This window comes from Rhopilema esculentum, chromosome 10 (genome assembly GCF_057945365.1).
Source record: "Rhopilema esculentum isolate cy_ngs chromosome 10, ASM5794536v1, whole genome shotgun sequence".
NCBI classification, from domain to species: Eukaryota; Metazoa; Cnidaria; class Scyphozoa; order Rhizostomeae; family Rhizostomatidae; genus Rhopilema; species Rhopilema esculentum.
In genome coordinates, this window is record NC_142824.1 from 6,991,534 (window position 1) to 7,104,079 (window position 112,546).

Genomic DNA, 112,546 nt, shown 5'->3' on the forward strand with positions numbered 1-112,546 from the left:
TCGCTTGTCTTGATTCTTATTTCAGGGCCGCTGGAGCCAGTGTAAAAAGTGTAAACAAGTGCCGCTTTTTTTAAAATATATTGCAAGCTCTCGTGATGAACAATATCAACTGGGAAGGAGAAAGTATGTCTTCAGCAACAAACGCATCAAGTCCCCGGTGCGCTCAGTCAGTTGGTTCAATGTATATCGTGTGTGTTCCTGAGTGTGTTCCTGAAATTAGAAACTGGACCCTGATCACTGATTTTGGATTGCGTAAAGTGTACCCTATTCTGTGACTTGGCTAAAATTGTGTTACTCTTTTCACTGAGAATATTCAATTCAAACTTAGGCAGGTATTTTTGCTACCAATTCATGCTAGAACCATTCTATTTCTTAAACTTATGTCTAGGCATATCAAAAAGCAGAGTTCACTAAATTTGTTTTTAACAACAATCCCTTATGGTGTAAAACTATAACTGCAACATATTGCTTACTTTTTATGAAGAAATGAAAAAGTTGTGTCCCTGCAATGAGTAAATGCGAGCAAAGACTTAAACAAAGACTTAAGTTTCTAACCTAGAATAAGAACAATTTACAAGTCTAGATGCTACTTCAAAATTTGTTGTACTTCAATGTGCCATTGATTTACCTAAAAAATTATCTGCAGCATGATATCAGTAAATTCCTTTCCCTTTTGTGTTTCTTCTGACTGATTAAAAAAGCAACCCTATTTTCAAGATCTATGTCCTAGAATTCTAGCTTTCAGACCAACCTTTCTCAGAGTTTTTCGGAACTCACATGTAATACGTTTGACCAACTGACTGAGCCCGCCGGAATCAAGTCTAAGGCAGGGCCTATTTAACGGAAATTTCCAAGACCACACTTTAAGAAATAAAGGCTGTATATGAAGCATGGAATTTCAAAATATCAACCGTTTCCGTAGAAAGCGTTTTTATTTATTCGTGTAAAACAAAAATATTCAACATAACACGATTACAATTATGTTTCTATTATAGCCTATTCTTTATGGACTCCGACAGTAACAGTGGTTACAGGTTAACATTGCTAGAAGCTCTATAATTCATACTTATCTTAATATTTAACGACACGCTGAGCCAAAAAAATTGAAAAGCGGGGGGATCTAATAAGAGCAGGGGGCTATTAGATTTTTGAAAAATTAATAATGGGGGGAGTCCATTTATTGGGGGTCTTAGAGTAAACTGATCATTTTCAATTATTTCAGATTTCATAAATCGACATCAGGTTTGCCTTTTTTATTTTTTTCTGATCCTTCTCTCTTTGTAGGCATCATCTGTTTCCGGAAATACTTTAAGGAACCATTCTTGCTCCTTTGCTTTCGATAGGTTATGAAGTAGGGTCAAATTCTGATACGCTTGGCATGTTTTGAGACACATACAGATAACTGAACATCGTTTGCGGAGACAGGGTGGCATGGCCATTTTGTTTTTATTTTGTTGTATGTGCTGATCAAACGTTCAACGTCTGTAGAATGTGGCTTTGCTGCTATGATCCTTGCAAGGGCTGTTCGAATTACCATGTACTCATCATAGCTAACATGAAAAACGCCATTCCACAATTGGATTTCCAAGACCACATTTTGGATTTCCAAAACCACAAAATGTGGGAAAAACCACCATAAAATAGGCCCTGGTCTAAGGAGGGTTCAAAACTTGTTTCGTTCATAAGAGTGATGAGATAAATCTAATCAGTGTTGCAAATTAAATTTTCTATGGTAGTGAAGAATGTGCCGCACCTTCAGCCGATTGCGTAAAGATGACTTAAACACAAAATTTTGTAGCTTTTAAAAAATATTCAATGGAGGCGAACAAATCTATGCGTTAAGTGGCTATGGGAAGGCCAAAATACCAAGGGGGAACTAAATTGTTAAATACAAAAGTAAGAAAATTAAAATTATCACTCGAATGGGCTTTAGATAATCAAAGAGATTGAAACTTTGCTTTGAAAGGGAGGGGAACTGAAATTGGCTTTGAAGTGTGACTAAGAATTCTAAAATTCCATTCCGTTCATATTTTGCGTCAGATTCCCTGGTATGTTGCAATACATCTGAACATTTGTTGAGTATAATGACAGGGCCCACGCTACCGGGGGGCCGGGGTGGCCACGACCCCCCTTTTTTGCAAAGCATCTAGTTTCAAAGCTATAAAAAGGGTAAGAAGCCTTGGCCCCCTACATTTGCTAGCCTTTGCACCCCACTTTCAACTTCATGGCGTGGGCCCAGTTAATGCGCTTGCCACAAGTATGGAAGAAGGATGTGTTCCTGCTTCTTACCCGGGGTCAAATCCACTTACAATGCAAATTATAAGGGAAATAAGTAGCGCATTGTAATAGAGATAAAAATCGTGCATGGAAGAAAGATTTACACTCTCAAAAAACTTTGAAGGCCAGTATATAACCATGTCTACTTTCAGCGAAGATAGTTCTCACTGTGTGCAATGTGTGTCATCACTTTTATAAGTGTATAAATTACCATGAAAAATTTACCATTTTTGCCACTTATTAATGTTTCGGAAAAAAGATATTCGAGCCCTTTTTATTCCTTTTGCCCCCCCCCCCCCCATTCAAACCTGCATCCGCCGGCCCTGTATTTATACCTCATTGATTTTCATCGTTTTATTAGGGGTTTTGGGGGGAATCATCCCCTGCTACGATGAAAACAGAATGGATGGGGTGGGATGGTTATAGTGAATACTAAAAGAATGTACAAAAACAAATTTTTTTGTGTTGACTTTATTTTGATTTCCTTGGGTGAAAGTGCAAAAGCCTGGATCGGTCTGGTCTGCCTCGCTCCTATCATAGCCTCGGCTTTTCGAAAAAAGTTCGATGGTGAAAATAGACGCAGGACACAGGACTAGGTACTCGTCGATCTTGGAGTTGGATTCTAAGGACATATTGGCTAAAACGTCTTTACTTGTTACGCTATAAAGGATTTCAAAGAATATAGGTACATATAAAGCAAACATGATTGTTTAATGCCGTTTACTTCCCAACAATTGTGATGTTATGATAGCTTTTTAAAGTCCAGGTCGGCATCGAACCTGTTCTTTCGTTCGCGTTTCTCCTGACCTTTGTTCAGAACAAGTCAAAAAGTTCAAAATGAGAAAGTATAAACTTATAAAAGCCTTTTTAATAGGCTTTGGCAATCGATTTTTTGTCGTTTTAGGTGTGAAATGACGCGGCGCCATAGCGAAAGTCTTGGCGACACTGATAGTGGAAGGGGTGAGTTTTCGTCGACATTATCAATCACATGAATGAATTATCCTGATTTGAGTAACTAATTATTTTGAATCTAATGGAACTTTTAAAAGTTTATGTACCAATAAAAAGGGAACTATCGACTAATAATTTGGGACATAATTTGAAACGATTAATTTTTATATTTGATATTTTTGACATTTAATGTGACAAATAGCTTGCCTAAAAGGTATGAAACCCCATTACCAAAATATCATTGTCACATACTAGAAGTACACTGTCACTTATTGGGTCTCAGAGAATATTTAAAATGGCAGTAAGCACAGCAGGTCCAGTTCAACTGCCTTTCTTCCATGCCCATATGAAATGTTTTTCAAATGTATCTTTGGGGTATATCTGCACTTTCCCCAGCATACCTAATTGTTTATTTGGCACAAAGATTGAAAGAGTTTTTTGTGCTTTGTTAAAGAAGCACATTTAAGTTTTCTATGTATATAGATATACAAAGTAAATGCCAACAAATGATAAAGTGGCCAAACTGTGTTTTGTTTGTTACCTGTGACTTTAGGGCCTATTTTTTACTTTAGAATCAGTGGTTAGTTCATCAAATGTAGATGTTGAAGTTCCTGATGCAAGACCAGTTTGCATATTGAAGACAAAAGATGATCATTCATTTGAACTTGACGAGGAAGCATTGGCTGATATCCTCTTGCAACCAGAAATAAGAAGTAAAAAAGTTGTGGTTGTTTGTGTTGCTGGTGCTTTCAGAAAAGGGAAATCATTCTTGCTGAATTTTTTGATTAGATATCTGGACAGGAAGGTATGCTTGGGAAACATATGATTTTTTAAAACTTACTAGGAAACATTGACTGTTAATTTGATAATGCCAAACAAAATGATTTTTAATATGCATAATGAAAATTTTTATTATAAGTAAGACATTTAAACCAAATTTTATGTTTATTGACTGTTTACGTATCCATTATGCTCCAATTTTTATGTCATTTTAAAAGATTGGCTTGCAAACAGCTGTTTAAAACAACATAATACATCATAATTGTATTTTTGACTCAATTTCTTCATTTAAAGGAAAGTACCTCAAATTTTATCAAAGTTATATATCTGTAAACTTCATTGGTCAAGAGCAAGACATAGATTTTCTGATAGGGTAGGAAAGTAGGGCAAAATGACCTTTTTGGTATAATCATATCTGAAAGCATATCTTGATGGGGGTGCACACAAAACGTTTGTCTTAAATGCTAGCACAGCTGGTGTTCTCTTTATCAACTGGTGTGATCTTTTTCTATCCAGGATAAAAGTAATTGGTTAGGTGATGAAAGTGAGGCTCTCACTGGGTTTGGATGGAGAGGTGGAGCAGAAAGAGAAACAACCGGGGTGTTAATGTGGAATAAACCTCACACTTGTGTGTTGCCTAATGGTGAAGAGGTTTGTTTCATTATATTTTACTGATATTTGAGGTTTGTTGTGTATGGCATTATTGAGTAACTGCCACAGGTATGATCATAGCTCCTAATTTATTTTAGCAGTGATTGTTAAGGCAGTCTTGAATTGCTAAAAGCAATTATTGCATTAAAAAATTTTCATATGCCACACAACTGGCTTATTTTTTTCCATCACAAGGTCAATCCACAATCATTATACCTTTCTTTTATTTATATGATACTGATTTACATGGTACTGAAATATGCTGTAAATTTACAGGTTGCTATCTTGATAATGGACACACAAGGAGCATTTGATAGTTCCTCGACTGTCAAAGAGTGTGCAACAGTGTTTGCACTAAGTACAATGGCAAGTTCTGTGCAGGTAATTTTCATTCTTATTGTAATCAGTTTAATGTTTGGTAAATCAAGTGCAATTAAATCATCAACCTAAGCTGTCATCATAAGTTGCTTGTAGCCAATTTGAAAAACCTATTTTTAGTTTTAAGGGAAGTATCTAATTGTATTTCGGTAATCAAAATTTATAACACTTTAATTGAAAGAGAGAACATGTTTTCTAGTGCTAGAAATTATATTGCTTCATGATGAACATGATTGGCTGCAGCTCATATTGAGAAGAGAGGCTGCTAGAGCATGACATGAACAATGCAGCAAAGTTGTTGAAAGGAGATTTAGAGATATAATCAAATTACAGGATTTATTATCAGCAAATTTTGAATGTTTTTGGATCTAGAGAAAGCTTTGGAGAGAATAGCTTTATATAATAAATTTAAAATTTAAAAACTGGGAGTACCAATTAGATATATTATCAATTGCATTTTGTGATTGTACAAGTTTGGCTATTTGAGAGACCAAGGCAGTGTTTGAGTAAAGTCTTTGGATAAAGTGTAATTGTAACTGTAAAGTGTAAGTCTTTTGAGATACCACAGTTAAGTTTGAATAATCATCATAGCAAAAATAAAGGTAATGGCAGTGCAAAAGTATCTGGAGAAAGCGTGGAGGGTCATTGTGTTAATGACAAGAGTTATGCAGAACTCTGTTAGATGTTAAACGTGTGACAAAGCGTGTTCTTGCAAGAAGTGTCGAGATTAAAGATGGTTACCAATTGCAATTAGAGAGTAATTGCCAGCATCAGCGATGCAGGCTTTTTGTTTGGTATCGAGTAGCTTAAGATTAACAGGCAAATCACAGATGTTGAGGAGGTAGATCATTCATGTTATCTTAGTTATCCTACCAATATTAATGGTGGAAATGGATTTTAGTGTCAAGTTGATGCAGTTTGGATCAGATGAAAGCAAGCCAAATTTTCTGCAAAAGAGATATATGTGATGAAAGCAAAAGACACATTTGTTCTGAAACATGTCTGTATGTCTTGCAGAAATGCAGCGAAAGTTTGTAGTCCAGAAATGTGAAACATAAGAGAAAAAGAGGAAGTGTATTGTAAAAATGGCTGTTGGAAAGAGTTTGATAAAGCTGGTGGACTTGTTTGGCCTTGTGGAAAGTGCTATCAGAGTTCATTAAAATTGTTAGAGATGGTTTAGATGTGTTTTGATAAATAAGGAATCATTAAGGATAGGTAAGGTTAATATTGGATTTGGAACTGATAGCATACAAATAAATGGAAACTCAAAGAAAACATGAAAAGACATGGCTAAGAAAGAAAAGAGAGGGGTTGATTTATAGGAGACATGTGCAACAAGCATGAAGGGGTATATGCGAAGTAAAGAGAAAGTCTCAAAAGTCAGCACGACCTTTATGACTAATGGTTTGTAGATGTTATCTTCATTGAGTTGTTTAGTTTTTCAAGTCGCAAATAAACCACAAGCTAAAGTTGTTTTCTAATTTTTCTTTAGATTTACAATTTATCAAGTAACATTCAAGAGGATCATTTGCAACATCTACAGGTATATTTCAAAATGTTACAGTATAATGGATATAATGAGAGCTAAATTCCGAATATCTGTCAGCTGTCAAAGCTGTGAAATTTTTTAAAATGCTGAAGGAAATATGTGATAAGTTTGCTATCAATTAAATTTACTTCCAGTCATAACAATGTGGCTGGCATTGTTTTTTCGTAATTAGATAATGCAGAAATCGTTTGTCAAATGGTAATTAGATTTTTCATGTATGTATTTTCATGTATGTTAGGTATTTTCATTTTCAATATTGAAATGTAATTTATGTGCTTTGCAGCTGTTCACGGAGTATGGGCGGCTTGCCTTAGAAGAAAGTGATAGTAAGCCATTCCAGGTGTGTAGTTTGATTAAACAATTCTTGTTCAATAAATATCGTGGTTTCTTTGCTTTTTGTTTTATAGTTTAATTTTAACTTACATTATTAAATCATTATTGATACACTCAGAGCTCATTTTCTAGCGCTTGGAATTTTTGATAAGAGATTGGAGTTATCCATACGAATATTCTTATGGTGATGGGAGTAATTTCCTGGATCGAAGGCTTAAGGTGCGTATTTTTTGATGATAATAAAAAGTTGTTTTTTGCGTGCTCTCCATTCCAGGAGTAAAATGAGTAAAAATCAAGCATTCTTGAAGATAAGTGGATTTTTAGTAACAGCTTTGTTGGCTCTTTTACTAACGACTTGTGTAGATTATAAATATATATATATAATTTCTCACCTCAATATTTGCAGATGCAAAAAGTTAGGACACCTTGTTTATCTTGTCCAAAACACGAATTATCATTTAAACTATATACAGAACTTTAATAAAACAGCTCAATAAATGAGATTAACTAGAACAAAGCGAATAGAAAAGCTAGGCTACAAAGCGAATGTAAATACAGTAGAAATATTAGCTGCTGTGCGTAAGTGCAAATATATGGCTGAATATATGACTGATTAAGTGCGATTGAAATGTCATTATATAAGTTCACTATAGATTCATAAGTGGATTCTTGAAGATGCTAGATCACTCTACTTTTTTAATTTAAATTTTTGAAGTTCCTAGTTTTCCAGTGGTATTTGATTTGATTTCTTCAAAAACTTGTGTAAATCATTATTTCAAGACGTAATTGTCGATGTGAAGATTTTTTTAAAAGAGTTTAGGGCTTCTCATTATCAGGGTAATTATTTAGAGATCTGGTATGGTATTAATCTCTGATTTTAGGTAGAGCCAGCACAACACGAAGAGCTGAAGCAAGTAAGATCACATATTAAGTCTTGCTTTCAAAAAATTGGTTGCTACCTTTTGCCACATCCAGGGAAAGTTGTTGCTACAAATCCAAGCTTTGATGGCAGGCTTTCAGGTCGGTGTTCTGATTGACAATTTTTAACATGTGTTTTTATTGCTTATTTTTCCAAGAATTTGTTGTTCTTATTAGCTATAGGTCTAAGCTGATCGTTCATGACATTTTCCTATTTCTTTGTATGGCGAGCGTACGACTTTGGAGAGGCCTATGGGACATGAATATCAGAAGAAAGAATACCTTTTCCATCTGAACAGCCTCTTTTCTATTAGCCAGTTCTTTGTAGGGTTGCATTTTATTCGCCATTAACTGACGTTACGCGGCTTCAGAAGAAGAACAGATAAAAGTAGAAGCGTCATAAACGTTGATTTTGTCAGTAAAAATGAATACTGCAGCTCACTGCAATGAATGGTTATAAAAATACCCATATAAAAACTTTAAAGGAGGTTAAAAAATTGTCGGAAATAACTGCTAAGGTGGGGCTTTTACTTGAACAGGTTCTTAATAGGTTCTTAATTTCATTTAAGTCTTGGAAACAGGACATACAGTGATAACAACAATTTTAACAGATGAAATGTTTATCCTGTGTAGATATTCGTTTTATTATTATTTTTATTTTATATGAAATGAGAAAAGCGAAGATTTTAGTTTCCTTGACAAAGATAACCTTTAACTGCACCTTTTATAAAAGCTGCCTTTTTATTCAAAGCTGCTATATTTGTTTTCTCTCTTTGCAGACATTGATGATGAGTTCAAGGAATGTCTCCAGGAGTTTATTCCGAGAGTCCTAGCACCAGAAAATCTTCTTATCAAAAATATAAATGGCAGCGATGTGACTTGCATGGGACTCCTAGAATACTTTAAATCTTACGTCAAAATCTATGAAGGAGGGCAGTTGCCAGAGCCAAAGTCAATGCTCCAGGTACCTAGCAATTCATTTGTTCCCAAAACTCCTAAACAATATCTGTAGCATTGTCGTCAATTTATTTGGAAGTTTATTCTCTTGAATCCAGTTAAATAGTAGCCCCGGAAGACTAAATCTTTCACAAAGTCGTACTGAGTTTACATTCCTTTTTTATTTTCCTACCTTTTCCAATGAAGTCGTACCCCGATTAATGGGACATTTGCTGGTGGTTGCACTGGTGATGTCAGTGGGGAAGGTTGCTGGAAACGAAAGGATGGACCACACCTTGACCACCTCCTTTGACAGTGTTTTTCTGAGGAAGGTTTTGAAAGTTTTGGCTAGAAAAAGATTCAGTGAGGATGAATCATTTTCTAGACTGTGTTTGTTTTTCTTTCAAGGTGCGAAAGATCATATCAAGATGCTGGAATAAGAATGCCCATGCATCTTCCGTTATCATAAAGTCTAAGGGCTGAATCACGTTTCTCCTGTAAATATAATTTATTTCAGACCCTATCTATGTATAGGGAAACCGGGGTATGTGTACATTAAACTTAATAGCTTTTTTAAAGTGGAAAACGCTGTCTTTTTTGACTTTATGACCTGTTAAAGCGAATTTCCCACGCTTCGCGCTATCAACAGTCAAAGTTTCACTGATAGGAACATCAGTTTTTCGAATCAATATCAGTAGAGTGCTTCATCGATAGCAATGCTCTGTTAAGCGATTGTAAGCAGTTTCATATTAACCGCGGCTCTTTAAAAAAATTTCCATTTTCATAGGCAACGGCTGAGGCAAACAATCTGGCCGCTCTTGCTACGGCCAAGGATCAGTACAGCAGAGATATGGAAAAGGTATTCTCTTTTTTTTTGCTTTTGAAAAATAGTTTTGACAACCTTAGTATTACAATAGAAGGTTACACGCTTTCTTAATTTCAATTTTATTGAAATATGAAAACTGGTTTTCTTTAAAAGTTTGAAGCAGAGACCAAGGCCCTGGAATAAGTCACAATTGCGCAAAAAAACTATTTACTCGGCGTTCCAACCCCAATCTTACGAACTCCATTGGGCTAGCATCTCGCATCGCGCAAGTGAGTGTGAAAATTTTGGGTTGGTTGTGAGAGGATGGGTTGGTAGAAGTCCCTACTGAAGTGGCAGTAACTCTAGCGTATTCGAGGTGCAAGAATTATTTTACTCTCCTTTTACTTAATGTATTTATTAAAGCTGTTAAGCTGAGTATTAAAGCTGAGTGTCATATCACTCAGTCAATGCCTTATTTCTATTCAGATTTGTGGTGGCGATACGCCTTACCTATCACCCACCGAACTTGAGGCCAAACATGGGAATAACGAGGCAAAGGCACTCACCTTGTTCCGCGCAACAAGAAAAATGGGCGGAGAAATATTCAGTCATGAATTTGAGGAGAAGCTCCGAGCTGATATGATGGAAATGTACCAAAACTTCGTCAAGCTAAATGATAGTAAAAACATTTTCAACTCAGCCCGCACACCAGCAGTGTACCTCGCCTTGATGACCACTGCCTACTTCCTGTCTGGTTTCTTCACTATGCTAGGTGTCTATTCATTTGCAAACATGTTCAATATTTGTCTGGGTCTCTGCCTGATATGCATCATTTTGTGGGCTTACATAAGGTTCAGTGGTGAACTGGTAGAGATCGGGCAACAGCTTGACTCGGCGGCTGAATGGATTTGGGACGAGGTATGATTATTTTATATTCTTTAAATTTAATTTGTTTTGAAAATTTTATCTCGTGACATTGGATTCTCGTCTTCGTATTGCTTTGTTCCTGTATATCTTTCATAACAATACTCATTGCAAGTATTCACAGAATCCAGCGGACAGCCTATCCTGCGGTTCTTCCTTCTCATACATTATGATTATTTTGCTTATAAATTTCAATCACCCTTCAAGATTTGCAAACGAAATATTTGTGCGAGACTTGAATCCAATCTATCACAGTCAATACCCACTTTCTTCTTCTTAATGCGAAACCACCCAGGCCATCTCTGTCGCTGAGACCAAATTTTTAAGGTTGATATTGCCTTTTCAATTGCCGGTGCATTGTATGGAAAATTAGATGAAGATATTTAGGCCAATTTCACGGAATGTTTTAAAAGATATCTAAGTTTATTGCATTATTTGTGAAGCACAGTATTAATAAAATCGTTGATAAATCGATACTTTTTCAGGTATTCATGCGATTATATGCACTTGCAGTGGAGCAAGGGACAAAAGCCATTGTCAACAGACAAATATCGAGGAAAAAGACCCAATGACCTGCTTCTGTCTTTGCAGTTCGAATTTTATTTCATCGAAAGATATTCTAACACAACAGAATAAACTCCCCGCTACAGAATTCACTAATCATTGTCGGACAATGTCTTCAAAGTTGTAACAAAGTATGCTCGGACTGTGGTAACCGCTACGTTTAAATGTGTTTTGTAATGTATAAACATCGTTAATGTGTATTAAGAATGTTAGGTATTAGTTAATGATTGAAAATTGAAACAGCAAAAAACCTCGTAAAGAAAAATATGATACCACTGTAATTATGATTGTTATTACTGTAGCTGTAATTACTGGACAGTTCTGTCGTTTTTCAGTTTTTTCTTCTATTTTCTTGCCCAGTCAATGTTAAGTTAAGCATTGTTTTAAGTCAGCTTCTATGTATTGCTTTCAAGAACCTGCTTCAACAAACTTATGCCACGTCACTATTTGAAATTGTCAGGCAATCTTTGTAAATAAGCAAAGGAAGGTAATATTAATAAAAGCATTTGCTCGTTTGCTTGTTTAAAAACAACATTTATGCACAGTACTGTGCATTTAGGTCCATTGAATTAGGCAAAGGAAGCTATGAAATTAGGGTTGCAGCAGCAAAGGGACTTAGACTATCATCCACCAAATGGTTAGAAAATTACCTAATTGATAGTTTCTCAAGCAATTAAAAATGCTTTCTTGTAATTTCAAACCAACAGTTTTAAATGTTAACATAAATACGCCAAAAATCTCAGTGGTCAATTTTATTCCATTTACTTCGTCTAACACGCAAAAAACACGTGCAGCAATGGACTGGTGTTGCCATGAGCGAATGAAATCGACAATAATTTTTGAAAGCTTAAAAATCTCATTGGTAGCAGGGTTATGATATTGTTTTTCTTACTGAGTTGCCGTCTAAGCTTTAAATTGAAAGAATTCTCTGGACTGTCCAATTAGGCCGAACATTTTCCCACCGTTCTTTTATTAACACAAGACACTTGCCTACCAGCAGTTTAAACCATTTACAAAAGCAACGTACCTGATTGTGTCTGTGAATATCTTTTATGATTATAACCTTCCATGTTTTGACAAACTGTGTCTACTTCCGAGGTCTTAATCCAGCAATAATATATTGAGTAACGAAGACATGGTTTGAAGGTGGTCGTAAGAAGTAACCAGGTGCAGTTCATATTTTACAAGCGCTGAAACACGTGGATTGTTGGAAAGAACGCCCCACGAGAATCCAATGCTGCATGTTTGACAGCTTCAGGGAATTCTTTAAAATGTAAGAGCAGTAGATCAAACAGTTTTTGATAAACTTGTTTTTTCTAGAGATCATATGCATGAAAGTTATTAGGATCTTAAAAGTCCGATCAATTAATCTTAATCTTAAACTTAAAAGTCCGAACCTGTGTTTAATCACGAAGTGTCTCAGTGGAAACTTAATTCTAATCTTCATTTTTCACTTCGACGATATCTGCCTAAACTGAACCACCTTCTAATGCCCAGGTAGCTTGCTTTGCGAAAAACCTGGGTTTCCAAATCTTTTATTGGCTAAGAGGTTCCAAGTCTTCTGATTATACTCGAATTCTCTGAATCACATTGACAAATCAGAGTTCAAGAATGACAACAAACGTGCCTCGTGGCTAGATTTAGAAACATCTATTTTTGGAAAATATTTACAAGGGTAGCTCTAAACGCTCCAAGACTTGCCATAGTCAGTATGTAGTAAATTTATTATACAAATAGACAAAGTTTTCTCTAATCTATGTTAAAGAAATAAAAAACAGTATATGCTAATATTTATGATTTCCTGCTGGATCAATGAAGTCCGTCTTCGTTCTTGACATTAGCGGGCCTACGTAAAAATAGTAGACAAAGTATTTCTTAGCATGAAGGTGGGTGTTAAGAAAAAGTAATACGAAATTGATCCAAATAAATAACGGTGAAGATGAGAAAATTGTATGAATTAGACAATAATGCTTTTTCAACTATGCACCAAAATGGAAGCAGCAATGTGAGAGACACATGTGTAATGAACCTAAGCAAGAAAGAAGTTTCACAAAACGAGGTTTCTCAAATGAAATCAAGACACATTATCCTCGCATTATTATGGATTATTTGGTCAGGTTCCATAATACGGGTTTCACTATCGAAGATTTGTTAGGGAAGATAATTATTGAATGATATCGCGTTCAAAGGTAAAAATTTGTGGCATTGGGAAAGTATGAGAAGTATAGTATAAATAAAGTATGAATAAACGAACCTTTAGTAGAGTTGTCTAAATGGAATAAGTGACTTCTCGCGATTCGAGGTGGATATTTTTCTAAATTGCTAATCAGCCGCTGTTGGTAATCTGTGAACCTGAGAGGATTTTTAATTAAAAAGATGGATTTAAAAAAACTTTTTTAATTAAAAAAAACCTGGACAAAGTGGGAATCAAGGGAGCTATTAATTATTTAGCAAGGTAGACTTACTATTTTATATATATATTTTATACAGCTAAATCTCTCATGCCTCAGAGCCATGTCTCAAGAAAAATAGAGTAGAAATCATGCATATAGAAACAAAGTCTTGTTCTTGAGACAATGCAAATTGTGATAAGTTCCTTGCGAGTCAAGAAAATAAGAAACAAAATTGTCAGATATGCTGTCAATAAGATGAGAAAATAAAACATCAAGACAAATATTACCGGCGGAAACCTTTACAGGTAATAAAGAAGAAAACGGTGTGTAAATAGAAAATTTAAAATCATTATTTTTGCAGTTACACAAGCAAAGCTCAAAATTATTTTCCAAATTTTGTAACAGGTGCAGTAGTTATGAAAAAGCAATTGGACTATTCATGAACCCAACTTCCTCTTGTTTATAGTTAAAGGCTGTCTTTCAGAGCCCATTAATTGGTTTGCTACTCTAATTTCGACGACCCTCAACAAACAAAAGCAAATGAACAGTGCAACACTGGCTTTAAGATTTCATTGAAAAGTCACATCACGTTACCACGAGCTATTTTCTTCCCTTCATGCAACCACCCTGTGAAAAAGACAACGAGTCCTGTCAACAATCCTATTAGTATTGATCCCAGTATAGTACTATTGGTTTTAACTAGCAAAATGGGTTCAACCCCACTAACCCTCGAATTTCTATTGGCTTATAATCCTCTTGCATCACTGTGTTCACTCTGACGTCACTAGAATGGCCAAGATTTTCGAGATGATCTTCTTTAACATTCCTGGAAACAAAGGCAGTGAATAATTTTGCCAATGGATTTCAAGAAACTCACATATGGGTCAATGAAGGGCACTGAATCCTTACTACGTCGGCAAACTGACCTCATCTTGTTAGAATGATTCCATCTTTCAAAGTATATTTTCTTAAACTTATTAAGAATAATAAGAATAGAAGAATATAAGTAAAAATAATAGGATTGGAAGAAAATTTTGAGGTCTGTAGTAACAATGAAGAAAATTTTTTAGATGGTATGCCTGTGGGTTTAAAGGTTTTCATCCTCTGTCCTCAACAAAAAATCTTAGATTAAAGGTGATACTGGCCATGAGCAGGATTTTCGCAAATTTTCGAAAAAAGGTCTCTCGGCATTGGAAAAAATTGCAAGAGTTATTCTGGACTTATTGGCATCCAATTGTAAGCTGATAATTAATCGGAGAAAAATCCTGTTGCCCCAATGCATGCTGGCGATCGTATTCTGAAAATGCCTTATCAATACACTCCGTGATAAACCGAAACTTTCTCTCTTGAAGAAAGATTAGTGGAGTTGATGTAAAATTATCAACTAATCTTAAAATCTAAAAAAACTAAACTTCTTACTTTGATTGAAATTTTTTATACTTTGCAGAACCTGAATTCCGTAACCCAGCTGCAGGATATTTTGTATCTAGGCCTAAAGGTTGGTTGAACTGAGAGGTCTAGAAACAAAAACAAAATAATTATTTAGAAGTACAACCAGTATTCAGGGAAAGTTAAATGCCAATCGTTGTCTTGTTGATGACTATTTTAGATATTTTATTTAGCACAAAAGTGAAGGAGAATATGGGCTCCCTGAGCCCCCCTTTCCCCTTTTACTCATTTTAAATTCATCAACATTTAATTTGCTAGTGTCTGAAACCCAGCGTTTCTTGGATTACGTGATATATGCGTATTAACAGAGAAACAGAAAGCAACAAAGCAGCAAGAACATCGATTTAAATTACTAACATGTTCCGTTTTGTATCTCAGTAGGTCTGTGCCAAGAGCAAAATGTGTTGCTTTGTCTTCAAGAAGTTGCTTCTCTTCATCAGTTACAGACGACCGTAGACATCTCGATACTGGTTTAGCGGTGTGTTGTGACTATGAAAAGGATGGACTTAAAAAGCATTTTTCAGAAATTTCTATACCTATTGTTAAGTTATAAGAGACACATTGAACGGAAAGCTCATTCATCTTCAAAAGTCATTTTTCATGCTTTGTACTTTTTAGTTGTTTAGAAGGAAATATTCAAGGTATCTGTGCAATAGATAGACTTTTGATGCTCATAAGTGAATTTTGGAATTATGAATTTAAGCACAAAATAGAAACTTAAATATGTGATTTTAGCAACATCTAAACTGCAAACAAATCCATATGATCCATATGACACAACTGTGAATTATTGAATTGAAGAAGTTCCCAAACGGCACATTCTTGATGACATGGCAGCCAGATCCAAAGGTAATTAGGCTAATGTAGAAAATGATACCAACTGGCTCCATCTTTACCTTCGCTTCTGAAATTAGGGGAGAATAGCGAGGCTTGAGAAGAGCAGCATCACTGTCTAAGTATCGGTATTTGGAAAGTGGTGCCGTTTCGTGTTTTGTAGTAAGCGAATCTTCAATTGGCTTTAGGTAGCTGTTCCTTGTGACTAAGAGACGAAAAGAGTGTTATTAATAAAGATGTGATGTTTTCCTATGTACATTTGTATTATACGTATACTATACATCAAACGAAATATTGCCTATGAGGAAGCCCCAGAAAAATACGTCTACAGAAAGCAAACGTTGAAGAGGACGGACGATTTAATCACAAAATTTTCATTTAACTTTATGGCAAAACTTTCAATCCATGAAACTACAATACGATATGATTTTGCCAATAGTGCCAAGAATCAGTGATTTTACTTTGCTAAAAGAATTTCTTTTAAGGAGGAGAAAGCTTAAGACCCTTGAAAGAGGCAGCGGCAGACTACTGCTCATTAAATGTATACCACTACCTACTACCAAAGAATTATTTTCTTGCTTTTTTGAAAGTTTCTTCTTTAAAGTGACATTAAAATTCATGTCAAAACAACCAAATGTCAAAGTGATTGTTTTTAAGTAGTTGCTTAAAAAATCCAATGAACAAAATTTGTGAAAATACCTGAACAACTGTGAAATGTAACATATACAAATGTTATGTACAAAAAAATGCAATAATTCCAGGCTGTCCTTATGGAGAGTGCTCGGCGTGACACCCGACTTGGAAAAAATTCCGTCGCAAAAATGAGGAGTTTTTGCCATCTAGGAGTGTTTTGAATGTAAATTTTCAAAGTGTTGACAACCAAGAGCGTAGCAGGCGCGGGGGGGGGGGGCTGTTAGGGATGTGAACTTTCAGAAAACTTGCCGGTAGATTTACATTTTCAACAAAAGAATTTCATGCCAAATGTAACAAAACACACCCCACCCCCCTCAGTAAGAAAGGTCACATTACGTCACTGTCGACAACTGAAGGATGGCTCAACAACTATATCGGCAAATAGGACTTTGATACCACCTTTGAGCAGAAAAGCTAGCGACGACTGCACCATTATCTTAGGAGAAGTTCCTTATCCTAACATTTGCCAATATATATACCTGTATATTATCAAAGTAAAAACAATTGCAGCATACAATAGATAAGAACTAAGCAAATAAATAAACTAATGAGAGTAAAAATAAAACCCTATCTAAACTTAATTGAAACTTGAACTTTTTGCAAATATATGTTAACTCGTTTAGTCGTCGAAAGTTTGGATATTTGCTTGACGTCATAAGCAAACCAGAACAGGTTTGACGTCATAAAGACATCAATACTATGTGTGATATTGGGATTGATACAAGTTTATGATACTTATAAAGAACATACTTGTTGTGAGTGAGCTTGAGCCCGATCGTTTGTTTGAAACTATGGTGGGCTTCAGATGATTTTCAGCATTTCGCATCTGTTTAGAAACATAAAATATTTATATGGCAGGTAAAGAATTAGAGCTGAAATCAAGTTAAATCATAATATATTTTGCATTTAATCAGGATGGTAAGAATAGGACATTTAAAAAAGAGAGTTTGATACGTACCTTATTTCTGGTTAAATCAATTGATCGGTCCTTGAAAAGGAATGGGGAAAAATTCAATTTTAATGTTATACAGAACGGTTAATTTGCTAATTGGTAGGGCTTCTAACTTTCTGAGAAAAACGTCGCAAATGAAAAATACCAAAAGTTGTGCTTGATACTAACGTATTTTATTTATATTGCTCTGATTGGTGCAAGTAGCTACTTTTTAAGGTAAAAATTAACACGTACCATTTTCTCAATTTCCTTACTGAAAGACAGAAAATCAGATTTATTTGTTGAAAATTTCACAGGGCTGCCATCACGTGGAAAAACCTGGGGAATAGTGAAACTATCAAGCTGTTTGTAAAGTTGTATAAAAAGGAAAAAAAAGTAAGGAAGAGGCCTAAAAGGTAAGAGGAAAGTAAGGAACAGCATCGGCGAAGGTGCAAAGGATTATGAAATATCGTCATTATCAAGAGATTCGATGAACTTTCATTGTCATCCTGTCTTTAATACCATCACAATCTGGTCATTTGATCAGCACTTTTAAGGCTCATAGAAATGATAATTGTCAGAAAAACATCGCAATTATTTATGTGTCATTCAAAATAAAGTTTTGCAAATTTTAGAGAGCAGATACTTTCCCAAGTGATACACTACAATAAAGGAGTTTCTTCAAATACATATATAAAAAATCAGCTTACTATAGAAGATGGTGGGGCATCTGCAACATATCTTTGTTTGATGGACTCATCTTTTTCTGTTAAGAAATCTATTGAGAGAACGAGAAATCAGATGTGTGTTTTCGCTGAAAATATTTTAATGTTATGTTATGTGAATACAAGCCACCTCTTTCTATATTTTTCTAGTTGTTGTTTCTAATGCTGATAAATAAAGAAACATTACCTTTTTTATAAAGTGATGTCCTTGTTCCAGTTAACATGTGACCACTTTTCTTAAATAAGGAATAAGTTGTGTTAAATTGTATCACCAAAAAAGAGAGGGAATTAGAATTTTTCATCATCTTTTGATGAAAATCGGATTGGAGCAGCTTTTGAACATCGAGTTGATTGTAGCGCTTGTTCACTATAAGCAGGAGACTTTTGACAACGGTCCATATGTTGCCACCATTTCGACTGATAAAAATCCTAGTCATAGCGACTGACATCATAGCACAAAGATGGCTATCGTTCAGATATTATAGCAATGAACCCATAACGTTTTTCTGTAGCAGATCTGGTTGTCATTGAGAATTTTGTATATTTTATAGATACGTCTGTTTCAATTTTAAAAGTTTCCCTTACCTTAAAATTAGTTATCTGAAAATTCACTGCATTAAAATGAAGAGGCCCACTAGCATTTTTTAGAGAAAAAGCATTTTTAGATAACTCGTTTGATTGCTACGCTGATTATGATTGCCATCAAAACTAAGAAAAAGCCAGTATCCATAAGAACTTACTTCTATATGTGTTTTCACGTAATCTGGCAGATCTGAAGAGAAGCGAAAATTTAAAAAAACACTTTTGGAGGAAACTAGACTTGAATTGACAGAAATATAAAATTAAAATTTTTTATGGATCTCGGAGAAAATAGATAGCAAAATTAACTTAAAATAGTGTTTGGGAGGTTGAAAAACTTGCCTAGGTTTTTGCTAAAGAAAAACCTCGTGCAAACATCAACTCGAAGGAAATTTTCCTTAAATTTACAAACAGGATTGCATCATTTATGAAGATCAAGGTATTAACGCTGGTATGAATCCATTTCATGCATAAGATATTTGTATCATGTCAAATGACGGATATATAATGAATAAATGGGTAGTACTTTGATCCTAAAAATCTTCATCTTAAAAACCAGCTCATTAATCATACTTGACTGCAGTTTTAGTGTTTCAAACTTACATAAAAGTGCACCTTTTATGTCTAATCTGTGGCTCAACGAAACCGACGGTGAAATTAATATACTGCCAAGATGGGGATATTCTTTAACCTCTTTTAATGGAAAACCAGGTTTTGCGAATCAATTTAGATTTCAGAACAATCTTAACATACAAACCTGCAAGTGATTTCTTCACCGACTTTCCAAATGACCTAAAGTTTAATACAGCAGATGTCAAAGCATCCTAAACAAATCGATTGAAGAACAGCACACAAGTTAGAAATGAATTCTATTCTTAATGATCATTAGCATCAATATTTCAGAGAGTAATCTTACAAAAAATTTTCATGTTGTCTTAAGACCAGTGGTCCTTATCAATTTTAATATGGATTAATTTTTAAATGTTGAAATTTGCTCCGGTCAGTGGCGGCGCCAGGGGGTGGTATGGGGGGGGGAGTCTGGTCTACCTACATGGTCTACCTATTTTTTCTTAAAAAGGATAAAAACGAGCTGGATAGGGGTAGATAAAATTCCCAAAGGAAAGTTAACCTGGCACAAAGCACTGAAACGAGGCAAAGGGCGTGGTTTCTCTGACCACGCCCATAACCCTCCCACTCTGTAATAGCTGGCACCGCCACTGGCTCGGGTGATGAATCAAACATTATAAATAACAAGATTCCTGTCATGATATCATTTCTTGTAAACTACCTTGAAAACTGAAATATGTTCGCAGCTTCTGTGTTACATTTCCATCACTTTTATACGATTCTCGTTCAGTTGCTTTTATTGCTAAGAATACTATTGCGACAATCATTATCCCAGTTTGAGATTCTATAATAGGGTACATTGTAGGTTTGGGTACAAATTGTGTTGTTCATTAATCTTTCTTGTTGAATTGCCTTCCAATTATGTTTTCGTTGAAAATTCGAGTAAGCGCCCGTTTCTGAAGGTTGAAGGATGGGCGCTTATTCGGGGATTGGGCGCTTATTCGAGGGGGAGATCATTCAATAACTTCACCTCTAGGGTGGGCGCTTATTCGAGGGGGGCTCTAATTTGAGAGGGGCACTTGTTCGAGGCATTACGGTAAACAATTCTTCGAAATTGAAAATAAACAAAATTAAGTTGCTACTCTGTTACCTCGTGTGTCCTCCATTTTTATTGGATTGCTCAGCATTTATAAAGTCCCCAGCTGTTACTGAATTTTTGACGGTATTTCTCGTGATATCGTTCCAGTCACCGCTTTTAAATATGTTTGATTTCTGATTGGTTGGCTCTGGCAAGCTCTGAGAAGTTTCTTGAGAGCAAGAGTCTTGTTTGTATGAATCAGAAGTCTCTGTCGAAAGCCTTCAAAAACATGTTTGCCATAAGAAATGATTTCTCTGATAATTTCAATGGCAATTTTTTCTGTAAATCGTAGCATTAGACGTAAATACATAAAGCCACATTCACTTACAAAATACTAAATTTGTATTTTCAGATAACTTCAGCCTAATGTATTTAGTATAAAAAAACAGAATAGTGTTCCTCGTCAAGTCAACTACTAATATCATCGTAGGTAGGATGTTAATAATATCATCGTAGGGCTAAATGTCAAAACGGTCTAGCAGAAGTCTCCCTTCGACTGAAAATCTTGCGAGCCAACCATCCTCTCTCGAAGTAAAAAATTGTGTCTTTTCATCTGTCTATCACCAGCCCCCATTTCTTTACTTGCTATTTATAACCATTTTGCCTTTTTTTCTTCAGTGTACCCATGAATAACATTAATACTCAAGTTGCCCAAGAGTCCCAAGAATTAAATCTTCATAAATATTTTTTGAAAATCGCTATCCATTATATAAAACACTTGTTGAATACTTCTCTTTGCAGGATCCCAGGTTGAAATGGGTCAAACGGACGTCTTTTGTGCGTGCCCGGGTTTCAGCACGGTTCGCTTGATCAAAAGGCAACTGAAGAAAGAGCAAAGCTAATCAAAATACATCTCGATTCTAAACGAGGAAAATGTAACATAAATGAAATTTTAGCAAAATCTTATTTTGTATATGTTGAATAGTTGACTTACAGATTTAAGAGCACATTTTATGTCCACTACACTAGAAATTTGCTAGATCAGCTTAATTTTTTAGGACAATGCTGCATGTACGTATGTGAAATTTGTGTCTATGCTTCTTTTTTTAAAAATGTTACGAATGTGCAAACAAATTTTAAGGGAGATAGGAAAATAAAAACACTAGATTGCGGAATCTAATTGTTTTTACGTTCTCTATGGTAAGACTACACACCTTTCCGTTGTTGTTGTAGCTGTAATGATACATCGATGACGTGTCAAAGTTTCTTATGTTATAGTACTTTGGGCAAAAATCCTGGAAAGGATGAAAAAACATGGTAGCTACAAAATACATCAATGCCATATGTTTTGTGAAAATAAATTAAGTAAAAACAAATTTAATGAGAAAATCATTAGTTTCAATCAACAGGGATTGGACCTAAACGGCTTTTCACTCAATAAACTGTACTGTAGAGCGAACTTCATTGAAAATTGATTTAGGAAAAGAAAGGTATTAAAATTAATTTCTATTTAGATCTTTTTGAAAGCAATTGAAAAAGATAATGCGAAAATTTGTGCGAATATTTGATTTATAAAGCTTGCAAGGAAAAAAATATATTTCAAAATTGCTCTACATTCCATTGTCAAAATCAAGCTGTAAGGTTAGGCCCTAAAGATTTCTTGCAAGTACATTTCACTTAGCTCCGCATTCTAACTTTAGTCTGGCTGCTCTTGTTATCTTTTCTAGCAGCTAAAAAACCTCCTGGGTCATTAGAACAGAGTTGCGAAAGTTATATAGAGGCTCCAAACAAAACAACGTCGAGGAGGAGATACTATTGTGTTAACTGGCAATCACCATCGTTGCTAGATCATTGCATATTTTTTTTTTCATGGTTTTAAAGTCAAAACCAGCTTGACGATTGATTGGGTAGAACGCATTTTAAAATTCCGAAAACAATTCGGTAGGTTTAATTACTTCTAAAAAACATTGCTTGAGTTAACCTGCAATTTTCATCAAATGCTAAGAATATCAGTTTGCACGCTAAAGTTATAAGGATTAATTATCAATAATGTAAAAATAAATGATAAAACTTGCAATTCTTTTGAACAAATCTTTCACATAAAAGATTTAAAAGAAATCGAAGACAAAATCAATTGTAGCAAGGTAAGTTGATAACCATCTTGCACTGTCAAAGCTCTACAAAGAAGTTCTAATTTCTAAGCCCACATCATAACCACAAATCTTGGATTAACCCCTCATATGGAACTTTGGGTGTAACTCTCTCATCCTCGATTTCTAAGTCGCTTTCATTAGGAACAGCAAAATCATAAATATTCAAAAGATGGCTTTCTTGGTGTTCGAATCGTCTGACAAAGCAACAAGAAAACTTTGATTGCATTTGCTGTTAAGATGGACCTGAGATAAGAAGGTGATCTATGTTGCGAGAGATGAGTATCAGGGCTAGCACTGGACATGTGGGAGTCACGCAATTTAGCAAATCTCGTATGCAATTGTAATAAATCCGGACCTGATATGATCAGTAAAAGCTGTCGATAAAAACAATAGCCGGGAATCTTGTCCTTCCAAACTGTCAAAGAATCTTATTGAGAGAAAAGCATTTAAAGATATGGTACTGTGTTATCAGTTTAAATCTATCGGCTGAAAATTCTAGGACAGGTTTCTTTGCATTTTTCAGGCACAGGTTTGCCCTAGAAAGGTTGTCATGAAAATGATTTCCTGGACCGGCGAAAATTGTCATGAAAATAGATATATTCTCCTTATCCTTAAATTTTTATATCAAGAGAAAATTGAGTTTATCAATCAACGAAAAGAATTTTTGATTTTTGATAATAATTTTTTACGAAAACAATCAGTTTCTTCAATCTTCAATAACAGTACATGCATCACATTTTCATAATTTTGTTCAAGATCAGTTTATGAAATATTTCTGGTAGGCACATCCTCGACGCATTTCTTCAAAGTAGACCTATCTTGATGTTACGAATGGTTTTATGCAATCTTGGCATACGGGATTTATTTGAAGAAAACTAATACTGAGACAGAAAAACATATCCTTTTAGTAGTCACTAGATGAGTTCTAAGAAAGAGGTGGAAAATGAAGAACAAGGGTTCGCATATTTTGATGCTAAAAGACGGTGCAAAGAAAGATGATCATGAATTCTGCTTCAAGACACAAGTGATATTTGAATAATCTATGATTTTATCATACACTTACAACAATGTGAATCTCTCTGTCTATATTCCCTTTTATGGGACTAACACGTCGATTTTGCATTCCATAGTCTCTGCTTGTTAGATCATACTTGTAAGAAAGATCTTGACCAAAGACATGTGAATTTTGATGCGCGCCAGGTCTTGTCTACCGAATCAAAGAACATGGAACTAATGTTAAAAAAGCAAAAAAAAATTCTAGAGTAAAAATCAAAATAACTTTTCATGAATGCTTTTGAATTCAACAATCTGACAATACCAATAGACACAAAATCATACACAATAAATTCAAGACCGGAGAGAAAATAGTAGATTAATAGGCATGAAGGCGAACAGAGAATGACTAGGTCAATTAACAAGTTATCTGAAAAGACTGCACCAAGTTCATGTATGCATAAATGAACCATTCAGGAAAAATTGCTTGGCGAAATTCATAGACCTTATGTATTGAATTTGTGAATAACAGTAAGTGAAAATTTCAATTATTAAGCAACTATATTCAACAAAATAGATTAGCAATATAGTGAATAAATATAGATGATATGGCAGTTGAGAAAAAGGTTATGTAAATATCGAATTTCATCTATGACACGAATAAGCTAATGATTTACCTTAACTGTCTTAGGAAGTTAGCTATTCACAGACAAAGGGGAAATCCCCAATTTGACAAATTCTAAAAGATACCTTAAAAGAGGAACCATCTTTTTTTCTCAAACTTTCTTCTCTCTGGAAATTAAGATAGACGTGTGAAAAATTATTAAAAGATGTGAAAAAGCTCTATTGTAATCCGTACAAGATATATAGTGAATTAGTCCTGTCCACCTCCTATCAGCAACTTCCAGCAGTGTTCAGTTATCCCAAACAGAATGTTGGAATAGAAGGAAAGAAGAAAAGCTTTACAGAACATATATACCCCGTATCACGTTTTGTCTCTTCTGGCATTGCTATTATTTGAGGCGAAAATCAAAGTCAATTTGAAAGTCCAAGGTTTAAAGAAGATATTGCCTAGCTATTTGCTGATGATGTGATTACAGTGCTTGCAGTGATTGCAGTGAAGAAATATAAACGGTCAGCGGCATAAGTTTACATTTGCAAAAATAGCATGTGACAAAAGCGTAGTCAGCTAAAGAACTTGAATGTAGCAGACGAAGAAGCAGCGAAATGTCTTTCAATTGATGACGATCCGGACTAAATGACAAAATTCATCGCGAGGGTTAATTCAAGTAAAGAATTCATTGGTTTTATCTGCTTTTTTGCTTCTATACAAGTGAGCAAATTCTTCTAGATTTTTGAACGAGGCTGTCAATTTTTTAAGTTTCCTTTTTCATCGGAGATTAGCCGGGAACGTCTGGCGGGCCATTCAAACCAAATGAAAACCTAAATCAATTAAAAATTCATCGCAATCCACTGGTGAAAACAGCATATAGCTGGCAAAACCAAAATCAAAGGCAAAATACTCTTTGTCAGCTTGCATTCATTTTAAGCCTTGGGAGATTTGTGGGAAATACTACCGGTTAATGAGAAACCAAAAGTCTTGATAATATTATCCACATAGGCCGCTACCCTGAATTTCACAGCATCGGTCGTGTGAATTGTTTGAAATCATATTACTAAAGAAGAGGTGGAAATCAGGTGAAATTTGTGGCATTTTTCAACCAAAATCCTTGGTGGAGACCAGGAGAGATTATAATGACATTTACTGTATCTCTCAGTTAAAGGGGAAATTAATTAAATACCAGGCTTCTGCAAGCTGCAGTAGTGGTAAGGGGCAAGAAGCCTTCAGGTTTACTTTATTTTCATAGGTTACGAAAATTGAATGTCAGAGAACATGGAGAACAGCTCAGTAGCGGTGTCATGTAGGGGGACGAAGGGGACACGTCCTCCAAGTTTTCAGCAGGATCAGTTTTTTTAATTCGTCTAAATTCGATGAGAAAATGTTGGAGGAGGGGTCATATTTTGACAACGTACTTTTTGTGATGTAATTCTGTGATTTTCAAACTGCCTTTACGTACCCAAAAATTAGTCATCTGCGTTCCCTTTGGATAAAATTGGCGTTCCTTGTTGATAAAAGGGTGTTTTCTGGTGGTAAGAAAGACGTGGCTTAAAACTTTTTGCCTTGTCCCCCCTCGATCTTAGTGGCTGGCGCCATTATTGGAACAGCTGATACCAGATCGGTCTCTCAATGTCGCCAACATACAGAAAGGCGAAATTTTAAATGCTTCCCAAAATTATTTTTCAATATTTATTAAAATTTAAGGAACTTTCGGGCACTTTTAAAGAACATTGGTTAACTGTAACGAAGGATTGTTGATCATAAAAAACATTTAGGAATATCATCTACCTTTTCCCTTTAAGAAATAAAACTGTTTTATCTAATTATGAGAGCGTCAAAGTATTGCAACTCTCTGTATGTTAAAAAATCAGTCGCCCCTATGTAGTTTTCATATCTTCTATATTTTCAAGAACCTTAGTAAGTATGAGCTCAAAGACTGATATGAAATTGAGAATTGTGAACACGTGTTTGTAATGTATTATCACAGATAAAATGACACTCTTTTGTCTGACGGCAATAATTAAATCATTGCACATGTCTTGGCCAACCTTCAAACTGATTTTTCCGTGAAATTTTCTTCAGGTTTGTTGGTCATCCAATGCATAGATTTTATTATTGCTACATTTGTCAAGTCGTTTCTATTTCAACGCAGGTTTGGAAAGCACAAATGTTGACAAGCTTCCATTTGAAATTTTCTCACACATGAATACAAGAATATAAAACAGCGACCATTTCTTTGGTTGTTTATCTTACAAAACTCTTTCAAAAGCGATCAGTGCACTTGCAGGATGTTCGCAGATGTTTAGCTGAGATTCGTTCCTTCGCGATAAAACACAGCAAAGTCAACCAAGTGTACGTGACACAAGGTTTTGGTTACTATTTTCTGAGTCCTTCACTCCAGGGAATAAGCTTAGCTTCACCTGTCGCGCATATACAATAAATGCTATTTTCGGGTATTCTTTCGATTGTTTCATTAAATTGGCATGACTACCTTAATCGTCGCTTCGGTGAATTTGGAACAAAGACGAATTGTACTCATTTCACAAGAGTTAAAGTAGACCATAGTATGAGTAGACGCAAACCGCGAAAAATCGAAACAGACCAGTTACTTCAAAGGCTTTTCTATTTATTCCAGTGATATTTTCTCTCGCATTTGTGGACTTATCATTTATTCATCAAACTTCGTTTTCTACTAATTCTTCAACTTTATCAAACAAATGTACAACTTAAAGAATAAGTTTTGCTTTCCACATTGGCTAGAACAGCCCACAGTTAACTTCTTGCTGAGATGTAAACGATATAATTTAGTTTTCTAATCCAAATAATTAGCTTTTAAAGTCAAGACTCTCTTGCATCCTTAGTACTACGAGTGATTTGAATTCAGAAGGGCTTGAAACGTGATGGTATACTTGATGTGATCATAGCAAGAAACAACTTCAGAAGAAGGAAGGATAATGCATCGCAGAGACTCGCTTCAACTGAGCAAACATTGCAAGAAAATCACATAGCAGGCGACTGATCAAATAGCGATTGATCGTATAGTACAGAATTACAACACAAAATAGTTCCAATAAAACAAAATAATGATTAAATCAAAACAATCATACCGCAAACACGTCTTTGACGATCGAATTATAGTGAGTCTCCCAATTGTTTCCGCGTTGGTTGTAGTCACCTTTCTGAAGCACACTGTCCTTCAGATTTAAGCCCTTAATAAACTGGTACCTTGCCTGTCTTTCTGGCCCGTACAAATCGCTCCGGTAAGCATGCATTTTCGAATAAACTTGTAAAATCAGATGGTGGCGTGAAGGCCCTTCATCAGGTTAAGTGCGGTTATCAAAATTGGTAAACCATAGTGTACAGTTGCCTAGCAACATGATCGTGTCATTAGACGCATCAGAAGATACGAGGCTCCTGTGCAGCACAAATTTGTAAAAAATATTGTTTTATAATTTCATCAGTATCATACATGAAGTGGAATGAATATAATAAATTTGTTTAAATATCTTCAACATACATTAGATAAAGAAATTACTTAGAAATAAATGAAAGCCATCTAAATCAGCCTCAAGAGAAACTGCAACACATCAAAAGCAGGTTTTTCGAGATAAAACTTGGATTAGCCCTAAGTACTAAAAGTTTCTTAATTTGGCATCCAAATTTTGGCGTTTTAGACTAAAATCTTTTTAGTTGGTCTCTTATTTTGGGACCTAAAATTGCCTTATTGCTTTGAAGTTGAGCATTTTTCGAAGAAAAACAAATGCAGATCAACATCGTTTCTTCAAAGAAAACTGAATAAAATAAAAACTTTTCGACTCTCTCTTTGAAAATAGAAATTTTTCAGTTTCTGAATGTTTCTTGAGCCTAGTACTGAAGTTTCGTAAATTTTTGGGCATCCTAGTATGAGTTTCTTATAAACCAGTTTCTTGTAAATAAAAGAGCGTGTACTGCTGAAACTGTTTCTTTGATTTTTAATATGGCTTTTAATCTGAGTAGCTTAAGGTCTACTGATTCGAAATAGCGATAAAATTCTTCATTGTAGAATCACTATTTGACAAGAGACACAGAATTGAACCTAGGCTTTAGAACTGATAGCTTTTCTTTTAGCGCTTTTAAACGATCGAGAGAGAAAATGTGCAAAAAAAATTCCTGACTGTAAATGACTGAAAAAAATAATTGAAAGAAGATGCAACGAAGGTATTAAGAAGTATATTTCCGGAAGAAAAATAACATGTACTTTAGCTCGAGCTCAGCTACCACAATTTGGGGTCTTCAAAAGCTTTCCTGTTCAGCTAATGTACTAACATTTCAAGGCCAGATTAGATCTGTCTTGGACACAGATATGTAAGTTTTTCATGGGTAACTATTATAAGCCGAGAACGGTTCGGTTACCGCGTGGGTTGGAAAGTATAATACAAAAAGAGCCTCTCATTTATTATAATCTACATTAAAACAGCATATTTCTACCGGACTGTCACTTTCGAAGTCGTCACATCTTGTTAAAATGCGCTATTATCAAACGGGGACTGGGAAGAGTGCAGAGTGAAGCTGCGTCTACAAACCAGCTTTCCAAAATACCAGTCCAGTTCTTCTAGCCCATAGCTACAATCACTGCTAAAAGCCTCGGAACACTAACGTCAGTTTCAAAGGCAAATTCAGCCATCCCTATCTCCCCTAGAAACAATGTTGTTGAGTACCTTTTTTCTTGTGGCCTGCATGATATTTCCATTGTTCCGGGAGGGGGAAGGGGGACGGAAGTAGTAGTTTGCGGGAAAACAAATGAAAAAATAGAAAAACACAGCGCAAAGTATTGGGTGTTCCAAGTAATTTTGACAGTGACTGTATATCGATTTCTTCGTGGGCGTGACTAAGTCAATACCTTCTCACGTGCAACGCAAGCTTCTACTGATGCACAATCGTATTGATGTCTTTTTGCAAAATAGAAAAATATAGAGCACCATGTAATGTTTTTACTTCATGTATACTGCTTTAAAAGTTCTGCATGAACAAGTTACAACTAGCATTTATCAGCAACAGTTTCTTCTTGGTTAAAGTTGTGCCAGTATTCAGCTCAATTATTAATGGCAAATATTCTTGATCCAGGGGTAAAGTATTTCAGCTCCGTCGCCAAAGTCTTATAAATCGTTGTCTCAAAGTCTTGTTAAGCAAACAATAGCAAATCGGATTCAATGTTGCATTTACCGACATGAGCGTGAAGAGCCAGTTTGTTGTTTTTCCGCTTACACTTTTATCCGTCAGTCTGATAAAAAACAAATTGAAAGCAAATGGCGTGTAGCAGATCAATGTTGCTACAACTACCGCTGCGATCATGTTAGCTGATGGCCTCTTTCTTGGCTGAGAACCATGTATGCTTGCAACTTGTTGCTGTATTGATCTCCTTATCTTATGGGCTTCGTAATATATTCTAAGGTAGGCAGTTGCAATCAGGATACATCCAGATAAAATGAAAAACCCAGCAATAAAAAGAACATAATGTCCTATGCCACCAACGTGATTAAGAACAGGATGACAAATGGAAAGAAACCAAATGCATGCTAGCAAGATTGACCAGACGAGAGATTTGCAATGGCGCTCGTAGAAGAATGGGTATATGATGCAAAGATACCTCTCTCCGGTGGCTAGGACTAACGTCAAGAATGATGACAGAAAAAGAAGAAGTGCTGCGTCAGCTTGAAGATGTGCAATGAGACAGAATGTTCCTGTGGAAATCTGAAGAGCTTTGAATACTACATCGGCAAGCAGGACAATGAAGCCATAGAGAAGATCGGACACGCAAAGACTCAAGAGAATTTCCTTCGCTGTACCGAGCTGAGAGAACATTTTTCTAATTACAATTATCTCTGAGGCATTGAGAATCACAGCGGACAAAGCCAGAATTATCTCCAGGCATGAAATTGTAATAATATGACTTCTATTGTCCGCATCGGACGGATCTAATACCCAAGGAAGTTTGCATAACATTGAGGTTTTATTTGTAGACATTTTGAGAAATGATGCTGTAAAAAATCAGGGTAAACTGAATGCACGTATATTGCCGAGTGGTGTGTGTGTGATGTTGAAGCTTTTTGAAAGTACCTTTGCTTCAAGAAATTTACTGTCCTTCGTTAGGTGCAAGCCCTTCTTCGCATTTCTGTTGCTTTAAAAAATCCTTGCTTTAGACGTAGATCAATCAATTTCTTTATCTTACGAATATAATGATCAAACTATGCGTACTGTGGAGTATTCAGTGAACGGCTGTTGGGATTTGCAAATGGTGGGAAACTATCACCTTCTTGTGTTGCAAACATTGCCTTCAGGTCTTCAGCTCTCTAGGATTTTCTGATGACAAAAATCTTTCCCTAAGAAAAATCAAACATAAAAATTTTAGTAATTTTTTTGAAAAGTTTGAGTCTTTAAGTAGAAATTCTTACTGTAAATTAATACAATCTTAACTTTGGTGAATTTGAATTTTCTCAAAATAATGATGTTGAGGAGAATCTAAGAAGAGCCCTCTTCTCTTCGTCAACTTTCTGCAGGGGCTTTCAGTTAGACCCTTGATCAGAGCCTGTAGATCTGATTGTTCATTACTTATCAATGTTATCCTCTCCACCTTCAGTATTATTCCCATAAACTCAGCAGGCAAACGGTTATCGCTTTCTTCAAAGCGCTTTTGACCGTTAACGATGGCACGTAAGGCTCAAAAATTTCTCCTATCATCTAAATACTCTTAAAGCTTGGACAGACTACCAAAATATCTATCGTTTACATCACATGCGTTTCGCTTCATTTTAGATAGTAAATGCACCAAAATGAAATTGAAACTCACCAAGTCTTCAAATAAGTAAAAAACTCAAATCAAGTTGCTTTCCAAAACTAAGGACATGAACTAAACTGATCAATTTTCTCAAGGAAAAAGGAGACAATGTACCTCGAAGGCTACGGACGAATTTGTCAGGATGAATTCTTGACAGTGACCAACATCGTGTGCAATGTCATTAGGCTGGGTGTATTCCTTTACCAAAATCCTAAATCAATTATCTCCTCGCGCAGACAGGCCATCGATAAAAGTCAATATTTGACAATCAACTTTGACAAAAAGATCACCTGTTACTAGAATACTTTGTTGTACTGCAGCTATAAATACACACCTTCAAAATTAGTCTTTTCTTCTCTACATGCTTGAGTCACGTGAGATCAATTTCTGATCATCCAATCACCGCACTATATTCCGTCTGGTCCTCCTATCTTATTTATGCACTGCAAGTGTTGAAAAGCATGATCCTCTCAAGATATCGGATTTTATCGGATTTTCGGGGTCAGCTTTTTAGGTGGTTAACTTAAAATTTGGAAAATTACAGAACCTAGAAATATTGATTTTAAATTTTTAATTTACACTTTTGTAAGAGTTTTGTTCATCTTTTCTTTCTCAACTCTAAGGTGGCAGATCCTTCAAATATAGCTGCAAATTGTTTGACTGGCCTAGTCAACATGTAAAATACTTCATAATTGTTATTAACAATTATATTGGTGATTTTATAGCACCTATTGCATTGTTGTAAAAGTAAAAGTTACAATAGAAAATAAAGGGAATCTCAAAGATCATTTACTTGTAAGATTAATATCCGTAGTGATGTTGAAATTACAAAACTTTTGCTAGGAGCAATTTCGTAAGCACGAGGATAAATACAAATTGATAACGAAATCAAAAGTCAAGATCGCAGAAAGAAATATCTCTGATCTAAATCTTCTGTTGATGCAAAAATGGAGCTGGGAAGCCTGTAATGGTTCTTTCAGGGAATGTGGACAAACTGATGTGCCAAATGTCCAGAATTAGACTGATTTAAAGTATTCGGCAATTCCAGGGCTATTGGTTTTTTTCTCCAGCAGTAAAATTACTGTTCTGTAGTATCTTGATTAAACAGAGTATAGCCCTAGAATGGATTACACATGGTTGGTTAGTATTATCATATGGTTGCTATATTCTCAATAAAAACATCTGGAAGTTAGCTTGCTGTGGCAGTTCTTCTAACCACTATTACAGAAAAGCATGCGACAACAAAAGCTAATAATGTGCAAGAATCGACGGCAAAAAGTTTACATTTTGCTGTATAGAGAAGGAAATTGCAAATTAAATGTTTATTGATAAAATTTCCTTACCATCCCATTACATTAAACTTGGGAAGAAATCATGTTTATTCTAATGAACAATAAAGCAAGGATTTCTAGGTAAATATAAGGTGTATTTCTCGAAGTTCTTATGCAAGCGGCATCAATTTTAATAACTTGAGAAAATTATTGCTTTGATTAAAAGTTTTGCGAAGCATTAAAAATTAATAGCTAAATAGTGCTTTTGAATTCTAATAGCTTTACTGTTGTTCATATTAAAACGCGTCCATAACTTATATAATTGCTATCTAATAGCATGCTCACTAGAATGCGATGGGATGATTTACAAAATAGAGATTTCAGACAACCTGAAGAAAAAATAAAAGAAAACAAACAGATTGCTTCACAGAAAGCAAGGTTATGCAACCATAAAACTCCCGAGTTTCACAGCCAAAATTGCTATTAAGCTTTTGCATCACGTGACTATTTCATAATTTCTATCGCCACTTTATTACTTTGAGTAGATGTTTTAATAAAACTTTAAAAACTTATTATCAGAGTGGATTTAATGCTTTATTGATTGATGTAATAGTTATGATTTATATATATGACAGAAAGTTCATGTAATTTTTGTTCTGTTGTGCAGAAAACATCAGATTTTTTCCACTGGTCCCAAACTGAATTGGGTGGCATGCGAGGCCCGAAATGATTATTTTGGAAGAAACCAAATAATTATTGGCCTGACGTTTCTGCGTCAGTTGTCTGATTGACAGTTTACAAAGCGAAATCACGTACGATGATTGGTTTACACTAACGAATCAGATTTGGGCTAGAAAACCTATTGTGTGTCGCATTAAGGTGTTACTCAGAGCTATTAAGGAGAATCGTCCTGTTTTAAACATCAAAAATTTGTATCAGTTGCTGGCTAAATCTACATATATCTTTATTGAACGGAAAGCAGTTCACATTTGGTTTAAGTCAAAGCCAGGAGCAAGATCTCTGCACATAATAAGCCTTAGTGAAGTAACTACTGGTGGATTGGAGTAGTAGCAACAATTTATCTCGAAACCATTACAAGTGAACACGCAAAAATTGAACAAATTTTTCTTAGATCTGTCATTTCAAGGTATTAACTAAACAAACTCAATGCTACTTTCATCACTTCCGATTTGTGGCAATTTGTATTAATGTAAATAAATAATCTATTAAATAGAGGATAAACAAAGTTATCTATGCAAGAAATTGATAAATCTTTCTACTTATTGAAACACCCCTTACGTCAAACATCACTCACAAGGCTCCTAAACAAGCAAATTCATGTGCAGTAACGTGTACTTTTAATAAATAGGGTTAGGTAGTTGGTAAAAACAAGTTATGAAGTTTAGAATTGCATGAGAAATCAGGGTTTAGCATATCATTGAATTATGAGCTCTGGCAGAGAAACTGAAGATGATGTGTCTCTAAACTTCAATTTGTTTCCCATACAGTATATCCTACGAAATGCAGTATATTGTAATTTGGGCAGTGACATAATAATCGTTTATGATGCATAACCACTTTACGGAACGCACCATTTTCTTTAGGGGTATTAAGGTTATGCCATTAAAAATGTCAGTAGTCCAAATGGCTGTTTAAAGGTACACGATATGGCAAATGAAGTCAAAATCACGTACTAAACAAAGTATCTTATTGATATGGATCAAATCATATGGCTAATTTAATGGCTAAATTACTCAACAGTAATGGATCCCCTGAATATTATTCATCACAGTGTAGGGGGTAACGTCATAAAATGCATACTTTGGAGAGATATGAGGAGACTTTTAGGGCGCTAGGAAAACTGTAAAATGGAGGCAATTTCCTCTTAATGGCCAAGCAGAGACAGAAAAGGGTTGTTGTAATAAGACGCTAATAAAAACCAGTAACTTTACTATCAATTTTTAAGCCATTCTAAAATTCCATTCGAAATAAATTATCCAAGAGATATGACGATCTAGCTATGACTATCTAGAATTTACCGTATATTGATTATTGAAATATTTTTTCTTCGTTATTTACATGATTATCCACATTCGTTTGATACATGATTGCAAAGTGATGATGATATTGTTACGACGTATATCTCACAAATAATCAATCTTAAAATGCTTTTGAAAAAAATGGGTTTTCAAAACATAGAAAAGTGAAAGGAAAAAGCACAATGAGTAGCCGAAGCAAATGGCTCATAAAGGTTATTTTCCTTATAGCGTAGAACGTGAATGAAATAAAGGACACGTAATTAAATGCTATCAAAATTGGTATTGAATTGGAAATGAATTCAAATCATCTTTACAAAAACGAAAAAATCTATAAATTTTCTCTGTAATCTTTGGGCTTTAAATTTCTTATACATCTCTTTTTTCTTTTAAAGTATAGGCACCCAAATTATTGAATTGTACCAAAATGGTGACACTCACTGAAAGTGGACTAATAATTAAAAACGTAGCTGTTGTGAAACCTCTGGATTGTTCGTGAACTGATTAAAGTTACTGGTATAATTTTGGAGATTTAGAAATTGTTATCAACTTTGTATCTGGTACATGCAACCTTATCACGCCGCACAGAAGCAAATTTACACACACCAAAAAACAAACTAACAGCAATGATACGAACAACACAAAAGTAATGAACAATAAACGGCAGGGACTCTCATTTTAAGGTTTTCACGTGCTAACATCCGAAAGGTATTGTACCATTCGTCACAATTTTTCACCATCATGTTAAAGAGTAGACGAACAGATTCAACACAACACTCAAAAGGACTGGGTCCTAAAGGGCGTCATCTCTAAAGGTTACCAGTTGCTTCACTTCTAAAGATCAAAACTATTTCAGTACCGCAACAAAATATCAGAGGCAAAATTTTATGAAAGAAACAAAGACAGCCCCGGAAACATGCCTGAAAGTAATGAAAATTGGCTCTTTTCTTAAAACCTTGCTTGACAATACGTTAGCAAAATAATCTTCATTGTATATTAAACGATTGTAAACTAGATGTAAGTAGGCAACCAGTACCATACTACAATACTGCATGCATTTAAACTAACACTATCTACGTTGTGACAATATATCTGTATTTCCCCCTAAACCAGATTCAATGACTAAAATAGTTTACTGGACACAATTAAATCTAGTTATTGATTTGAAGTCATCAGAAGAGCTCTGACGACTTCATTATACACTAAAATTGAAAGGAGTGAAAAAACCCTTTGTCTAAATCAGATAAGGTCTAAAACTTCTTTCACTTGAGTACTCTGTCACTTGCTAAATCTATCCTCAGTATAACTTCCAACATTCTACCGGTAACACAAAGTTAGGCATTTGTAAGGAGCAATCTATAAATTTTCTGCCATGAAAAATTTTGACTTGAAAAATTTGTAGAAATCTCTTCGTCAAACTGTTTTGTGATAAAAGAATAAAACTGTGTCACATTGTTGGAAATTCACTTAGACATCATTAACATTTTTGCAACAAAGCCCTTAATACGCCGAAATTCGCTGTTTAAATTCAAAAAACTTGCCAACTGACTAATTCTATTAGAGAGAATGGCTATTCTTCGTCTGATTCAGTTCAAACAGGAACGTTTGGAAGATGGAATTTCAATTCATAAAATCCACAAAAGTATAGCTGAATCCAGTTGATAAAGCAAGAATGACCGGCGTTTCCATTCAAAAGTCCATCTTCTACGGGCTGGCTCCAGTTTACAAGCTCTTTGATATCTTTATTTTTTGTGGCACAAAAGTAATCTATTAAACTTGCATTTCATCCCTGAACGGTTAAGAATTTTCTAATAAAAAAAGTATAATTTACATACCAAATTGAAAATATTTAAACGAGATACGTTCCCTCATTCATTGCATTCTAAAGTATGATACAATTTGCGTCATCGCCCTCTTTGCTCGCGAATTTCTCGCGTTTTTCTGCAAGACGCAGCTGCCTATCAAGATCCTGTAGTTTTTTCCTGTGATCTCGAATTTTCGCTAATTCTTCTTTCTTACCTTTTTCACTTAAGTCCTTTTCAAGCATTTCTACCATGGCAAAGAGCTCTTCAGCCGCTTTTTCGGCAGATGCCTGCTTCTTCATATCCAGTTTCGCAAGCTCTTTCTTATCGTTAACTACCTTTTCTTTCACCCGTTCTAGCATGCTTGCTCGAGCCTCTAACTCCGCCTCAATAAAAACCGTGGTTTCCCGGTGCACACTTACAAGTTCTTCTAATTTCTTCTTTTCAGTGTTCAATGACATTGTGACTTGCATCTTTTTCCTGTCCAAGTTTTGGCACGCATCTCCTAAAACAATAAACAGATCTACATCCAACACAATTCTATCAAAAGTTCACTGTTATGCATTTGGAATTCTAGACTGGCCTAAAATTAAACAAACTAATTTATGTAAACAGAATTTGTCATTATGATTAAAAATCTACATGCTGTTATACAGAACCAATGGCTAAATTTTAACAAAGGTGAGAAGATATTTTATGGTGTTCTTTTTTCAATCCATTTCAAATTGTGTTAAACCAGCAGCAGCCTTAAAAAAACTTAAGTGAGCACATATTGACTATCTCAGAGTCTCAAACAAAGATGAAATGCAATGCAACAACGGGAAAAATATTAAGTTATCATTGAAAGATATAAGAAACGACCTTATAAAGCAAAAGCTATATAAAAAATGACAGGAAAATAAAGTCATTTGTGGGCTCTCAAGAGGATAGTAGAGATTGGCAACAACAAAAGGTGTGAGGTAAAGCATTGTGTCTTTCTTTGACATGAAATGAATTTCGGATATCCAGTTCATGCTGATCGCAGAGTTTTATTTGCATTTAATGTGTGCCGCTGGCGTGCTATATACAACCGACCCAGAGTCGAATCATGCATCACAGCTTAACACAACAGGTTTTTTGAACACAAAGTGATACTACCCCTAAACCCCCAGCAATACTCCATGATACCACAATTACAAGGTATGGAGCTTACCGATTTGTAGCTCTGCCTGTTCTTGTGCTTGCCGGAACTTTTCTTCCATATCAGCGAGCAACTTCTTCTCCCGGCGAACCAAATCCCACTCAGCTTGCCTATCGTTTTCATAATCTTCCAGCTCCTCATCATTCAGCCCTTGCTTCTGCTCAGGCCCTGAAGATTGGGCTAGCTGCTTCTCCAACAGGTTGATTCTCTTTCGTTGTTTATAAAGAACCTTTTTTCTTTCTTTCATCTCTTTGTCTATATTATCGCATCTACGAAAAAAAGTTTGTAACGACATATTATTTCAATGATATGAAGCCATGGAAGTGAAGGGATACCAACTCTCCTATTAGACTATACCTTGTAAATTTTATGATGACGTAAAGACAATGGAGCTTAAAACAAACGAAGGAGGTCGACATTGAGGAGGCACAAGACTGTATGAGGCATGTTGAAGTTTTTGAACCTGTTTATGGGCGTTATTTAGTTACAATTTGAGAATAAAACAAAATTAAGACAACATGAATTGCCTGAAATTTGAAGATAAGAGCTAACCAATTTGTAGAGTACAATGTGTTAAACGTACTTTCGATTAACCTGCTCCTCTAATGCAAGCACAGGCTCAAGTTCTTGCTCGTACTTAGCAATATTCTGTTTGATTGGGTCAACAAGTATCTTTTCACTTTGCAAATGACTTTCTAGCTTTGTTTTCGTCTCAGTCACCATCTGCGATGCTTTTAGCAAGGCAACTTGATGTTTGCTTAGTAACTCCATCAAGATTTTTCTCTGTTCTGTCAGCTCTCTGACTTCTTCGCGATGTTGCCATTCAATCAAATCCTTACTCTCAACTAGTTGTGCATCAATTTTACTAAACTGCGATTCCATCTCTAAAAGTTTTTGGGTAGCCTCTTCCACTTTCCTTCTTTTCTTCTTTCTCTCCATTATACTTTTTCCTTGCTCCACTAGCTCTTCTTCCTCGGCTTCTTCAGCTTTACTGAGCTCTTCTCTCACCTAAAAGAGTTTCAAATGAAGATGTCGAAAAAGGCAAGCTAATTTCCAAAAGTGTGCCAGGAAAACCTAAAATCCAATCAATTGAGACGGGCGCAATAAGAAATAGGTTGCAGATACATACGAAGGATACAAAGGATCATTAGAACTAAGATAAAATTTTATAATCTTAATATGGAAGGAGCCTGTGCTCATCTAGCGATAATTCAACAAATTCCGAAACTGACATATTTTTTTACATCACTTATAATGTCCTTTTTACTTCATAAAAACTGAATCCAAAATTTTCTTAGAAAAAAATTTAATGGTGTCATAACTCAGCCCCATATATTCTTGTTCGAACCAAATAAGATTGAGTGAAAAAGACATGCCCGCACCTCTTTGATTCTTTTTTGAAGCTCTGCTTGTTTATTCCGATGCAATAACTGAACATTCTCCAGCTTCTTCCACTGCGTCTGTAGTTCAGTCTTTCCTTCACTGAGACCTCTTTTGCCCTGAAGAGTATCCATTTCGGCTGATTTAACTGCCTCTTTAGCTTGCATTATCTGAATATGGGCATTCTTCACCTCGTCTTCAAACTCCCTTTCAAGAACATCCAATAAGTTTCGTAATTCATCAGTCCTTAATTTCTCTGTACCACAAATACCAACCGGCTGTTCTGGTGCCTGCACAGTGTCTTCCTTCTTTCCACCATTCTTTCTAAGCTCCTCCCGATAGCTGTCAAATTCATCCTGCAGCCTCAATACTTCTTTACGCTGTTCATCAATCTGAACCTTTTCGTTTTCCCATTTCTTGGATAATTCTTCCTTCTCTTTCATTAGTTCCATCTCCTTATCTAGCACAGACTTCTGATGCATCTCTTTAAGTTCTAGCAATTTCCTCATTTCATGTTCCAATTTCTCTTTTTCTTCTTCCTGCTCCTGTTTTATTCTCTTTTTCAACTCCTCAAGTTCCCTCAATGCATTTTCTCTTGTTTTTTCTTGTTCTTCTTTGATCTTCTGTAAGTTGCATTTTTGCTCCTCGAGATGCTTCTGTGTTTCCTGAACTTCATTCTGTATTCTCTCTTCTTCGGCAATTTTCTCCGTCTTTAATTTTTCTATTTCTTTCCTATGAAAGACGATTCTTGGCATACACAAACTCAAAGATAAAAATTTACAAATAAGCAAGCCTAAATTGAGATTTTTATTCATGGAAAAACTATTGAGGGCAGATACAGAATATGACATACTGAACCTTCTTTCTCCGCTTTTGTCCCCGGACCTCCAAATTTTCTCGGAGGCCCTGTTTGGCTGATCTTGCTCAAAGCATAGTAAATTTTCATATTATATGTGTAAGATAAATTTAGCAGGCTGAAGCCTTTGTATAATACCAGGAGGTCTAAATAATCAAACGCAAAGATAAGTGCTTCACTTCAACACACTGACAAATTTGCTGTACCTTTGTTACGCTCAGCATTACGATACATCAAGAAACAGTAACATTCAATACAATGTATATTCTATTAAAAAACGACTTGTACGACTAACCTTGCTTCCTCGAGCTTTAGGACGTCTTCTTCGTTCTTCTTCTCCAATTCTTTCCTAGAGACAAACATGAATTAATCATTATCACGATATCAATTTAAAAATTACACGAAGCTGACCTCTAAAAATAAGAAGCAAAATAAGACGATTAAAATTGCAAGATAAGGCCTGACAAATCATAAATAAACTGAAAATACCTCTTCTCCTCTAAAATTTTTGCTTCTTCTCTGTGCCTCCTTTCCATTTCTAGCCTACAAGTGAAAGGCATTTAAATAGTAGCAGTGTGTGGCTTTTTCTCTGAAATTGCTAGCCTAAATATTGCTTTTGCAGTGAACACTTTGCTCGACCTGCTAATATTTACGCCAATTCATTATTTTGCCTATATGGAAAATTTGCAGAGGAAAACATGACTTGCGGATAGCATCACACCACTGTGGTAGAACGTTGCCATGGAGATTTCTTATATAAGACCAACGCAGACTTTGTTTTTCAACAGATTACAGCTTATTTTGCTACATGGAAAGTATGAGCACATAAACAGATCGGCAAAATAGTTTAATCCTTTACAAGAAGAAAACTCAGAAAAGCAAAATAGTTCAAACAGTCCTGCTCTAGCTCTGGCTATACGACAACTAGCAATCTGTTACAGGCGGGTCAACTGTGATCTTCAATACAGTAAGAAAGTGCCAGCATTTCTGGGTTTAATTGCACGTAGAGATAAAGTGGAAAATAGAAGTTGATTATATGGATAAGCTGAACAGCGAACCCAGTCAATTTTCACAGACGAATAGGTCTTCTGGTCGCTAGAATCGCCATATTCAATGGTATGGGTTGGTACTTACGTCTTGCAGGACAGTAAAGTATAATGGACCACAAAGAATAAAAGATAGAAGAACGTACAACATTCCAAATTCTTTGTCATCAATCCCTTACGTAAGCTTGGGGCCATAGATGCGTAGCTGGCAAATAACTATTCAAAATTTTATGCTTGTAGTTTAATTAAAATTTTATCACTTCGACAGACAGTTGAAAATCACTAAATTCATACCTGGAAGTTTAGCAAAAAATAAATAGCCTACCCTGCATTGTAAAAAAGATATGATCGAGCCTCCAGTTCCTTTGAAGGTACAATCGAAGCGAGGTTCTCTACAGATGCATATTTTTGCCGTAGCTTCGCAGCCTCTGCTGGATGGTTGAATCTGAACATGTTTGTCTTACCAAGAAGGACCACAGCTCCTACAAAATCATTTCAGCGCATCAAAACTTTCACTAACACTTATCAATACTAAGGAGCAGTGGCGTAACGGAACAGTTTGGGGCCCATAGGAATATTTTGCTTGGGTGCCCTTTCACAATGAAATTTTTTCAAGACAATCAATTTGAGATTCGAAAAAGATTTCTCAGTGGCGGCCAAAGTGACAGGAATTGTGGCAAGAAGAAAACAGGGCTTTGTAGACTTGTGGAAATGACTCGACTTTCCAACGTCAAATCAACCAAGTCTACTGCTGTCCATTTCTCTTTTATTTCCACGCGAAACTCGTTAGCAAATGCCCGTAGCTCTGATTCCAAGTCCTCTGTAAAAATATTTGGGATACAGGCTCAGCAAGTTGTTTGATGGTTTGGAGATGTCTTCGTTGGTGGCTCTTGCTAGACAGTTTGGAAAAAGTATCGAGCGTTGGAGTAACGAGATCTTGGCCAGAAAACCTTTCTTAAAGCTGCATCAAAGCAGTAACGAAAGTTTTAAGAAACACATTGATTTTGAGTGTTTGCTTTGGGGTATTGAAAATATTGTCCTCAAATGCTCCAATAACGAACCTTCTACTTCTAGTTTTTGGCTTGAAACTAGCTACTGTGTGCCAAGCACTAGCTAAAGCAGACGCAGTTTGCTTAAGAGAGTCCCAGGACTCGCGTTGCACAACAAGCTCGGAAATAGGCTCTTAATTGCATTTGATGTTCTCAATTTCGAGGAGGCTCCCTAGCAGTGGCATAACCGACAAAGGTTGGGCTTAGAGCAACTCCTGAGGGCCCCCTAAGATTCTCATTAGACAGGCTTTTTTGCACTATTTGATGTGAGAAGGGATTAAGGGAATAGGGATACAATATTCCCCTGTTAACAGGTTGGAGATGCTTCTTTTCTTCTAACTTGTTAAAAACTACCGCTGTATCTTAAATCCTGATGTTTTCCTTTCGATGAAGTGGGAGTAATCCAAACTGGTAGGAGAACAGGATTTTGGAAACAGGTTGAGAGAAAATGTGCGCGGGTGACCCGGCCAGGGCAGGACTCGCGCCTGCGATCAGCGGCTTTGTACCTCGTTAGCTATACCAACTGAGCTACCCAACCACCTTTTAAGATCCAAGCCCGAAGCCGTGCCACTCACGCACATCATCCCCTCTTTCAATCCACATACAGTATGTAGTCTGTTAAGTCTTAGTTATATGATCTACTGTATGACTATTCCAGTATATGACTCATAGGTCTCTCTCTTTCTCTCTATTCGACGTCTAAGTAAAGATAATGACTTGCAAATAAATTAAATTTAAAACGAGAAATTTAAAATAATAGAATTAAGAGCTACTGGCAAAAGAAGGCATGAATAAGTAGAAATAGTAAAACAATTCCAAAAAGGTAAGATTAAATATACCTTGGCTTAGTCTGGTTTGCTTTTTGACTTTGGATCCGTTTATGAAGCATTGGTCAGCAATGGGCTGTAGTGTAACGTTCCCCTCAATACTTTCCAGTATGCAATGTTGTGGTTCTATCCCAGGCCCATGCAAGACTAAAACAGCATTTTTTTAATTTTACTAGATATTACATACAGAAAGAGTGTTTAAAGCATCTTAGAGTGTCACTAAAGGAGCATTATCTGTTAGATACTGGAGGGCGTGTATCTCGCGTGTGTTACGTAGCTGTACGAGATGAATGCCAGAATATTATTGGTCAAATACAGCAAATAACCAATTTGATCCCAACAATATTTCCTGCAGCTGTCAAGTCCCACAAGAATTCATTCCACTAAAACAAATCGTTTCAGTCAATTCCGAATACTAGCTTTTGTAAAGCAAGCGAGTGAAATATGATGATGGTTGAGAAAAAACCAAGTTATCGCTCAAAACAGGAAAAAACAAGAGTCAAGAAACTTATTCTTCCCTGTGAAAGGAATCTTCAAAAAAAGGGAAAAAGGCCGGGTTCGGGCATAGCAATTTCATTTCCTTTTTTTCATTTACCATGCGAACGGACGTCAACCGCGTGACCGGCTTTCCCGCTTTCCCGCTTTCCCGCTTTCCCGCTTTTCCTGCTTTCCTGGTTTTGAGACCATCAAAGACCTAACTTTAGCTTACAAAATTTACTTTATTGAACCTTGATAATTCAACAATAGTTTTACCTATATCTTGTTTTACCGTTGCACTTTCTCCACCAACGTGTGTTCTACCATCCTAAAACAATGATATTTACAATACTTATTTTGGATAACTTATATTAACGAGTTATTGAAGAAACTTTACAAAAAAGAATGACGAAAGGTGGGGCTAGACAAAAAGTGCCAGCAGCTGCAGAATGGCAGGACCAACGAACAATGCATAAAACAATGCAAAGACATTATATTGATAGCTAGGTCTGCCAAATACGATGTCAAGTTCAATAAGTTGTTTTCACCACTTAGATGGAGACTTGCAAAGCGTACAGACATTCAGAGTTGATTGGTTTCATGTGGTTGAAAACATAGTTAAAGAATAAATGCTACCTAAGGTTAAAGGATAAATGCTACCAAGTTCGACTTTCTCGGAATTACTTTAATAAACGTCAGTTTCCTTCAGCATCTTATAATATGTAAAGCTACCGTATAACTGATTTATAGGCTAATGAAGATAGGTTACATGTATTATGTTTATGTTCTATAAGATATGAAGAACAGAGCTTATATTGATTATAGGAATAGAATGCAACAGGAATACGAGCTGAGAAACCAACATGAAAACATTTTCTTTAAATTTCAACACTTGTTTGAATAAGAATTCAACTGCTTCGCAAGCCTTTCCTATGCCGATTTGTAGGAAGGGACACTAATGAACGCACAGGTAAACTCAAAGCGGATAATAATGCCGATATATTCAAAAAGCAATTACGATAAAGACCCAACAACTTGCAACACATTACTCTTATACTCTATAAAACCATATTTTTGCTGCTGCTGTTGTTGTTATTGTTGCTGTTGTTGCAATGTGCTTTTATGCTACGAATCTATTACAAGTGACCCTAGAGCTGATGCAGTAATTATATTTAGGTACTCGCGCATATACTATCTGTATAGTAAACGTTCTCAAATTTTAAAACTTGAATACGCATTCGAGAAACAAAGGGGAAAATCATGTGGAAATAAAAATGCAGCTTGGACTTACCCTCAAGTGATAAAGCGTCACACCTGTGCTAAGAATGTCATCATCAACGCAAACTAAATGTGGCAGCTCAGACTCCATTTTCACACCAAGACCTTCTCTCCTAAAAGCCAGTGCTCGTTCCTGTGGAAACAATAGTAAAATTCATGAGCTTCTGGTCTGGTCTCATCTGGTAACACAGTCAGTCGCACATCAAGCAGCGTGTGACCAGTAAAAAACTATTTGGACCACTGTAGAGAAGTTGGTACGGTCTGAAAAACACAGCACTTGCGTTCCAGCTTGAGAGGCAGTGCTACAGATTTGGTGGAAAGGGGGTGGAGTTGTGACACCTCCAACAGTCATCAATTGGCCTTTGGCAGACTCGGCATTATTTGTTACCTACTTGGCAAACTAGGTGGTTATTATAGATAGATTAATCAACCTGGCACCGGACAACCAACCTCCAAAGACTATACCCCCCCCCCCCCCTTCGAAAAACTTTATCTAGCATCACTCCTGCCAGCATGGTTCAACTTGGGAATAATCACAGATTTTAGATAAGAATCCATAAATTTTGAACTTTTTGGTTCTTCATGTTAGACGTTATTAATAATGGATTGATCATCGTCACTTTGCGATGATCCTCCTCTCTATTTTCTATTTACAGGTCGTTGTTAATTTAGATTCCTACATCGATTTTAATCATATGATTATTTAGAAAATTCAATACTTTGAAGGCGGGCCTACCTCCATGATTTTCTGTGTTTCTTTCCATTTGTTGTTCCAGTCCCTTGTCAACTGTTCAACTTTTGCCTGATTTTCGTGTATCCTTTCAGCAACCTTCGTCTCCTCCACACTTACACGGTTGGCTCCTGGCTGGCCCTTACGTACAAAAGAATCAATGAAATTATAAGAACATCTTTATTTGAATTTTAAGAGCATAATTGATGACACAATAATGAATGAATGCTAATCATAGATCAGTCCTTAAGGCTGAATTTCAATTGAAAATTTCACGGAAAGATTGTGGGTCAATTGTAAGGGAACAAACATGACAAATCGCTTTCTATTCTATTAAATATGTAACGCGATAATAGAGAGGTATGACATTGTGAGAAGTATGGTATAATTGGGAAGGATGGCATCGCGAGCAAGATTAAGTTAGAGAGTATGGCAAATCATCTAAAAAATATCAAATAGTGAAAAATTAAATATAGGGAGAGGGGGGAATAAAGAAAAAAAAATCATGACATCGTATCTAAAAAAGTATGATACTTGATGTTCGAGAAAAACTTAATGAATATAATAAAATCAAAAATAAAATTAATCATATCAAGTTGAGCTATATTTGGTTTATATTGATGAACTGCTTGACATTGCATTGAGTACTGAGAAAGTTGTTAAAGACTAATAAAAAACACATTTGCTAGAGCGTATGGTAACAATATTAAAAATATTGAGTATTTGAGTATGGTAAAAATATTGACTATGAAAGAGGTAAATAACACAAGGGAAAGCCAGCGTCGTGCTGGAAACTCTTGGGTCGGGATGAATCAGATTTAGTCATCAAACAAAAACAAAACATATTGCATGCTAAGAAAGGTATTATTGATCTAAGTGAATCAAATTACAAAATATTAACCTGATTTGTTGATGACAACATCGTTCTAAGTTTTTCAATTTCTTCTCTCAGCTCTCTGATTAATCTTACATTTGGATCCTTTGAAAGAAAATGGAAATAATATCATATAAAAGATTATAAAGGATGTTATTCTAATATTTTTGCTACTATAGCATTTAAAGTCTTCAATCAAAGATTACCAAATAAGGACTGGGAGCGTTTCAAACAAAAAATTTCTACTGCAGTCTTTTATTGTTTGTGCAGCGGTGATAAAAACTGCATCAATTCTAACTAAAGAATATTCAAACAGAAATGAAACAGTAGGTTTTTCTGAAAAATTGCTTGATGTTGCTTGAAACAGAGATTTCATCGTTTTATCTATACACCACAACAACTGTTGGTATGGCAGTGTTAGAAAATTGTCTTCAACTGTGATAGAAAAAATTCTGCATTTGTAGACTGCGATTGGCAAGCCAAATGGGTGTGACAGTAACTTAACATTTTCAAAAACAGATAGGATCTATCATCCCTTAAAAAGAGAATTTTAGAGGGCTGTTGAACAGAAAACTTATCATGACAGTTGTGTTTCTATCATTTTTTTCTATCATAACAGTAATTAACTGCTTAAAATGCGATTTGCAAGGACCAGTGGTAATCATACTCATAAAAAAGGGCCTAGCAATATACAGAAAAAGATTCGATCGCTGAAGAGCAGGCTCTCCGGCTTGACACCACAATACAAATTCCAAATTCTGCAACGTACATATGTCTAACATCAAAGTAGGATTGCTTATCAACTTAATCTGAAAAAATTCAGCATAGTTGACGGATAAAGGCACCTCGTTAACCGTAGGCTTGTTGACGATGTTCTTTGCCCTGTTTGCATATCGAAGCGTGCTCAAGGTTTCTGAGTAGTTAACATCAGCGGGTGAGATGGCTGCAAAGAGATAACTATCGGTCAGTTGGGTTTTTCTACGCGTAGCGCAGATGAAAACTTATCGCCTCGCAATCAGATATCAAAGTGTAAATGCGGTGAAAAGAATCAAAGTAAATGTTTAAAACTCCAGATACTGCAGGTTTAAGATGACAAACTGTATCAAAGAGAGCCATTTGACCCATCGAAAGTAATTTGAAATCCAGCAGGATTCTTATGATGTGCTCAACGTATGTCGGCAGAAGTAAATGTTCTAGGCCTTAAGCCAAGGGAAGCAAATGTTCCATGCCAGGGGCGGACACTTGGTCAAATATTGGGGGGCAAGCCTATTGTTTGTATAATATGACGTCATATTTTCCTTTGTTTTGGAACAAAAGACCACTGTCCTCTAAAGTATTGGGGGCGGTCGCCCCCCCCCCTCGCCCCCCAGGTGTACGCCACTGTTCTAAACCATGAGCTAATGGAAGCAAATGTTATTTGACCATGGATGGCATGAAAGAAGAAACATATACAGTTTCTAAAATAGCAAGCTATCTCGCATACACAAGGTAAGCAGTCTTTACGACAAATTAGAGAGTAATATTTCAGCTATTTTCAACTAAGCTGCTATTTTCAAAAAAATGACTAAAGTGACTTCTGTATTCAAATCTGTATTCTTTAATAAAAAATCCAAAACATCTCAAGGAGCCTGCAACTTATTTCTGAGTGCTTGACCATGGAATGTTTCTCGCCTAACGTTACTTCTTACTGCACATGCAAAGGTTATTAAAAATTAGCAAAATTTGTTAGCCACCCTCTTTTTCCTAAGAGGAAAGAAGGTAAAATTTTAATCACAGCGAACAACTTTCCATATTGCAATTAAACACAATGAAACACTTAAAATCAAACTGACAATTGACCATTCTTGTATCCTTATATGTTTTTCTAACGTCCTCATACATTATTCAAAGAGAATCTGTTTCCCGCTCTGAATATAAGTTGACAGAGAAAATAACCTGTTAGTTTCTCATGACATTGAAACTAAGTGACTGCTGAAATTCACTTTTGATAAAAAGGTCATTGAGAGCGACAACTTCACTTTAATTTGCTGCTTCACTCATAGAGTGGCTTAAAAATTATAGTTTCTTCTGCAATATTTTCATGCATTGGAAAAGACTATACTATAAACATCCAACTCCATCAATTACGAAACTTGAATCTCCATCAATAAGGCAGGGAGCATGAAAATTATATGCAACGATAGCATATGGTTGACAAATGACATTTTATGTTGCTGGAATCGATACTGCATGCTCTTAGTAAAACATCACGAGAAATTTCTAAGTTCGAATATGGCACAACATATGCAAGCTAAATCTGATGAACCATTGCTGCATGTTAGGCTTTTAAGAATGCTAAAAAACGTTAAGGAAATGATTAAAAATCTGGTTTCAGCTTCAATCGAATTGGTCAGATTGAAATATGATTCAAGACGTCGGTTCCCCACAGTTGTTTGTTTAAATGGCATCAGTGGCTTATATTCCTGGATACGCTTTGTTTTCAGTCGATTAAAATGTCCAAACATGAAGCCAAAATTCATATGAACCTCACGTATGAATTAAGATGCATTTGCTACAGAACTATTTGATTCGCGAATTGACTGAGTTCACAAAAATATCAACGAATAACTTGAATTTAAGGTCTCAAACCTGCTATCATGATAGTCTTTGAATTTCCTCCTAAGCTGTCCTTGAGCAGCCAAGTCAGAACTGAATCTCTGTAGGGTATGAATGGCTTTTTCTTTTGATCACCAGATGCTTCAGCTATATTAAGAAATCCGAAGGAAAAGTTTAGTAATTTACCACAGATTACTTGCGTTTGCTCATACCAAGATCTAACAACTTTTATATACATAGGTCTTTGCCTGTGGCACTACGAGACGCTTACACAGTCGTCTACCACTGCCCGTGCACATGAAAGAGATATAACCCTCTCAAGGTCCACATTAATATTTAATCTAAAAGCCCGCAAAAGCGCATAATCGAAAATACAATTTTATACGTCCTCGCTTCCGCTGAATATATACATGAACACGGAGAATTTTCCCTAGTACCAGCAGAAACGGCTTAATGTTAGTAAAGATATCCTTCATGAAAAGACTCTTGATCAAGATTTAAAGAAGAAGAGAAAACATTTTCAAAGCTGATGTAGTACTTTTCGACGTTTCTTACCTAAATGAAATACATGAACCAAAACAATGCCATTAAATATAAATAGTTCATTACCTCAACTCCATTTTACATTTACATGTCGTCCAGCAAAGTCGAAATCTACCCTTTTAGATACCGTATTTCCTCCAATGAATGCCGCCCATGATAAACGCCGCCCCCTATTGAACGCCTCAGCCTCACCTTCAGCTAACCATTTGGAAAAAACGCCGCCCTCTAATAAACGCCGCCCTCTATTGAACGCCTAAGCCTCACCTTCAGCAAACCATTTGGAAAAAACGCCGCCCTCTGATAAACGCCGCCCTCTATTGAACACCACATCCAAAATTTGGAGTTTGTAATAAACGCTGCGGCGTTATAGAGGAAATACGGTAATACAATAATTAAATTCAGTTTCTTATTTGGCAACATATTGGTTCCCGCACAAGAAAAAAGTACGTCATCTGCGACGTAATTGATTTCCCACGCGCTGAAATACTTTTCAATCAACTTTGCGCGCCTGCGAGGCTGGCTTTGGCTTCTAGTTATTTCCGTTACTTGTTTTTAACTTCTCATTTGTTTGCTAGAAGTTATTATGTCTTGAAAACATGATTTTCAGTTGAGTGAATTCAAGGCAAAATGATTAGAAATAGAGATGGTGGACGTTAACCATTATTTGTTATCATTATAAAAGACACACAGAAAAGATACAGCTGCGGTATGGGAATACAATGCATTCCATGTTGACATATTACGGTGATTAGAATAAAAATATTTGTATCTCTCGCTCTCCCAAGATCAGCTATCGAAAGATGCATGAAGCATCGTTTTGAAAACATATGGTGTACTTTTATCCAAAATCATTAAATAAGTGATCACACAAACTGTTCCACAATCAAAACAAGGACTTTGATACTTGTCGACTACATGTAGTTTGAATCTGGCTTCAATAAATAATCAAAATGTTAGGGCTCAAAACTTTTTCGGAAGGGAATGATGTAGTACGCAGGCCTAAAAAACAGTGTACGTACGGACATGTATCACGAAGCAATCTTTTATGATATGGTCTTTGTAGTCAAAAATTTCGTTAAAAATATACTAATTTTGGTACTCCACATCCAAGTTTGCAGATTCACAAAGAATTTCAGTCAGTCACTTCTGAAAGGGTAAGTTTCAGTATAAATTCTCCAAGCAAAATAGATATATCATACATAAATCTGTGTCAACATACCCAGGTTCGAGATGACAGTTCCAAGGGTCACAAGGGATTTATTGATGTTGGCACCCTCTTTCAGGCGCTGCCCAGTTGCACCAGTAGAATTCGCTCGCTCACTGTAAACATTCCAGAAAATAATTAGAAACATAAATACGATCAAGATGCGGGACTAGAATATCAAGCAAAGAATGCTACAATTTGAAAAGAATGAAAGAATAAATGAAATGTTATGCACATTTTGATATCTTCCTATTCTCCATGTCGATCTTGTTTCCTTCAATTTCTTATCATTTTTTCAATATTTCATATGGTCTTTTAGTTACAAGCATGGGGAGTGAGTTATGGAGAGCGGAATTTTTGGTTTGGTGAGAATGTGATGTTTGACGTCATGCTGTATTTTGCATGAGCCTTCGCGTGTGAAGCCGCGAATTTTTACTTTGGCAACTTAGAAGATAAATGATAGCAGAGGAGGGCACCTCTCTAAAAAGAGGGTGGGGTCGTTCTACAGTGGTTGGTGGTTATTAGTGCCAGTATGGTAGCTTGATATGGACTTATCGTGATCAGCAATCGACAAGTTGCTTCTGTTAAAAACTTTGCAGGTTCAATCATGCTTAGCTGGTAAAAACTCATAGCAGTATATCAAGGTGGAACATTTCGGAAATGATTACTGACAAATAATAGAGACAACTTTAAACTAGGAATGGATTCCATAACTCTCTTAAATAAGGCTGATGGGTAAAAAGAGGCTGCCATAGCTGAAAAAGAATTAGTCCAGTTAATGACTAAACACTTATAACGATAGTCTTTACAGCAAAAGTATGAAATAGTATGATAGCAAAAAAATACCTTCCAGCCAAGTCGACGAGATGTATTTTACTCACAGTCTCACTTGGCATATCGGTGAAGAACTTTGCCTGAACATTGAAAACAAAAGCAAACATATATGCTTTAAAATATAAATAAGCAATATTGATAATATATCAGTTTGATTGGTTAATTCAAAATAAAAAGGTTATCAACCATGAATAGGTGAGCTCAAATCTTTCCGCTTGCAAATGGACAGCTTACGCGCAACAGTTAGCAAAAATCGCTCACAGCTGCATTCCGTTAATAATAGATAAGCAATCTAGAATTAAGACAAACAACTCAAGGTGAATGGCCAGAGCATGGGCAAAAAAAACTCACATCATTTACAAAAAAAGCAACGCGGACCAACAGTGATTACCTGATATTTCATAATTTGGTGAGTTATTTAAAAAAATTAGTTGAATCATTAACTTACTATATTATAGTTAACTGTATGAACAATATTATAGCTAACGGCTATATGCAAACGAAACTACGATATACAACACGGGTATAAGCGTGATATAAGCTGTTGTAATTTTCGTGCAAAGCAAACTCTTCACAGAGTTTAGTAGTAGCTCTCTTCGTTGTAAAATGATTACCCAACTAGACTGTGAAATGACTGTATCAATTCCGATAAAATCCGAAGACTTAATGGACAGTGTTGGCAAATAGTCATTAGCAGTATACGAACAAAAATAACAATTTAGACCATTATCTTTATATGAACTTAGAACTGAACTGATTTGCAGTTTCTTGTTTAAGGCTTAGCAGGCTTTTCATAAGAAAATTCTGAGATGCTTGCCGACCAATAAAAAAATACTTAAGGTACTCACCTGAGTAAAATTTAGTGTAAATATGGCATGCGACCTACTGCTCGTGTCGTTCATATTTGTAGACGCAGTTGTCCTGCAAATAGGTATAAAGCATGACAACTTGAAGCACCACTTTAAATCTATACCTCTAGTAAATTCTCCACTGATATATTGCTAATATCTAAAAGGCTTCCAGCCAATGCTGTGATCAAACGATTGCAGAATAAATTTCCCTATACAAAAAATGTTTGTTTTATACTACATAATGACAATTACTGTTTAACGGTCTGTCATACCCAATGCCGTATAGGCCAAGCTGTGAATCCTTCTGGCGTATAGAACAGGTCGATTATAAGTTGCTACTTCGAATTTCACGCTTAATGCGATCAGCATGTGCTAATAATTAATGTTAAGCGTGGAACTCGGAGTAGCAACTTAGAAACGGCCTGTTCTAGCCTGTGTCCCAGACCTCTCTACTTTAAAGTTAGGGGTCTGGGACACAGGCTAGCCTGTTCTAGACACCAAAACGTTATATATTATGTACATTGAGCTAGCTTGAAAAGCCTTCTTCACAGATACAACGAAACTCTACTCACTATGAATTAGATGTCTGTTCCCGTATATTTACCGTTAATTCTAAACTCATATATATTTATATATATATATATATATATATATACAAAAAGTTGAACAATTGACTAATTATCTCATTAAGCGGGGGTAGTAAACTGGGAGTAGCAACTTAGAAGCATCCTGTTCTTGACATCAAAGTGTAATATATACATACATTTATATACATATAAATGAAAGTGTCTGCTTTACTACTCTGTCATGCAGAGCTTGATGATGTTTAAGTAGAGCTACATGTCATGATAATATAAAAGTTTTTTCTTTAACTTTTTTTTGTTTGTGAGCTTAACCATGATATAGATTGCACTTGCTACGCTCAAAAGCAAAGACTGTGTTGAACATAAATAGAGAAAATGAAACTCGATAAAAATATAGGTCAAAAACATGTACTTCGTGGGTTGTACATTGATCATTATGATAAATATAAACAGGGCAACACACACTTTTCAGCGAAACACCATATTTCAGATTCGATCTTACTTTTTTCGTTGTGAATAAATGATGTTTTAAAAATCCCCGTTGAATTCGAGCAGCTGCATGCTAACAACACATTTTAAACATCAATTGCGCTCTCTCCTTTTGTAACAGAGTCTCTCAAACTTGGGTCAAATTATTAAAACAGTATTGCTGACAGATTTAACTTTAAAAATAGCATAATTGCTTGAGCACATTTGCTAAAACGTATTGACACATGTTTCCAGCTTTCTTTCTTCTTCATGAATAATAAGTTTAGACAAGAAATACAAAACTAAGCATAGTTATTTTTGATAAAAGGACCGAAAATAGTTTGCTGATTCAGAAATAATTTCTGGCTTTCTGAACTTTAAAGAACATCTGGTATACAAAATCTCTTAATCAATTTGAATACTAGTCGATAGATAAAAGTTTCAATACTAGTCGGTAGAAAAATGTATTCGACAAAACATATAAAGCATTTTTCTCAGAAAAATTTTTAGACAACCAAAGAAAAGAGTAGAACACTCGAACATTTATGTGAAAAATTATCTCAAAACCCGTAGTTCTCTACAAAAGGCGAAAGCAGTAGAGTTATGACGTCATAAAAATATATTTTTACAATTTTGGAATTTAAACCAAATAACCTGAACGAGAATTATCTAATACCTCTAAATGTGCAAATTTGGATCTATATATGTTAAAAATTGGTTGAGGTATAGTAGCAACGTGAGCACATGTTCTTGCCTGATCAAGCAGCTGTCATTTTACCCTGGGTTCCCCTTTTTTCATCCTTTGACTCTCTTAGGCTCTGGCACCCAGGGTACCGTCATTTAGTCTTGGTTAAAAAATCTATTAGCAAGGCTAAAATAACACTAATCCTTTAGCAAACTCGGTTCTTCAATTTGTTAAACTTTAGTCAATTTGCAACAGGTTAAACCGGTTTTGAACGTTTGGAGGTATTTTATGGTCTCCTTCCCAAGTTAAGTGGTCCAAAGTTAAAAATCATAAAAAAGATCTTCAATGAACCAAATTTTAGTACTAGTCTACTTTTGCATGGTCTATACTAAATACGATGAGAAAAGTCCATCTTACCGGTTATCATTTCCAATATCCATTAGCTTCTCTATATCACTGTACTTTGTAACAATGTGTTTCGTCAGATCTTGAACATACGGCCCTTCCTTTGGATGTTCCCTTACCTTCAAATTGTACACGTCACCCTTCTTGGGTGACGCCCGTAGAAGGTCTCTCACTCTTTCGTTGTATATTTCGATGAAACTTAAAAACAATGTTAAATGAATTAAAACATTTTAAATAATGGCTGTGAGTAGTTAACTATAAAAGTGCTACGTCGAAACAAAGCTAGATTCAAAATATATTCAAGGTGGCTTGTAAATTCTCCCAAACAATGAACGGATAAAGCAAAAACACGTATGCATAAAAGAGCGAAAAAAATTCGACAAAGCTTTTCGTGTTTTCGTTTCATATATATATTAGCTTTCACTTGAATACTAAATAAATTCTTAACGTCATAGTCCATGAAACATCTCTCGGTAAACAATTTTATTAACTCACCTCACTTCACTCTTGAATTCAATTTTGTTTTCAGCTTGATCTTTGGACATTCTCTCGTACATACCCTGCATATGAATGAAAATAATAATAACAACGCCATCTTTTAACATCGTTGGACATAAATTTTGGACGTGAATGTTTGATAAGAACTTGGGACGTGATTATTAGACATGAGTATTGGACCTGAATATTGGTAGTGAATATTGGACTAAATATTGTTTTCAACTCGTTTTACATATAGGATTGCAATTATATGTATTAAGGCCTATGGTGAAGGTACATAAAAGGTGTCTATTGACAGCTAACATCTGCTAATTGAAATCTCATTGGATACTGAATTTGTTCGAATCAGGGATTGTTCAAAATCATGGATGCCCTATCAAAATACAAAAACTGATATGCTTTTACTGAAATACAAGGTAATTAATGCCCAATTTAATTAAAAACTGAATAATATACAAAATATGATTCCAGGGTCATATGTTTTCGTTTCGGGATTACTCCTAATTTAACAATATCGTTGAGCATAAGATAATGCCGATGCAGCAATGTCTTTGCTTTAAAAACAGGCAGTTTTGAGAAACCACCTTGCCAATGGCATTTCAAAATCGTATCCTGAGAAATTGAAGAAAATCGTACGAGACTGAAAATGCAAGAAATAACGGGCAGTCAAAATAGAGAATGGTTTTCATATAAGCCCATATAGCAAAACGAAGGGAAATGAAGCAAAATGTTAGCAGGCAGTCGAGAAAGGAGATGTCAACTGTATGGCTGTAACATTAGAAATGGAACAGTTTCTTCGAATTTCGCTCTTCGGACTGGCATAAATGCAGCTGAAACAATAGAGCAATAACTTTGTTGGATGCCCTTTAATTTTGACCTTTATGATTTTGGCTGCTTTCACATTAATCTTTTCAGGCCAAAGTCTATCTGACAATGGACATGTTTTGCCTTGTCTTGCTTTGCCCAAAGAAAAATGAAATTGACAACGAGATTGAGGCAAAGTACTAAAAAAACTTCCACATCGTGTCAGAATCAAACCCATTTAGCCTTTATGAAAGAAACTCAGGGCAAAATAATGTTTCAAACCTCACATATCCTTGGAATTAGACCAAGACTCTCCTGAAACAGAAAAAGTTTTTGTTGATCCTTTAAAGAAATGTGTCAAATGGTATAAGATAACAGAAATACAACACAAACAATTGTACTAACGAGTACCCTGATTTTCTAGATTATGATTTTCATAAGAAGCCCAGAAGAGTTTTATTATCAAACCACCATATAACTAAATGCCATAATAATGTGCCAAAATTTTTGTCTTAAAGTTATCTGCAATGTAGACAATTGATTAAGATATTCCAATGATTTTCAGCACACATAAGCACAATATAATCAAGAAAGTTTTCTTGTACTTCCCATGACTTTTCAAAGAAAATATTTTTGCTTCGGAGAAATTAGTATTTTTTCATTACTACGATAAGAATTTGAAGCAATTAGCACAAATCAGAATTAAACACTGAAATTGAAATCTGTACAAAAATATTTTTATCATACATAGACCATGACTGTTTAACATTCAATACAATGATTTCATGGTAGTCTGTTCTGTGAGTCAATCTCTAGTTATATTATACTGTTTTTCATTGGCTTAAACTATCCCATCAACTAGTTATCATTATTTTCACTAAATGATTCTGGGAATTTGGTGGACATTCTGTCAATTTTTTTGGCATATGCTTCTTTAAGTCTGTTCTTTTTCCTTGAAGTTATACAGGCTTTAAAATTTACCTGAGCTCCCATCATCGTATAACTCTTTCCTGCTCCAGTCTGGCCATAGGCAAATATGCAAGCATTATAGCCTTCAAATGCAGCACCAATCACATCCTTCCCCAAATCAGAAAATACCTAAAACCATAAAAACATAACTCTTAAATACCAATACAAGGTTGGATTAAAAAATAAATTTTGAAGAATGTTCAGCATTTTTAACGCAAAATTTCAACATGAGAGTGTTACAATGGTTCTTTTTGCAAAGAGAGAAGGGTATGGAAGAGACAAAATTTCCAACAGGATATTTCCATAAAACAAATATATTTATTAGACATTAGTAATAAAACAATAATTGATTTCACCTCAATCTACTAAATTTGTGAATACATGGTTGCACAATCAATCTTAAAACAAAGGAAGGACCTACTAGGAGCTATAACAAATGATTGTAAACACCATTTAGCTTACATCACAAAGCACACACATAGCAAAAGAATGAGAGATGATGCAATAAAATCAAAGGAATTACACAGACAGAAAAATTGTTTAGACTATTTATGGTAGCCTTGCAAAATTGATATAATCAACAAACAAGACAATTAATTGCTGTTCCTACATTGGTTTAAAACTTCAATGCCTTAAATAGCTTAACTGACATAGATGGGAGTGCATTAATAATGGATGATGTAAAGATCAATTTCTTTTGTGAAATTGCTTTGAGCATACTCAATATCATTTCTTTAGGAAGCAGGAAACAAGATTGTAAATGAAAATAGCAATTTCACCTGCTCCTGTGTTGCAAAATGCCTATCACGACTATCTGACGACCAGTATGAATGGTCATAGCTGAAATCCTTCACATCATTCGGAACCTACAAGATACAAAGAAAAAGCAATGAATGACCAATTCACTGTGTCTTATATCAAGTAGCAATGAGCATGGCAATAGAGAAACTTTGGCTTTCAGCCATTTTGTTACAAGATAAGAAATCATTTTAGCATTAAAGTTAATATATACACATTTATATACTAACAAAAAGAGGAAATCAATACAGCAAGTACTATTTTTAATAAATCCATTCTTATAACATACAAAAGGAGATAAATCATTCTCTATATTTACAAGGGTCATGTATAATATTTTTTTTCACTATCTCTTCAATGGCAAAACTACCAAAGCAAGAATCAATTACAAAAACACACTTTTTCAATTTTTTACAGAAAAAATCTTGTTCTTAAACACAATATATTTTCATGGCTGATACCATAAATTAAATTATCCAATTTCTTAATATCACAATTTTTTCCAACCAATGAAATCACAAACCCAAATAAAAGACACAGCCAAGGACATTCACAAATTGAAGACAGGAAGAGAGTTACAGACATTAACAAACAGTCTGTTTGAGAGCAAAGTGATCTTTTTACTTCTATACATATTGAAAAAGTTCAGATCAGCCTCAAATGTCACTGGTGTAATTTGCACCCGGTGTTTTTTTGTGACTGGTGTTTTTTGTAATGTTTACTGTACTCTTTAAGGCTGATTCCCATTCAATGCATTTTGCTGCACATGTGACTTTTTGTGATCGCTTACATAGTTGGGCATGCGTCCTATGATATTTTTTGCACTCAGTTGATGCGCACGATCACACAAAAAAGAAGAAGTCCATCCTACGTTTTGTGATCAATCGCCTGACATAATTATTACTAGCCAATCAAAATTCTCAAAACCCACACCAAGACGATCCAACACAAAAACCAAATTAAGTTGTCAGATGACAATCAACATGACAACGCAAATTACAACTTTTTACTACAGCCAATCCTGCAGTTCTTAGCACAGAGATGTGGCAAATGATGCTTTATTCACTCAAGAAGAAACCAATGTTATTTGTGCATCTCCAGTGCATAGATATCAGAGGATCATGGAAAGACTTTCTGCTTGGGAAGCCATGCTTCTTGTGAAGGAATTTTTGCGGATATATGGAGCCACCCAAGACAGCAACATTTCAAATGTCCTTGTACTCATATGAAAGAGTTTTAAAAAGTATTCCTGGTCAATAATTTTCATGTCTTTTACAAAGCAAGTGAAATTCACTTTTTTTCATTTCAGTAAAGCTTCTAACACAAAACCTTTTTCTATATTTTGCATTCATTTGATTCCATCTTAAATGCAGACATATCAGCCTGTTGAAATCAATCAAGAGCCGGTTTTTTATTTCAGCCATCTTTGACTTTGGTAAATCAAGCGCATATGAAGTTATATGATTGAAGTTATGTGAGTACATGACTAAAAGCACTGAGTGGAAATCAGCATTTACTTTGATCAGAACCCTATGGCTCTATCTGCAACCAGATATAACATTCAGATCATCCTTAAAGCGAAAAATGCTTTTCGATTTTACTTATATAAGAGTTCAAGCATGTCCCATGTCGGCTGATCTATGGGAGTTTTCAAGAAAATAGAACATAGACCTATACATTGCTTAAAAATTATCACAGGGAAGATTTATTAAAGGAATTTAAGTATGTATGGTGCAAGGTAGCTTCCCCTAGGAAATTTTGCAAAATAAAAGGACAATATCTCCACAAAACTTATGTACGATATTAAAAAAGAAACAAAAGGATATATTTTTAATCTCAGGGTGATAGTAGAATCTTCACAGATAATAAATCTAGGAATATAAGAGAATCTTTATTGCTTACAAAAGGTTAACAATTTTTAACGACTTCTGTGCATGATCAACTAACAGTTGACACCTCAAAAACCTTGATTAGGGACTGATGAGCCTTGATAGCATTTTACTGTAAATTATGTGACAAATCTATATGATTTCTGAAAATCTATATTATAGTACTTCCTCAGAATTAGCTAAATGTTTGAATACAGAGCAAAGACTATATTTGGGTGAAGTTATATATTCCTGTGGTTTGGAAACAGAAAAGCAAATTTCAAAATGGAAGAAAAGAGGAACATAAATAGGTATTTGTTGCATAATACGTTGAAGAAAAAAAATAATGTACTTCTGATGTAACTCTTTGTAAAATTCAGTTTTTTGGATGGCAAGTTCCCATTAATAAAATTTTTATCAGTTTACTGGTATCTTATGACAACAGATGACACTATGACTCACATTGGGGTTGATTATTGAGGTTTTCTTTCCATTGCTGTCCATCTGGATTATGACATCAGATTCCAAGTCAATTTCCCTAAAAAGAATGTGCTTGAATTTCATAGCAACATGTTTGTTATGATCACAAGAGGGCTTTAAGCTCTAGATAAAGTAGAGGAAGGATAAAATCCATAAATTTCCTGTCAGGTGGGTATATTATGGACTAACCTATTATGAGCACTTCTAGCCATGAGCAGGTAGCAGCAAAAAAGGATTTTCATACTTGGTATTCTTGTTTTTCCCAAGAAAATTATTAACACTGCTCGTAATTCGAGAGAAAAAACCTCCTTAGACAAGTTAACCCAAAGCCTAAAAGAAAAATTAGAGCAACATTCTACTCATTTCATCACCAAAATTGATGATACGATTCATTACGAACGACAAGCCTTCACTTAGTATTTCATTTTAAAATCATTAAATGAGCAGAACTGGTGATAGGCCGACTAAGATTTGCCAAGGAAACGTTACTTCCCTTTCCGTACCACAGTGTATACATTAAAAACAGCTAGGCCCCTTACCTCTTATTCAATGGCCGAACCCTTACAGCAACTTTAACTGATGCCATTCTTAGCAGAATGTCTCCTCTTAACGTCAGTTGAGCTAGGAGTTCGTCTACTTTGAAATCAAATGCGTCAAAGTGAGATTTTGAAACCTCAAAAATTAAGTTTTCCTCGCCCACATCGCATCGCCAGCAAAATTTACTACACGTAAATATGCAAATGACCTTCGCCTCCAACTCTTGGGAGTCTGGGAAGAGGCATCTAGGGCAGCTGTGTTGAAACGTCATTGCAGACTGAAACCAACAATGCAGGGCATACAATCAGCTATGCGTGCCTCGAAGTTTCTTTCTAAACGTTCTTCTTTCTCGGCAAGTTGGCAATGGTTTAAAGGGAGCTTAATATAGCCGAAGTTGATGTTAAGAAAATATTTTGTAGAATGTTATATTGACGAATTTGGAGTTCAAAACAACAATGGTCCAACTTGAGAGTGGTTATGTGCTGCCAATATGTGCAAAACTTTATAGGGTATACTTTTTGCTAGCGACTGTCTCGTATTTAGGCTGACACAATCATTTTGATGCTTCCACTATTGGCATGGCTTCCACCGTTGGCATCAAGAACTCTATTATCATAGAACATAGGTATCAAACAGCAATTACACTATCAACATCCGAAAACAAAATGAAGTCTATCAGGATATTATTTACAAAGAATTGCAACAAGCATTTAATGATTAAAGCATTGAGACAACATAAAGCCTTGAAGATCTGTACACCCCTCGGACTGCCGTGTCTTTTGTTCTGTGGTGCACAGGCGCGGATCCAGCCTGGATTCTGACTGCTGATATGCAAAGGCTGTCAGAAAGAGAAGCCACGCCCTTTTGTTCTGGAAACGTCCAAATTTCTCTAAATAAAATCAGTATCACTGATATTGAATATGGGGTTCCAAAAAAGTATTCTAAGGAAACGACTCGGAAAGAGAAGACTAAATTTACCTGAGAAAGCAGTAATGTAGATCGACCCTGGTAGGATTCGAACCAAGGCGACCCACCTTCCGAACGCAGCAGTCTTACCACAACACTACAGAGCAGTCACTCCAATATTGACTGATTCAGCTTGAAGTTCCTTTGCGGGGGTGAAGCAGTGGTAGTCCATTCTCATTGGTTGGTTGCAACAAACAATTGCATAGGCCCACTGTAATCAATTTCATAGGTCAACTCTGATTCCTATTGGTTGGCTGTACCGCTGCAGAGGCAATCTCGACTTCTGATTTGATAAATAAAATCTGACCTATGCTCGCGCCAAAGATTGCAGAGGTGAAGTACACTAAGATTGGCTTACAAGACGTTTGCATAGGTCGAACAAGTGATGATTAGCTCTCGAGGGACAAACAAGTTTCTGGATTCAGAAAATACGGACCAGATAAATGCCTAGAATCGCAACTCGACTAATCTGTGCATGGGCCAAAAGATAGTCAGCAAAATATATGCCCTGTCTCCTGCATGTTGTTTGTATTAACGAGGACAGATCTAAGGAGGAGGTTGCCAAAGAAACTATTCATTAATGATTTTGATAGTGTCAATTTTATATTGATGTTGTAAAAGTCTGACTTATGCTTCTGCATAGGTTGCTGTAGTCTAGATTTGCCTGTGGGCAGGCGGGCAAAGTTACAATTCCGAAAAAGCATCTTTTGCATTGGCAGGGCTCATCAGGCTGTAAAAAACGATTATATTATAGAGTTAAAAAATGTTTGCTTATTTGCAACATTTTGCAAAGCTGAAATGTACGAAATTTGAGTTCTTTCTTTTACCAGTTAGAATATAAGGATTCACAATAGTAACAAAATAGTCTAAGCTCAACCCACAGATAACAAGGGGAAGGAAGCACTTACCTCCTCTGCCCCCTATCAAGTGGCTCCTACGAGAATGCCAGTTTTTAGACCTGCTCTTTCACTCATATCCTTTCAGCAAGAGTTATTCTGTTCTAATGTTTATGTTTGTTTTTTTTGCTATATGGGCTTGCTTTGTTGCTTCTCATATGGTTTACAAAAACAAAGTATTCAAATTATGTTACAAGGAACTTTATGTCTCTATAACTTTTCAATTACTACTGTTACCTAAAATCCTTTTCGACAGCTAACCTAATTCAAGATACAAGTTTTGCGGATTCTGCTTATGAAATTGGGATTTTTTAATTTAAAAATCCGCTTTTGAAAATATATCAACGCTTGATTAAATGACTAGGAAAACGCAAATAGGACGGGTTTAATGGGCCTAAGATGTTTAGGACATGGTTGATAAAGTGGGCCTATCTAAGCCAGTTAGCTAATCCTTTTAACAAATTGAAATGGCTATCAGCTGCTTTTTCTCTAAGACTTTCATTGATAATCTCTACAAACACATCATACTGAGGCAAAATGAAAGAGAAAAATGGTACTCTACGCAGATAACGCCGACCATCTTTAGATAACTCAGCCCAAAAGGTAACATAAACAAAAAGGTTCTCAGTGAACCTAGAAACTTAAGACGATGTGGCTTATCCTTAAAATTTGTATGCGAATACATGGAAGAACAATCGGCCTATTTACAAATCATGATTTTATCTATAATTCCCCAAGTTTCCATGAAGTATAGTGAACCTATGACTTCAACTTGGATAAGCAGACAAATCCACAAAACCAAAGAAGAAAATAGCATGACATCTGCATGACTACTTCTGACATTTAATTTGAGAGTTTAGTTCCAATTTCTTCGCAGTTGTGTTTTGCTCATATAATTGAAGACGATTTAAAGCAGAACAATGAAATTGATATTATGCAGTATGCAGGTAAAATTGAAGAAAAAATCGTATAGGGAATGTATGTAGATTATATGAATCAAAATTCATGTTAAAGTTATAAGACTTTTAGCTAATACATTTTCTATTCCAATCTGTGAAAAACTTGATAGCCTTATTATATTAACTACTTTGTTTTAACTATGCTCGTGTGTCAATCTTGCAAAAAGATGATTTATATGGGCTGTCATTTCCACCAGTGGTGTACCCGAAAACTTTTAGGGAGGATAACGCAAAATGAAAAACAAAAACAGCGCTTCATTACATTTTTTAGAAATATGAAATGTTTTATGCTTTTTAATGTATCTTTGCACTGAAAATTTATGCATTTAAAAATGGTTACAGTATAAGCAAGTTTATAAGGCAACATCATCACCAAAAGCTGTTAGGCTACTATAGGCCCATTAAGTCAACAAACTCCTTGCTTTCTTTCTGCTTTGTACAACTCTCATCCTAGCGATCTATGCAATGTTTTACAGATCATCCTTTTGTCCCTCTTTAGCTTTTCGCATTCTCTTTTCATAGAAATTGGTATCCTGTCAGTGATCTTCTTAGTCCACGTTCTTGCTTCCATTTGGCCCACATGGCCTGCCAACCGCCACCTTTATTTTTATGTTTTTTTATGATATTAACAGCTTTAGTGTGTGATCTTAAACTTTCAGGATTCTTTAGACTGTGTTTAAAATATTTTAACTTTCAAGTCATGCACTGTAGTACTAAGAAGTAACAAATTTTATTTGTTGATGTTTTTTAGCCATGTTTTGGATTATCTTACACTAATTATTAATGTGTTTTCATTTTTCAATGATAATTACTAAACAAAAATTTATTGAATTCCAATGGGGGCTGCCCCCGCTGCCCCCGTGCTTCCGGCGCCCCTAGCTCAACCCATATCGAAGTAACAGTATACTGAGGTATATCGGGTAGCATACTTTGTCTAAAGGGTAGAGAACAAGTCTGCACATTCAATACTAATGCATCATCTTTCGTACTTGCTTTTAACGTCACGAGATGGTTCATATATCCAATTCGTATAACACAAAGTAATTTATTCAACCTTGGGTTTAAGCAGCAATAGCACTGTCAAGGTCATATGATTCAAGTAGTCATTTTACAACGATAGGATTTTTAGGCAGACAGTGGAGCCTCCATATAACGATAACGGATACGGTTCTGACCAGTGTAATTGTCCGTTGCAAAGAGGTTTCCTTTGGATAGAGGTTCATTTTATTCTTGTCCATAGCCCTAAAGAGCCATTATATATTTAAAGACAATGGTTGTACCATCAACAGGGATATATTTTACATATTCTTGTTGAAACACGAGCCTTGCCTCCTCGAACCTTGGCACAATCATGGATTTCCTTAAAACATTTGTATCTCTGATGACCATTGATTTGTATCTAACACTGAAATGATACCTTCAATGGCAAGAAGTTCATGATATCACATAATTAATTTTATGAACAGAATAACAAGAAATCTGTTTTATTTCCAGGGTGTATTGATGTTTATGAGCCTCAAATATTTAGTATGATAAACACATTATATCTCAAGTATGGGTGCCATGTGTGCATAGTGTGGCGGAATTACGATTTTACCCGGACAAAAATAATAAAAAGCTGTAGGTTCCAAATTTTGGTATATAGGTTCCATACGATACTGGGAATAACCAGAAAAAAGGCCCCATCAAATGGACATTGGGAATTCCTTATTTGGGCAAATCCCATATGGCGCACTGATCAGCAGGGGTTCAAATTTTGATGTCGCTAAAACCACATTATATGTACATATTCTGAAGGACAGTTTCGTGTTGAACAACTTTTATTCAACATACATGCCCTTACAATGTGGAAATAAGTACTTTCTGGTCAACAATAGCAGATAGGGGCCAACTGGGCAATAGAATGAATACAGTGGTGGCGCCAGGGGAGGGCTAGGGCGCTACAGTCCCTCCATCGGAAGCATCTAGCCCCCTATCGGAAGAGCATTTTAGGTTATTGTCGGAGCAAATTTGACAAAATAACGTACGAAAACTGCATATTATAGTCAATTTAGCCCCCCCCCTCCTGTTGGAAACTCCAGCCCCTCTGTCGAAAGATTTCTGGTGCCACCTCTGAATGTATATAAGTTTATTTATGAATAACTTATATGCAAACAATCTTTTGGTGGTACAAAACTTGTAAATAGCTTTGAAAAAAGCAAACATTTAGTAAACTAAAGCTTTTCGTCTGACACTCTTCAGAGTTTAAAACGTCAGAACATAAATCGAAAACTCTACGCTAAGAAATATATATACCCAGTTTCGATCCACAACTGGGTATATATATTTCTTAGCGTAGAGTTTTCGATCTATGTTCTCACGTTTTAAACTCTGAAGAGTGTCAGACGAAAAGCTTTAGTTTACTAAATGTTTGCTTTTTTCAAAAATAACTTATATATTAACTAGATCAAAACATGCGATGATGAAATCTTTTCCAACAAGGAGCAGGTTAAGAATCCTGCTAAATATTTTGAAATTTCTGCAAGCCGTGTATTATTTTGAGAAAATCTGCGTCCGGCAAGTGTGTAGAATTCCCTTGTTCCGTTGAGAAATTGCCAGATTTCCGCAATCTACGACAAATTTCCCTTAAAATTCTGTTCTTCCGCAAACACTGATGACATTTTCATTTGGAGAAAAAAGGCAAGGATCTACCCTGTGCCTTGCAGACACATATTTTTGCTGGTAATAATTGCGGGTACGAAGGTCTTTTAATGCAGAACACAGGAAAAGGTGAATCACGTTAAAGTATATATATTTGTCTCAGGATTTTCCAATTTCCAAGTCCGGGTTTTCCGTTTTTCATAACTATTTTCCGGGTTTTGGGTCCTAGGTACTCTCAAAACACCCTCTCTTTTATGTGCGCACTTTTCAATTGGAAAGTTTGAAATTTTTGGGATTATACGTAATTTGGAAGTTATCTCTTTTTCTGGTAAAGAAGGGCATAAAGGGAATATTACTGGCCCAGCATCAAGCTGTAGTTATGTGCATCCACTTTGAATTTGCACTGAATTTGGCAGTGTTTTTTACGTCTTAGTAACAAAAATTACTAAGATTGAGGATGTCAACGAATAAAGTTGAAAAACTGTCAGAATTGAAATCTTCATCTTTAAATTAGTTTATAATGAAAAAATCATGTTGTTTGGACCGTTCAGTCGTGAGTTACTTTGTTTTGAATATTTAAATATTTCTTTAGATTTGACCAGAATTTGCTGCTGCAGTGAAAAAATTTCACTTGAGTCAGCCCAGGCTGAGTGGGCCCGGGCTGAGTCAGCCCAGGCTGAGTGGGCCCGGGTTGAGTCAGCCCAGGCTGAGTGGGCCCGGGTTGAGTCAGCCCAGGCTGAGTGGGCCCGGGTTGAGTCAGCCCGGGCTGAGTGAGCCCGGGTTGAGTCAGCCCGGGCTGAGTGGGCCCGGTTTAAGTCAGCCCGGGCTGAGTGGGCCGGGTTTAAGTCAGCCCAGGCTGAGTGGGCCCGGTTTAAGTCAGCCCGGGCTGAGCGGGCCGGGTTTAAGTCAGTCCAGGCTGAGTGGGCCCGGTTTAAGTCAGCCCGGTCTGAGTGGGCCGGGTTTAAGTCAGCCCAGGCTGAGTGGGCCCGGTTTAAGTCAGCCCGGGCTGAGTGGGTATTATCATACTTTATCTTATTCACACACTTAATGATTTTGCATCGATAGAATTTGCGATATAAAATGAAAATATTAAGCAAGAGGATCAGCCATTTTTTCCGCGCGCTTTTCAATATTCACTCGTCCCACTTGTTTCTGCCCAATAACCACTAAATTTGCGTATTTTAAGGGTACGTATGTTAAATAACAATTAGTCAGTCTTCATTTGACTTCAATCACTTTCATACACACCAAAACCTTGTGTGAAACAAATATTGATAGTCTAATCAATTTAGTTGCTATAATGTCAAAAAATAGCTTCGTAAATTGTTCTGATATTCAGTATGATACTTTTATTTCAGAAGCAGAACGCAACATTTCGTTTGGTTAGGTAGTATAACGCTGCAACCCAAACAATTTGAATATCATAACTGCGATGTGCCGCGTTACCCCTCCACTACTGAGAATTTGTAGACGTTCTTTTGTTGGCATGGGAAATGATATCGTCCTGTACCGGTTTAGTTTGGGATATGAGTATCATTTTCAAATCTTTTATTTGATCATTTGATCGATGTAAGATTGCCTTAGACGTTGACGCAGAATGGCATCAGAGCATCAGAGCATATGGTATCTAGAAATAAAAAGGAATCACGGTTATGCAATGATCACAGTTTAGTGGCTAGGATGAATTAAGTGGGAGGCGTGTAAATAAGGTCTCTTGGTTGAAGCCCCCTAAAAAATCTTCTTTGAATGCATCATTTCAATTGGCCTAAAGGTCATCTCCAAATAGGACTTGCTATTCATAATCCACACTCGAGGAGATAATTTTAAATAGGAAGGAATCGATACCCAGGCAAATTGATCAAATTATATTCATTATCTGAATTTCCTCAGTGATTTAAACTATAATCAGAATGTGTTGCTTCATTACCAATTAGGCCCTACTGAAGATCCATTGATAAATTTTTAGTGTTGCTTGTGAAAATTGTGTCATATTTGGGATAGAGCCGAGTTGCTCCCTCGGGGAATGGGGGGGGGGGGTACCTTAACATGTTTGAAGGTAAGGGGCTTGCCATTATTTAGGGGTACCTTTTTCTGAAAAGTGCAGAATTATCGGTATCAGTTTTTGAAATATGTGCGGAACTATGGGTACCATTTGAAGAAACATGCAGAATCATGGGTGCCATTTTGGGAAAAAATTGCAAAATTATTAGGAGGGATATTTAGCATTAACAAAATGAATGACCAATTAGAAATAAAACTATGAAGTCTGTGTAATATTGAGATGTTGGGGCAAAGGACATGCACAATTTGTTTAATGATCTTTACGTGTATTAAAAATTTTATTTGCTTTGCGGAATTATGGGTATAGTTTTCATCATGTTTGAGAAATGATGGGTCACATTTTTTCAGACATTTGCGGAATAATGGGTCCGTACATACAGTAAGTACCCAGCCAATGCACTGCGCTGTCAATATTGCAGTTCTGCTAAACATTGTGACAACTTCATAATGGGAATCTTTGATGCCTTGCAAAGAGACGTCATTAGTCGTCAGGGTCTACTTGACACACGAAGAAGGTAGAAAAAGCTATGGGCATTAACCAAGACTTGATTTACGAGGGCAGCTCTTGTTAGCAGAATAAAATATCGTAATATTAGCTGACTACCTTCAAAATATTCTTATGAAATTTTGGCAAATATTTTGCTCAATTTCTACTTTCGTGAATAGGATTGCTCGTACTGGTTAAATCACAAAGACTGGATATTATGAAATGTGCGCTCAGGGTCTTTAAAAGGCTTCAAACTTCAATGTCATTATAATGGTTTATCATTCCGTGACGTGATTGTTCATATCCCGCAGATGCAAATATGTTTATTTTTGAAAAACAATTCAAAACGCAGGAAAGCTGCGGGATTGGGAGAGACCGGCACTTCATGCTTCATTCACTCGTCGCACACTTATGATGGAATTTCAGCGGTTAGGAGGAATACCTAGAAGCAAGGGTATTTCCTGTGTGTAGGGAATGCATTGCATAATATCAGCTATTTCCGGTTATGATTGGAGAGGAAGTGACACTCGGAGCTGCTCGAAAACCGCTGAGAGACCTGATTACGTCTTTGGAAGGCATCTATTGCCAAGAAGTGGTTGGACAGCCAAGGACTTCGAGTTGTCACACAAGTGGGCGGTAATTCGTCTGCAGTACAGCGTAATAAGATTTCACAATAGACAAACGAAATAAAATATACGTTAAAATGAGTAACCCAGGAACATCAGGTGAAATTAAATTTAAAACAACGATGAAGATCTTAAAAAAGGAGAATGATGGGCCAGTGTTTTTTAAGTATGATGGCGAACGTTTTCAGTATACAGAAACCATAAAGTTTCAGTCTGGTATCCAATACAGAGTAATTCTTGAATTCAAGCCTAGCATGGAATTAAGGTAAACACACATTGTTTTTTATGTTATTGTTTAGGATGCAGCAAGTGAAGTGATATTTGCATTTGCAGGTATTATGAATGCCCAATTTGCTTTGCGAGGGCCTAACTGCTTGGCTGGTAGGTGACCTGCTATCATTTCATGCATTTCCCAACACATTCAAAATACAGAACTTTGAAGATCTTGGCGGGTCTACCTGCAAATCAAAGGACTTCTTGCTGGTGCTAATCGGTGTTTTGATTTTAAATAATCGATTTTATAGTCAGGATTTTGGGTGCAGATGGTAGTGAAACTGAAACCTATGCTTTGAAGAATTTTCAGCGTTTGTTTATATGAGAAAATAATAACCATTGACGAAGAAGCCTGGAGCTCGGAGATTTCTATTTACAATCAAAATTTTCTTTGATTCGATGATCGAAAAGAACGTTTAGTCTAGTGACTGTCCTGGTTTGAGTTTTGTTCAAACCTACTGAAATGAAGCGCAATTATTTCAAAAGCATCTTAGAAATGAATGGTTGACTTTATGCCTTTCCTTCCGTTTGGAAATTGTTCTCAAGAGTATGACATACAACATTGGTGTAGTGGCCACTCTCCTTTTTTCTTTATTTCAAGATGAATCCAGAGTTTAGTAACGGGAGAAAATAATGCAGGGATAATCCTCTTGTCATTTTGTCAAAATTTGATCCAAGTGCTTGCTTCCATAAATATTGATAATTCAGTTCATTTGAAGCAGGTGTGTAGTGCTATGAAAAGGACAACAATCAAAGCTCTCACAAAAAATACATAGCATATTTAGCAAGAAATAGAATCAAACTGCTTTTTTGCACTAACAAGGGAGCTAAACCCACTGAGTCCCCTTGGTGTAAACCCCCTGTTTCACCTAATTTTGTTTTCAGTTAGAAATTCCATGGCATGCAGTTGCATGACATACACAGTATATCAACAACAAGAAGACAATTTTTAAGGAGCAGCTCTTCTAGGCTATCTGGGAGAGTGCTTCCTCCTTGTTAAAAATCTATCATTCTATTCAGAGAACTACTATATAGAACCCTGAGAAAGCAAATCATAAAAAGGTACCAATGTAATATATAAATTGTACATAAATTTATAACAAAACATATATGTACAATGCATGTGGTATTTCATCCAAAATAGCAATAATATAGTAAGCAAATAAATTGAATATCAGAATGAAAATATAACAGTTTGATTGTTAAAAACACAACGTTTCGCGCATGTCCTCATTATCAAGTGTACAGTTATAGTCAGAGTACGTGTATATGCTCGAAACTTTGTTTTTCTAACAATCAAACTAATATATTTTCATTCTGGTACTTAGTTTATTTGCTAATTATATTATTGTTATTTATCAATGTAATACCCAAAGTAATATATTGTTTGCTAATCAACTGCTGAATTTTTGAATTAATAGCAAGAAGTAAGAAGACACAGATTATTTCATATATTTTTCTGTATGATTTGTAGCATTAAAAGTTTTGCAGTTTTCCACTTTCCCTGTATTTTGATTGTTGCACAGATATATTAAAGTGACAGCAAATTAATTGTGAATATTCTGCATCTTACAACAGTGTGATTTTAGACTCCATTGTTACACTTTCCTTATCCCAAAAAGAATTAAAGATTGGTGTCCTTAGATAAGACAAAATAATAGGGATAATAATTGGCAGGTTACTAGTTTATAATGTATTTAGAAGTTTAATATGAATTGCTTTATAAAATGAATATTTTTTTATCTTGAGTATTCTACAAGGTGATTAGTTTTTCGATAAAGAAGACTTTCATCCCAACAAGCTTTTGCTCTCGCAATTTTTATTATTATTATTATTCTTTTTATTATTATTATTATTATTTTTAATTCATTATAGTGTCTATGTATTTAGCATATTGTGCTGATTGGAGACACAATTTATTACTACCAATAAAAATAAAATTGCTAAGCAAAATTTTTATACAAAGTTTTTAAAGTGGTATAGGATATTGCCTCAATAGAAAAAACCCATGAGACACAACAAGTAATAAATTTATCCCCCGACACTGTACCCCCAGCCATCCCCAAGTACTCCACTCAAGTTGAGCTTAATCCTAAGAACCTAACCCCAAGCTAAACCTTGTCTGGCCTGACCCATAGGAATAACTCTAGCCCCTTAGATGACATGTGTGGATGTAGATGAAGTAGTAATGAAAAGTAGTTTCCTGTAAGATAGTACAGCTGGTTTAGTTCAATCATTTGTCAAGCTCATATAATAACATTTGTCATTAAGCAGTGACTCATCTAGATCTCTTCAAAGTGCCTTATTAAATTCTTTTGTTATTTGCAAATGTAATAATAGTAGGATTAGGATATGTTGTTGCTTCTGTCATAATCCTTCTAGAAGTAAGAAAACTTTTTCATGAGTACCTTTGTATATTGTCAATCAGAATTAAACTCATTGACATTTTTTAAGGTTTAACAGTGTGATAGATTTTATTTTGCCAAAGTGCCATTAATTTTTTTCAAGCAATGGCATACAGAATTAATGCCATGTCATGAAATTTTAGTTTAGATTATTTGAAACAGTTTGACTTGCTTTTTTCAGACGAGTAGGAAAAACAATAAAGAATGTTGGCAGCTAAAGAATCTGCAAGCTGGATTATTGACAATGTTTTTTTATATGGCTAATAGCTATAATGTTTTATTAGAAAACATGCTAAATTCAACAACCCTAAGGGACTAAAGGGCATATCTTTACACTTTAGTGAAGAGAAAAGGACGGTTCTAAGTTGCAACCCCCGAGTTTCATACTTTATGCAATCACTCAGCTGTACTTGCTTGTGTACTGCTGCGCTTATGCACAATCAAGCACTACATGACAGACTGGTTAGCTTTCATTATTTATAATATTTTTTTATCAATTTCCATCTCATCCATGTGCTGTTTTCGTGGCTCTCTACTTTTTTTATTCCTCAATTCTATATTTGCACTTCATGTTAAAACAGATTAAGTCAGAAGGATAGGATTTTGTGATTAACTAAACAATTCCAAGTTTCCTTTTCTGAAACTGGTACTCTTAAATATGATTTTAAGAGTTTGTTTTTGTTAATAATGTTTTTATAAATATATTTCCACTTACAAACATTCACATGGAATGTTTTGTAATAACTGTTTGATTGGTACAATTACTGCCCACCTTTCAAGCCTTTGTTTTAAAACCCAGATCGAATCACAAGATAATGAGATTACTAAAACATTATCAAGAATGATTGTTGTCAGGATTAAGACATTATATTTTGCAATGGAAAAGCATCCAATGGGAAAATAGCTTCAATGAATGAGCTTTCAAAATCAACTACTCTTGAACAGATCCTTGAATGTCAAACAAGTCTCTGTTACATAAGACCCTGGTATACAATCAAATTTTCTTCTTGTCAGATATTCATCAGAAGTCTATACTGTCTAATATTCTGTTGTTGAATATAACATTTTCCTCATTTTTGGGCATAGCTGAAACACAAATCCCAATCGCTGTGCAGAAAACTTCATCGTTCATTTCACAATATTGATATCTTACAAAAATCTGGCCTCTGAATGGATTGCTTTAGAAAAATTCATTTTGAAAAGGATCTCTCGTAAATTAAGAGAATTTTTTGTAAAATCTTCAAAGAGCCAAATGGTCCAAGACTTGTTCTCAAAGCTATGTATGATGTAAATGATAAAAAGTTTTATTTTACATTTAAACCGTGTTTCTGATATGCAATCACCTCAATTGGATATTATAACAGTAGCTTGGAAACTCCAATTTCTTCACTCTTTTACAATTTTTGGGTATACATTGCCTATGGCTATGCCTTCCAGGAATAATACTTCTTGTGCCCACGACCAACTCACTTGCAGTATATCTCAGCATTGAACAAACTGCAGCTTTCGATTGTTGGAACATCGATTTTAAGCCCATTATTTTTTTAATATGTTGTATTGTTCAAATTATTCTTACCCTCAATAAAAGAAGCAACATAGGTATACAAAGCTCACTTTTTCTTATCTCTCACATTTTCAAATCCCATGAGTTTACTTGCAACGCATTCCTCTTTGAAGACAGCATTGACAATTTCATAAATAAATTTCCGCAGCCTCCTTGTCCGTCGTTGAGAATTTTCAAAAAGTACTTCATCGGTTTTAGGAATTTTCAAGCAAGTGATTATGATATTCTGTTACTACTTCTCATGTTTTTATTGCTTTGACAAACATAGCATAAAAGGTTTTGTGAAGGTTATTCTAACAAGTTTAAGGCCATCTTACCGAAATCGCATCTTGTTTATCTTTATCTTTCTGTCCTGCCAGCACCTACTATCTTGTTTTCCTTTTGAAGCATGGCGATGAATCTTTTTGCCGCAAAGTTAGTTACATCTGCCGGATTAGAAGCAATCATTTCTCATTATGACACGACTTTTGCCCTGCCATGAATTATGTCATAGCTTGCGAGGTCCTCTTCCCATGCCTCATCATTACGTGAAAAACGAGATAAGATCTAAAGGGAATATTGCCTCTTAGAGGTAAAGTATCTAATGCCATGCTTAGCTCAAATTTGGTGCGGGAAGAAACTGTGTCGATTTTTAATGCCTTTTCATAATGAAAATGAAAATTTAAGAAATACTAAAAAACAAAGGAAACGTGCATGAATTAAACTGATCCTGCCCTTACTGTAGTCTTAGGCATGTTCAATAATCTTGTTACTTTAGAAACACCCTCTCGTAACATTCTGCGTAGTTAATACGACAGCTTTTAGGCTGGACATGTGTCAAGTAATGCGAACAAGTAACATTAAAAATGTATGCTACATTCAAGATAATATCTTTTTATCGTGGCCAGTATGTGAGACAGCTTTTATTGAAGTCTTGCAATCAGCTTGACCTAACAATAACATGTCATTGTTCGTAATTTGATATCGGATTTGGATGTAGCATCTTAAGGAATCGTTACATCCATGATCATTTGTTGGAGATGCCTTGTTAACATGGCTAATAATAGTAATATTCAATAGAAGCCGATACAGTGTTTACGTCTGTTCGAGAATCAATGCAGAGAGGAGAACGCCAATCGCAATAACTGCCATGAACAATAGAAAAGGAAAGAGTCAAAAGAAGGATAAACCCCAGTTCGATCCAGAAATCAAGTTTAGTATTTGGATGAAAATAATGAAATCAGACAACTCATCTGTCATTTATAAATTTGACGCAGATCGGTTTAATTCTCAAGATAGTCTCAAGCTCCAAGTCAAAAAGGAATACACGATCTCACTCGAAATTAAACCAAGGCTAGATGTCCAATTACGGTACAGTATTGAGATTGAAATTTTCTTGTTAGCAAAGTGCTGTTGCTTTCAACGGTGAATAGTTTGTTTCAACGTTAAATGTTCTCCTAGACGGCTATACCGATGGAAACTATTCCTTGTGGAGGCGATACGAGAAAATTTGCATTTATTCAAAGTATGCTAAAGGAGTTTTCAAGAACACTATAGGCAGATATTTTTTATGCATTCTGAATATTTGGCTTTATTTTATTCCTCCTAATCGTTGAAATGTTTCAGTAGATAGGCCACACCCCTCTTAAATATTAGCATGAATCGTAAAGCTTTTATTCATTTTTTCATATTGAATGACATTTTTGCTGTTTTTTTCGTTTTTCAAACTTTAATTTTTTTTATTTATTGAAAGTTCTTGACACAAATTTTCGTTATTCTTATTGACTAAAAGTTTATTAATTTCTATCTGTCAAATTTTAATACTTCCACAATAACTATATTTCGTTGTTGTCTGTTTGGATGAAAATATATGGTTGCCATAGCTACGTTAAAAGGATGTCGATAGGAATTTTTCCGCACTTCTTTTTTCCCAATGAAGATGGAACAATAATACTAATATTTAGAATCTTTTTCTATAAACAAGTTTGTTCTTAGCAATGAAGAACCAGTTATCCTCATGGTAATATTATAGTAGAGATGAAATTTGATATAGTTGAGTAAACAAAACTTATAATATATATTGGTTGAAGTTCAATGCATAACAGTGCTTTCTTGGCGGTTCGGTTTTGTGAGAAGCAAGTTTCCCTTGCGCAGAAAAAGTGCCTTGTTTGGTTTGTCTGTGGTCTCCCACACTTTGGACTCGCGGCAGGTCGATACACTGTATTTTACCCATTCCGAATGTGAAATGTCTTTATCATAATTAGCTTAATTAATTGCAGTTTGAGGTTTTTCAAAAGCTGATACGAGCTATTCAACAGTATAACCAGGCCGCTAGCTCTTTTTCGTCATCAACGATAGATTGTTCTTCCATGATGGCACATATGACCTAGGATTTAAACCATTTGCTTGCTTGTTTTTGACAGCAATTCATCTTTTCTTTTCCAGTTTCTCTTGGCTTTCAATTTCTAACTTTCCTTTGCAATCGTTATTTCATCAACCTGTGGCGGTTTTCCATTTCAACCTTGCACTAGACAATATTATCAAATAGCCTTCGTATCTTTCTTCAATACTCGACTGCTTGTTATACCTGTTAAATTTTTCCTTATCAGTATTTATTATAGATTTCATTTTTTTCTGAGAAAATACTATTGTCTTCTATGGCAACAGTAAATATAAGTATTATATACTTTTTACACTTGTCGTCATTGTACAATATTATATCTAAAACAACTAATTATGGATTAAAATTGAAGCATCTTTGATCTCTGAATAGGTATTTGAAATCTTGTTTGGTTTCGGTAGTGCTTGCTTGAAAACTGCGAAATTTTCCTTTGCCAAGGTTCTTTAAGCTCCGACTGACAGTTCTTGGGGATATTTCCTAATGACGTCATTGTTGCTCGGCATAATATCACAGTATTATGCAAAAATTTCATTTAATCTCCCTGGTTTTATTGAAATTTCTTTATGAACTTAAGGGCTTAAATTGTCACTGTATTGTTTTGAAGTCCGATTTTCCAAAAGCAGTTAGAGCAGGTATTTATATCGCTATACTGGGCAGTTTTATTAACATGAAAATCTCTTTCCTTTCTAGTGTATTGAAAGTGGCCGACATAGACTACAATTTTAAGCTGGTAAACGACCCTGAAATAGACAATAAATCAATTTACGAATTCACCTGGTCCACATATGGTATAGACCCAACCACAAGCAGGTACAGAGCAGTGATACCTGTTTCGCTGAAATTCAAGAACTACAAAACGCTGAGCTTTAGCCTTCAATGTAAATTTTACCCTGAAGAGGACACAAAGCATATAACCTGGGGCAAAATGCTAAATGGCATTGGTGTTCAGTGCGTTATTCGACGTGGCAGTGATTTGTCCTCTGCAGATAGTGTTGTATTTTCCTAAATTGTTTGGAGTTTTTATTGGAGTTGATTGAGCAAGTTCTGATTACCAATCTCACTAGTAAGGAGGCGTAAGTGGTCAAGGCAATCAAGCAGCAAACGCTTCTACTGCGGAGAAGTCTTCTGCTATGAAAGAAAAGCAAAGGCCTTTAGTAACCTTGATTCTTAAATCGTTATTGTTTCTTCATTGTCATTTCTTGATAAGAGCCAAACGCTTTCCGTTGAATCCATGGTGGCGTAAAATTGTCTGTAGCTCAATAACATAATTTCTCCCATTTAGAAGATAAAATTATGTCCATTTTCATTTTGATATTGTGAAACCAGAGTTTAGGTAAAATTACCTTTAACCTTTAATTAATCTTTGATGAAGAATCCCTATATTTTTGAATTAATCCATTTTTATTAATGTTCCATGATCCATAGGTTTAAACTCTGGCATCGTATTCAAAATTCGTCAAATTTTCCGTTATCAGAATGACATTTTCGCATAGGAATTCAGGTATTGGGCTGCTTAATTTCTAAAATTTCTTAATTACTGTGATATTGGTATTATAGTTATTTCATAAATATAAGAGATCAATGATGATCTATACTTAAATTATTAGGGGATGAGTAATGGGATCTGATGGATCGAAATTCAAGAAATCTGCAGCCTGTATTCTAAATGAGCTTTGCCCATACATTGCCATTTACTACTTCTAGTGATAAAATGGGTCGGTTCAGGCTACAAATTGAAATAAGTTATAGCTTGTTTTGGTCATATCCCAAAGAATACAGGGCCTAATTTCTTATTATGCTCTTTTCTAATGTTCAAACTAAACTGAAACGAGATATGATATCGATATTTTTGTGATATCAAATAGTAACAATGATAGAAAAATTAGTTTTATTTTACCTGGAATGTTTTCCTAAAGTTAACGTATGTTTAAAATTTTTAATTGGACGTGTTTTGATTTGGGAATAAATGTTCGACTTCATTTTCTCATTCTTATTATCTCAATCGATAGCTGTCTGTCTTGTAACCAAAGTTTGAATTCTAAAGTTGCTTTGAACGTCGATTTCCCAGTTGGTGAAGTGATTAATTGATTGATTGGTTGATTAGTTTATTGATTTATTGATTAACAGGGTTGCCCCCGAGTTTATTGATTAACTGATCTGTGCTTTTAGGTCGACTGACGGCACTGCTGGTCAACCATAATAGGTAGGCTTGCGCCATTCTAAATTCAAATCTCTCTCTCCAAATTGTTCCTTTTTCAAAATATCATGAACCCCAAGAACCATCTCCAACCCAACCTCTTTGATGTCAAAGACCCTTGCTTTTGACTGGCTAACATTTAGGAGATGAGGTTTCGAACGTCCAGACCCTTTTAATTTAACAACACAAGCCAATTTCCCCGTAGTTCGTTTGTTGCTAGTGGAGAGAAGAAATTACCGTTCCTCATGAATACACCGTTTAAACTAGTATATTGTAAACATAGCCGTACCCAGCAACAAAGGCAAATTTTTGCCGTTGGAATATTTAAATGTGACATCTAGTCCTATGCAAAGGAGATTCCTCAAAGACGATAATTCGCGCCCTCGTATGACCTTTTTTGATGCATTTTTGTTGAGTCATATAAGCTTCTTGCAAAGATTTTGGAGGTTATGATAAAACTCTTCCCTTGAAATGTTTGTAGGAAAGGATCTTTTAGCAGTAACCAAAATCTGAAAATGTAACAGGAATTGAAGTGAAATTTTAGCTGATCGTCTCAGCTGAATAGCAGACAAATGACAGGTGAACAAGGGCATCTAGTAATTCATGGCGCCGACGAGTTAATTTAACTGCAATGAAGCTCTCTTGTCGTATAATCCCTTATTAATTTACACTATCCTCCTTAGCTACTCTATCTTGGATTGCTGTATAACATCTGGTTTGAGTCAAAGTTTAATCCTCTCATGCATTTTCCACAATACGTAGCTAGTATTATTATTAAAACAGAGAAATTCATTATTTATGAGGTTAATACTAGAAAAGTAATACTTTCAAATTTTGTGTATGTTAATCCCTACGAATGCATTTAAATAATCATAGATTCATTATTACCATAGTTTTCTAAATATACAATAACAACAGAATACTATATAATACCACTTTGTTTCCTGCAATCTTCATGTTTTTATTCTCTAATGGCGTTGACTTTCGGACATGACCTTGGTTTAAGTATTTTCTACACCCACTTGCAGCTTCAAAATGCAGAAATGATAAGCATTTTCATGCCTCTGATTCTGAAATAAAGTTACAGGATATCTGTACCATATAATCTTCTAATTTCGCATAAGTTACATTTGTCTCGTGTGTCTTTTCAAAACCGAAGCAAGAGCTGTGCAGTTCGAAGGATAAATAGAGAAAAATAACTTTTTGGTTAATAAAAAAATATCTGCAAAAACGTATTTTTAATACCAAGGGTTGTTTACATGCTTATTAAATTTCTGAAGTTGTGTTTAATCATATGGCAGATATATATTGTGTAAAGGTATAATTGATTCATGTATTCCAAAACTGGGCAGTATATCTCTAGAGAAAGAACATTTCCTCTTATTTTGTAACTCCCAAGAATGTAAAATGGTCTTCGATTAAGTGGTTTCCAAAAAAATTCGCCAAATTATAAAAAGCCATTAAAATAGGATCCTATTTATTTGGTGAAGCAGGTTTTTTCTTGCCTTTCTAACAAAAATATTTCTTTTGGGTGCACCAGCTTCCATACCCTTATCAAAGGGGTGTTTTTACAGAAAAATTCAACACTATATGAAAATCTAACCTGAAAAATTTAACGATATTGTGATTAAAAAGACTTTACTAAGCTGGTCCATCCAGTTACAGAACCGAGGCACAGAGAATGGCTGGGTAGCGTCACAGGCCGACAGCGTAGCACCCCCTCCCTATTCAATGTTTGGGCGTATATACTGTTCAGGGTTGTAGAATGAACATGGGAGTGAAAGTCATTTTAAAGAAACCAAGGCTATCTAGCTATGTTCTTTAAGAAATGCGGGCATGTACTCAACTCCCTCCCTCAAGTTTCTACCTCATTTGAATTCAAGTGTCTTGAGTGTAACGCCAGCATACTTAGGTCATTGACCGAATACTGCATCATGTATCCATGTTATACTCTTTGTGCCTTGTTGTAAATCTTTGTCTATACCTTCGAATTCTATCTGCCGAAAAGGCAAATCCCGACGGTTCTCGGTGCCTGACCAAGTCTGTATTTACCGACTTCTAAGATGACCAGGATGTGCGCTATCTTCAAGGTAGCTTAGCCTAGCTCATGAGAGGAAGTGATTCATGGAAAGTCCACAAGCCTATTATCATGTTTCTAAGGTGAAAAGGTAGAAAGTCCAAAAAACCAGCCTACCGCCTTTACAGCTTCATTTAATTTCCCTTACAGCTCTTGATAAAGCTTTAAAAATAGAAGGTTATATAAAGAAACACTTACTTTTTCCTTCAAGGGACGATAAGCTCGTTTGTAAATTCTAGGCTTTCCAATGCTTCAACACGCATCCATTGTACATCCATATTTTCAGAACATAGCGAAGTAACAAGTCAAAAATTTAACTGTTCCCATGATAGTTTCTCACGCATGGCATAAACAAATGATAGCAAATATTTCCCTTGGGAGCTTCCCAGAATTCCAAAGGCATTCGTGTCATAACCTTTCGAAGTAAGAATCCACTTATAGATAAGGCTGCAAGAAATCATTTTGTGAAAAGAAACTCGTTTTTAATCTCAATCATTCCACAAAAGAGTACGACTGAGAATGCTTTTGTATTCTCATTTCGCATTTTCTATATATTCTAATTGGACCTATTACCAAATCGAAAATTATAACAAAATATGGACACTCATTTGCAGGTCCAGAAAGGCTCATGATAGGCTGAAGGGTTAGCAAAGTAAGCAGAGCTTTATAACAAAAACAAAATACATTTGATTTAAAAAACTTTATATAAAATCAAAACTGTATTTCATTACAAAATTTCAGAACTGAAATTCGATTAAGATGGACCATAGGCCAATCGGAATATAAGAATTCAATAGAATCACACATAATTAAAGCACATTTTAAACAATCAAGACTTTATTACAGAATGCGTAAAAATGTTTGAGAGACCAATTTTCCAAGCTACTATGAAATTCGAGTACTTTGTACAAACAAAGAATGTTTTTTTCTAAAACCTAGCGAATATGCAGATTCCTATCGGCTTTACCACGGCGATTTTCTTTGGAGAGCTTCGATTTAAAGAAAATACTAAGAATATATACAGCTGTTTTCAGTTTTAAAACAAAATTAAACTACAGCGCTTAATTAATAGGTTTCCCAATGTTATAGAGAAAAAAAACACTGGATTGGATTGTGGGTTAACTTGGATAAAAACAGGCTATTAAGATGTGCCACTTTGGTCTGTCAAATACAAGTCATTGATTCGGGAGACTGCAAGTACCGATACCACTCTAAAAAGGACTTCGAAAGAACTAGCGCCTCACAATAACTAGCGGTTCCCCAAATAAGAAAACTTAAGGGTGACAAAAGCCCCTCAAAAAAGAAAGGAAACATTTTTAAAAACATTATATGAAATATCAAAGCAGATCCATGGAGTTAAAACTATATTATGATGATTGTTCGGCAACGAATGCCGTTCGAAGGATTGCAACTACAGTCACCTAAACCCATTCTCCCTAACATACAAGAGTTTATGTTACCTCTCAGCGGTGAATTGACCCCTTATTAGTCACCTAAGGTGTTATAAACATTATTTTGGAGGAGAGAGGGTGCATTGTCAGTAATTTCAACCGGATTATTTTAAGATTTCAAAATAATACTATAGCAAAAGGGCGTCTCAAGGACCGTGGCACGGATTGTAACATGGGTGATGATTTAACTGCTTCGCTATGAAACCATTAAAAAATATCCCAACGATAGCTTACAATGCTGCTTAAACCGATCTATCAAAGCTTGGTATACGGTTTGCACGCTAGAGCATCAGAAGTAGGCAAATATTTTCAGCCATCTTTCACGGTTACCACTTGGGGTTGTCGTTTGTCGGTAAAGGCAACGAAGAAACTGTTTCCAGGTCGAGTACCCCGTTTGCAGACTATTGGCTTGACGGCTGCTCAATCGAACGGTTATGAAACCAAACCATCGAACGACAAAAGGTTGGCATGTCAATCTTTATCCCTTGCCTTTGCCATCATCCTAGAAATCATACAAAGAGACAGATCAAACAAAGAAATTCCCTTATTAAAGCTCTAAACTTGATTGGGTTGAGATCTCCACTGTGGAACAATGCTACATTTTCTTATATCATTTGTAACAATCAAAACCTAGGTTTCATAAAACACAGTACATACATACCTATGGAGAGAATACATTCAAAATGAATCTTAGGTTAAGGCTTTCGCAGCACCTTTCAAGAAAATAGAAGGATTGAAAAACTAATGGTCTTTTATTCACCTGTTTATTCTGCTTGTATTAACTGGCTTCTTAATGCTTGGCCTAATTGCAGGCGGGTGGGGTACTATGCCTTTACTTTCTTCGTTTTTCAGTTCTTTTAAGTATGTTTCATAATACACTTTTTGTGCACGTTTTGCATTTGCGTTGATCCTTTTGCTTTCCCGCGATTTGAAATACTCATCATGACTTTCAAAAGGCCCTTCAAAAGTCTGCGTTCCTTTGCTTTTTGAAATGTCATTAACAGTTCCGAAATCGTCACTGACAACCTTTGGTGCAGAGGGTGCACCAGCACGTATGAAGTGCTCAAACGTTCTTTCGGCGCTTTCTTTTAGGTAACTTTTCTCTTGAAGTAAGAAATTGTTGTTTTCGTCCGCATCACGTGATTTACGTTCAAAAGTTCTCTGCGAAGGAGCACTGGAATGACGTAAGTGATTGATCCGCTTCTTGCTAGGCAAGTGGTTGCTCAAGCCATTTCCATTTTTCGTCACGCCAAGTAAATTTTGGGACTTCTTAATATCTAAGTGAAAAAAGAACAATCGTGAAAACAGGATGATCAATCTATATTCTATTAGTTTGGTATTTAACCAACTTTTGTAAGTTTTGTAAGTTTAGCAGTTGGCTTCGCTCCTTACGAGCATTGACAGAATTTTGCTCCATAATTTAAAGATATTAACCATTCTGTGAAATTCTTATAAACATCTAGATAAAACTTTCATGTTTGAATTTAGTATTACAGCAACGGCTTGTTTAAGAGCAAATTACTCATTCAAAGAGAGAATTAATCGCTTTACATAATCTTCTTTTTCTGTGAAAATTCTTATCATACTTAAAAATTTCAAGCTTTTAGACAATTTTTATCTTACCCGTGTGCCTTCCTTCTTTCTCTGCGTTTTTGCCACTGGCAGCCATGGCAGAAGCGGGGCGGCCTTTGGCAAGACTTTTTGCCATACTCTCTATCATTGAAAAATACTTATATCAACAAGAAACCAAATTAACTACTGAATATATATCAATTTCGAAATTGGAATATAAAAGCCTTCAGGAGGTTAGTCAAGTTTAGCAAGTTATAATATGCCCTGAATGAGCTAAGAGTTATCAAAAAGATTTTATCGAAACTATGAAAGGCATCTGTTTGATTTATCAAGGGGATGAATATCAGATGATATCTACAACATCAGGTGGTGTGTATCCTCAAACACTAGTTAAGAAGAATTTAAAGTCTCAATACGTATTTACACCACATTCTCGTGTGCACAGGTCCATTGATTTGATGTGTAATAAACACCTCTGGAGAGGGGGTGCTCTCTTCTTGATTAGCTTAGCTACTGAGAGGGTTCCTCCTTAAGAATTCCATCTCATACAAATCCTCAAGTTTCGTATTGTTTTCTCTTTATGCGTATTATTATGTTACTAATTATTAATTTATGGTTTCTTATGATGTAAGTTGTTTAATAATAGAGTGTATTGTTAATAGAGTGTAATGTGGAAGAGCTGGGAATAGCTTAGGTTTTTGTGTAATTAAATTCCATGAAAAACTAAAGCTATGGTAAGGGCCGCCGGTAGGTTTTTGAGGCCCTGGAGAAAAAGGGAAAGACGAGGACACCTGCGAGCGGTGCGAGCAGAAAATTTCTCTGACAACGCCCTTCAGATTAGCTAAAAATGCATTTCAGAATATTTCTTGCAATTTTGCTTGCCATTTTTCTTTAAAACGTTTTACTATTTTCATACATACTTTTGCTACGTTTGATCAATTCCATTCTTAAAATAAAATTCGTTGCTTTATTTAGACCTCGAGGCCCTGGGGCGATTTGCCTCCCATTGCCCCCCCCCCTCTTGGCGGCCCTGGTTATGCTTACAATGCATACATACATCATACATACCAGGTGGGTTAGCAGAAGCCGGCCTTTGTTTGATGTCAGCCGCCAGCCTATCACCAAAGACCCTCACTTTGGGAGCCTGGTTATTATATTTAATCAGTGGGGGTTGGGTTTGTGAGTCTCTTTTCAAAAGCAGATCTTTCCATGTAGAGTGCGAGGAGTCATTATCTTTAGCTGTATTGGATGAAGGCCTGTAGATTGAAAAGTACTGCTTTTTAAATGTGTTATTAATGTTGCAACCCGTTTAAGTTAAAAACAATTCCGCGGCACGTTTATCATCAGATCTCCTTCGATTAGAATAATTAGATCATTTTAGATTCGCTCTCAGAGCACGAACCGAACATATTGTCCTGTTGTTGTCACAAAAAAAGACTCAGGGGCAAGTCTAAATTAGACTTTTGAAGCTTTGAAAATATATTCCATGACAGTCAATAAAACAAAAGGAAGAAAGCTAGGTAAGATGTTCAAATTGCAGCTTACAACTTTGGGCCAAGGTTGACCTGATCAGCTCGCTGTCTTAAATTTTCCTCTGGCTCACCAAGAAATATGCTGGCTGCTTTGTTGCTTCTTGTAAATATGCTCAGCAACTCTTCTAGCTCATTCTCACTTGGAAATGAAAGGATAGCTAAAAATTACTACAATCTATTAGGACTATCATATATTTTCTTAGCTTTGTGCATTAATAGTGAAGGAGAATGCTGATTAATTTTACCTAGGAAGGGTAATAGGCAAACCTTATGGCTGTATCTATCCCTAAAAATCAACCATAAATTTCATTGACTTTTTCGGTTTCTTAAGACAACTTCAATAAGGTTCCATGAAACTTATCGAACTGTCCATATTACTGGAAGAAAATTTCATTAGACCATTCACCTATTTAGATTTAAGCTTCAGATTTCTTAATATATATTTTTATGAAAGTTGAATAAGGTAACAAGTAAGCATTTGAGATACAAAGGAAAAAAATACCTTGCAACGGTAAGAAACATATGAAAAGCTTCGCTCGAAACTGAACTCTTCTCTGATATGTCTTCAGTATCTTTGGTCTTGCTTGCAGACGTATTACCTGAAAGCCGCTTTGTTTCCTAAGATAAAGCATGGGCAATGTTAATAGAAACATGCTCAAAGACTCATTGATAACAATGAGTCATTGCGCTACGCAAGCATCCCATAATGCATTTTCAGACAGTCTGAAATCAATTATGGTTAATCTGTAAAGTTTACTGCCATTGTTTGGATTGTCGCCTGGATAATTTGCCATCCTCGCAAAGGCTCATTGCTAGTAATGTGTCTTCAAATCTGTTGAAAATCTTTAGTAGAAATGACTTAGACTTGCATACTATAAGAAATGATTTTCTATCATACATACCTGCCTATAAATGCTGATGAAATCCTTCAACTGCCTGACCAGCATCCTTTGCCTATGGGATGTACAATAATGTAATAGATGTGTATGCAAGACAAGTGCGCTCTAACTGACAAGACCCAGTTGAAATTAAAACCTCACCCATTTATTGTCTTTAACACTGTTTATGTTAGATTGCTCTACATCTATATGAATAAAATAAGCAGCTACCAATGAAATAAGGGTTCTGAGGATGGACAGACGACAACGCCCTGTCATATTTAAAAGTCCTTCGCCTGTAATCTTTTAACGAGGTTATCTTTTGAGGAAAAAGAATAACTGTTGTAACGAAATGGCCGAAAAAATTATGTTGGAATATCCTCATTTTTTTGGCATAAGCAGGGTCAAAATAAATAAATATTTGATGAATTTACACCCTAGGGTTAAACTAATAACATGTCTGGGAAAGAAAACCCATTAGATTGCTACCGACCTCAAAGCAACTTAGGAACCACAGTTTTTTAACGCTAAAAAGCCATTTGGTAGCATGTGTAGAATGGACAAAAAGTTGCAGGAATCAAAAGGCTGTAAAAAATCTAAAAAAGGGAAAGAACTAACTTTTCTTGCATTGGCAGACTTTTGCTTGGAGATATGATTGCCATTGGGCATCTGAAATTGACAGCTGCTCTTTTTAGAAACCGTAGCATCAAGCTCTAAAAAATACAGTTTATAAGTACATAAAGTACATTTTCACAATGCAATAAAAAGGAATCCTCAAATGTTGTAACTATGATACTTCAAATTTAGGACAGAATTTTCAGAATTCACAACACAGATTTAGCCGGGGCCGGGCCCAAGAAGGTTAGATACACAGGAATGGTGTAAAACCTTAATATTGCAATACAACAAATAATGATTCGTTGAAGAATATTGGTTGGGGTATACCTAATAGAACTTTAAATTGAGATATATTATATCAAACACGTAAACACGTATTACATATGTATATTCCTTTTATTAGAGTTGTCAAAAGAATTATTACAGGTAGGTTATGTAATTCTGAAATCGAAACTGCTAAAAGGAAATACTAAAGCCAGTGATTTTGAATTAAGAAATATCGCACAATCTCAACGTACACAAGGACAATCTTAACAGTCGATGTAAACGTTGAGCTTTTTTAGATTTAAACTTAACTTAACCTTACCATCTGCTCCTCTTGTTTGGCCTCTTCTGCAGCCGAGACTAGTATCTGCCTTTGTGCAGAGGCACTACAAAAAGAGAAGAAATGGATTGGTGATATACTGACAAAAACAAAACGTTATATGGATATTTTTTGAATTTATGATCTTGCAATCACAACCAACTTTCATTTAAAGAAATATTCTATACTAATGACAGAAGATATATCAAGGAAACCTCAATTAAAACTTGCATTGAATTAAAAAGATTCCTTCACAAAAAACTCCTTGTATTCACTACCAGAGGCCATTTTGTTTCTAAATTGACAAAATTGTAGTAGGAATAATAAAATGAAATGTAAACCTGATTTCTTTCAGTAGCCTTGACTGCACCCTCTCAAGATATGAAGCAAATGCCTGTCTTGCTTGAAATTTACTACAAAGCAATTTGTATGATTTTTAAGGAAATTACTTTTCCAGACAGCAAGACTGCAAGTGGCAATTTCAGCTAATCAGGGTTTTTGGCTGATTTTTGAACTAAAGAATTTCCAGCTTTAACTGAAAGTACTTTCTGGAAGTGTAAGAAACAAATTTGAAACCATTGTTAAAGGTATAAAGGGTAGGAGTTTTGAATTTTTGACACTGTAAGATACCAAACATTGAAAGAAAATTTTGGTAAAAGAAGGTTATATGGAAATGTTCTTGCTCTATGCCGTCCCTCAGCCAGCATTTTATTTCAAAAATTGTGTTGTGCCTTTCGAAGCCTTAAATCTACTTTATAACTATCATTCGTGAATGCTGAAAATAAAAAGATTTTTGTAGACTGTTGAAATACCTAACATAGTGGTAAGGCAGCACAGCAATAAATGTATAAAAAGAACTTGACACAAACATTAATAATAAAAATTTGAATAGAAAACATAATCATTTGGCAGGAGCATTTGACAGAAATACTGCAACAACACGAACAAATGACAGTGATTGAATACATTGATCACAAAGAAAAAGGTTTAAAGGCGAATAAACTGCATAAATTGAAAGAGTGAAATAAATAGCGCCTAAGGGAAACTAAAGAGTTTTAGGTAAAGAGAGCATAAGGATAAAGAGAGACGATTACAGCAACGAAATAGATGGTATGCAGATGCATAGAGAAAGAAAAAAAAGAAATTACTGATCAAAACCTTAGTGCGTTTCCATTCTCAATTATCTTGCCCAAGTCAAAATCTGCATTTTTACCACCCTTCTTCCCCAACAAAACTTGCTCATAGCTAGCGAATTCCGGCACATCTCCATTTGGCTTTTCGTCTGCAAAAAGAAGGAATGGATCGCCTGCTTAAAGAATTATGTTAAATGATAAATATCGTTTCCTATCCAACAATAAAAATGTAAGGAGGGATTCGATGCAATCGCTGTTAAATTTAGCTAAGCTGCTCTAATTGGAGTATGCCTTAACTTGAAACAAACAGAAACCAGTCACTAGATAGGAAATGACAGAAAATTGTGGAAAGTTGCTTATTTAAACCCCACGAGTGACACAGTAAACTGCAAAATAATCAACTTAAAATGGTGTGCGAAGAAAAAACACTAGGCTTTGATACTTGAAACGGTTCCTGCCTCATGTATTTACTGAGCATCTAGCTTACTGTCATAATAAAAAAAAGTTCCAATAAATTGAACAGTCTTACCGTTATTGGGATTGTCACTAAGACACTGATCCTGCCGAATAACACAAAATAAATCAATTTCGGTGAGTGAAGAAAAAAACATTTTCAGTAGAGCTATTAGAAAAACAAAGGAGATCTTCTTGAAGATAAAAACTAAAATCTTGCTCAAATCATGTATTCGGCCAAATGAGTTTCCGAGTAGTTTTTGTAAGCTCCGAGGGTGATTTATATTCCTGTAGGTTTGATTAGATTTTCCATTCTTAAATCACAATGCCTATTTGAAAGCATTTTAAACTTGCACACTAAGATTGATAACAATCATGTCCCTTTCCCACTTGCAAATACTTTGTATTGGAACATCTGTAATTCAAGGGCTTCCTCAAAATCCTCAAGAACGTAGTTTATGAAACATTTTGACGAAGGAAAAATTATAATTTGCTAAAGGTCACGCATGTGACAGATAAAACACATTTTGGTACTCCTGATAAAACAATTTTACCGATTCTTCATTAAGAAATATCTAACATAAATACCCATGAATCAAGTTTTTTCTCATAGCAGAGGTATCTTCTTTGAAAACCCATTCCATGAGCTGTTTCCTTGACCTACAAGACAAACAAAAATAAGTATGTACCCATGGTGCATTGATAAAAACTAAGCATTCAAACTACATCAAACTAAATCTACCTTCACTTGTTTTTGGAAAATACCACTAACACTGAGGATGAGTGAAAAAGACTGAACTCACGATTACTTCGTTGTGTGACCTGCTGGCACTGCCAATAAAAGGCCTAAAAAAGAGGCACTGTCATCAGCAATCAATAGAAAACAAATATCTTATCCAAACATATAAGCACGAGAAACATGTCAATGAATGCGTGTAAGAATGCTTATATTCTATATTTTTAGAGGGGGGACAAAAGTAAAGTAACTTGCGTTTCTTCTTCTTTGCCTGTCAAAGCCGAATGACATTATAGTTATGGAATACTGTTGTTCAAATAACGATGTGTTTTTAAGAGTAGAAACTGGTTGATAACAGTTGACTGAGCATAGAGAAAAGGACAGTGACCCTTCAATGGGAAATTACAAAAAAGAATAATGAGGCTCGAATTGATTTTGAAAATGAAAGACCTACAAGATGATGAACTAAGAGATGGAAAATCAAACCTCTTCCCTAGACCAGGCTACTGTACTCAGAAAGAGGCAAGCAACAAAAATATGTTTGAATTCTGCTCTACACTTGTTTGAGACGGAGTTTAGAAATTGTCCCCACCTTCCTTCGGGTGGGGAACTTTCTGAATAATTTACCTTGCATCTCTTGAATAAATAAGAAGTTTGAGTAAAATCATCTATGGTTTTGTCTTAACGCTTTGTGACGAAAACAAAACAGTTCAAGCACAACAGTATTTTCCCCTCACTTTTTATACACTTATCAAGTTAAGCATTCCCTTTCCTCAAAACCACTGCATCACTTGATGATCTACCTCCGGCTCACAGCTTAAATGTAATGTTTTCTGAACTCTGGTTTCAGATAGGTCTAGAACGGCAAAAGTCTCTCGTCTGTTTAAATAGCACTGATTAGCACAGTAAAGTTGAAAAAGTACCTTGACCTAGCAACATATCTCGCAGATGACGGGCGTTGGTTGCTGGACCATCTGAAATATCGAGAATATATGAGAAAAGTAGATTGGAAAGAAATACTGAAACATAAGTAGTATAAATATACGATTTATCAGGTTGAGACAGTGGCGGTTTCAAGGGGGTCCATGGCCCAAGGCCCCGCGCTTATGGTAGCCAAAAGGGGCCCCACACCTATGAAAAAATATAGATTATTGAAAAGAACAAGGGCCCCGCAGATGTCTTTGGCCCCGGGCCCCGTAGTCCCAAAAACCGCTGTTGGGTTGAGAGTAAGTGGTACCTTCTAAGGTACTTACAGTTCTGGAAATAATCCTGCGTGTAGAGCTTTGTTTTTGCCAGAGCTATGTTCTTGTAGTGAGCTGCATAAGAGAACAAATAAAATCATATTTTGCAAAAATGTTTTAAAAAATACGCTCCTTGAAATAGGATTTAGAAAAAAAGGGATAAATACATCAAAAAATGTTAAACACAATTTAATCAATGTTACTTTTCCAAATTGGCAGCTCTAATGATGTCAATAAAATATTCATAAATACTTCTGCCAAAGCTATTCATTTAGAAAGCTCGTCTAGCAGCAATATTTCATTTCAGTACGGAATAGAATATAGTGTAAGAAAGATTAGAGAATTTTAAATGAACTACGTCAAACTGCTTATGTACCAAAGGTCTTCTGGCAGTCGTGATTCAAGGAAACACTCTTTATCTGCCTTAAGCGAATATAATTTTTCGAATATTCAAAATCAGCCACGAAAATTAATGGATGTATTTATGTTCTCGAGAGTCCTCGAGATCTCTCACTAAATCGTAAAAACGGTCCTCTTCAATTATTTCACACTAAAACACAAGACAATGCAAAGCACAAAACTCAGTATAGTAAACAACCAGGTTTATATGCCTAATATATATGAAGTTCTATGTAAGCCAAACAGACCTAGCCTAAGCCTTAGACTAGTACTCACTTGTACATCTCCCATGATTCTGGCGTTGGATATATTCGAACGAATTTCCCCCTTCTTTTGTATTCCTCCTTAGCCTCTCTGATCATCCGCAGCTCTTCGTTTGATAGCCCTTCGATTGATGTCTTTCGTAAGTCTCCAGATGACGTAGCAGGTTTGATATCAGTACTGCTGCTTGAGAAGGACCGGTATCTCTGTGAATCAAGATCACTTTGTTTTATGAAACTTGAAGATTATTCCAAACATCACGTAATTAAATCAGTAAACAACACTGGCCTCTCAAATGAATCCAATAACGCTTTTATTATGAGTTCAAAAATTTTGTAGAAAAAATTATAAACATTAAAAGTAGAAGATTTCTTACAAAAATGAGGCTTCACTCTGCTTTAAATAAATCTCAGCCTTTGCCTGTGATGTTATCATAATGATTCAGACAACTTGGTCGTTTTGCAACGAAGGTAGGCTGGTAAAACATTTATAACACAATCTGTTGGGTGAATTTTAATAATCAATTAAAATAACATTGATGAATAAACTTTTATACGTTTCAAAGGTATCTACAATTTACAAAGCTAAAATCATTGATCGAATTCATCAAACAAAATTTTTTTTGTCAAAAATTGCCCATTACAATTCTTTTGAATTTTTTTTATTTTTATTAATAATAACAATAATATTAATAAATTATTATTATTATTTTTATTTAAATTATCACTCTAGTTATCTTATTATATTACCTTTATGAATAGTTAAATACCAAATACTGTTTCCTTACTAGCCATTACCTGTGGAAGGCTGCGTGCTGATAACGAATTCTTTCTTCTATCTGGCTTGACTGTAACTGGGTCCTTTGCAATAAACCCTATTCAAGACAAAGAATCAGTTTTCAAATATGCTTCTCTAAGCACTGTCATAGATTAGTCAAAGGACTCCAGAGTCCAAGAATTCTAAAGGGCAGATGCACGATCAATGCCCTTCATTAACCTTTGTCTACTAAAGGATGGCTTAAATAGTGTGTGGCTAACCCTGCTTTCTCAACTTCAGCCAGGTAGATACCTCATAAGCCATGTATTCCAAGGTTGGGAAACTTCAACTTCTACAGTTTTCTAGTCAACTTATAGCAGGATGTTGCTTCTATTAGACTTCTACACAACTTACTATTTATTCATCCTAAAAAATTAACGCCTTAAAAAAATGTCAAGCCAAATGCAAGGCCATATATAAGTCTCCCAACAAGCCAAGTTCTCCCCCCCCCCATGTACCCTCAAAAAGCCATGCACCTTCAAAAAGCCATGTACACAAGCCATCGCTAAAAACAGAAAGATAACCACATTTATTAACAAACAGAATTCAGGCTAAAGGTTCAATTTTCAATAGCATTACCAGTTAGATTGAAAAGGTCCGTCAGCAGGTTGGCCTTGATTTTCAAATCCAGTGGCGATTCACTAAGGAAAGAAACAATTTTCCATGAATGCTATAAATCAGAGTGAACTGAAAAAGATCGTCAAATTTGCCATCATTGATCTGAATCGCGTATTCGACAAAGCGTAGGACAGCGCATCACAACTATCGCGCGTACAATAGACTTAATGCCTATAATTATCTTGCTGCATCAGAGTGCATCAAACCTCTGGGTGCCGTAAACAAGTTGAAGTCAAAATATCTAGAATTCGGGGAGGCTGGCAAACTCTCTGAAAACTAGTGACAGATAGTTCCAAAAAAAGGAAAGTGAATCATTAATAGCCACATAGTCATCTGACCTTAAAAAGAAATATGCGTAGCAACTAAACATTTGTATTTTTAACAGACATAATAATATGTATCTTTAACACTGTAGGGCACAATTTGCCCAAAGATATGCCCCCCCCCCCGTTATATGACTCCATACCCCTCGTTATAATGTATTTCATCACAAATATAAGCTAGAAATTAATTTACATTACCATGCTAAAGAAGGTGATAGGTTCACTTCCAACAACCATGGTTTCAAGTCTTCATCAATGAGAATATCAAAGCCATAAAGTTCTGGATCAATCGGAAAAATAATATTACCATTATCAGACATATTACCAGAAGATTTTGGGGCTTTCTTTGCAATTCTGTTAAACATGTAGTCACAGTTAAAGAGTTAGAGCTCTTGTGTTGTAATTGGCATAAGGGTGGCATTTGGTTAAGAGCAAGGTCTTTTTCACAAAATCCATGCTCAACTAGGTATGAATTCCAAGCATTCAATCTGGTTAGACTTCTCTTCCAAAACAGTTTAATGGGTTATCCCTGAGAATACAGAATCTGGTTGTTCCTGGAACATTTTGCTATGTTTGCAAGTAAAAACGGGTGCAAGTGTAAACTGTTACTAACACAAGTATAGTTGAGCCCAGTATACAATCTCTTTGTAAAGAGATATTTGTTAGCAAGAACATTTGGTCATCAGTAAATGAGGCAGGGTTACTACTTCCTTGTCTTACTACCTCAAGTCTCTAAAGTGTTGCCACCCTTTTACCCATTCAATCCTTGGTTGACAAAAGGCCAACCTAAAACTATGGGTTGACAATGTGAGCAAGGTGCAAAGTGCTGTCTGCCATAGAAAAAAAATTTCCTGCTTCTTTAGGTGAAAGATAGCCACCTGGTTTGAAATCCCATTATAAAAGAAGTCAGGCAAACAGAAATCAGCGGGAGCATTTTCAAACGTTTTTACTTTAACTGAATAAGATTGCTTCTTGGTATGAATTATTTAACGTCAAAACTCTAGAAAGCTTTTATATTCAAATAGAGTCTTTTAATAGCATTTAGCAAAATTAGAGATCACCTTGCCGTTCACAAGTTCAGAAAGAATTATTTGCCTGTTTGGTAATTCCTTGTGATGTAGTGGTATGCAATAGAGGCATCGGGAGGTTTGTCAAAAATTTTCTTACTTTTGCATAAAAGTCCTTATTGCCAAATTTCAGTTCTAAAGGCAGCCGTATTTCCCCGTTGTTCTCTTACAGCTTTGAGTCCAAATTCAGTTAGCCATATGGCATGCATAGGTAAGGCCTAATACCGAATACTGCGTAGTAAATAACATCACTGCACAATCACTCGATATCAAGCTCAAAAGATGGTTCTAAAGACTGAGGGGTGGCGTTTAAAAAGGTGAATCTACTGGACAACATTTTCAATTTCGATAAGACGGTTAAAATAACAGCAATTATTATCATTATCAGCTTAAAGGAATGCAGTTTCCAAAATTTATTTGCAAATTACGTCATTCAGCAGCGCACAAGCTTGAGCAAGTCTGGATGCCAAGATATCTGTTATCCTGTAACAATTATCGTTTCTCGCTAAAAGCTCAGCAAAAATTGATAAGCATATATTTCAGGTTCATATCGCATGCTTATTCCTAGGGTGTGAACCCACATTTATAAGTCTAGTGTGAACCTAGCTAGGGTAAGTGTGCAACAGTCTCCATTACCTGATAAATAACAGCGAGTTTGAGGATGCATGTTTTACAGCTTGTAAAAGCAAATAACAACATGACACCGAAAGTTTTCACTTTGTCTTAAGTTGTAGGCTCTAAATTAATTCTACTACTGAATAAACTTGGCGTTTATTAATGGTAGCAATAACTTAAGGGCTTCACATACCAAAACAACAATTCTTATGAGGTATGAACATCCTGCAAGCAGTTCCAACAGAAAATTCAGCTGACAGCAATGTTTTCACTATAACGTCCTCAATTCTGCTCATCAGTGCTAAAAATCAAGATTGTCTTGAGTATTATTACAAATTTTTACCATGACAGAAATCGAGGTCAATAATTATCAATCTGGTTCTATCAAACTTCTAAAATTAACGCACAGATCTTGAATTTTGTAGCCTGATAAATCATGATTTGAAATTTATCAAAACATCAGATAATCTCACAACTAAATATCTCCTTTTCGCCATTAACATGAACTGACAAATTACGATCGAATGCGAGCAGAATTCTGCTTGTAATCAGAAACACAAGAATCTTATTTGCAATTTCATAATTCATGTTAAAAGGCAATAAACGGCTATAGCAATAAAAATAATAATTACAGAAAGGGACAGGAATACAGAAATTATACAGAAATACAATGGTAAATCAGCAATACATTCAGATAGCAAATGTAACACAAAAATAATGACGTAATTTGCACAATATCATATTTAGGTTTGATTTATATTATGGATTCCTAAGGAATAGATACCTTTCGTGTCAATGCCCTTGCTTTTGAGATGCCTGAGTAATCCACTGAAACTCCATTTACTTCCATAATTATCAACATCCGGATCATCACACCTTAAAACAAGAATCAAAGGAAAAGCTTTAAACCAGAATCTGTTTCTAAAGAGTCAAAAGCGACAATAAAGATTATAACTCAAAACCGAGTTGGGATTTCATTTAGTGACTAATTAACCATATATTTTATGTATTTAGAATAAAAGGTGAATTGTTAATGGATTCATATGACTCTAAATACAATTACTGCGCTTACAGACATACTAATAGCTAGCATTACTTGGGATTTTGAACGAATTACGAGAGGCTCATGAGCTATATGTACAACTACACTCTGCCTAAAGGTCACAACTTTTTAACTAAAATATTGTGTGGTTATTGGCGGAGTAGGTTGTGAATAATTAGAAAACAATACACCTTAGAGCCTTATTCAAAAAGTTCAGCATTTTCTACAACGGATAGCAAATTTGGCGTCACTGGTATCCGCTATATGAAGGCTTAGTCATTGATCAGTGGGCTACGCAGCAGTATCATCGGAGTTGTGAATGAGGCCTGTACGCAGTTCGAGGCTCTGGTCAGAAATTAATAAACACAACATGCCAGTTCAAACAAGCACATTTAACTGCGCGTTGAATCTTAGCGTGCTGTCTTCAAAACCGTATTTTGACAAAGGTTAAAGCCTTTGATGTTGCATTTATTGAAAGATGGACATGATGAAAAGCTTATTTGATGAAAAAATAATGACAGTTTACCTGATATAGTTCTCGTTATTTTTTTGTATGCTGTAATTAGTCAGATGCATCCACAAATTTCGAATATTGTTGAAATTCTTTTCGTATTTGACAGTTGAAAACCTGGAAATAAGAAAGGTAATGGTAAAAAAGATCTGTTAAAGACTCATTGCTAACAATGAGCCATTGCGCTACGTAAGCATCCCATAATGCATTTTTAGACTGTCTAAAATCAATTACTGCCATTGTTTGGACCGTCGCCACGCTCGCAAAGGCCCATTGTTAGCAATGAGTCTTTAAAGACAGAAAGTTACAGAGATAAAGTAGATAGGTCAACTAGCAACTGTTGACGTAGTTTGTAAAAAGAGCAACTAAATACAATGACAGCAGTCAAAGATAGAAAGTAGTGGTCCGTTATAAAGGTGCATTGGATACCAGAGCTACTGACAGATAGAAAATAATAGAAAAATGCTTTAGTGGAAGGTTATCGAATAGGTAAACAGAAAAAAGGATTTGAAATCACAGGGCGAAAGAAAGACAAAAAAAGAGTGCAAAAGGAATTAGATACGGGACCACAGAATAATGTGCAATCGTTTTACTGACCACATGTTCTCGAATGCTAAGTTTCAAGAATACCTTGCTAATCCTTCTTTGTACATATATACAGTTAATGGATCGAATGACGTCACACCAACGTATATTCTACAGTCAAACTTGAAACCTAGAAATGAAGGAAAGCACATTTAATGCAAAATATCTTATTATCGAATTGACTAAAATGTGCCATATAAGGTATTTTGTGAGAATCAAAGTACGCATTCATTTGATTTTTATTGTTTTGTATGAACATAGTATTATCTGAAAACAGCCATATCAACCAAAAATTAATTAATTATCTCTATCAACCTTAAAAAATAAGTTTTAAATTGCTGAATATAGATCAGTGGCATAAAAGAGACATCTGGGGTCCTAAGAAAAAAACTGAGATGGGGCCCCTATTTACGAACTGAAAGAAAGTCCCATCCAAGGGTGCCCTAGATGCAAATATGATAACCTTTCTCGTTATCTTTTAGGGGGATCTGAATTATAAAAGCTTTAGTTGATAAGCCTTCTTGCTTTTTTTTTTATGTTTTTGAAAATGAGTTTGGGCGAAGTCTTTAAGACATGGTTATGAATATATGAATATAATCTCGGGGCCCAGTTTGGCCGGGGAGCCTTAGTTATCGAGCTTAGGTGCCCCAAACTACGTTACGCCGCCTGTATAGATACCACTCTTTGTTGATGCAGAACTTATGAAGGAAATAAAGTTGCTTTAAAATAATGGAAAAGAATATGTACCATCAACCAGCAATGGGCTCTCGATGTATCTGCAAACCAGCACTTGTTCGTCATAAGGAACCATATTTGCCTAAAGAAGTGTAGACAGCAAGAGTGACAGCTAACTCATACATTTCACAGCAACTTAAAAAACTTTCATTTTTCCGTTACTTTTATATTCAAGGGAGGAGGCTTATATGAAGACCCCCCTTCCCTAATTCACCTTCGTTAAGTTTATTGTGCGACAGGTCTTGGCATTAAAGGGGGTAACTGGAAATCAAAGAAAACGGTGGTCGTACAGCTTAATAATTGGTGTTAGTAACTGCATGATGATTGGGAAATGTCTTCTATTGTAAAAATTATATATACGATTTATTCAATATTTCAGCAATGCTTAGTAACTAGTAACAATACTTAGTATTGCCATCTCCAAGCCCACTAACTAATAGGCAAGCATGAAGGGTCGTTTCAATACACGAAGAAGCATATGGCCTGTCTTTGGTAGAGTTTACATTTGCAGATAATAAACATTTCAAGCACATACATCTTTTATGAGAAAAATTCCTCGTCCTCTTGAAGATGCAACTGGTTTGACAATCCAAGGACCTTTGTCTTTTAGAAAAGCACCTAAAATGAAATTTAGTATTTTTGTTGGAAAGGAACAAGCAAACAGTCGTGTTTGTTACCTGGTCGGTATTGACTGAATTACTTTAATGAATGAAAACATTTAACTGTTATAAGGGATCTGAAAATTTCTTGCTAACAGATTGTTAGGTCGAAATCTTTCTCCTTTAAATCATCATTGACCTGGAATATGTTCTACAAATGATTGATGCAAATATGCAATTATTTTGTCACATCATAAGTACATTATGTTATCCATCCAGATATCTATAACTAAGAGTTTGTGCGAACATGAAAAGATGAAACATACTGTGAAATTCTGATCTTTCAGATGGCAGCACAAAAAATGTCGGAATAAAGTCGAAGTGTCGAGTTCCCTTGAAAAAGAAAAATTGTTAGCAATGCACTAAGACTTTGATGGCGTGTGTAGCCGATTCTGAAACATATAAACCAATCAATAAACAAACAAACAATGAAATAAACAAGCGGCCAAACAAGCCTGCTATTCTAAGGACGTTCTTATCCAAGGTTAAAATAAGACGAAATTTACAAAATCAATAAAATAATTAATGAAAATTGTAATAATTTAAATACTTTGCATTGTTGCATTCTTTGAACATTCCTGTAGAGTTTGTCCTTTCTTGTGAGCTCAAAAGACCTGAAACATGAAAAGGAGAAAGAAAATGCAAATGCGTGGCAAAAATGAGGCAATATAGGATTGCAGAGAAACAGGTTATAGACACAAGCCAATCACTTTGGAGAGGAGGCAAAGTTAAGCTCGAAAACAAGATCCCTACTGATCAAAGTGCCTACTTGTTCATCTTAAACATTGTAACGCCATCACAAAAATGCACCTTAATAACCAAAGCCCATAACATATCTTAGATAGAAAATATGAAATGTAAGTATGAAAGGAAGGAAAATTAAAAATAATGCAATTGTAAATTGTACTGTATCACCAACGTTAAAGAAAAAAATAAATCTAAGCTGCATGATGAATTGAAAACATTTGGCAGCAATTATGAAGCTTTGGCTGTTTTACAAAAGCGTTCTTTTAAACGCAACTCATAAATCACACCTAAAATATATATTTACCTTGGGAAGTGATTGGCTTTTTGAAATTCTCTAAGGCCTCGTATTGTGTACGGTCTAAAATGGCCACCAGACCACAGCAGGTTGAAGTTATTGCTATGAGGATGGGCCTTTGAAAGAAGGATGCAGAAACTTTGAATCATAACACATACATTACCAAAACAGTCTAATATCGTAGGCAAATCTTTATTTCAACTATACAGTCAGTTAGCAATAAGTTCTCATTTGAAATACATTACTTAATAACTGTTTGAAACAAAAACATATCCTGCATAAAAATGAAAAGATTGCGAAAGATCCTAACAATAAAAGCCCCAGTATCGAACCATGAGGTACAATGAGGTATCGCTTTCTAGAATCTAGAATTTCAGATTGTGTTACGAGAGTACCTTGACACGAGGAAACACTCGAGATTAAAAGGAATCTACAGAATACAAGGTTATGATTTGTTTGGAGGTAAAATCTGTTTATTGCATATGCCGTAACAGTTTTCTTAGAACACAGTGTCCTACGTTGAAACATGTATTGACCTTACTTGGATTTATTACAATGGTCACTGTAAGCTGCTCACAACATGTATCCACACAGTCATACGTAGATTCTTTACATGAGGTACTTAAAAATTCCATTAGCTATGCATCGGTATCCTTTAAGCAATTTTATTTCCGTAATACACATTCATTCCAAGCAAAAATGCAATACAAACAACCAATCCAAACATAAACTAAGAGGTCTGCATCTAATTTGTTGTTTGGGTTTATCAATTATTCATTAACGACATAGATAATCTTAATAGAAACTCTGATATCATAAGTTAGTAATTACTGTTTCTCATAGCTATTTCTTTTCGGCAGCTTTAAAGTGAAGCAACATGAAGATCTTCTAAGCCTCAATATTAATTTTGACACACAGTGTTTTCTCTTGCACCTACTGGGCTTTGACTTGCTTGCTGTGTGGCAAATGCGCATACATCTCGATTTCCACACACAGATACTAATCACAAGACCCTTTGTGTTGATATCAAGATAATCAAGTGAAACTCAGTTTCTCTTTCAAGATAGCTTACCTCTATCCAAATAATCTCTCAAGCTTCAGCTTCCTTTCTTTAATGTGAAAGATCTAATTCAATATTATCTGATCACTTCTTAAGGACATAAACAGACCACAAATACAAATCCTTCTGAAATTCAAGGAACTTAACCCTTGCTCAAAAATATTCAAAAACCTTTACAAACATCTGACACTTTTTCCAATGTGATTCAAAGGAATATGGGCTGATGTTTTAAATAATGCTTTAATCATTGAATCCTCGTGCCTATTACATTACTCAGATAACTAGCCCACTAAACATAGATTAATTTCTTTAGCAAGAAGCTATTTTTCCTACCACTGCATTGTAAAATATTTCAATACATATTTTAGATTTAAGTAAATATTCCCACAGCACATACCTCTTTGTATCCATGTGCTGCCAAAATTTTTCTCACAATTCTGCTTTCTGTCCGAACAAATTTAAAAGTCATATGGTACTGTTCTGCATGAAAAAGACAAATACAATTTGACATAAATCATATCTTTTACATCAATGATCTGTAAGCATGATGTTATTAACACCAAAGTACATTAGAAATTATATTAGATTTATTTATTTTCTATTGCAAATATTAATGCTGCTTGTCTTTAAGGTGAAAAGTTCAAAGACCATAAAAGGTTTGAAACATTTTTTCTGCCTTTTCAGATGGGGTGGCATGAAAAGGACAGAGTCACATAATAGTCTCTAGACATCTGGCCTTTGCATTTAGACATTGAACTCCTCTGCATTGCCAAAAGATTCTGCATTTAGACATTGAACTCATGTGCATTGCACAATCTCTAGGCAAATTTGCATTGAACTAAAAATTCAAAATTAAAACAAATGGTTTGTTCATAGCCACAAAAGACATACATAAAGCAGGGTATCAAAGAAATGGCTCTTCAAAAATTGAAACAGGCAGTCCTCTTATTACCATACTCTTTAAAAGATTAATACTATCTTGTCCTACAGGTTAATAAGAGAGTGTCATCATTACTTATGATGGCTGCCATTGAGAAAAAATTTCAGAATTTGATCCAATTTTAGAACAGCCATAAACTTGATACAGTTTGGAATCGGGACCCAAAATTTGGCATTTTTCTCTTTCTCTATGTAAAGTAGTTAGACAAATTTTTATCTTAAAAATACAGGCATACACTTTCTTAGTTTTGAAAAAATACAAGGAAATGGTTCTGGAATACTGACTATTGCTATTTTCAAATTTTGCCATACCAAATAAATATTTATACATAACTCCCTAGTTTTTCAGCCTGATATCATCTCCCTAAAGAATGCCAGCTTGTTGGCACACAGAGGGTGCACAGATGCACAAAGAAAATATATTCTTTTCCACAAGAAAAACCAATTTCCAGCATTTTCAACATTCTATTTTTAACCCTTAAATCTCCATTTTTTCCCACCCGCTACCCTAAAGAGCTTTTGCTGTCCCTTGCAATGAAAAAAATATTTTTAACTTCCTTGCTTTTATCTCAAATAATTGGAAATTTTGTCTCTTGTATTTGTAGAAAAGATTGCAAAATAAATTTGACTGTATTACCTCCTCAAAATAAATAAAATCTATTTTGCCAGCTGGTGATAAAACCAAGCAATTTAAATTAACAAATGTTCTCAAAAACTCACTGATCACTTCATATTCTTTAAAAGGTGCTCCAACCAGAAGGGATGCAACTGAGAAATTCACCAATGGTGTCCTTTTCTTTGTACCACTCCAAAGCAGCATTGAGTAACTGAAAAATTATCAAAGAGCTCAGAAAAATGGAAATAATAGTATAAATATTTTGAATAAGAAGATATCCCTCTGCCATTTAATGAACAATTTCAGACTCTTGTGTGGAGAAAAATGATTAAACAAGCTGACCCAACCCCCCCCCCCCCTTGAAATCATGCTATTGTATTTTGTTTTTTTGTAGGAAAATTGAAGCATGGGTAACAACAGGACACCCAATTGAAATAATTAGATTGATGACTCTTCCTTGAAAGTATCCTGTCTAAGGGACTACAAATGTGAGAAAAATTTAGATTTCCACTATTACCCTGTTGCTTCTGAAACTACTTTAAGATATAAGCTGCATTAAAGTTTCATTTGAGAAATTCATTAGAATGTTGAAAAATAGCTTACCGTTTGCCTACTGTAAAGGGTTTGCTCAATTTTTAAAGTTTGCCTTGCAAATATTAACTGCCCAAGGTATAAAGCCTCACCCAAAGTTACCTAAAGCCTCTCTAATGTTGTCAGTGCTTGGGACAAAACCTTCAGTCCTTTGTTTTGAAACAAAACTGTCTTAAACCAATCAGTGTTGCAGGGTCATAGCACAAGCGTATTAATAACAGTGTTCGCACATCTGTTCTGTCTGTAACCAACTCTTGAACTTCCCGTCAGGGCTTCAAGTGATAATGCGCATGTGCAATGACCCTGAAATGGGGACTAGTGGATGTCTGGAAGACGGGCATGATTCATCTCCTGAACAAGTCACTGGATTCTAATCTGCTATGACAATGACAAGAGGAAAGCATCTAAATGATGATTTTAATGTATTGCAGTCAAGCAGTCTAACTGCTTAACTACTTGTCACCAAAGCATAAATTTGTGTGGTGATAGGATTCAGCCCAATCTCCAATATTTTACATCTTATTTAAAGAGTCAAAAATTCACAATGTAAAGTTATTTGTTGTGATATACCTTTTATTTTCCTTTTCTCCTGTTGTAGCATTTTGACAGTTTTCTGAAACACACTTTATTATTTCATTTGAGACAGTACCATCATCCTCATATTCACTGTCTTCCTTCATTATCATGGACAAGTTCTAAATAAAGGTATTTCATTCATAATTTTACAGCATACATTTTCAAACTCAAATTCATGTAATTCAGCAACATGTTTATAATTTATCAAATACAAATTAACCAAAGATATATTAATAAAAGATACAAAGCTAAAGATCAATGGATACAATATGCTCTATCTAATTACAATTTGTAGTAAGTTGCCCAGGACACTGAAAAACCAGACATGTTTTTGAGCCCAGTGCCCTGATAAATTTTGTCAAATATCTTCAAAGTTACACAAAAATTTTACATTTTCTAAAGGCATTTTATTGGGCCATCTTTAGATTCCAAACCGGTTTTTAACATCTCCCTTCATAGGAGCTCTTGGTGATATGACAGATATAGAGACATTTGCAACACCTCAATCATGTCCACACAATAAGTTCACACAGCACAAATAAATGATAACAAGTAAATAAACCTTGTCCTAAATTTTCCAAATTTTACTTCCTTGGGGAGCTTTTTCTAACAAAGTTATCATATTTGGTTAAGGAAGCATTTCAATTTTTCATGTCATTGCAATTTTATACCTTCATACAGGGATAAGTTTAAAATGGGATAAGTTAATAAATGTAAATTGCTTTTCAAACTTCCTTTCCTAAGATTATATTTTTATGGTTATAGGAAATAGTTCAATTGATGTTGTTATGCAGTTGATCGTATAAGAGAACTGATAAAAATTATTGGATTGAAATTGTTTTACCATATCATCATCTTTATTTACATTCTTCAAAGCAGCAATCTTTCTGATTTAGCAAATATGTGTACATTTTCATCCTTTAATTTTTGTTAACAGAATTATATCATAAGCTTTCGAAAATTATTTTCAATTTTTATTTGCCTAACTTGAAGCACACTTTTAGTATTTGATATGCATTCTTCTTATTCATGGTGAAAATAAGGGGGCCTGGCTACGAAAATATATCCTCCGTTGATTTTCTTGTTACTGGCTTCTAAATATCAATCCTCCTTAAAGATTAGATTGATTCTTCCATTTCAATAATGTTTTAATCTGCTTAGGCCTAAAGTTTTCAGGGTCACTAACTTGCATTTATTCCACTTCCCTTTTATTTAGTTCATACCCCACTTGTTGTTTTTTGAGCTTCTTATTAATCTGCATATTCGTAACTGGTGGTATCATATTGATTGAACAAAAACCATACCTACCAAACATATCAAAAAAGGAATTCATAAGAATCTATGACCAGCAAATGCTAATTTAAGCAAGTGTAAGAGAAACATCAATTATTCAGTCCTCCAGTCTGTCTGTTGATACAACAGATCGGTCCGTTGCGAACGAACCTCTGCGTGTAACTGCGTTGAGTTGAATTGAATGTTGCCGCGCAAACATTTTGAAAACAGAAACACCATTATGAGGCTACCCTGGTGGAAAGTAGAACTCCAAGGGGCTGGAACCTCTCGAAGTTGTCTAGTTTCCATATTGCTCGACCTCATGACGTAATTAATTTACCCTAAACCTAACCCCAACCCTAACCCTTTACTTGAAATAATTAATCATGCTAATTTACGACTATTAATTATGCTTATTTATGACTATCAGGTTGAGCAGTTTGGAAACTAGACAATTCCGAACTTCTCAGGGCAAGTTGTATGTTTTTATTTCTTCAAAGGGGGGTCTCATTCACAAGGAGAGGCTAATAAGTTGTTGACAGTTTTGTCTGTATGGCTAAATAAGTTTAAATTTTCTATGTTCAGCGATATAGGTTTCATATTATAAGAAACAAATTTAATACTAGATTGTTGTAAAATCTGTTGGATGAGTTAACTCAAATTAGTTCAGAATTTCTCTACTAAAAGTCTTTATAAATATCTTCGTGATTATTAAAGACATTATCCTTGCTGTCCTCTTTAAAAACAAGGAACATATTCACGTTGCAGTACAGGGGCACTCATAAAGTTCTTCAGTTGGCATTCATTCGAAGGGAAGGGCGCTCGAGGGGTAAAAAGCTCTTGCCAACGGCGTATGAGATTTCCATAAACACAAAAGGGTTTCCAGGGATTTTCAAATGAAACAATAGGAGTTTCAACAAAGGTGTAGCAGATTTTCATGAAGTGATTTGCTTCTTAAAGACACTCATTCAAGAAATTATGATAAGTTTATAGGACAAACTTTCAGCATTCAAGTACTCGCGTTCAGTACCACAAAGTGATTCGTTCGCAAAATAATCATTTTTTCCATTTTTTTCTGATTCTAAACAAAACCTTCATCAGCAGAATTTTTTTCTTCAATAAAATATGATTTTTAACCCTGAATAGAATTGTTAAGTGAAATATATTCTTCAATTTTAAATTCGACTATTTATTCTATAAGAAAGAATAGCATGCTGCTAGACAAAAAGAGAAAAACATTAGCTATTCGAGATCGACTGAGACCAGCACAGGCCCTTGTGTTATCAATTACCTTTATTTGATTTGTGTTCAATAGATTTTAATGATACCACTTTAGCACTTTATTGACTTAGTTGCTCTTATGAATTTACTGACTATATTCATAGTCTTGTCGAATGCACTAATTCTGAAATACATTGCGCTTGCCATTCCTCAAATGAAAATTTTCTAGCAGTTTTTATGGTGGAAATTTTTTAGAGAAATTGATATTTTCTTTGTTGAAAATTCCGGAGCATTTGAAATATCAGTTTTTGGTTGAATGCCAAATAATTTTTTGAAGGATTAATCGTATATATATAAATATAGGGTTACCTTTGTGTTTGATACATTTGTAACATTTGATGTCTACTTATATGCAACCAGTGCTGTAGAGTTATCGAGGCTGAGGATATAGAGCCTCGTTTTGTCACTAGGATTCGAGTTACGCTATCATATACATAATTCCATTAACATAGTTTCACTCGATCAGATATTCCTTTGAGCTTTCTGTTAACATCGTTGACATGAAAACGACCTTTGTTTATTCTTCAAAGTTCATCACAGCTGCTTATAGAGTTACATTGGAATCGCAAGGGGATTTGATTAGATTTGGCTAATTTATCGAGAATAGGCTGGCCAACGTGATCAGACCTGCCCTCCTTTAAAGAAAACGCTGAGTAAGGCAGACGAATTTATTGAAATCCGTTATCGCATTTGCTGAGATGTCATAGAGTTTGGAAATGTATACAAATATGGATGAACACTTTCGGGTGATGCAAGATTATCTAAAACAATATCCATTCGGTCGTGTGATTTAATATGCATGATAATCAATCTCGGTTTTGAATAGGATTTCGACAATTTCTGAATATCAACATTTTTTAGGAACAAGGGCGGAAAAGCAGTAATTAGTTTAGCAAAGTTTGCTTATCTCATTATGTCGCTCTTTGAAAAACATTTGCCAAATGTCGGAATAACATTTCGATTTCAGAGCATGATTTGCTGATAAGTAAATCCGCACTTAAACGGATAAAATTCTAGTGTCTTGCTTCAGAAGATATCTCACACACTAGTCTGATTGCAGTATTTAAGGTCTGCTAATGAAAAAGAATACACCCCTTGTAGCCGCAAAACACTGCGCATCTAAGTTGAGACAAATATCAACGTACAGCGATAATCGGTTTTGGTATGGTCAGAATAATTGCATTCACACAATGATCTTCATAGCCAAGAAGGCGGGACAACTCCAAATTATGTTTACAGCACGACTAGGCCGCAAGAGACTGAAAGAATAACCAACGTCGACTTTATCTTTCTTATTTAGCTTCTGTATCATAGATTTCTACAAATAATCCACACAATCTCAGGAGCGTTTCAAATTTAGGTAATTAATTGAGTAATGTGGACTTAATGCTGAGAAGAGTAGGATTTAAGAATCAAGTGAAGGATGATCACCTGTGAACCTTAAGAAGGATATTTTTCGTTCTTCTAGGCAAGGATTATTTCTTGTCGTTGGTATCAAAGCATGATGAAAAGTCGTATTGGAGTGAAATCATTCAAGCGTTAAGCTATAATTTCACCTATGAAAATTGATTTCTGATCTGGTTGGCAGTGTCAAATTCTTTGTCAGCAAGCTGGAAAGTCAGCTTAAACTTACAACATATATTAAGGCTTAGCAAAAGTGATAATTTCTTGCAGCTTTGTCTTGAACTTCAAAAACTATCAGATTTATAACAACAAATGAGTATGTAACATTTGCGAATCCATAATTGCACTACTTATGAAAACATGGGTTGTTTGCTTAAATAATGATATAAAATGGGGAACATTTTTTTTGTTTTCAGGCGTCTTTTCAACAGTAAAAATGTTTTCGATGCACTTATTGTTATATCTATCAAGGAATTATTTAAATTCGTTCTACTGTTTTGTCGAGCAATAGTTGCGTAAAACTTTCCATTGCTACGATAAAAATCCATGTTTCCTCGACCTCGTTCCGATTTTTTTGCTTTTTTTTAACTAATTTGCACAGTAAGCAAAAACTACTTTATTCACACATGTTAAAAAGAAATCAGAAAAATATGATTTTGAGACAATTATGAAGGAAAAAGCATAAAGCTGTTGGCAGTCAACAGCATAACGAGATATTGCCTGAATGGTATTTTTCAAATAAATCTTAAAATATTTTACTGCTTCTCCTTGAGCCACAGTGACCGTTTGAGATATATTGTGTCGGATAGCCTCGTTGATAGCCTTTATGGATAGCCATTATGGATAGCCATTACGGATAGCCATTATGGATAGCCATTATGGATAGCCATCTTTCCATTTGCATATACTAAAAAAAGGATGACTTTCGTAACAATGTAAAGGTTGTTAAGGTTTGAATTCATTAGCTGCTTTAAATGTTCACTTGTGACTTTTGTAATCCATAGCAGTTAAATTAAAAGAAGAACAACAATGAATCTAAGCGCAACTTTTTCATCCTATTTTAATGATTGGATTGCATTTATTGTCCTACCCAGTAAGGCTCTGGTGATCACAAGAATCATTGTTTACGTGCTAAGGCTGGGTCATGTTGAATCCAACAAAATTTTTACAATCTCATTAGCAACCACTTGATCGACTGTAATCTTCCGTGTACGCTAATCTGCAAAAATATTTCCTCCCTCTTCCCTGCTTTTCGTAAGATTAATGTAGCAAATAGTTTTTGTGCTGCAAAGAAATTATAAATTTCGTTGCATTTCATATTGCTAATATTTTAATTACAGTAGAAAGGCCAATATAAATTGAGACTACTGAATTGGATAACTGGGTATCGATGCCTTAGGATACAAAGAATAATGCATTGGTACTTAGGATATATTTAATAAACACTTTTCTATATGTTTGATTTAAATCGAAACAAGCAAATTCAGTTTGGTTTATGATTCAGTGATTACATTCTTTCTGAGCTAGTTTATCCTCTTATAGTCTAAACTACTTTGGTCAGTCGTCTTGTCGTTTGTACTTTGCTGTTTACTTTCAGTATTTCTATCAGTTTTCATGTTTACTTCTTTATATTCTATATATTCTTTATATTCTTTATATTCTATATCAAAATTAAACTGCGCATGGTTTTCTTTTTGTCAGATTTACAATTTTGTCTCATATGTTTTATCTAGAGAATTATAATTTGTATGGAATATTACTAGATTAGAATTCAAATCAATATTTGTTTTTTTTTCAGAAAGGAAACTTACTTTATACCGGTCTGTCAAATAGTTCTCGATGCAGTATAAAAAGCAGAGGTGCACACGCTCTGGTGTATCGAACAGGAAGGTTCTAAGTTGTGAGTTCGAGTTTCACGCCTGATGTTATAATCAAGTAATTGTTCTCTCTGTGTGCAGGTATTCTTGTTTTAGTGTTTACTAGAAGTATCGAGAAAATCAATTGCTCGTGGAAAGGTTATAGAATGTAATATGAACCTCTAAAACCTTGAAAAAATGATCATGAAAAGTTAAGTACGTTGAATAAGGCTCCTAAAACGAAAGGGATTAAAATGCAGCTCCAAAATCTTTTTCCCTATCTTTTGCAAAAGTTTTCAAAATTAAAAGTAGTTGTGAAGTAAAATGTTTTATTCTGTTTTTCTTTTAGGCTTCAATGGAAGAGCCATGTACTTCGTTTCTTTCAATATCTTTTTTGATATCTTGTTGGCTGGACTTGAGGCGAAAGAACCAATTGCGCTCGCAAAGTTATGAAAAATTTGTGACCAAGAATGGTAATAAGGTGTTTAATCAAAGTATTGCATTGAACGAAAAAATGAGCAAGCATATCGATAGCCATGAAAATTTAAACTATGGTTGACACGACAGTAGTTTCTTCCCCAAATCGCTTCTTAGGAAGAAAAGAGCTACTTACTTTGATTTTTACTGGTAAAATGAAACGTCGTATTCTATCGTAAAATGTATCACTGAGAAAAGTAGCTTTTGAATAACTTCAGAATCAAAGATATTTTTTCAGGATTTGCTTACATTTGAGATGATATTATAATGCTCAAAATTTCATAATAAATGGCCTGGTAGCTATTTCATTGCTCTGTGTTCAGGAAATAAACGCAGTTTTATCCGGTAAGTCTCCAATAATGTGATCCAATGGATCAATGACCTGTCATATAAAATGACTAGAATAGAAACAGCACGCAAAAGATATACAGAGTGATGACCAGTTTTGCAGTGATATATTCGAAATGTGCAATGAGAAAAGAAAAAATGCGCAGTGATAAATCAGATGTAACACAATCATCAAGAATTTAAAGTACAAAAGGAATTAAGAAAGCGAACAAAAACATCATAAATCCTAATTATATGAAAAGCTAAGCAAGCAAATAAAAACATTGCCTTTTATTGTCAAAAGCTACAAGATTTCAAAAACGCTTCATCTCCTACAAAAGACTCATCTTTAAAGAGCCTCGGTTTCATTTTTTGACGTTTCAAAAGTAGTTTTGTAGTAATAAAATTTTCTCAAAATAACACCTTTGTTGGTTAATTGATGTTCGTTATCAAACAGTCAACTTTAAAAAGGTCTAAAGCATCTTGGTCCTAAAGATATGGGAGAAAAAATTCGTTATAACATTTTTATCAACTATTCTCTTGAAATTTAAACCCATCGGTAGTTCTGCATGACCAGCTCTTGTCTGCCATGACAGCGCAAAGGACAGCTAGGAAGACTGACTCACACAACAAAAGTATTATTTAAATCAACCAGGCTGTAACGCCACAACTTCGAAAAAGATTACACCGGCTCATGCACTGTTACCGCACAGCCCTGATCTGCCATGCAGTGTCTCCCAAAGATCAAATCTTCTTATTTCGACGTCATAACAACGTGTCGTGACACTGCTCCTCTTAAGAATGCAACAGATAAGTGATTTTAGTATCTTGGAGGAGATAAGATAAAATCGCACCAAACCGTACGTTTGGCGATGATTGTGCAGAAACCTCGATCAGACATTGGGATGGGCCTCAGTTACAAAGACATTGTACAATATCCATCTCGATGCTGACGTTGATTCGCTTCAGTGTAGATGTGGAATATCTTCTCTTACGTTGAGATCTAGTAGATTCAGTCCGCTAGAAGTTACTTCTAAAGAACATCGTGAAACATTTCGAATCTAGCATACACGAAACTAACCTTCTTGCATCTAGAAAGCCCCGGGGGGGGGGGGGGGGCACATACCAGGAACATAATTTTGATTATTTCCAAACATCTCTTGCTCTTTTGAGACATTCTGAAAAAGTTTCAGACCAAGGGGTAAAAGTGGCAGTCCTCCTAAATTTCCAAAACCTTTTTACGCCCTTACATAAATCTCGAAGAACAGTTCAACGTGAAATGTACTTGTTAAAATAGTTTTCAGAATTGATGGATTTGAGATTTCTCTACATTGATGTTTTCATTTTATCTGAATTCTGTTTTCAGCTTAAGCGATCAATTTTTCTAGCGTCTCTCCTAGTCTGTATAGCACATACGGAGAAAGCCAAGCCATACAGCCCAATGGATCCAAATCTAATTGGAACAAACAACAACAGAGCTTAACAATTCTTCAAAGTAAAAGAGGAAGAAAAATTGCAAGGCTTCACATATACAACACCGTCCCCGAAAATTCATCTTAGTTGGAAGTTGTAGCAATAATTAGGATTTGCCAAATCATTAATCATAAAAAATATAGAACAATTTATCCTGATTATACACTTACCTACTTGTTTTCACGGACACTTCTTTAAGCACCTTAATGGTTTGCGCAACGCATTTTCTTTGAATGCAAACAAATTTATTTGTTTAACCGACCCGTTATACACTGACTGAGATGTTCAGAGCAAACCTTTACCGAATTAGAAGAAATATTACGAAGAAATATAATGAACGGTTTTACAGGAAAATGAGTGATAAGTAAAAAAATCCAGTCACCAGTTACAAAACTGACTTTAGCCTGATTTGCAAGTAATCATTCAACAGCAGAAAGCATTCATTTTAGCTTATACTCATGTTTACTTAAGAGCCTAAAATATTAAGTTACCAAAAAAAGTTTAATCGAAGATTAATCTGAGTTTTTATAACTAGGGCAAATATAAAAAAGCTATTCGTTTCATATATTCTTACTTTCAGTCATGTCTTTTTACTATTCTAAACTCGTTTTCATATAAATTAATTTTTAGTATTTTCAAGCATCTCTTTCTTTGAAACATCAAAAATTCTAAAAAAAAACAAATACTAAGATTTAAGTAATAACCAAGTAGTAAATTAATTCCAATGCTTCCAGACCACTCTAACATAACTGTAGTTATTGACAATGTATAACATTAAATATAATTTACTATGAGATGTGATGACAGATTTATTTTGTTCATTTTCGTTCATGTTGCAAACATTCAGAGTATCTTTCATTTCAATGAATCAGATGACTAGTATTGCCAACAGGGCAAGTTGTGTAAATCTTTAATTGTCTCAGTAAATTAATCCTGTTAATTTACCACACTTTAAAATGTTTATACAGCAAAACAAAGGCCACAGAATTTGACACCATCCTCCTTCAAAATTTGTTTCTTTTCTGATGCTTTGAACACAGGTCGAAAATTATAGCTTATAGCAAAGAGTCTAGGGCGTTTCTTGATTTTAACGAAACAATGGCCCTGGTTATCTTTTTTATCTAGTGCTAAGAAATTACTCCATTCTTTTAAATTGTTATCAACAATATTCAATTGGAAAAATGTCAACAAATCTTCTATTTTCTTTACAGCTATGGCTGAATTCCTCTTGCCTTTGTCGACTGTATCGTGCTTAGCTTGTTTGTAATATGTTATCATTCTTGACAATATCCTGCTAAGGGCGTGAAAATACAGCATTGTCTTTTTTGTATCATACTCTTAAAATCATTTTTTAACCACAAAAGGATCTCCATCAATGGAGCCATGTGTGAATTTATAAGCTAGCTAGATTTGATTAGGCTTGTAATATTAACTCCATTGCAAAAATCTTGCATCATGACTCTTTTGGGGTTACTCAGTACAAAATAAGAAAACAGTTTGTCATTTTTCTCAAATTCCTTAACTTTGTTTTGGGGTTATTTTAAAATATATACCTTTACATCAATATATGTGAGATTTTCTCAAGACTATTGACAGGTTTATACTCAAGGTTGGTAATTATCTTCGCTGAAGGATTTTTGTCAGAGATGTATCTGTATTCTGAAGCTACCATATCTGAAAAAAAATTGAATTCTGATACCAATATTAGGCCCTTTAGAATTAGAAAGTTGCTTTTTAATTTGCAAAACTTTCAAAATAAATTTCAAGCACTTGTTTAGATGATATAAAATGAGTATTATTAAAAATGATGTTAAGCATATGGATTTTCAAAGCGAAACTGGTTGAAATGAGATTCAAACCTTGAGTGCAAATGTTTGCTTTTACAGGAAAATAAAAAATGACTGGACAACCATGCCGGTCATGTACTTGCGGTTTTCTGACTGGGCTATCTCGATCTACAACTGGGAAAATAGCAAATAATTGAAAGATAAAAGATAGCTAGTAATACTGCTAGTAATGTCTCGACAGGTTATGACTAGCGAAATATTTTCATCTAGAGCATAAAATAGCTGTATTCTGCTTGACGAAAACGCAAAAAAATTGCACTGGTCATATTAAGTATAGGTAAAAAGAAAACATGCATCCGTTCCTCTGAAGGTTATTGAACTACATACCGTTAAAGATGCTGGTGGATTAAACTGAATTTAGAAAGGAATTATAAATCTTAAACCCAATGGTGATTCTAACACTAAAACTCTTTAATTTATGCCAGATAATGTGTTTTGTGTTCTTGTTTTCTTAGACAATTTAAAATGGATAGTCTTGGTAATGGAATAGAAATCTTGATATTTATCAACTTTGGGTACATCCATTATTTCTTTGGTCATTTTATCAATTCTCTCACTTTAAAAAGTATCATTTCGGTTTTGTATCATCAACAGCATCATTGC

General features: G+C 35.2%; 5 protein-coding genes and 1 long non-coding RNA gene across 9 annotated transcripts; 3 read left to right on the plus strand and 3 right to left on the minus strand.

Annotated features, from left to right (window-relative positions):
- The first annotated feature begins 2,804 nt into the window (after positions 1–2,804).
- On the plus strand, positions 2,805–11,384 carry LOC135694094 (atlastin-2). Its single transcript, XM_065212771.2, has 13 exons — positions 2,805–2,962; positions 3,182–3,237; positions 3,801–4,033; positions 4,525–4,659; positions 4,936–5,040; positions 6,530–6,580; positions 6,870–6,926; positions 7,052–7,138; positions 7,801–7,939; positions 8,617–8,801; positions 9,561–9,632; positions 10,065–10,496; positions 10,988–11,384. The coding sequence occupies exons 2-13, from the start codon at positions 3,189–3,191 to the stop codon at positions 11,072–11,074; spliced, it is 1,632 nt and encodes a 543-aa protein (XP_065068843.1). The 5' UTR covers positions 2,805–2,962; positions 3,182–3,188; the 3' UTR covers positions 11,075–11,384.
- Positions 11,385–12,656: 1,272 nt separating this feature from the next.
- LOC135694084 (uncharacterized) lies at positions 12,657–29,193 on the minus strand. The gene is made up of 19 exons (XM_065212759.2): positions 27,188–29,193; positions 24,212–24,253; positions 23,532–23,675; positions 21,530–21,610; positions 21,105–21,196; positions 20,388–20,594; positions 19,428–19,462; positions 18,832–18,863; positions 18,279–18,327; positions 18,077–18,144; positions 17,622–17,705; positions 17,394–17,423; positions 17,186–17,261; positions 15,805–15,947; positions 15,266–15,397; positions 14,879–14,976; positions 14,187–14,285; positions 13,321–13,418; positions 12,657–12,912 (listed from the first exon to the last, which is right to left on the minus strand). The coding sequence occupies exons 1-19, from the start codon at positions 27,350–27,352 to the stop codon at positions 12,851–12,853; spliced, it is 1,737 nt and encodes a 578-aa protein (XP_065068831.2). The 5' UTR covers positions 27,353–29,193; the 3' UTR covers positions 12,657–12,850.
- A 2,501-nt stretch (positions 29,194–31,694) lies between these two features.
- LOC135694068 (uncharacterized) lies at positions 31,695–60,048 on the minus strand. Its single transcript, XM_065212729.2, has 24 exons — positions 59,826–60,048; positions 59,269–59,344; positions 56,920–57,006; positions 56,153–56,269; positions 55,454–55,486; positions 54,365–54,429; positions 53,882–54,067; positions 51,725–51,797; positions 50,889–50,956; positions 50,058–50,158; positions 48,329–48,442; positions 46,546–46,643; positions 45,728–45,805; positions 44,833–44,967; positions 44,110–44,229; positions 43,095–43,146; positions 42,354–42,488; positions 40,791–40,947; positions 39,909–39,962; positions 39,715–39,768; positions 38,566–39,295; positions 37,767–38,191; positions 37,196–37,452; positions 31,695–36,508 (listed from the first exon to the last, which is right to left on the minus strand). The coding sequence occupies exons 1-24, from the start codon at positions 59,870–59,872 to the stop codon at positions 36,084–36,086; spliced, it is 3,687 nt and encodes a 1,228-aa protein (XP_065068801.2). The 5' UTR covers positions 59,873–60,048; the 3' UTR covers positions 31,695–36,083.
- Positions 60,049–66,240: 6,192 nt separating this feature from the next.
- On the minus strand, positions 66,241–102,119 carry LOC135694073 (tubulin polyglutamylase TTLL5). 2 transcript variants are annotated; one of them, XR_010517102.2, is made up of 33 exons: positions 102,001–102,119; positions 100,944–101,050; positions 99,682–99,764; positions 98,234–98,340; positions 97,733–97,796; positions 97,449–97,515; positions 97,059–97,141; positions 96,536–96,605; positions 95,834–95,918; positions 95,219–95,320; positions 94,435–94,526; positions 93,844–93,951; positions 92,167–92,248; positions 91,607–91,668; positions 91,009–91,085; positions 90,227–90,417; positions 89,564–89,626; positions 89,234–89,284; positions 88,378–88,420; positions 88,163–88,234; positions 87,651–87,681; positions 87,147–87,270; positions 86,330–86,401; positions 85,992–86,055; positions 85,406–85,500; positions 84,812–84,863; positions 84,412–84,527; positions 83,923–84,048; positions 83,446–83,633; positions 82,429–82,518; positions 81,566–82,082; positions 79,553–81,307; positions 66,241–66,911 (listed from the first exon to the last, which is right to left on the minus strand). XR_010517102.2 is itself a non-coding variant. In XM_065212747.2 (32 exons), exons 1-32 carry the CDS (start codon positions 102,114–102,116, stop codon positions 81,277–81,279), a joined length of 3,231 nt encoding a protein of 1,076 aa, XP_065068819.2. In that variant the 5' UTR covers positions 102,117–102,119; the 3' UTR covers positions 79,351–81,276. The 2 variants fall into 2 exon arrangements, 1 of the variants encoding a protein (XP_065068819.2); XM_065212747.2 differs by lacking the exon at positions 66,241–66,911 and having other exon boundaries at positions 79,351–81,307.
- LOC148959266 (CB1 cannabinoid receptor-interacting protein 1-like) lies at positions 68,222–78,227 on the plus strand. 2 transcript variants are annotated; one of them, XM_089110845.1, is made up of 2 exons: positions 68,222–68,723; positions 75,771–78,227. In XM_089110845.1, exons 1-2 carry the CDS (start codon positions 68,536–68,538, stop codon positions 76,084–76,086), a joined length of 504 nt encoding a protein of 167 aa, XP_088966971.1. In that variant the 5' UTR covers positions 68,222–68,535; the 3' UTR covers positions 76,087–78,227. The 2 variants fall into 2 exon arrangements, with proteins under 2 accessions (XP_088966971.1, XP_088966970.1); XM_089110844.1 differs by lacking the exon at positions 68,222–68,723 and adding an exon at positions 68,730–74,050.
- Positions 92,342–110,414, plus strand: LOC148959267 (uncharacterized). Of its 2 annotated transcripts, XR_016144166.1 has the most exons (4): positions 92,342–93,114; positions 101,234–102,135; positions 107,762–107,863; positions 108,169–110,414. It is a non-coding gene; the product is annotated as an uncharacterized LOC148959267 (long non-coding RNA). The 2 variants fall into 2 exon arrangements; XR_016144167.1 differs by lacking the exon at positions 101,234–102,135.
- The last annotated feature ends 2,132 nt before the right edge of the window (positions 110,415–112,546 follow it).

What these genes read in the sequence shown, in the direction of transcription:
- LOC135694068 (XM_065212729.2), bottom strand. Translation starts at nt 59,872, where the DNA reads ATGGCATCAGTTAAAGTTGCTGTAAGGGTTCGGCCATTGAATAAGAG. An exon ending in CCTCAATAATCAACCCCAAT is followed by an intron (nt 57,007 to 59,268) that starts GTGAGTCATAGT and finishes TGTATCTTGTAG; the next exon opens with GTTCCGAATGATGTGAAGGA. An exon ending in AAAGACTATCATGATAGCAG is followed by an intron (nt 46,644 to 48,328) that starts GTTTGAGACCTT and finishes ATCTCTTTGCAG; the next exon opens with CCATCTCACCCGCTGATGTT.
- LOC135694084 (XM_065212759.2), bottom strand. Translation starts at nt 27,352, where the DNA reads ATGCATGCTTACCGGAGCGATTTGTACGGGCCAGAAAGACAGGCAAGG. An exon ending in AAAAATGGAGGACACACGAG is followed by an intron (nt 19,463 to 20,387) that starts GTAACAGAGTAG and finishes ATTAAACTTTAG; the next exon opens with GTCATTTGGAAAGTCGGTGA. An exon ending in TATAAAAAATTTCAATCAAA is followed by an intron (nt 14,286 to 14,878) that starts GTAAGAAGTTTA and finishes CTTTGTTTCCAG; the next exon opens with GAATGTTAAAGAAGATCATC.
- LOC135694073 (XM_065212747.2), bottom strand. Translation starts at nt 102,116, where the DNA reads ATGATAATGAAGGAAGACAGTGAATATGAGGATGATGGTACTGTCTCA. An exon ending in GAATTTTTCTCATAAAAGAT is followed by an intron (nt 96,606 to 97,058) that starts GTATGTGCTTGA and finishes ACACTTCTTTAG; the next exon opens with GCAAATATGGTTCCTTATGA. An exon ending in CAAGGGCATTGACACGAAAG is followed by an intron (nt 93,952 to 94,434) that starts GTATCTATTCCT and finishes CTTGATTTTTAG; the next exon opens with CACTGATGAGCAGAATTGAG.
- LOC148959266 (XM_089110844.1), top strand. Translation starts at nt 73,830, where the DNA reads ATGAACAATAGAAAAGGAAAGAGTCAAAAGAAGGATAAACCCCAGTTC. An exon ending in AGGCTAGATGTCCAATTACG is followed by an intron (nt 74,051 to 75,770) that starts GTACAGTATTGA and finishes TTTCCTTTCTAG; the next exon opens with TGTATTGAAAGTGGCCGACA.
- LOC135694094 (XM_065212771.2), top strand. Translation starts at nt 3,189, where the DNA reads ATGACGCGGCGCCATAGCGAAAGTCTTGGCGACACTGATAGTGGAAGG. An exon ending in GTGATAGTAAGCCATTCCAG is followed by an intron (nt 6,927 to 7,051) that starts GTGTGTAGTTTG and finishes CTCATTTTCTAG; the next exon opens with CGCTTGGAATTTTTGATAAG. An exon ending in CTGAATGGATTTGGGACGAG is followed by an intron (nt 10,497 to 10,987) that starts GTATGATTATTT and finishes ATACTTTTTCAG; the next exon opens with GTATTCATGCGATTATATGC.